General features: G+C 39.4%; 1 protein-coding gene across 1 annotated transcript; it reads right to left on the bottom strand.

Moving 5' to 3' along the window:
• Positions 1–77,193: 77,193 nt before the first annotated feature.
• LOC140693684 (uncharacterized) lies at positions 77,194–142,958 on the bottom strand. The gene is made up of 17 exons (XM_072957391.1): positions 142,876–142,958; positions 141,350–142,763; positions 139,389–139,508; positions 139,202–139,283; positions 138,508–138,546; positions 137,842–137,907; positions 136,982–137,045; positions 135,563–135,630; positions 133,483–133,614; positions 132,026–132,133; positions 130,064–130,174; positions 129,620–129,682; positions 127,313–127,397; positions 116,154–116,279; positions 108,617–108,769; positions 107,752–107,859; positions 77,194–77,452 (listed from the first exon to the last, which is right to left on the bottom strand). The coding sequence occupies exons 1-3, from the start codon at positions 142,956–142,958 to the stop codon at positions 139,449–139,451; spliced, it is 1,557 nt and encodes a 518-aa protein (XP_072813492.1). The 3' UTR covers positions 77,194–77,452; positions 107,752–107,859; positions 108,617–108,769; positions 116,154–116,279; positions 127,313–127,397; positions 129,620–129,682; positions 130,064–130,174; positions 132,026–132,133; positions 133,483–133,614; positions 135,563–135,630; positions 136,982–137,045; positions 137,842–137,907; positions 138,508–138,546; positions 139,202–139,283; positions 139,389–139,448.
• Between the last annotated feature and the right edge of the window lie 1,221 nt (positions 142,959–144,179).

Genomic DNA, 144,179 nt, shown 5'->3' with positions numbered 1-144,179 from the left:
TGAAAAACCTATGAAAAATCCAAGATAATGAAATCAATAGGACAATGAAAAAGAAATTTGAAGATGATGCAAAGAAATGGAAAGAAATCTCAAAGTCTTAGTTTAGAGGAATTAATATTGTTAAAATATACATACTACAAAAGATGTCTACAGATATAAAGTGATTCAGATCGAACTACATGATATTTTCCACAGAAATAAAAACAGTACTAAGATTTGTAAGGAACTGTAAAAGAACCAGAACTGCAAAAGAAACAATGAGCAAAAAGAACAAAGTTGGAGGCATAAACCATAACCCTCCCAGAAACCAGACTATATTACAAAAATACAGTAATCAAAACAGCACAATACTGGAAAACAAACAAACAGCTATATCAATGGAACAGAACACAGAGGCAGAAATATAACATCACACTTTTGGTCAACTAAACTATGACAAATAAACAAAAATATACAAGCCTAAAAGACAATCTTCAGCAAGTGATGTTGAGAAAACTAGACAGCAACATGTAAATCAATGAAAAAAGAACACTCCCTCGCACTGTACAAAAATAAACTCAAAATGTATTAAATATCTGAATCAAATAAATGACACAAGAAAACATCTGGAAACTAACATCGGCAAAACAAGAGATAAATTGTAGTAAAATTTTCTTATGTCACTCTCCAAATCTGAAAACATTAAAAGCAAGATAATCAAATAGATCCTAATTAAACTTAAAAGCTTCAACACAGCAAAATTAACAGAATGAAAATTTGAACTTCCAAATGGGAGAAAACATTAGGAAACAATGCAATCAACAAGAGGCTAATTTCTAAAATACACTAATCATTCATATAACTCCAATTCAAATATCTACAAACAACTCAGCTAGAAAATGAGCAGAAGACAATTCTTTAAAGAAGATACACTGATGATAAACAAGAACATAAAAATATGCTCACATTGCTAATCAATACACAAAGGCAAGGCAAAAATTAAACAATGTTTTACATCACACTAGTGAGAAGGGCTGTCATCCAAATGCCTACAAATATTAAAGACTTTGGAGGTTGTAGAGAAAAAGGGATTCTCCAACGCTATTTTTAGGAATGAAAATTGGTGCAACCACTTTGGAAACAGTATGGAAGTGCCTTTAAATAATAAATATAGACCTATCATATCACACAGCAATTCCACTCCTGGATATATAAAACTTAAAACCTGAGAACAAAGAATCCTAGGGTAAAATATAAGAAGCACACTTGACTTAATTTGATTTTTCATGTCTCCTCTGCCAAGGGAAGCAGAAGCAAAACTAACAAAAGATGATTGTATCAGTCTAAACACATTTACACTGCAGAAGAAATGATCAATAAAATTAAAATTCAACCAGCAAAATGGGAGAATATATTTGCAAGAGATATTTTCCAACCGTGTTAATATCCAAAATATACGGCAAACTCATACTCCACAACAACAAAAAAGACCAAACAATCCAATTAAAAAAACTATCCATAGGAACTGAATAGATAGATCTGAATCAATTTTCTGTAGAAAACATACAGTTGGATAAAAAAAACATGAAAATATGTTTACAGATTTAATTACTAGGGAAGTCATAAGCCAAAACTGAGACAAGACCTCACACTTGTCAGAGGGCTCTCTACAAAAAGAAAAGTTATCAATGTTGGTGAGATTGTGGGAAAAAAGGAACACCATGGACACTGTTGGTAGGAATGCAAAGTATTGATTCCATTGCATATATACATCAAATTTTCTTCATCCATTTTTCTGTCAAGGGATGTTGTATTTGTAGGCCCCTGTCTGAAGGCTCTAGAAAATAAGCCCATGGGCTGAACTGGTAAACAAGTTGTGAGGAATGTCACATATCCAGGCTGGTTAAGAAATGGCCTAATCAATGTATCCAGTATGGATGGCTGTATAGCCTATGCTGGGTAAGATTCTCAGAGGAGGACAACCTAAGACAGGCACAGCCTGCTGGATAAGAGATGGCCTACTTAATGAAATTCCGTGATGAACTTTAAAAGAATCCTTTATCATATAACATCCTGTGCTTACTGCAGGAGCATGGGGACATAAATAGTTTAATTTTATTAACATTGTTATAACTTAGATGATATGTGAGTTATTGTGCATGTCCTGTATAAATGCTTCTTCTAAGAATAAATAAACAGGGACCTTCTTCACTTCTCTCCACACAGTGTTTGTGTGTATATGATATCTTGCCGCTGACAGGGTTAGTTTAATTTGTTGGGAGTACCTTAAAATGGTGTTGCATTATATACAATGCTCTTTTTACACCTATTGAGATGGTTATGTGAGTTTTACTTCTCATTCTATTAGTGTGGCATGTCACCTTTATTGATTTGAATATTTTGAATTATCATTAAACCCAGGGATAAATCTCTTTACTCATGTATGTGTATGATATATTTAATGTGTTGTTGAATTCATTTTGCTTGTGTTTTGTTGATAATTTTGGCACATATATTCATCAGGGATAATATTCTATATTTTGTGTATAGTGCCCTTTCTAGAATTGTTATGCAAATAAAGCTGGCATCATAAAATATGTTTGGAAACTTTCACCCCCTTCAAATTCTTGGAAGATTTGGGGAAGAATTGGTGAAAATTTGTCTTCAAATGTATGACAGAATACACCGGTAAAGTCTTCTTGTAAATATTTTTTGGTTTGTGAGGTTTGGATTACTGATTTACTCATACACACTTTTGCACAATTTTACTTGCTAATTTCTTCTTGATTTAGTATTGGAAGACATATGTTTCTGGGAATCTGTTTTTTGTTTTAGGTCATTGAATTTGTTGGCTAGTGGTAATTTCTTATGATGCTCTGCATCTTTACAACATCAGTGGTAATATGCTTCCTTTTATTTCTAATTTTATTTCAGTCTTTATTTTCTTAGCGAACCTAAATATTTGTCCACTTTATGCTTAAAAGAAACAGACTTAGGTTTTTTTTTATCTTTTCAATTGTTTCTCTTGTTATTTGCCTTACTCTCATTCATTCAAATTTCTTCTTTAATCTTTGTTTACTCAGATTCTTGAGGTGAATGTTGTGTTGTGAATCTTTGTATTTCTTTTATTATTAAATGTTATCTATCTATTTATTTATTTATTTATTTATTTACTTATTTATTGATTTATTTATCATTGAAATACTGCCATTTACAATGTGTCAATCTGTGGTGTATAGCATAGTGTTCCACTTCATGCATATATTTGTGTTCCTATTAAAGTTATCTTCACGAAATTTAACATACTGCCTTGTGTCATACAAAAGATGTCTTGAAAAAAATCTAGTATTATATATAATAGATAACATTTATAAATCTTCAGCTCCCAAATATATCCTCTCCTATACCCTTTCTGTAGAAACCATAAGATTATTAAGTAGATCTGCAAGTATGTTTCCGTTTTGTAGATCAAATCATAGTGTTCTCATCGAAATTCATTTTTAAGATTCTACATATGTCATTTCATGTTTTATTTTCTTTCTCTTTCTGGCATAGTTCAATCAGAATGACAGTTTTTAGGGACATCTATTTTGCTACAAATGTCATTCCTGTATCATTTTTTATGCCAGAATATTATTCCATTGTGTAAATATGGCATGAATTCTGTATACTGCCATCTGTTGATGGACAATTAGGGTGCTTCCATTTCGTGGCTGTTGTATATATCACTGCTAAGAATATTGGGGTGCAGGTGACTTTTGAATTAGTGTTCTCTTTGATATATACCCAGAAGTGGGATTTCTGGATCTTATGTTAAGTCTGTTTTTATTCTTTGGAGGAATCCCCATCCTGTTTTCCACAATGACTGCACCAAACTACACTTGTACCAACAGTGTAGGAGGGTTCACTTTCTCCACAGCTTCCCCAGAATTTATTGTCTGTGGACTTTGAATGATGACCATTGTGACTATCCTGAGGTGATACTTCATTATAGGTTTAAATTGCACTTCTCTGATAATGACAGTGAGCAAATTTTTTTTCATATTTCTATGTGACATTTGTATGTCTCTAATGGAGAATTGCTTGTTTAGAGCTTCTGCCCATTTTCAGATAGGGTTTCTTGATTTTTTTTATTATTATTAGGTTGTGTGAAGTCTTTATATTTTGGAAATTAAGACTTTGTCAGTTTCATCAATTCTAAATATTTTCTTTAATCCTGTAGGTTGTCATTTTCGTTTGTTTATGGTTCCCTTTGCTGTGCAAAAGCTTATAGGTTTAATTAGGTTCCATTTATTAATTTTGCTGTTACATCCATTACCTGGGTACGCTGTTCTAGGGGATCATTGCTGAGATTTATCTCAGAGTGTTTTGTGTATGTTTTCTTCTAGGAGATTTACTGTGTCTTGCCTTACATTTAACTCTTCAGGCCATTTTGTGTTTCTTCTTGTGTATGGAGTGATGGAGTGTTCTAACTCCATTGCTCTGATGCCTCTATCCAGTTTTCCCAACAAAAGTTGGTGAAGAGATGGTCTTTTCTCTGTCATATTCTTGGTTACTCTGTAAAATATTAATTGTACATTGGACTGTAGATATATTCCTAGGCTCTCTATTCTGTTTCATTGGTAAATATGCCTGTTTCTGTACCAATATCATGTCGTTTTGATTATTGTAGCTCTGCAATAGTGTATGGAGACCAGGTGGGTTATTGCTGCAGCCTCTTTATTTGTCTTCAGTATTGTTTTGGAAATTATGGATCTTTTTTGTTTCTATATAAATCTTAGGATCATTTGTTTCAGTCCTAAAAAGAAATGTTTTGCATAATATGATAGGAAATCACATTAAGTCTGTGGAATGCTTTGGGCAGTATTGCCATTTTAACAATATTATTTCTTCCATTATGAGACCATTGGGTATCTTTTCAATTCTTCAAATGTTTTTTGATTTCCTCAATCAATGTTTTCTTGTTCTCCACGTATAAGTCATTCACCTACTTGGTCAGAGTTATTCATAATATTTTATAGTTTTTGGTGCAGTTATAAAAGGGGTTGTTTCTATACTTTGTTTTCCTGTCGATTCAATGGTAGTGAAAAGAAATGCAATTGGTTTTTATACATTACTCTGGGTACCTTGCCCAGTTCCTTTTTTACCCTAAGTAATTTTTTGTGAAGCTTTTACACTTTTCTGTATATAGTGTCATGTCTGCATATCGTGACAATTTTACCTCTTCTTTTCCAGTCTGAAACTTTTATTTCTTTTTCTTGCCTGAACGTTGTGGCTAGGACTTCCAAGACTATATTGAATTGAAATTGTGAGAATGGGCATCCTGTCTTGTCTCATGTTTCTTTGGGAAGGGTTTCAGATTTTCACCATTGAGTATTTTGCTAGCTATATTTTTTCATAAGTAGCTTTCATTATGTTGAGATATGTTCCCTCTTTGCCCACTGTGATAAGAAATTTTATTGCAAATAGGTGTTAAATTTTATCAAATCCTTTTTCTACATCTAATGAGGTGATCATATAGTTTTTGTCTTCTCTTTTGTTGATAAGGTATATCACAATTAATTGATTGATTTGCATATGTTAAACCATCCTTGTGTTCCTGGGATGAACCAAACTTGACCATGGTGCATGACCTTTTTTTTACGTGATGTTGGATTCTGTTTGTTAATAATTTCTTAAGCACATTTACAGCTATGTTTATCAATGATATTGGCTTATAGTTTTCTTTTTGGTGTAGTGTATTTGTCTGGTTTCATTATCAGGTTGATTTTGGCCTTATGGTGTGAGTTTGGGAGTACTCTCTCCATATAAATCTTTTGGAAGAGTTTGAGGAGGATTGGTATGGATTTTTCTTTGCATGTTTGGTCAAATTCCCCAGTGAAGCTATTTGTGTCTGAATTTTGTTTACAGAGATTTTTTATTTTATTGATAATTCTATTCCATTTCTGGTGATCTGTCTTTTCAAATGGTTAATTTTTCCTAGATGCAATATTGGTGGGCTAAATATTTCCAAAAACTTCTCCATTACTTCCTGGTTATCCAGTTTGTTTCCATGCAGTTGCTCATGTAATTCCCCTATGATATTTTGTAAATTTGTTGTACACTTTGTAGTTTCTCCATTTTCATTTCTTATATTATTTGTGTTCTCTCTCTTTTCTTGTTGGTGAGTCTGTCCAGAGATTTGTCAATTTTGTTTACTATTTCAAAAATAGTTTGATTGATTTTTTCTATTTTTTAATCTCCATTTCAATTCTTTCTTCTTTCTTGTTTAAATTTTCCCTCTTTCTGCTGACTTTTGGTTTTGTTTGCTCTTATTGTCTTGATTACTTTACATAGAACATTAGATTATTTACTTGAAATTGTTCTTCTACTTTGAGGAGGGCCTTGTCACTATGAACTTCCCTCTAAAGTCTGCTTTAACTGTATTCCTTCGACTTTGTGTAGTGTTTTGTCGTATTTCTTAAGATATATTATAATTTCTTCTTTTACTTGATCACCCCCCCACTTGTTTTAGTACCATGTTTTTTAATCTAGATGCTGACATTTTTCTCCCTGTTTTTCTGTGATTGATTTCTTGTTTCATGGTATTATACACAGAAAAGATGCTTGAAATAACTTTTATCTTCTTAAATTTGTTGAGGCCTCTTCAGTGCCTGAGTTCATAATCTTTCCTAGAAAATGTACCATATGCACGGGAAAAGAATGTATATTCTGTTTTGGGTGGAAGTGGTGCTTTGAATGAATCAACCAACTCCAATTATTTAATCATGTCTATTAGTATCTTTATTCCCTTATTAATTTTCTGTGTGAAAGACCAGTCCAGTGATGGTAATGTGGTGTTATAGTCTCCTACTGTGATTGTGTTCCCAGTGATTTCTCTCTTATTATCTATTAGTATTTCCTTTATGTATTTAGGTGCTCCTATATTGAGTGCATATATCTTAATGATTATAATACCCTCATTTAGTATTGCTCCTTTAATCATTATATCATGTCCTTGTTTATCTTTGTCTATGTCCTTTCTTGTAAAGTCTCTTTTGTTTGAAGTCAGTACTACTAGTCCTGCTTTCTTATTACGTGCATTTGCATGGAATATATTCTTCCATCTTCTGACTTTCAACTGATATCTGTTCCTCTTTCTAAAGTAGGTCTCTTGTATGCTTCATAATGTAGGGTCTTGTTATATTATCCCACCTGACAATATATATCTTTTGATTGAACCACAATGTCCATTAACCTTTGTGATAATTATTGATAGACTGGTGTTTATTTCCATTTTGAAGTTCATTTTCCAGTTGATTTGGTATTTCCTTTTTGTTCATTTCTTTTTCTTTTTGTGGCTTGATAAGTTTTCTTTTATCTTGGTTTCCTTTTGGCTTTGTGACTTTATTGTAAGATTTTGACTTATGATTACATTGTTTTGTATTTATATTGACCCGTACAATATCTGTTTATTTTAACTGATAAGATTACAAACTCTTACCCATTTACAGAAAACAGAAAGAAGGAGAAAATACTCTGTATTGTCCTGTTTCACTCTCTGGCCCTTAAAAATTTTGATGTCCTGTTTTACAACATCATATTTATTCTGTTGTAAGTCGTTTTAGCTATTGCCTTTCCAGTTATTCTTTTCTCTTTCCTATGGCATCCTGCTTCCTTTTAATTTAGAGTAGAACTTTCATTATTCCTATTTCTCTTGCTAAATTCTTTCAGTATTTGCTTGTGTGGAAATTATTTATCTCTCCTTCTATTCTAAAAGATCGCCTTGCTTGATAAAGTATCTTAGATTACAATTTTCTTTCATTCAGGACTTTGAATATGTCTTGCCACTGCATTCTGCCTGCTGTATTTGTGTAGGAAACGAGTTTAAAAATATTATGTATATAATATATATGTTAAGAACACCTAGAAATGAAGTTAACAAGTAAGGTGAAAACCTATACGTTAAAAAACAGAAAATATTGGTGAAGGAAATTAAAACTGATCCAAAGGAATGAAAATATCCCTTATGTTAATGTTGTGAAACAATGTGGTTGAAATATCCATACTTAACAAAGGAATCTATATTTAGTGTGATTCATGTCAAAATACCTATGAGATTTTTCCTTTAAGTAGAATAAATAATTTCAAAATTTATATGTAACCACTAAGAACATGAGTTGCCAAAATAATCTTGAAAAAGAGTATTAAAACGAATGGTGTAAAGATCTCTGATGTTAAACAGTCCTACAAAGCTTTAGTAATTAAAACAACATGATACTGGCTCAGAAACAGACACCAATCTATAGAAGAGTATAGAGCAACCAGATATATTCTCTCACACCTTTGATAAATTAACCCATGAAAATGGAAGCAAGAGTATAAAATGAAGAAAAGACACTCTCCTCAATAATTAGTGCTGGGGAGATTAAACATGTAAAAAATTGATTAGAATATTTCCTCACATTTTATACAGTCCATGAGCACAGAATATCTTTCTATTTATTTTGTTTACATATATTTCTTGCCCCTGTAATTTATAGATCTATGTTTAGTTCTTTTATTTCACTTAACAAATTTATTCCTATTTTATTCTTTTTGGTATAAATTCACACACAATTGTTTTCCTAATTTATCTTTCTGATAATTTGTTGTTACTATATAAAAATGCAATATATATATATGTATATTGATTTTGTACTCTGCAAGTTTACTATGTTTGTTCATTGGTTCTAACAGTCACTGGAGGAGCCTATGGAGTTTTCTATCTATGCAGAATTATGTCATCTGTAAAAACTTTACTGCTTTTTTACAAGCTGGATGCCTTTTATATTTTTCTTGACTAGTTTTTCTGACTAGGACTTCTAGTAGTGTAATTTAGGACTTGTCAAAATGAGCTACTTTTTCTTATCACTAGACCAGAGGAAAAGCTTCCTGTATGTTAACATTGAACTTGATGTTAGTCATGGGTTTTTCATATAAGGCTTTTATTATGTTTAGTTACATTCTATCTAGAGCGAATTTGTAAAGAATATTTTTATAAAATATTAAGATCTGATCTTTCAATAATTTTCCTACATTTATTTAGATTGTTATTTTTTAATTGTTTCTTTTTTAAGGGTGGTGTCACATATATTCATTTGTGTATGTTAAATAATATTTATTAATGAGGACTAAATCCAACTTATCTATACTTAATAATACTTATAATATGCCATGAATTCTGGTTGCTATTATTTATTTTGAATGGAATACAAATAGTGAAGGAAAATTTTACATTGTAGTTTGAGTGTACATTTATGTATTTAAAAATTTTATCACTCATTTTGAATTTGGCTTATAATTAATGGAATTTATTTCTAAATAAAGAATATAACTTTTGGTAGAACTGGATTTACTACAGTCTACTGATACAGAACATAGCTATTTACAATTAGTACACAAAGCACATCCCTTAAATTGCTGTATAATACTTACAATGCCAACTGTTTCAGGACTGGGAAACATATTGCTTCCTAAAATTCATTACCTGGTCTTTTCCACCTCAACCAACATATACTGTTATTTCTTTGTTCTTTGATTCTTTGTTTGCCCTTTAATGGAGTCACTGCTGATAGAACCCAGGATCTTGTCCATAACTGTATTTATCAACATCATTTTGAAACACATAACAGAAGCCACAAGAGAATGGATTATAAAGATGACAAGAAAGTTTTTTCCTTCTAGTGACTGAGAAACCTCTGAGTGAAAGAATGGCAAAAAATTAACATTTGTAAATATACAAGAAGGTTGGCTCTTCTGTAATTTTGAAGTAGAATATTAAATTATATTTATTACTAATAGCACTGAATTATAATTTAAAACAAAAATTGACCCGTTTGGGATTTCTTATTTTTGATTGATTATTTTAATCTAATTTTATTTCATAAATATTTAACATTTATTTATAAACATACCAAATAAACTGATATTTATTCTTCTCATGTTTTGAATATAGAGTTACTTATTGTAAAGTACACAGATAAATACCTACTTCCATTTCCAAATCAAATTATGTTTCACTTTAATTACAAATGATGATGAAATAGTTTTACATTTTCTGTACAGGTTTTACACAAATTTCACTTTAAATTCCATAACTTTAAAATTATTTTATATATTTTGTGCATTATTTATACTCTGTTCACGGATCTGATATAAATTTGTGTACAAAAGTATAGAGATTGGTTTTATTTCATAGACCCCAAAATTAAATTATTTAAAAAGATATTGTGTGGATAATATTTGCATATCACACTATAAAAATAAGGATCCTATATGTTTCATATTAACTGGATGAATGAGAAGTAAACACTGGTTGAATGTTACACTTGAGTTGCTAAGAGACAACTCGTTTTGTGATGTCACATCTACTAAGGTTGAGAACCATTGTTATAGACTAGCAGTTTATCTGTGCAGGCCTGCCAAAGCAGCATTTGGAGCTGCAGTGCTGAAAAACATGCAGATTAGGAAAGCAGCTGTAGAAAAAGTTATTTGAGATGGCACATATTTCTTCAGAAATTCAGGATGTGTCTCGTAAATATAGACCAACAGGTTCAGAAAACTCTGGTAAATCTCTATTGTGTGATCAATCATTCTCTGTGGACTTGGACTTGAGATCTATGATTGAAGAAAATGCTTTTCAGACTTTGTCTGAAGAATCCTTGATAAAAACACAATGTTACGCACTTTGTGTCTCTGAACCAGATGAAGATAATGATTTTCGTTCACTGAGATTTACCAAGAAACACTGGAAAATGGCTGGGAATGACCAATTTAAATCCATCTGGTGGGATGATAATGGAACTTCCATAGTGATTGATGAAGATGTCTTTAAGAAGGAAGTTTTGGAAATAAAGTCCCCTTTCAGAATATTTGGAACTGGACATATGAAAAGTTTAGTTAGACAGCTTAACCTTTATGGGTTTAGTAAAGTGCAGCAGAATTTTCAAAGGTTTGCTTGTCTAGCTGACATTCTGGCAGAAGCAAAAGTAGCCTCTGTTTTAAGCAAGGTATTCGGAAATTTTTGTTACCAATTGGTAACTTATACATAAAATTTTATTTTATACATCAATCTTTGGTAATATGAATGTAAAGCTGGATTTTGAAAATTGTATAAAACTACTCGTGTTTAAAATCCATTATTTTTTCTGAAAAATGAGGACAGTGCCTTAAGTAGTCAAGATTATGAGAAACTTTGCTTGCAACTATGAATCTTACCAGAAATCTAAATAAAGGTAGAAAAGCTGCTTTTAAAAAGTGGCATTCACCATTACTGCAAATGCTAACTCCTAAAATTTCATGAGTATAATATTTAAATATGCATTTTCCAAATAAGGAACTTCAAAATATCATCAGCAATGTTCATGTTTTGATGATATTATCTTTGCATAGTAAAGGTGAAATCTGAGGTTTTATAGGTTAGGCTTATTGTAGCCTTCTATTTTGGATAAATATTACTAAAATCTTTCTCCTTTGGTTGTAGCTGCACTTGTATCATAATCCAAATTTTAAACGAGTCTGTCCCCAGCTTTTAGTGAGAATGAAAAGAAGAATTGAGATTAAAAATGCCTCTCTGTTATCTTCATTGGCTGTAGATTCCAAAAAGAAGCACTTTAAAGCAGGGTGTAATGTGGATAATAATAATTCTGTTTTTCTGGTTGACACTAGTGGAGAATGTGCATTTTTACTTTCTACAAATTTAAACATGCCTCTAATAAGAAAGCCCTCAACTAGCCACAAAATAGGTGATATAAATAACCCAATCAGAGGTGATTTTTCTCCTCCATCATCAATGTCATTAAGACCACCAGAACAAATTGCAGTGGATCAATGTGCTATTTTAAATCAATTGACCACTGTCCACGGGCACTCTCAAAGCAGCTACACTGAAGCAAATGGCCATGTTTTGTACTTCATTACAACTTCAACTTCTACTTCTCAGTACAGCAACTTGTCTCCCATACTGAGCAATTATAATGGACTGATGGTGGAGCCTTCTAAATTTCCAAATAGATATCACAACATATCTGCAAATGAAGGTCATTTTTCTAAAGTTCAACAAGGGAGCAACCCACGGTTTCCAGTGCCAGTGATATCTGATACATCAGCTACCTTTCTTTCAACGACAATTCATCAGCCATCTTCAGTTTATGAACGTCATCCCAATTACAACTGATCTACCAGATGACTACCAGTTTATGCAGGATAACAAAGATTAAAACTGATGTTGGCAAATGTCAACAAATATCTGCAAATTTCTTATTTGAACAATAAACAAAGTTGTGTACCACTATTTTCTTTACTTTATTTTTAAATAAAATTAAGAGTTAAAAGGGAGACTAAGTTACCATTTAAAGAAAAAAGAGATATTTTATTGATATGATCATTTGATGGAAAAATATGATAGTAAATTTAAATAATTTCCTGTAAGGAAGATGAGAAATTGGAAGAATTTGGGAAAAGACTGAAACATGGAGAGAGGGAAAAGTACTAAGTGGTTTCTGGTTCATTCTGGAAAGTATGAAAAGTGTTTAAGTTAGGATAGGTTGGAACAGGAGATAAATGCAGGAACCTGCCCAGGGATAATGGTCTCTATAATGTCATCCCTGGAATCATAAATATCAAATGATGTAGTCTCAGATGGCACATTCATTATATGGTAGAATATAAGAAGATATTTTATCTATGATCTTCTTTGTGCTGTTCTCAAAGCATTCCAATTTGTGCTTTCAATTCCTGCCCTCAAGTATCTACGCTATATTTTCTAGTCAATACTTTCTGTTGCTTTTATGTTTCAGCCAAAGACAAGCTTACGTTCTCAGGGTGTCTCTTAATGCCTTTCCAAATCTAAGACCACAACTCAACTTAGTTTAGTCATTTCTTTATAAATCTGGCATCTGACTACCTTGGCATATCTTTATGTTTCACTGTATCTGGAGATCCATGCAGGCAAATGCTTGTCAGCTATTTTAGCTGCAACCTCACCACATTTCAACAACTCATCCTTCGACTTTTGGTTTCCTCCTTTTACCTACTTAGAATTTTTCTGTCTATTCCCCTTTCCCTGTCTAACATTGATACCAGGACACTAAGCACAGCACATGCCACAGGATGCATTTTATTATTTAGTGAATGAAAAATACATGTTGACTTAAAGCAAAATCATCTTTCCTGAAACAACGAAACTCTCATGGATTTCAAACTATTTTGTTATGTTCTTTACTCTTTGCCACAAACTAGCTGTTTTCATAGCCCAAGGACTAGTCACTCAAGATAGTAAGTAGAAGTAGGTAAGGAGACAAAGTATTATTTTCTTCTTAATTCATGCCTCCAGAGGCCTAAAGCATTCCATTCCCATTTGCTGGAATTTTTCCTGACTCTTCATCACCCATCCACCCCAAATTATCTGATTCTCTTCCACATACCAATAAATCTACTGCCTTCTAATTAATTTACTTCTTAGAATCAGATTTGTCCAGAAAAGACAGTGCCATTGCAAACATTTAATTTAGGTTTATACACCCCACATAACTTGTGCCAATTCTAACGTTCACACAGTAAGTATCTAAGAGGTATTAGCCCCTTGGATGAGGTGGTCATATTCAGTAACCAAATTGCAGTCTAAAATGTGTGGACTACTAAGAGGCGAGGATGGTAGAATTAAAAATTTGTCCAACTTCAAGAATACCAAATTTCTGCAGATACTAGGAAATATAAAATATCCATGGAAGACTTTGACTATTTCCCATTAATTTAAAATAAAAGGTGAAGCATTTTCAGAATGTGAAATGCCAAGTTATGCTGGAAAATTGTAGGTAAGGTCAGGGAGAATAAGGCTTCTTCTCACAATGATGCAGCCAGTGTCATCTGATAAGACTGAAATGGCAACATTGAGTCCTGAAACTGTGTCATCAGTTGTGAAGAAAGCCTTTGATAATCTGGAGAACTTGAAAATATGCCAGGGTAATTTCTAGCAACATCCCACCAATATGAACTTTACCAAGAGAAGAAAAGAGCCCTCTTGCAGCAGGAGAACTCTGTCTGGACAGCAGTGGCTGTTCCTACAACAGGAACATCAAGCTTCTTAGTTTGTCAACACAACTCTAATGGTGGAAATGTTGTTGCTTACATTAGCAGTCAAGGGTTCAAATGGGCTGGTTCAGCAGCTAGTTTCCAGCTCTCTTATCAGACAGTGTGTCTTGCCGTGATCATCTTAACAAGGTTCTATACTGATAAGTCAAAAGCTGCAGTTTAATTTCGAAATTAGAAATTCTAAGGAAGAATATTATTTGTCCATCTGTAATTTTCTACCAGGGTAAAGCTAGACTATTTGCAAAAGTAAAAAATTTGGCTGGTGTTTGAAAACTGTACTCTGAGCTCTGCCCACTGAATTCTTCCCACTAAATACTACAAGTCTGTCTACCACTGTGTGTGTGTGAAGATGGATTGGTAAGCAGTAACTAAGTTTGTCTTAGTTGAGTCATCCGTGAATTATTCCTCTGCATCTGGCAGAATCTCTGTGAAATAAGAGATTCATTGAACCACCAGGTTTTCTTCAGATAAGGGAGAGATAGATTATATTTTTTCCAGTATTCTAATTGTTATCTGTTCATTGAATCCCGAGCTGATACTAGGGCCAAACCACTGAACTCTTGAATTTGACTGAGGCATATACATTTTCCAGTCCCCAGAGCACAGCACAGGACTGTGTCTCCTTTTTAATTTAAGCTTATGTCTAATTTTTTTCTCTTATTTTCATTGTTGACACAACTTATTTTGGCTTTGAACACCCGTTGACTAATTTATAGAGACTGAACCACTGACTTATTCCTGTTCACTTAGAAATTGCAATAACCATTCTTTCCTATGACAGCCTGGAATAGAGTGAGTGTAGTCATAATTTTGAAAGCAGTTCTCTGTCCTAATAATGCAGAAACTTTACACTTCTTTGCCCAGCACTTGAGCAAGAATTATTGTTTTGGATCTCAGTGATTATCCTCACATCCCCTAATGCAACCATGAGAAAACACCACATTGTTTTCCAAAATGTAGTCTTTGTCAGTATTGCATTCCCATTGCAAAACAGTTAAGAATTGTAGGAGTTCTGAGATTTTACCATGCTGAGATTTTTAGCAACCTTGCATATTCATTTCCTACAGATGATATCAGGGAGATGAGATCATTGGTCACAGACAGTGAACTTTGTCACTCAGAGCGAGAGCAGCCAGGGTTAAATTTGTATCCATTCCCTAATCTCAGATGAATACACAGAGTGAAATTTTGATGCCTGCAAAAAGAGTTGGCTGTTAACATGAAGAAAGTTTAAGGCATGGTAAAGCACTAATTTTATTATTATCTTTATGCATAATTTATTAGAATCACTTATTTATTATTATCTTTACCTACAATAAGTTGGTATCATGACTCAAGTTTTCTTACTGCAAAAACAAACATGAGAAGTGACATGGGAAAAAATGACCATTGAATTTCCATTTTCCTTCCGCTTTTATTGAGATATAATTAGCATAAAACATTATGTAAATTTAGGTGCACAGGATAGTGATTTGATTTATAAGTATCATGAAATAAATATCATAGTTTCTTTAGGGAGAATTCATTATCTCATTTAGATACAATTTTAAAGAAATACAATTTGTCTTTTTGTTGTGATGAGAAATCATATGGTCTACTCTCTTAACAACTTTCATATAGAACAAAAAGCAGTATTAATTGCAATTTTCATGTTACTATGATTCATCCCTAGAACACGTTTATTTTTCGACTGGTGGTGTGTAGCTTTTGAGTGCATGAATCAATTTCTCCTTTCCCAAACCCGACTCTGTTAACCACAATTCTAATTTTTTTCTGTAAGTTTGTTTGTTTGTTTTTGAAGTGTACTTTAATGTATAAAACTGTTTGTTTCTCTTACATAACATACTGTTTGCTCTTTTTAATACATTTAATACTGATTACATTATTAAATCTATTTATTATATTTTGCTATTTAAAATATTTCATAGTTATTGACTATTCCCCATACTGTATATTTCTTGTCCCTTACACGTTTAATTTGCAACTGAAAATTTTCTCTCTTAATTATCCTCAACTATTTCTTTTTCTTCACCACATTTCCCTCCTTCTTGTGAGCAACCTGTTTCTTTCTATATCTATATCTCCATTTGTTTTGTTATGTTCATTTGTTTTAAATTCCAAATATGTGTAAAACCATTCAGCATTTGTCATTCTCTGTCTGACTTATTTCACTTAGCGTATTACCCTCTTAGTCTACCCATTTGTTTCAAATGACAAGATCTTATTCTTTTTAGAGCTAAGTAATAACCCACTGAATTATATAGATATATTTATATATATATTTAGTGTGTTTATATATTATATATATATATAAATCTCTAGTTAATAGATGGGTTGATATATATACTATAAGCACACATCTTCTTTACCCATCATCTATTGATGAGCAATTAATTTTCTTCTATATCCTGGCTATTGTAAATAATGCCACAGTGAATATAGGTTTGAATTTTTCTTTCCTGATTAGTGTTTTTATTTTCTTGCATAAGTATCCAGATATGGAAATGTTGGGTCATATTTCATTTTTAATTTTTAGATAAAACTCCATACTGTTTTCCACAGTGGCAGCACAAATTTACATTCACTCAAGTAGTGAATCAGGGTGCTTTTTCTTACATCCTCACCAAAACTTATATTTTTATCTTTTTGATAATGGTCATTCTGACAGGACTGACATAAAATCTCATTGTGTTATGGACTTGTATTTTTCAGTTGGTTAGTTATATTTACTGATTTCATGTGCCTGTTTGTTACTTTCCCCCCACTGAATATTCATTTTTGTAATGGTCTAAATGACCATAACTCTCTGATTTCATTTTTAGGCATTGTGTTGTGTTCCATTATTGTGTTTCTTCTGTGCCACTACTGTACTCTTTTTAGTACTGTTGCTTTGTATTATAGATTAAAAATAGGGAAATTGATACATCCTCTTTGTACTATGTCAGAGGTGTTTGTGTTTTTAGTTTGGTTGTTTTCTTTCCTTTTCTTTTTTTTGTGATTTCAACTCTTTTGTGTTTACATGTAAATTTAAGAATTATTTATTTTAAGTGTCTGAAAATGCCCTTGGTATTTTAAAAGGCTCTTAATTTAATTTGTGTAATTTCTTGTCTAGTACTGTCATTTTAACAATACTTTTTCCTAATCTATTAATAGAGTATATCCTTTCATCTGTTTGCATTATGTTCAATTTGTGTTATAAATATTTTACAGGTTTCTGAGTATAGATCCTTTACCTCCTTGGATGGATACATTCCTTGATTTTTTTTTGTAATGTAACTGTAAATGATACAGTTCCCTTACTTTCTCTATCAGTTAGCTTGTTGTTAGTGTGTAGAAATGCAAGATTTCTGTATGATAATTTTACATTCTGAAATTTTACCATATGCATTGATAAGCCCTCATAGTATTGTGGCATCTTCTTTAGGATTTCTGTTTAAAGTATTTCATCTGCAAACAGATACTTTTACTCCTTCTCTGAAATAGCTATATTTTATTTACTTTTATTTTGGATAGCTATGGCTAGAATTTCCATTACGATACTTAATAAAAGTGGTAAGAGTCAGTATTCTTGTCTTCCTCCTGCTCTTAAAGGAGATGTTTTCAGCTTTTAATCAGTGAGTGTCATGTTAGATGAGTTCTTATCATATATGACCTTAACTGTGTTGAAGTATGTTTCCTTATGCCCAATTTGAGGAGAAATATAATCTTAAATAGATACTGAATATGTCACAATATTTTATGACTCTTTCTAGGTGACCATATAATTTGTATTCTTCAAATTGTTAGTGTGGTGTATCATATTAATTAATTTCTGGGTAATGAATTACTTTTGCATGCCTGGAATGAAATGGACCTAAACATAATGTATAAACCTTTTAATGTATTGTTTGCTTGGCTAACATTTTAGTGATGATTTTTCATCTATGATTATCAGTAGTATTTAACCAGAAATGTTATGAGGTATTTGTTCCAGTTTTATTAATAGTGTGATACAGATTGGTGGGGTAGGAATCCTTCCTTCCTCTTCAAAATTTTGGAATTCTCTGAGATGTATTTTTGATTGATCTTCTCTAAATGTTTGGCAGGAGTCACCTGTGAAGCTGACTAGGGCTGGAATTTTGTTTCATGGGAGATTTTATTTAATTACTTATTCAAATTCATTAGTGATAACTGTACATATTTTCTATTTCTCATTCCATTCTGGAGATTAAGTGTTTCTAAGACATTGTCCATTTCTTCTATGTTATCCATTTTTATTGGCATATAATTTGTTGTGTCTTCTTCTTATGATGCTTTGTGTTACTTTGACATAAGCTGAAACTTCTCATTTATTTTGGAGCTTATTAATCTGTACTCTCTATTTTGCTCATGAGTCTAGTTAAAGTTTATCAATTTTATTTTTCTTTCAAAAGGCATTATTTAGTTTGATTAGATGTTTCTATTTTTAATCTTTATTTTATTAATTTATGTTCTGACCTTTCAGCTGCTTTCCTTCTAATAACTAGTTTGTTTATTATTTTGCTACATCTTTTGTTTGTAAGAATATGTTACATAAGAGAGATGTTTCTTGTTTGTATAAGTGGGATTATTTTGCTATAAGGATCCCTATTAATACTCCTTTGGCTATACCCCATGGACTTTGTTTTTGTAGTCATATTTCTTTATATATTTTTTCTTTGATTTATACAGCAATCCATTTGTTGTTTAATATTGTATGATTTATCCTCCGCACTTTACTATTTTTCCCAGTTTTCTATTTTTAGTAAATTTCTATTCTCACAGAATCCATATGTTTCTTCACAAAACAAGGAGAAAAATACTAAAATTTATACAAAAATATGAAATGCACAAATTTTCTAAAATTATCTTTGAAAAATGAACAACGTTGTGGGTATTATCCTCCCTGACTTTAGAACATACTACAAGGCTACAGTAATGAAAACATCAAAATATTGCACTAAAAGAAACACATACATCAATGGAACAAAATAAAGAGTCCTAAAATAAACCCACAAGCATATGGTCAATTAGTCTACAATGAAGGAGGCAAGAGTATACAATGGAAAAAGGGCAGTCTCTTCAACAAGTAGTTCTGGGAAAACTGGACAGTACATGTAAAATGAAGGTGTAAGAGCACTTCCTTCCATAATATATAAAATAAGATAAAAATCGAGTAATTTCCTAAATGGAAAGCCTGAAACTCTACAATTTCTGACCAAGAACAGGAGCAGAACTGACTTTTCGATAAATCAAGGCAATATTTATTTTTGATCTGTCTCCTAAGTAGAAAAAAAAGGAAAACTAACAATAACAATTTTTAGTTTACTGAGGAAGCAATAGATGTACTATGTGATATTGAGATTCCACTTCTTGTATTAGTGTGAAGTGTGAAACCTTTTGCAGAGCAAATGAAAGCTGCAGCAAGACTTATGACAGCACATATAATAGAATGAAGAATTTCAGACAATTAAACCAACATTATGTTACTATCCAATATATATATGTAGCATATCAGACTCAATATTTAAAAACAAAGACCACAAGTTAAAAACAGTTTAAGGATCTTCATGGAAACTTTTCAAAAACACACATGTGGATGATTCTCATACACATAAATAGAAACGTAACGTTGTTATTCATTAGGAAATTGTAAATCAAAACCAGGATGAAATATAATCTCACAGCAACCAAAACCGTTAGTAAAAAAATTCTTCAAATGACAAACATTAATAAGAAAGTCGATAAGAGGGAACCCAGGTGCAATTTTGGTGGAAATATAAATTGATGCATCCACTTAAAAAATGTATGGGGAGTGCCCAGAAAATTTGTAATAGAAACATTATTTTTTGCAACAATTCAAGTTTTGGTACAAATCTGAAAAAAATTAAAACATTAAATTTAAAGGATATATTACCCTCAATGTTTTAACATCATCATTTATAATAGCCAAGGGTAGATGCACAACTCAAATGCCCATCAACGGATGATTGGCTGAAGTAAATGTGAAATATAGATAACATAATAAATACTTAGTCATTGTCATATCAAAAAATAAAATTCTGCCTTTCGGAGCAATGTGACTGGACCCAGACAGAGTTACACATAGGAAAATAAGTCATACGGAGAAAAACACTCTACATTATAATTTACATGAGGAAACTAAAGATATAAGAGAAATAATCATAAAAATAGAAACAGAATCACTTATATATGTGCAGTGTACCAAGTAGTGGTATCATGTGGGGACAGGGAAGAAGGATGGAGAAGACAGAAATGTGCAAGCTACTAGTTATAAATTAGAGAAGAAACAGGGCTGTATTTACAGCACAGAAATATATTTTAATATATTAAATGACTTTAAAGAGTTTATAGTCATATATTGTAGTAAAATGTGCATTTATATGGGAAAAGCATTGAAGAAAAGAACCCAGGAAAAACAAAATATTGTGTAGAACTCTGATATTAAGGGAGGTGATTTGTTCACTTTCTTTAATGTTCTTAAAATTTCCATAGTATAATTTAAGCTTTTAAATGAAAAAGCATATACATTTGAAAAAGTGATATAAGTTAAAATTATTTCTGTCTCTCCCCTTAAATCAACAGTCAGTGAAACGATCACATCTCAACAAAAATAACTACAACACAAAACAATACTCCAGAACGCATGTGTACAGCTGAAGTTTGGTGGGCTAAAACACATAAAGGTGGTTGAACTGAGGGAAGAGCATGTTTGTTGCCTGCGTCCAAAGCCCACTGACTAGGGTATCTGAGCCCACAGGTTCAGAGTACCCAGTAGATACAGGGTCTCAGTGATTCACACAGCTTTAGCCTCCAAGTTCACCAGTACACATGGTCACAGGTAACTAGGAGGGAGCCACAATGGAGACAGAAATTCCATCCTTCAGACACTCAAACATTCATGACACTGTCCCTACTCCCCATTCAAAGTGGTGGAGACAAGGTACCTTGCAACACTGGACATGGCAAAGGCACTTGCCTGAATCCAACTACCCACCTGTGTTTACACCTTTCTTCAATGTGTATACTGAGTCTCAAGGGATATCAAATAAAAGGAAGGGTTTGCTGTCCCAGTGACAACAGTGGCATTAACCTCCATAGAATTCTAAGAAGTTACAATGAAAGCACATCTTTTATACAGACAGTAGCGACTGGAAAGTGCCATTTTGAATTATTATCAGAGGTAGATCAGGTAAGTAAAACCAAAAATTGTGCAATATTAAAAACTACCAGATAACAAAAGGAATGACTCCAACTCCCAATCTGTTATTTAGCGTCATCAGAGCAAAAATTTACTAAAATCATGACCAATCATAGTAACATTATAGCGCACACACACACAGATACACACACACAGACATCGACACAGACGCAGACACACATGCACAGGCACACGCACAAACACACGCACACACACACAATTTCAACACTGCAGCAAACTTAAAGTCATGGAATATTGCCATATAACTAATAGGGGATCCAGAGACATATCATACAGAAACTCAATACAAAAAACAAAATCCAGAAAGCAGTTTACTCAGCTCTGAATTAAAATAAATGATGATAAGGTTTACATTACCTAAGAGATTGAAACTATAAAATAACCAAACATTATTGGAGGATCAGATCAACTTAGTAAATGAGATGAAGAATGCAACAGAAAGCATTGGAAGAAGACTGTCTTTGTGGAAGAGAGTTTAGCAAACTCACCAATACAAAACTGGAAATGAAAGGAGATGGCAGAGATACAAGATATTGAAAAGTGAGGAAATTCTACAATAACCATCAGACTTCTTCAAGAAGTGCACATTAGAGTGAAATTCTGGATGGAGAAGAAATTTAGAAGGCAGCTGATGGTTTATTTTAAGAAGTAATAGTTGATAAATTCGCAAACCTGGGTAAGGAACTGATATAAAAGTGTGTGAGCCAAGATAACACCAATAACTTTAAGACAAAGAGACCTCCTTCAAGATATGTGATATGCAAATTGGCAAGTCAATGACAGAGTAAAATTTTAAAGGCAGCCAAAAATAGTTATGATAATCTACAAAGGAACCCCCATTAGGCTATCAGCAGTCTTCTGAGCAGAAAACATATGCCAAATGTAAAAAACATGACATTTTCAAAATACTGAAATAAGAAATCTCTCACCTAAGAATACTCTACTTTGCACAGTTATCACTTAGGTATAAAGTGAAAATAAAAACTTTACCAGACAAACAAAACCTGAATGAGATAAAAAACAAAACCGAAACACCTTACAAGAGGTGCAGAAAAGAGCTCTTCTAATAAGAATAAAATGGCAAAAATACGCAAAACATTGAACAAAATACTAAGCAGAGACCACGAGAAAGTTTCAACAGTTTCTTTGGGTATGTTTTTAAATGCTAATATTCTATATGGATTAAAGAGAGGAAAATAGGAAATCATTTGCAATAAATGTAGATACGTCAATCTGGTATGATGTTCACAAAAGCAAAAGAAATAATTTGAGTCAGTATTCATAAAAGGAAAAGAGTGAAAATAAAACAATATTAAAGGAAGATGCTATCAGTGGAAAAGGACTAAATTATACATGAGATGTTTTATTTTTAATTGACGTACGGTAGATGTACTATATTGTGTTGTTTCATATGTACGGTATAGTGATTCCAACCACATTGTAGATTATATTGCATTATAATTTATTACAATAATTGTAACATATAATAATTGTATGTTATTGTGTATAATTCCCTGATCTATACAGATTATCCTTGTTGCTTATCTCCTTAATGTATACTACTTTGCATCTGTCAATGTCCTACCATTAAATACTCTTTCCCTTCCCCTTTGGTAAACATAAATTTTTTCCATATCTTTCAGTCCGCTTCAGTCTTGTCTATCTAATCTCTCTATCTCTATACCACATCTCATTCAATCTATCTGTCTATTGATCTATCTGTCATCTATTATCTATCTATCTATCTATCTATCTATCTATCTGTCTATCTTGTATCTATGTATCTATCCTTCTATGTATCTATTGATCTGTCATCTATCAATAGATATCTATAGATAGATGTACCCAGATATTTGTTATTCTTTAGATTCCACATATAAATTATATTATTTACTTTTGTCTTTGTCTAAGCTACTTCACTAAGCACAATATTTACTAAGCCCATTCATGATGCTGAAATAGCAATGTGCTATACTTTTTCATGGCTGAGTAATATTCCATTGCATATTTATAGAAACATCACATATTCTTAAGTCCAAATTCAACAGTGGACTCTTGGATTGCTTCCGTGCCTTGCATATTATAAACAGTGCTGTTGTGAACATTGGTTCTTCTCAATTTAGTGTTTTTCCCGAGGTTTCTCTTAGGAGAGGTATTACTGTTTCATATGGTAGTTCTCTTTTAACTTTTTAAAAAATCTGAATACTGTTTTCCATAGAAGTTGTACTAATTTATATTCCTACCAAGGTATACAAGAGATTTGTTTCCTCCACATCATCTCCAACACTTTCTATTTGAAGACTTTTTGATAATAGCCATTTCACCAGTGTGAAATGATACCTCATTGTGGTTTTGAACTGCAATTACCAATAATTATTATTGTTGTGCATTTTTATCACTTGCCTTTTACTCCTCTGTATGTTTTCTTTGGAAAAATATTAACTAAGGTACTCTGCTCTTTTTTTGATTGGGTTATTATTTTTTCACATTGAGTTGGGTAACTGAAATCCATGCTACATCTATTAACCTACATCTATTAACCCCTGGTCACTTGCATTGTTTGCAAATATGTTCTCCAATAACACAGGCAATGTTTTCATTTCATTTATAGTGCCCTTAGCTGTGCAGAAGTTTTCAAGTTTGTTTATGTCTCACTTGCTTATTTTTGATTTTATTTCTTTTGCCTTAGGAGACTGATATAAGAAAATGTTCCTATGATATATATCCAATTGAGTATCACCTATATAACATTCTGACAGTTTTATAATATCAGGTCTTACATTTAGGTCCTTAATAAACTTGGAGTTTATTTTTGTATATGATGTCTGGGAATGCTCTAATATCACTGTTTTACATGTAGATGTCCAGCTTTCCCAACACCATTCATTGACGAGGCTGTCTTTTCTCCATTGTGTACTCTTGCCTCTTTTATCATTGATTCATTATTCATAGGTGTGTGGAATTATTTCTAGGCTCTCTATCTGTTTTTATTGATTGTATCTCTGTGCCAATGCCATGCTGTTTTTATTACTGTAGGCTTATAGTATACTAAGGAATCCGGCAGGTTTATACCTCCAGAGTTGTTGTTTTTTCTAAAGACAATTTTGGCAATTTTTAATGGTTTCATGTAAAACGTAGAGTTATTTATTTTCTCGTTCTATGTGAAATACTACAGCTTTGTAACAGGAATTGCAAAAAATCTATAGGTTTCTTTGTGTAGTACGGCCATGTTAACAATATTAACTCCTTCAATCCAAGAGCACAAGGCATCTTTTCATTTCTTTGAGTCATTTTTAATTTCTTTGTCAATTTTTTTTAATTTTCAGTGTGTAGGTCTTTCATATATGTGGTTACATTTATTCCAAGATGTTCGGTGGGATGGGATTTTAAATAGTATTGCTTTCAATGGCCATTTTATGGTATCTCATGATTAATGTGTAGAAATGCAAGAGACTACTTTACATTAATCTTGTACCCTGCTCTGTTGTTGAAATTATTTATTGTTCATAATAGTCTGTGTGAAGCACTTAGGACTCTATGTAGATTGTTATGTCATCAGTAATGGTGACAATTTTGCCTCTTTCTTTCCATTTGGCATTTCTTTTACTTCTTTTTCTTTCCTTTCCTTTCTTCTTTTACTCTGGAACAGAAGTTCTGAGAGTAGGAATACTTCTGTTGTTCCCGAATTTACCCAGAAGACATTCAGCCTTTCTCCTGAGTATTATAAATTGTTATACATGGCCTTTAGTCTGTTGAGAGATGTTCCCAATGTAATCACATTCACGAGAGTTCTGATCATGAATGTATGTCGAATTTTGTCTAATGATTTTTCTGTGTGTATTGACATGGTCCTGTGAATTTTGTCCTTCCATATTAAATTTGTGTCATACTGATTGACTTGTGTATGTTGAACCATCTTTGTGACTCTGGAAGGAATCAAACTGATCATTGTGTATAATCCTTTCTATGTATTCCTGGATTAATTTGTTGATGTTCTGTTGAGGACTTTTTAATATATATTCATCAAGGATTTTGGCTTTACATTTTCATTTTTTTTGTAGTGTCTGTGACTGGTTTTGTTTTCATGGTATTGGTGGCTTCATAGAATAACTGTGGAAATTTTCCTTCCTCCTTCATTTTTTGAAATAGTTGGGAGGAAAGAGGTTTTAGTGAATGCATCCAGGCATTTTGTTCAAGGGGTGTTTTTAAAATTATAGATATTATTTAACTTATACTGATTGCTCTTTTCAAGTTTACTGTTTTCTCTTTATTCAGTGTTGCCAGGCTGTACATTTCAAGAAAGTTGTCCATTTCTTTAAGGTCCAGTTGTTTGTCACGTAACTGCTCAGAGTGCTTTCATAATCTTTGTTTGCATTTCTGTAATATCAGATGTTATTTCAACTGTTTCATTTCTTATTTTGTTCATGTCCACTCTGTATTTCTTGATAAGCCTGGCTAAATGTTTGTCAATTTGTTAATATATTTAAGAAAAATTAAAGCTGTTGATTTTATGACATTTAATTTATTTTTTGATTTTTATTTCATTTATTTTCAAAGTACTCATTAAAGAATTCTTATTCTAATGCCTTTGGGTTTTGCTTGTTTTTATATCAAGTAATTTTGGGTGTTATGCTTGATCCTTTGTGTCAGGTTTTTCTTGTTCCTTGTAAAAGGCCTTAATTGTTCTAAACTTACTTGATAGATTTGTCTTTGCTGCATCCCGTACATTTTATGAAGCTGTGTTTTCATTGTAATTTGTCTCTAGGTATGATTTTATTACCCCTTTGATTTCATAATTGACCTTGTTTTATTTTTTTAAAGGATGTGGTTTAATCTCATGTTGGTGCTTTTCATGTTCTTCTTTCTAGAGTTGATGAATAGTTTCATACTCTTTTTGTATGGAAAAATACTTGCTGTAAACTATATTTGCTTAATGTTCCTGAGGCTCCTTTCATGGCATAATATGTGGTTAATTCCTTAGAAAACATCCTGTGCACACTTGAGAAGCTTATGTGTTCTTCTTTTCTGACCCAGTGTCCAATAACTCATTTAGGTTCAAATGATCTAATATGTTATTAAGACCTCTGTTTCCTTAAAGATATTCTTTCTGGGTGATCTGGCCATCAGAATAGTGAGGTGTTAAACTCATCTACTATTATTGTTTTAAAATGAATTAATTACTTCATGTTTACTAATATATCTTTTTATACGTATGATCTACACTTTTGGATCCATATATAATTTAATGAGTGTAATACTCTTTTTTTAATGTTGATCTCTTATTTCTTTATGTATTCTTATATTTATCTTTCATTGTGACCCTGATTTTAAAATGTATTTTGTATGATTTGAGCATTGCAATCTGCACTTTCTTGTCATTTCCATGAAATATCTTTTCTATCTATTTCCTGGCTGTGTTTATCTTCCACCATAAAGTGAGACATTTTGGGGTGGGATGCCAAGATGGTGGAGGAGAAGAATGCTTGTAGCTCACCCTTTCTCACAAATGCACCAAGACTCATCCACAGACCCACTCAATTAACCAGTGAACCTGCAGAACTCTGATAGAACATTGTCCTCTTCAAAAGATAAAGATGCAAAATATCTGGTAGGAGAAAAGGAAGAAAGAAAGAAGAAAAGGAAAAACAGATTGGGACAGTTCCCACAGGGAGGGAGCAGCTAAGAAGGACTGGTGCTCATTCACTGGGTCTCCCTTCTCCAACTGGGGGTTTGGCAGGACTGAGAGGGAGCCTCCAAGGATTGGATCTCTACAGAGTATAAGTTGACTGACAGAACCAAGTTAAACAGGCACAGAGAATCCTTGTGACACCCAGCCCAAGATGCATCCTGTCAGCTGAGGGCAGGACCATGCTTCACGAGCTAGGTGGAAGATGGGGATGGCTGCACTGAGGCAGCCCAGAGGAATGGAGGGGTCTGTGTGCCATTGCTATGGGTGCACAGGGCAGAAAAACCTAGGCCCTCCATAAAACAACAGGGCAGACATGCCCTGGGAGGGGAAAGGTGCATTCCCCATCTCTGAAAACCCACAGAATTTTCCAGGTGAAGAGAGCTGGGGCTCAGACACAGCCACCATACCCTCTGGAGCTTTGCACACAGATGGCAGTGGGGGCAAAACCTGCATCCACTCCTAAGGACTTAGTAGTCTCAAGAGCATGACGGGGACTTGTCTACAGCATGAGGCAGATAGGATACTTCCGTCCTATTTCCACAGAGAACATGCTCTGACAAGACAAACAAGGAGCTGAGTTTTGGCACAAACAGGGACAGGGATGTTCCTTAGTCTACCCTGAGCCCAATCCGTTGTTCAAACCTTAGGCGGAGCATACAGTGGTAAAGAGCAGTGGAGAGACTGGCAACCTGAGGGGCTGTTGGCCCCCCACCTCTTGGGATGGAATGCAGCCCCTAACCACATGGCTGTGAGAGGTCTTGACACCCACTCCTGCCTGGTCAGTCTGAAACATCTGACTGTACCATCGGGCAGGGCAGTGACAAGCCAGCCCACAGTAAAGAGAGCTGCTTGGGAACAAGTGTTGGGAGTAGGAGTGATTTGCTTGCTGACAGGCCCTGGGAGCAGCACAGAGGCGGGCTCCAATGGAGGGCCAATGGAAAAAGCAAGTTGAGCTTCCAAAACAGGATGAATAGAGAAAGAGTTCACATTAAAATTGCACAATATCCAGGAGGACACTGAACATCCCCTTGTTTTAATCTGTTTTCACCTGTTCCATTTTCTATTACCCTCTTAATTTTTACTTTTTCTGCAATTATAAATACCCCTATTTTAATCCCTTTGAAATTTTTAAAAATATTTTTATTACTATTATTTTTCAAAATTGTGCTTCAACTTACTTTTATATTATTATACAATGCCTTCAAACCTTTATTTCTCCATTCTTTAAAATTCTTTATCTCTCTCTCTCAATTTTCTCTTTTCTTAGTTGTATTACTGTATAGGAATTAGGTAGATAAACTCTTTTAGGACCACAGTAGGTAACTGATACTCCATAAACCACAGTGCCAGAGAGGTAGGAGCAAGATGAATAAGCAGAGAAACAAGTTGCAATTAAAAGAACAAGAGAAATCCCCTGAAAGAATGATCAGTGAAATAGGGTTTGATAGCCTACAATATCATGATTTCAAAAAAGGAGAGATCAAATTATTGAAGTGAATAGAAGATAGGGTTTAGAGATATAAAATATGCTAAAAATGAAATGGAAGCTATAAAGAAGAGTCGAGTAAAATAGGTAAACACATTGACTGAGATGAGGAATTAACTAAAGGCGTCACAAAGCTGACAAGACAATGCAGAAGAACTACTTAGTGACTCAGAAGACAGGACAGTACAAAGCATCCAATCAGAAGAGCTAGAAGAGAAACAATGGGAAACAAATGAAAAAAGCATAAGAGACCTATGGGGTAATATAAAGCATGTCAATCTTGGCATGATACAAGTCCCAGAAGGGGAGGATAGATCAAAGGGGATTGCAAAGGTGTTTGAAGAAATGATGACTGAGAACTTCTCAAACATAAAAAGGAATCAGATATCCAACTACAGGAAGCTCAGAGTGTCCCAAACAGGAAGAACCCAAATACAGCCACACCAAGACATATAATTAAGATGGCCATAGTCAAGGATAAAGAAATAATCCAAAAGGAAGCAAGAGAAAGTAAACATTGAGTTACAAGGGAATTCCCTTAAGTTTCACACCTGATTTCACCACAACAATACTACAGGCCTGAAGGGAGTGGAAAGATATATACAAAGTCCTGAATGAAAAAACTGATATACACTAGGATACTTTAACCAGCAGGGCTGCCCTTTTTGGTAGAAGGAGACATAAAGAATTTCACAGACAAGAAAAAGCTACAAGAGTTTAGCAACACTAGACCCATGCTAGAAGAAATATTGAAAGTTCTACTCTAAATACAAAAGCAGCAGAATGCTTCAGAAATGTGAAACTCACAGCTGGAAACGTGATAACTCATGAATTACAAATAAAACACACACAAAATTTTAAAATAAGACATACAAATCATTGAGAGTGTTAGGGGGAGGCAGGAAAATAGAGAATTTTCTTTTTTGGTCTTTCATTTTAAAATTTTTTCTTCCCGGTAGGATGGGTTTGAGACCATGTTTCTATCAGTTTAATAAAAGCAGTTATACAAGTTCTCTAAAAGACTTATAAAAAGGGTAACAAGAAGAAAAAAAAACTTATCAGGGTGTCACTAAAACTAAATAAAATTCATGATAATACAAAGGAAAATGACCAAACCATAAAAGGAAGATGAAAGGAACAAAGAGGAAATACCAAATCAACTGCAAAGATAAGGTCAAATTGGCAATAAACACAAGCATATCATCAATTATTGTAAATGTTAGTGGGCTAAATGCTCCAGTCAAAAGTCATAGAGTGGCAGGCTGGATAATAAAGCAAGAACCTTCAATATGCTGCATACAAGAGACCCACTTCAGCGATAAGGACACATATAAATTGAGAGTGAAAGGATGGAAAAGTGTATTCCATTCAAACGGAAAAGACAAAAAAGCAGGGGTTGCAGTACTGATTTCAGACAAAATATTTTTTAAAATAAAGACCATAAAGAAATATAAAGAAGGACATTTTATAATGATTGAAAGAGTGATACAAGATGAGGATAGCACACTCATTAATACATATGCACCAAATAGATGAACACCTAAGCACATAAAATAATTGCTAACAGATATAAAGGGGGATAGCAATGGGATTCTAATCACAGCTGGAGATTTCAACACTGCATTAACATCACTGTACAGATCACCGAAACTGAAAATATATTAGGCAAAAGAGAAGTGAAATAATACAATAGAAATAATAAACTTGGTGGATATTTTCAGAGCATTGCACCCCCCGCAAAATAGTACATACATTCTTCTCAAGTGCACATGGGATATTTTCCAGGATTCATGATATAGTTGGGCACAAAGGAAACCTCAGCAATTTTAAGAATATAGAAACTACCTCAAGCATCTTTACTGACCACAATGACATGAAGCTAGAAATCAACAACAGAGAAACAAAGGAGAAAAAAAGGTAGACATGGAGATTAAACAATATGTTATTAAAAAACAAATGGGTCAATGAAGAAATCAAAGCTGCAATGAAAAAGTACCTTGAGACAAAAGAAAATGAAAGCAAAACCACAGAAAATTTATGGGACAGAGCAAAAGCACTGCTGAGATGGGAGTTTAGTGATACAGGCCTTTTTCAAAAAAGAAGAAGAATCACAAATAAACAATTTAACCCACCAGCAGATTGAACTAGAAAAAGAAAAAAAAAACCCTGAAGGGCAGCGGAAGGGAGGAAATCACAAATATTGTTGAGGAAATAAATAAAATAGAGATTAAAAAGACTATAGGAAAAAATGCAACCAATCCAAAAGCTGGTTTTCTGAAAAAGTAAGTAAAATCGACAAACCTCTGGCAAAACTCAAAAAGAAGAAAAGAGAGAGAGCATAAATTAGCAAAATAAAAAGGAGAATGGAGAAATTACAAGAAATAAAAAAGAAGCACAGAATATCATACAAAAATATTATGAAAAGTATGTGGAAACAAACTGGATAACCTACAGGAGATGAGCAAGTTTTTGGAAATATACAGTCCACCAAGAATGAATGAAGAAGAAACTGACCCCTTGAACAAGCAGAGCACCAGAAATGAAATCAAAATAGCAATATAAAACCTCCCTAAAAATAACAGTCCAGGACCGGACGTCTTCACTGCGGAATTCTACCAAACATACAAAGAAAAGCTCATACCATTCCTTCTCAAACTCCTCCAGAATATTAAATAGGAAGGAATACTCCCAAAGCCATTCTATGAAGTCAAAATCACCCTGAGACCACAATCAGAAGACACTACTAAAAAAGAGGATTATAGGCCAATATCACTGATGAACACAGACGCCATAATCCTTACCAAAATAGTAGCAAAGAAAATCCAACAACACAGAAAAAAGATTATGCATCATGACCAAGTGGGGATTATGAAAGGGACACAGGGGTGGTTCAACATATGCAAATCAATCAATGTAATACAGCACATCAACAAGAGAAAGGACCAAAACCACATGATCTTCTCAGGAAAAGCATTTTATAATATTCAACACCCACGTATGATAAAAACTCACCAAACTGGGCATAGAGGGAACATATCTCAGCATCATGAAAGCTATAGATAGAAAACCTACAGCTAGCATAGTACTCAATGGTGAGAAAGTTAAAATCTTCCCACTAAAATCGGGGACAAGACAAGGATGCACACTATCACCATTCCAACTCTGTATAAACTTGAAAGTCCTAGCCACAGCAATCAAACAAGAGAGAGAAATAAAAGGGATGCAAATTGGAAAGGAAGAGGAAAAAGTCTCACTATATGCAGATAATATGTCACTATATATAGAAAACCTTGCGAGATCCAGACAAAAACTTCTACAGCTGATCGAAGAATTCAGCAAGGTAGCAGGTTACAAGATTAAGGTTCAAAAATCAGTGGCATTATTTATGCTAATGATTCAGATAATAATATTGAGCTACAGTCAACATGATAGCAATGTATTGGAAGGAAAACAGACATATAGGCCAATGGAAAAGAATAGAGAACCCAGAAAATAACCCACAAACGTTTGGTAAGTTAATCTTCAAACAAAGAGGCAAGAAAATATAATGGAATACAGACAGTCCCTTCAGCAACTGGTGTTGGGAAAACTGGAGAGCAGCATGAAAATCAATGAAACTAGAACACTCCCAATTAAGCTAGAACACCATACACAAAAATAAACTCAGAATGGTACAAAGGCTTAAACATAAGACAAGATAAAATAAACCTCCTAGAGGAAAATATAGGCAAAATATTATCTGACATAAGTCTCAAAAATTTTCTCATAGAAGAAGTGAAATCAAGAAAAAACAAATGAGACCTAATGAAACTTACAAGTTTCTGCACAGTAAAGAAACCAGAAGTCAAACAAAAAATCAACATATGGAATGGGAAAAATTTGAATATGAAACCAAAAAAGGCTTGATCTCCAGAGTATATAAACAGCTCATCCAACTGAACAAGAAAAAATAAACCACCCAATGGAAAAATGGGCAGGAGACCTAAACAAGCAATTCTCCAAGGAAGACATACAAATGATCAAAAGGCACATCAGAAAATGCTCAATATCACTGATTATCAGAGAAATGCAAATCAAAACTACAGTGAGGTATCACCTCATACCAGTCAGAATGGCCATCATTCAAAAATACACAAATGACAAATTCTGGAAAGGCTGTGGAGAAAAGGGTACAGTCCTTCACTGCTGGTGGCAATGCAGTTAGGTGCAGCCACTGTGGAAAACAGGATGGAGATTCCTCAAAAGCCTAGGAATATACTGACCATATGACTCAGGAATCCCGCCCCTGGGCATAAATACAGAAGGAACCCTACTTCAGGATGACACCTGCACCCCAATGTTCATAGCCAGCAATATTTACAATAGCCAGGACATGGAAACAACCTAAATGTCCATCAACTGTTGACTGTATAAAGAAGAGGTGGTATATTTATACAATGGAACACTAGATAACCATATAAAACTATAACATAATGCCATTTTCAGCAACATGGATTCTCCTGGAGAAAATCAGTCTAAGTGAAGTAAGCCAGATAGAGAAAGAAAAATACCATATGAGATGGCTCTTCAGTGGAATCTAGAAACCAAACCAAACCAAACAAAACAAAACAAAAACACAAATACAAAACTAAATATACTCGCAGACATAGAATACAAAGTTTAGTTGCCATGGGGCTGGGGGTGGAAAGAGATAGACTGGGAGGTCAAAATTGTAGAATAGTTAACAGGATTGTACTTTATAGCACAGGGAAATATATAAAAGACCTTACGGCAACCCACAGAGGAAAAAAATGGGACTACAAGTGTATATATGTTCATTGTAACTGCAAAATTGTGCTCAACGCTGGAATTTGAGACAACTTTGTAAAATGACTGTAAATCAATAAAAAAGTTAAAAAAAACGTAATCTTAAATATTACAGGTGTAAATATAAATTAGAGAGAATAAAAACAATGCAAAAGAGTAATAAAACCAAAGATTTTGTTTTATGATTTCTTTTTAAAATAAACAAAATCAAAAAACCTCTAGCCATGTGCATCATGAAGAAAAGAGAGATGTTCCAAAGAAATAAAGTAAGAAATAAAAGAAGAGAAATAACAATTGTTATCTCAGATACACAAAAAAGGGAATATTTTGTCAACACTTACAAGCCGAAAAACTGGACAACTTAGAAGAAATAGACAAATGTCTAGAAAGAGACAGAGATAAGGAGAAACAAACAATTTGAACAAACTGATTACTAGACGAAAGATAGAATCTCCACTTAAAAAAAATCGTTAAACACTAGTGCAGATTTAAACAGCTCCCATGGAGAACTGTACAAAAGTACAAAGCAGAACTTATACTCTTCAAAGTATTCAAAAATATTGAAGATGTGGGAAACTCCCAAATTAATATTATGAAGATTTCATCCTCCTGATAGAAAAGCCAACAAACAAAGTACATGGAAAGAGAACTTCAAGCTAATATATTTGATTGATTTAGATGCAAAAATTCTAGAAAATATTATCAGCAAACTCAATCCAGCAATACATAAAATGAATCATACACCATGATCAACTTGGATTCATTGCAGAGTCAAAAGAGAGGTTCAACATACACAAATCAATCAGTTTGATACACCATATTAAGAGAAGAAAAAGATAATGATGTGGTCATCCCAATAAATCCATAAAAATTATTTCACAAAATTCAATATTTATTAATTAATACAGCACAACAGCAGCAACAACAACAACAACAACAACAGAAACCTCTTATCAAAGTAGTATACAGGAAATAACTCTCAACATAACTAAAGTCATTAATTACAGACCCACAGACAACATAATATGCAAAAGTGAAAATCTGAAAGCCAAATTAAGGAATAAAACAAGGATGCCCACTCTCACCATTTCTATTAAACACAGTATGGGATGTCCGAGAAACAGCAATCGTAGTAGAAAAAAATTTATTCAAGTTGGATTGAATGAAGTAAAACTGTTATTATTTTAGATGACACAATAGTCTATATAGAGAACGCTAAAAATTCTCCACACCAGAACAACTAAAACTAATAAAGACATTTAGCAAACTTCCATGATTCATGATTAATGTACAAAAACTATCACATTTCTTTAAACTAAAAATGAAATATTTCATAAGTTTAAAAAATCCATATGAAGTCAGATCAAAAAATGAAAAACATATGGAAAAACCAAGGTAATAAATTCAATAGGAAACTGAAAAACAAAGTTGAAGATGATGCAAAGAAATGGAAAGAAATCTCAAGGTCTTAGTTTAGAGGAATTATATTGTTAAAATATATATACTACAATAGATGTCTACAGATATAAAGTGATTCAGATTGAACTATATGATATTTTCCACAGAAACAAAAAAGTCCTAAGATTTATAATGAACTGCAAAAGAACCAGAACTGCAAAAGGAACAATGAGGAAAAAGATCAAAGATGGATGCATAACCCACACCCCTCCCAGATCCCAGATTTTATTACAAAAATACAGTAATTAAAACAGCACAATACTGGAAAACAAGCAAACATGTATATCACTGGAATATAACACAGATGCAGAAATAAAACATCACACTTATGATCAACTAAACTATGACAAAGGAAACAAAAACATACAATGCCTAAAACACAGTCTTCAGCAAGTTATGTTGAGAAAATTAGACAGCTACATGTAAATCAATGGAATTAGAACACTCCCTCACACTGTACAAAAATAAAATAAAATGTTTTAAATATCTGAATCTAATACATGAGACAATGAAACTCCTGGAAATTAACATAGGCAAAAAAATAGATAAAATGTCATGAAATTTTCTTATGTGACTCTCCAAAGCTGAAAACAGTAAAAGCAAAATAATCAAATAGGTCCTAATTAAACTTAAAAGCTTGTACACAGCAAAATATACAGAATGAAAAGATGAACTTCCAAATGGGAGAAAACATTAGGAAACAATGTAATCAATAAGAGGCTAATTTCTAAAATACACACATCGTTCATTCAACTCCATTTCAAAAATTTACAAACAACTCAGCCAGAAAAAGAGCAGAAAACAATTCCCAAAAGAAGACACACCGATGACAAACAGGAACATAAAAACATGCTCACATTGCTAATCATTATACAAAGGCTAGACAAAAATTAAATGATGTTTTTCTTCACACTCTTGAGAAGGGCTGTCATCCAAATGTCTACAAATAATAAAGACTGTCGAGGTTGTAGAGAAAAAGGGACTCTCAAACGCTGTTGGTGGGAATGAAAATTTGTGCAAACACTTTGGAAACAGTATGGAAGTTCTTTAAATAATAAAAATAGACCTATCATATCACCCGGCAATCCCACTCCTGGGCATATAAAACATAAAACCTGAAAACAAAGAATCCAAGGGTAAAACATAAGAAGTACACTTGACTTAATTTGATTTTTCATATCTCTCATCTGGCAAGGGAAGCAGAAGAAATTAACAAAAGATGATTGTATCAATTTAAACAGATTTACACTACAGAAGAAATGATCAATAAAATGAAAAGTCAGCCAACACAATGGGAGAATATATATGCAAGTGATATTTTCCAATCAAGTGTTAATATCCAATATATATGGTAAACTCATACACCACAACAATAAAAAACCCCAAACAATCCAATTGAAAAAATTGTCCGTAGGAACTGAATAGATAGATCTGAATCAATTTTCTGTGGAAAACATGCAGTTGGCATAATGACACATGAAAATATATTCAGAGTTATAAATTATTAGGAAAGTAATAACCCCAAAATTAGGCAAGACCTCACATTTGTCAGAAGGCTCTCATCAAAAGAAAAGAAGTAGATGTTGGTGAGATTGTGGAGAAAAATGAACACTGTGGACACTGCTGATAGTAATGCAAAGTATTGATTCCATTACATATATACATCAAATTTTCTTTATCAATTTGTCTGTCAAGGGATGTTAGGTTTGCAAGACCCTGTCTAAAGGCTCTAGAGTATAAGCCCATGGGCTGAACTGATAAACAAGCTGTGAGGAATGTCACATATCCAGGATGGAGAAGAAATGGCCTACTCAATGTATCCACTATGGATGGATGGATAGTCTATTCTCGGTAAGATCCTCAGAGGAGGACAACATAAGACAGGCACAGCCGGCTGGAGAAGAGATGGCCTACTTAATGAAGTTCCGTGATGAACTTTAAAACAACCCTTGATAATTTAACAACCTGTGCTTACTGAAGAAGCATGGGGACGTAAAGAGCTTAAGATTATTAACATTGTTATAACTTAGATGATATGTGAGGCATTGTGCATGTTCTATATAAACCCTTTTTCTATGAATCAATAGACAGATAACTACTTCGCTTCTCTCCACACAGTGTTTGTGTGTATATGATATCGTGCCACTGACAGGGTTAATTTTATTTGTTGGGAGTATCTTAAAAGGATGTTGCATTATATACAATGTCATTTCTGCACCTATTGAGATGATTATGTGAGTTTTATTTCTCATTCTATTAGTGTGGCATGTCACCTTTATTGATTTGAATATTTTGAAGTATTGTTAAACCAAGGGATAAATCCCTTTACCTATGTATGTGTATGATACATCAAATGTGTTTTTGAATTCATTTTGCTTGTGTTTTGTTGTGTATTTTGGCACATATATTCATCAGGGATAATATTCTATATTTTGTATATAATGTCTTTTCTAACATTGTTATGCAAATAATGCTGGCATCATAAAAAATGTTTGGAGTCTTTCACCCCCTTCAAATTCTTGGAAGATTTGGGGAAGTATTGGTGAAAAATTGTCTACAAATGTATGACAGAATTCACCAGTAAAGTCATCTTGTAAATTTTTTCTGATTTGGGATGTTTGGATTAATGATTTACTCATACACACTTTTGTTCTATTTCACTTTATAATTTCTTCTTCATTCTGTATTGGAAGACATATGTTTCTGGGAATTTGGCATTAGTTCTTGGTCATTAAAATCATTGGCTAGTGGTAATTTCTTATGATGCTATGCATCTCTACAACATCAGAGGTAATATCTTCTCTTTTATTTCTAATTTTATTTGAGCCTTAATTTTCTTAGCAAACCTAAACGTTTGTCCACTTTTTGTTAAAAAGAAATAGACTTAGGTAAAAAATTTTCATCTTTTCAATTGTTTCTCTTATTTTTTGCCTTAATCTCATTCATTCAATTTTCTTGTTTATTCTTTCTGTTTTATCCTAGATTCTTCACGTGTAAAGTTAAGTAGTGTGAATCTTTTTATTTCTTTTATTATTAAATTTTATTTATTCATTTTGTATTTATTTATTTGTTTGTTTATTTATTTGTTTACGTTATTATTAATTTATTTATCTTTGAAATACTGCCATTTACAATGTGTCAATCTGTGGTGTAGAGCACAGTGTCCCCGTAAACGCATATATTTTTGTGCCTATTAAAGATTACTTCACGATACTTAATTTACTGCCCTGTGTCATAGAAGAGAAATTTTGAAAAAATCTATTTTTATATATAGTGGGTAACATTTATAAATCTACAGATCCCAAACATCCTCTCACAGCCCCTTTCCACAGTAATCATAAAATTGTTTAGCATATCTGCGAGTGTGTTTCAGTTTTGAAGATGAAATCATCGTGTTCTCATCCAAATTTTTTTTAAGGCTCCACATATGTCTTGTCATGTATTATTGTTCTTTCTCTTTCTGGCTAACTTCAATTAGAATGACACTTTTTGGGGACATCCATTTTGCTGCAAATGTCATTGTTTTATCATTTTTTATTGAACAATATTGTTCCACTGTGTAAATACAACATAACTTCTGAATACTCTCATCTGTTTTTGGAAAATTACGTTGCTTCCATGTCATGGCTGTTGTATACAGCAGTGCTGAGAACATTAGGGTGCAGGTGTCTTTTTGAATTACTCTTCCCTTTGATATATACCCAGAAGTGGGATTGCTGAAATGTATATTGTCAATTTTTATTCTTTTGAGGAATACCCATCCTGTATTCCACAATGACTGCACCAAACTACATTCCTTCCAACAGTGTAGGATGGATCCCTTTCTCCACAGCTTCCCCAGCATTTATTGTCTGTAGACTTTTGAATGATGGCCATTGTGACTATTGTGAGGTGATACATCATTATAATTTTGAATTGCCCTTCTCTGATAATGATAGTGAGAAATTATTTTTTTTTCATATAGCTACGTGGCATTTCTATGTCTCTATTTGAGAATTGCTTGTTTAGGGCTTCTGCCCATTTTCAGATTGGGTTTCTTTTTTGGGGGGTTTTATGAAGTATTTATATTTTAGAAATAAACACTTTGTCAGTTGCATCACTTCTAAATATTTTCTTTAATCATGTAGTTTGTCATTTTGCTTTGTTTATGGTTCCCTTTCACTGCAAAAGCTTATAAGTTTAATTAGGTCCCATTTATTAATTTTGCTCTTACATCCATTACCTGGGTAGTCAGTTCTAGGGGATCATTGATGAGATTTACCTCAAAGAGTTTTGCGTATGTTTTCTTCTAGGTGATTTATTTTGTCTTGCCTTACATTTAAATCTTCAAGCCATTTTGAGTTTATTCTTGTATATGGAGTGAAGGAGAGTTCTTACTCCATTGCTCTGCATGCTGCTATCCACTTTTCTCAACACCAGTTGGTGAAGAGATCCTCTTTTCTCTGTCATATTCCTGGCTACTCTGTCAAAGATTAATAGAACATAGGCCTGTAGATTTATTCATAGGCCCTCTATTCTGTTCCATTGGTCAATATGCCTGTACCTGTACCAATATCATGTCATTATGATTATTCTAACCCTGCAATAGTTTATGGAGACATTGTGGTTTATTCCTCCAGCCTCTTTCTTTTCCTTTAATATTGCTTTGGGAATTACGGATCTTTTATGAATCTATGTATATCTTAGGAACATTTGTTTCAGTCCTAAAAAGAAATGTTTTGCATAATTTGATAGGAAATCACATTAAGTCTGTGGATTGCCTTGGGCAGTATGGCCATTTTAACAATATTGTTTCTTCCATTACAAGATCATTGAATATCTTTCCAATTCTTCAAATCTTTTTTGATTTCCTCAATCAATGTTTTCTTGTTCTCCATGTATAAGCCATTCACCTCTTTGGTCAGATTTATTCTTAAGCATTTTATAGTTTTGGGTGCAGTTATACAAGCGGTTGCTTCTATACTTTGTTTTCCTGTTGATTCAATGTTAGTGTAAAGAAATGCAATTGGTTTCTGTACATTACTATGGGTACCTTGCCCAATTACTTTTTCAGCCTAAGTAAATTTTTGTGAAGCTTTTACACTTTTCTATATATAGTGTCATGTCTGCATATCGTGACAATTTTACCTCTTCTTTTACAGTCTGAAATTTTACTTCTTTTTCTTGCCTGATCGTTGTGGCTAGGATTTCTAAGACTATATTGAATTGAAATTGTGAGAATGGGCAACCTTGACTTGTCTCAGGTTTTTGTGGGAAGGGTTTCAGTTTTTCACCACTGAGTATTTTTCTGGCTATATGTTTGTCATTAATAGCTTTCATTATGTTGAGATATGGTCCCTCTATTCCCACTGTGATAAGAACTTTTATTGCAAATAGGGTTTAAATTTTATCAAATACTTTCTCTGCATCTACTGAGATTATCATGTGTTTTTTGTCCTCTCTGTTGTTGATATGGTGTATCACAATTGATTGATTGATTTGTATATGTTAAACCATCCTTGTGTTCCTGGGATGAACGTAATTTCACCATGGTGTATGATCTTTTTTTACATGCTGTTGGATTCTGTTTGTTAAAAGTTTCTTAAGGACATTTACATCTAGGTTTATCAATGATATTGGCCTAAAATTTTCTCTTGGGGAAGTGTCTTTGTCTGGTTTTCATACCAGGTTGATGTTGGCCTTGTGGTGTGAGTTTGGGAGTACTCTCTCCGTATCAATCTTTTGGAAGAGTTTGAGGAAGACTGGTATGGATTTTTCTTTGTATGTTTGGTCAAATTCCACAGTGAAGTTATTTGGGTCTGAATTTTGTTTTCACAGATTTTTTTTTTTATTGATAATGCTATTCCATTTCTGGTGATCTGTCTGTTCAAATGGTCAATTTCTTCTCGATGCAATAATGGTTGGCTAATGTTCCCAGAAACTTCTCCATGTCTTCTTGGTTATTCAGTTTGTTTTCATGCAGTTTTTCATGGTATTCCCTTATGATATTATGCAAATTTATTGTACTCTTTGTAGTTTTTCCATTTTCATTTCTTATGTTACTTGTGTTCTTTCTCTTTTCTTGTTGGTGTGCCTGTCCAGAGTTTTGTCAATTTTGTTTACAATTTCAAAAAAGAGTTTGAATGATTTTTTCTATTTTTTATTTGTATTTCAATTCTTTCTCCCTTGATCTTTCTTATTTCCCTCTTTCTGCTGACTTTTGGTTTTGTTTGCTCTTCTTTTCATGATTAGTTTACATAGAACGTTAGATTATTTATTTAAAATTTCTCTTCTACTTTGAGGAGGGACTTGTCACTCTGAACTTCCCTCTTAAGCCTGCTTTAACTGTATTCCATAGACTTTGAGTAGTGTTTTGTCATATTTCTCAAGATTTTTTTAATTTCTTCTTTTACTTCTTCACCTCCCCCCTTATTTTAGTACCATGTTGTTTAATCTACACACTGTCATTTTTTCTCCCTGTTTTTCTGTGATTGATTTCTAGTTTCATGGTATTATACTCAGAAGAGATGCTTGAAATTATTTTTATCTTCTTAAAATTGTTGAGGCTTCTGTGACTGAGTACATAATCTTTCCTAGAAAATGTTAAATGTGCACTAGAAAAGAATTTATATTCTGTTTTGGTGAGAAGTACTGTTTTGAAAATATCAACCAACATCAATTATTTTTTCGTAAAATTTAGTATCTTTGATCCCTTGTTAACTTTCTTTCTGAAAGCCCAGTCTAATAATGGTAATGCGGAGTCATAGTCTACTTCTGTGAGTGTGTTCCCATCGATTTCTCCATTTTTATCTATTAATATTTGCTTTATGTATTAAGGTGCTCCTATATTGAGTGCATATATCTTAATGAGTATAATACCTTCATTTTGTATTGCTTCTTTAATCATTATATCATGTCCCTGTTTATCTTTCTCTCTGGCCTTCGGTTTAAAGTCTATTTTGTGTTAAGTCAGTACTGCTAGTCCTGCTTTCTTGTCATGTCCATTTGCATGGAATATATTTTTCCATCTTCTGAATTTCAATTGATGTGTGTTCCTCTTTCTAAATTGGGTCTCTTGTATGCTTCATAATGTAGGGTCTTGTTATATTATCCCACCTGACAATATATATCTTTTGATCGAACCACTTAGTGTATTAACATTTGTAACAATTTTTCGGAGACTGGTGTTTATTTCCATTTTGAACTTCTTTTTCCAGTTGATTTGGTATTTCATTTTTGTTCATTTTCTTTTTGTGGCTTGATAAGTTTTCTTTTATTATCTTGGTTTCTTTTGGCTTTGTGACTTCATTGTAAGCTGTTGACTTATGGTTACCATGTTTTGCATGTATATTGACCTGTTACTATATTTGTTTATTTTACTGATAGGAATACAAACTCTATCCCATTCTACAGAGAACAGAAACAAGAAGAAAATACTCTGTATTGTCCTGTTTCACTTTCTGAACCTTAAAAATTTTCATGTCCTGTTTTATAACATCATGTTTAATCTGTTGTAAGTCTTTGCAGCTATTGCCTTTCTAATTATGCCTTTCTCCCTTCTGTAGTATCCTGCTTCTTTTTTTTTTTTAGGGTAAACCTTTCATTATTTCTTTTTCTGCTGCAAAATTCTTTTAGTATTTGCTTTTGTGTAAGTTATTTATCTCTCCTTCTATTCTAAAGGATAGCCTTGCTTGATAAATTGTCTTAGATTACAGCTTTCTTTCATTCTCGACTTTGAATATGTATTGCCACTGCCTTCTGCCACTTGTATTTGTGTAGGAAACATGTTTAAAATAAAATATATATAATTATATATATATATATATATATATATATATATATATATATATATATATGTAAAGAATACCTAGAAATGAAGTTAACAAATAAGGAGAAAACTTTTACATTAAAAAATAGAAAACATCGATGAAGGAAATTAAAACTGATCCAAAGAAATGAAAAGATCTCTTATGTTAATGATGTGAAACAATGTGGTTGAAACAACCATACTACCCAAAGCAATCTACATTTCGTGTGATTCATGTCAAAACACCCATGAGATTTTCCATTTAATAGAACAGATAATTTCAAAATTTATATGTATTCACAAAGATCATGAGTTGCGAAAATGATCTTGAAAAAAGTGTATTAAATCTAATGGTGTAAATTTCTATGATGTCAAACAGCCCTACAAACTTTAGTAATTTAAACAACATGATACTGGCTCAAAAACAGACGCCAATCAATAGAAGAGAGTAGAGCAACCAGATATAATCCCTCACACGTCTAATCAATTAACCCATTAAAAACGAAACAAGTGCATAAGGAAAGTGTATAAAAGAAAAAACATTCTCCTCAATAAGTAGTGCTGGGGTGATTGAACATGTAAAAGATAGATTAGAATAGCTCCTCACATTGTATACAATCCATAAGCACAGAATATCTTTCTAATTATTTTGTATACTTATATTTATTGCTCATTTTGTGACATAATATGTGGTTAATTCCTAAGATAACATCCTGTGCACACTTGAGAAATTTATGTGTTCCCCTTTTCTGATGCAGTGTACAATATCTCAGGTTCAAACTATATAATTTGCCATTAAGACCTCTGTTTCCTTACAGATATTCTTTCTGGATGATATGGCCATCAGACTAGTGAGGTGTTAAACTCATCTACTATTATTATTTTATAATGAATTAATTCCTTCATGTCTACTAATATTTCTTTTTATACTTAAGATCTACATTGTTGGGTCCATATATAATTCAATGAGTGTAAAGCTCTATTTTTATATTGATCTCTTCTTATTTATATAATCTCATATATATCTTTCATTGTGGCCCTTATTTTAAAACGTATTTTGTATGAGTTGAGCATTGCAATCTGCACTTTCTTGTCATTTCCATGGAATATCTTTTCCACCTTTTTACTGGTTGTTTTTATCTTCCACCATAAAGTGAGACATTTTGTGGGGGAATGCAAGATGGTGGAGCCGAAGGATCCTCGTAGCTCACCCTTTCCCACAAATGCACCAAGACTCATATCCAGAGACCCACTCAGCTAACCAGAGAACCTGCAAGACTCTGATACAACATTGTCCTCTTCAAAAGATAAAGATGCAAAAAATCTGGTAGGAGAAAATGAAGAAAGAAAGAAGAAAAAGCAAAAGAGATTGGGACAAATCCCACCGTGAGGGAGCAGCAAAGAAGGACTGGCACTCATTCACTGGGTCTCCCCTCTCCAACTGATAGGTCGGCAGGATGGAGGGGGAGCCTCCAAGGATTAGACCTCTACAGAGTATAAGTTGACTGACAGTACTAAGTTAAACAGGCACAGAGAATCCTTGTGACACCAACCCCAATATGAATCCAGGCAGCTGGTGGCAGGGTCATACTGCCCGAGCTGGGTGGAAAATGGGAATGGCTGTACTGGGGCACCCTGGGGGAATGGAGGGGACTGTGTGTCATTCCTGTGGGTGCACAGGGCAGAACATCTTGGGCCCTCTGTTTAGCAACAGAGCAGACGTGCCCTGGGAGGGGAAAGGTGCATTCCCCATCTCTGAAAATCCACAAAAGTTTCTAGGACAAGAGAGCTTGGGCTTAGACACAGCCACCATGCCCTCTGGTGTTTTGCACCCAGGCAGCAGTGAGAGCAAAACCTGCATTCACTCCTAAGGACTTAGACTCAAGTGCCAGATGGGGACTTGTCTACCGCCTGAGGCAGATAAGATCATTCCATCCTATTTCCTCAGAGAACTTGCTCCACCAAGACAAACAAGGAGATGGGTTTTGGCCCAGACCAGTGACAGGGCACATTGCAGTAGAGAGACCGGCACCCTCAGGGGGCTGGTCGCCCCACGTTTTGGAATGGAACGCAGCCCTTGACCATGTGGCTGGGAGATGGTCTGATGCCCAATCCTGCCTTGTCATTCTGAAACATCTGACTGAGGCATTAGTCAGGTCAGTGACAAGCCAGTACTTAGTAAAGAGAGCTTCACTGGAACAAGTGTTGGTAGAAGGAGTGATCTGCTTGCCAACAGGCCCTGGGAGCAGCACAGATAAGGGCTCCAATGGAGGGCCTCTGGAAAAAGCAAGCTGAGCTTCCAAAACAGGATGAATACAGAAAGACTTCACTTTAAAATTACACAGTCTCCAGGAGGACACTGACCACCCCATAGTTTTAATCTGATTTTACCTTTTCCATTTTCTATTACTCTCTTAATTTTTACTTCTTAGGCAATTATATATACCCCCATTTAAATCCCATTTAAATTTTTAAAAACATTTTTATTATTATTATTTTTCTAAACTCTGCTTCAACTTGCTCTATTATGCATTATACACTGTCTTCAAACATTTAGTTCCCCTTCTTTAAAATTCTTTGTCTCCCTCACTCTTTTTTCTCTTTTTTAGTTGTATTAATAATTAGGCATTAGGTAGATAAACTCATTTAGTACCACAGTAGGTAACTGATACTCCATAAATCACAGTCCCAGAGAGGTAGGAACAAAAAGGAGAAGCAGAGAAACAATTCCCAATAAAAGGAACATGAGAAATCCCCTGAAAGAACGATCAGAGAAATAGATATTGATAGCCTACTAGGTCAAGATTTCAAAAGAGGATTGATCAAGTTACTGAAGGAAATAAAAGATAGTGTTTAGAGATATAAAATATGTTAAAAATGAAATGGAAGCTGTAAAGAAGATCCTAGTAGAATAGGTAAAACCGTTGACTGAGATGAGAAATGATCTAAAGGTGTCACAAAGCTGGCTACCTAATGCAGAGGAACGAATTAGTGATCTAGAAGACAGGACAATGGAAAGCACCCAATCAGAAGAGTTACAAGAGAAACAATGAGAGACAAAAGAAAAAGCATAAGAGACATATGAGATAACAGAAAGCATGCCAAACTTTGCAGGATAGAATTCCCAGAAGGGGAGGAATGATCAAAGGCGATTGCAAAGGTTTTTGTAGAAATCATAACTGAGAACTTCCCAAACTTAAAGAAGGAATCAGATATCCAAGTACAGGAAGCTCAGAGTGTCCCAAACAGGAAGAACTCAAATAAACCCACACCTAGACATATAATTAAGACGGCCAGAGTCAAGGATAAAGAAATGATCCTAAAGGCAGCAAGAGATTAGCAAAGAGTGAGTTACAAGGGAATTACAATAAGGTTCACAGCTGATTTCACAACACAAATACTAAAGGCCAGAAGGGAGTGGAAAGATATATTCAAAGTCCTGAATGAAAAAATGGTATAAATTAGGATACTTTAACCAGCTAGGCTATCCTTTATGGTAGAAGGAGACATAAAGAATTTCACAGACAAAAATATCTACAAGAGTCTAGCAACACTAGACCCATGCTTAAAGGAATATTGAAAGATCTACTCTAAAAAGAAAAGCAACAGGATGCTACAAATATGTGAAACTCATAGCTGGAAAAGTGATAACTCATGAACTACAAGTAAAATAAACACAAAATTTTAAACAACACATACAAATCATTGAGAGTGAGATAGGGAGGCAGGAAAATAGAGAAAAATTTTTTTTGTTCTTTCCTTTTAAAATATTTTGTTCTCAGTAGGATGGTTTTGAGATCATATTGTTATTAGTTTAATAAAATCAGTTATAGTAGTGGTCTTATAGACTTATATAAAAGGGTAAAAACAAGGCAAAAATTTATTCCTGGAGTCACTAAAACTAAATAAATTTCATGATAATACAAAGGAAAATGACCAAACCAAAACAGGAAGATGAAACAACCAAAGCAGAAGTATAAAATCAGCAGCAAAGAAAAGGTCAAAATGGCAATAAACACAAACATATCATCGATTATTTTAAATGTTAATGGAATAAATGCTCCTGTCAAAGTCATTGAGTGATAGGCTGGATAATAAGGCAAGAATCTTCAATATGCTGAATACAAGAGACCCACTTCAGGGAGAAGGAAACATATAGATTGAGAGTGACAGGATGGAAATGGGTATTCCATACAAATGGAAAAGCCAAAAAAGCAGGTGTTGCAGTACTGACTTCAGAGAAAACAGTCTTTAAAGCAAAGGCCATAAAGAATGATAAAGGACATTTTATAATGATTGAAGGAGTGATACAAGATGAGGATAGCACACTCATTAATACATATGCACCAAATAGAGGGCTACCAAAGTACATAAAATAATTACTAACAGATATAAATGGGGATAGTGATGGGGAACTAATAATTGTTGGAGATTTCAACACTGCATTTACATCACTGGACTTATCATCGATACAGAAAATAAATTAGGCAATAGAGAATTTAAATAATACAATAGAAATATTACACTTGGTGGATATATTCACAGCATTGCACCCCCCACAAAATAGTATATACATTCCTTTCAAGTGCACAAGGGACATTTTACAGGATTCATGATATACTTGGGCACAAAAGAAACCTCAGCAATTCTAAGAAGACAGAAATTACCTCAAGCATATTTACTCACCACAATGACATGAAGCTAGAAATCAACAACAGAGAAACAAAGGAGAACAAAATGAGAACATGGGGATTAAACAAAATGTTATAAAAAACAAATGGGTCAAAGAAGAAATCAAAGCTGAAATGAAAAAGTACTTTGAGACAAAAGAATATTAAAGAAAAACCACACTAAACTTATGGGACACAGCAAAAACAGTATTGAGAGGGGAGTTTATAGTGATTCAGGCCTTTCTCAAATAAGAAGACAAATCACAAATAAACAATTTAACCCCTCAGGAGAATGAACTAGAAAAAGAAGAACAAAAAACCCCAAAAGGCATCAGAAGGAAGGAAATCATAAATATTGGGGAGGAAATGGATAAAATAGAGTTTAAAAAGACCATAGGAAAAATTCAACCAATCCAAAGGCTGGTTTTTCAAAAAAGCAAGTAAAATCAACAAACCTCTGGCCAAACTCAAAAAGAAGAATACAGAGACAGCACAAATTAGCAAAATAACGTAGGAGAATTGAGAAATTACAACTAATAAAATAGAAATACAGAATATCATATGAGAATATTATGAAATGTATGTGGAAACAAACTGGATAACCTAGAGTAGATGGACAAGTTTCTGGAAACATACTGTCCACCAAGACTGAATCAAGAAGAAACTGACCCCTTGAACAAGCAAAGCACTAGAAATGAAATCAAAATAGCAATATAAAACCTCCCTACAAATAACAGTCTAGGACCAGACGGCTTCACTGTGGATTTCTACCAAACATGCAGAGAAGATCTCATACCAGTCCTTCTCAAACTCTTCCAGAAGATTGAAAAGGGAGGAATACTCCCAAAGTCATTCTATGGATCCACAATCACCCTGATACCACAACCAGGATAAGACACTACCAAACAAGAGAAATATAAGCCAATATCACTGATGAACACAGATGCCAAAATTCTCACCTAAATATTAGCAAATAGAATCCAACAACACAGAAAAAAGATTATACATCATGACCAATTGGGGATCATGCCAGGGACAAAGAGGTAGTTCAACATATGCAAATCAATCAATGTAATACAGCACATCAACAAGAGAAAGGAACAAAACACCATGATCATCTCAATAGATGCAGGAAAAGCATTTGATAAAATTCCACACACACACACAATAAATAGTCTCACCAAAGTGGGAATAGAGGCAACATATCTCAGCATCATGAATGCTATAGATTACAAACCTACAGCCAGCATAGTACTCAATGGTGAGAAAGTTGAAACCTTCCCATTAAAATCTGGGACAAAGCAAGGATGCACATTATCACCACTCCTACTCAACATAGTCTTGGAAGTCCTAGCCACAGTAATCAAACAAGAGAAAGAAGTAAAAGCAATGCAAATTGGAAAGGAAGAGGTAAAAGTCTCACGATATGCAGATAATGTTATTATATATAGAAAACCCTACAAGATCCAGACTAACACTCCCACAGCTGATCAAAAAATTCAGCTATGCAGCAGGTTACAAGATTAAGGTTCAAAAATCAGTGGCATTTTTTACACTAAAGATTCAGATAATACTGTAGAGCTAAAGTCAACATGACAGCACTGTATTGGTAGGAAAACAGACATATATTCCAATGGAACAGAATAGAGAGCCCAGAAATGAACCCACAAACTTTTGGTCAATTAATCTTCAACAAAGGAGGCAAGGAAATACAATGGAATAGAGACAGGCCCTTCAGGAACTGGTGTTGGGAAAACTCGACAGCAGCATGTAAATCAAAGAAGCTAGAACACTCCCAATGAAGCTAGAACACCATACACAAAAATAAATTCAGAATGGATCAAAGACTTATACATAAGAGAAGATACAATAAACCTCCTAGAGGGAAATAAAGGCAAAACAGTATCTGACATATATCTCGTAAATTTTCTCGTAGAAAAAATAAAAGCAAGAATAAACAAATGAGACCTAATGAAACTTACAAGCTTCTGCACAGTAAAGAAACTGGAAGTAAAACAAAAAGACAACCTACGGAATGGGAAAAAATTTGAATATGAAACCAATGAAGGCTTGATCTCCAGAGTATATAAGCAGCTCATCCAACTGAATAAGAAAAAATAAGCTACACAATGCAAAAATGGGCAGAAGACCTAAACAAGCAATTCTCCAAGGAAGACATACAAATGATCAAAAGGCACATCAGAAAGTGCTCAATATCGCTGATTATCAGAGAAATGCAAATCAAAACTGCAATGAGGTATCAACTCACACCAGACAGAAAGGCCATCATTCAAAAATCCACAAATGACAAATGCTGGAGAGGCTGTGGAGAAAAGGGAACCGTCCTTCACTGCTGGGGCAATGCAGTTTGGTGCAGCCACTGTGGAAAACAGGATGGAGATTCCTCAATAAGCCTTGGAATAGACTTACCATATGACCGAGGAATCCCGCTCCTGGCCATAAATCATGAAGGAACCCTACTTTAGGATGACACCTGCACCCCAATATTCATAGAAAGCACTATTTACAATAGCCAAGACATGGAAACAGCCTAAATGGCCATCAAAAGTTAACTGGATAAAGAAGAGGTCATATATTTTTACAATGGAGTACTGGTCAGCCATATAAACCAACAACATAATGCCATTTTCAGCAACATGGATACTCCTGGAGAAAATAAGTCTAAGTGAAGTAAGCCAGAAAGAGAAAGAAAAATACCATATGAGATTGCTCATATATTGAATCCAAAACAAAACAAAACAAGACAACTCAAATACAAAACAGAAATAGACTCACAGATATAGAATACAAAGTTTTGGTGGCCAAGTTGGCGGGGGGTGGGAATAGATAGGCTGGGAGTTCTATATTGTAGAATAGATAAACAGGATTGAATTATATAGCACAGGGAAATATATAAAAGATCTTACGGCCGCCCACAGAGGAAAAAATGGGACAACAAATATATATATATGTTCATTGCAACTGCAAAATTGTGCTGTACGCTGGAATTGGAGACAACTTTGTAAAATGACTGTAAATCAATAAAAAAACTTAAAAACAGAAAAAAACATGATCCTAAATATTACAGGTGTAAATATAAAATAGAGAGAAAAATAAAACTATGCATAATAGCAGTAAAATCAAAGATTTTTTAATTTTTTTAAGATAAGCAAAATCAAAAAACCTCTAGCCAGGTGCATCATGAAGAAAAGAGAGATGATCCAAAGAAATAAAGGAAGATATAAAAGAAAAGAAATAACAACTATTCCCACAGATATACAAAAAAGGGATCATTTGTCAACACTTACATGCCAATAAACTGGACAACTTAGAAGAAATAGACAAGTGTCTAGAAAGAGACAAAGATAAGGAGAAACAAGTAATTTGAACAAACTATTTACTAGAATAAAGATAGAATCTGCATTTTAAAAAATCTTTAAATAGAAGTGCAGATTTAAACAACTCCCATGGAGAACTGTACAAAAATACAAAGCAGAACTTATACTCTTCAAACTATTCAAAAATATTGAAGATGTGGGAAACTACAAAATTCTATGAAACTTTCATCACCCTGATAGCAAAGTCAGCAAACAAAGTAGAGGCAAAGGGAACCTCAAGCCAGTAAATTTGATAGATTTAGAAGCAAAAATTCTACAAAATATTATTAGCAAACTATATTCAGCAATACCTAAAATGAATCATACACCATGGTCAACTTGGATTCATTGCAGGGTCACAAGAGATTTTCAACATACACAAATCAATCTGTTTGATACACCACATTAAAAAAAGGAAAAGAGAAAATGATGTGGTCATCCCAATAAATCCATAAAAAGTATTTCACAAAATTCAACATTTGTTCATTAAAACAGTAACAACAGCAACAACAACAAAAACAGCAACAACAGAAACAACAACAGAAACCTCTTACATGAGTAGGATTCAGGAAATATATCTCAACATAACTACAGTCATTAACTACAATCCCACAGACAACATAATAAGCAAGAATGAAAAACTGAAAGCCAAATTGAGGAATAAGATAAGGATGCCCAATCTCACCAGTTCTACTAAACACAGTATGGGAAGTCCTAGCAACAGCAGTCGGACAAGAAAAAAAATATTCAAGTTGAAATGAATGAAGTAAAACTGTTATTATTTTAGATGACATGATAATATATAAAGAGATCCCTAAAGATTCTCCAAACCAAAACAACTAAATCTAATAAAGAGATTTAGCAAAGTAGCATGATTCATGATTAATATACAAAAACTGTCACATTTCTTTACACTAACAATGAAATATTCCAATTTTTAAAAATCCATATGAAATCAGATCATAAAATGAAAACTCTATGGAAAATCCAAGATAATAAAATCTATAGGGCACTGATAAAAAATTTGAAGATGATGCAAAGAAATGGAAAGAAATCTCAAAGTCTTAGATTAGAGGAAATAATAATGTTAACATATACATACTACAATATGTCTACAGATATAATGTGATTCAGATCGAACTTTATGATATTTTCCACAGAAGTAGAAGCAGTCCTATGATTTGTATGGAACTGCAAAAGAACCAGAACTGCAAAAGAAAGAATGAGGAAAAAGAACAAATTTAGAGGCATAACCCATAACCCTCCCAGATCTCTGACTATATTACAAAAATACAGTAATCAAAACAGCACAATACTGGATAACAAACAAACATCTATATAAATGGAACAGAACACAGAGGCAGAAATATAACATCACACCTATGGTCAACTAAACTATGACAAAGGAAACAAAAATAAACAAAGCCTTAAAGACAGTCTTCAGCAAGTGATGTTGAGAAAGCTAGACAGCTACTTGTAAATCAATGAAATTAGAACACTCCCTCACACTGTATAAAGATAAACTCAAAATGTTTTAAATATCTGAATCTAATACATGACAGAATAAAACTCCTGGGAACTAACATAGGCAAAACAAGACAAAAATTGTAGCAAAATTTTCTCATGTCACAATCCCAAGCTGAAAACAATAAAGGCAAACTAAACAAATAGGTCCTAATTAAACTTAAAAGCTTCAACACAGCAAAATAAATAGAATGAAAGTTGAAGTTCCAAATGGGAGAAAACATTAGGAAACAATGCAATCAAATATTGGCTAATTTCTAAAATACTCAAATCGTTCATTCAACTCCATTTCAAAAATCTACAAACATCTCAGCCAGAAAGTGAGCAGAAGACAATTCTCTAAAAAAGATGAAAAACAGGAACATAAAAATGTGCACACATTGCTAATCATTATACAAAGGCAAGAAAAAATAAAATAATGTTATACGTCACACTAGTGAGAAGGGCTGTCATTCAAATATCTACAAATAATAAAGACTGGGGAGTTTGTGGAGAAAAAGGTACTCTCCAACGCTGCTGGTGGGAATGAAAATTTGTGCAACCACTTTGGAAACAGTATGGAAGTTTCTTTAAATAATAAAAATAGACCTATCTTATAACCCAGCAGTCCCACTCCTGGACATATAAAATATAAACATGAAAACAAAGAATCCTAGGGTAAAACTTACAAAGTACACTCTGACATTGGACTTAATTTGATTCTACATATGTCTCCTCTGGCAAGGGAAGTAGAAGCAAAAATTACAAAATATGATTGTATCACTCTAAACAGATTTACACTGCAGAAGAAATGATCAATAAAATGAAAAGTCAACCAACACAATGGGAGAATATATTTTCAAGTGATATTTTCCAATCAAGTGTTAATATCCAAATTATATGGCAAACTCTTACCCCAAACAAAAACAAACAGACCTAAGAATCCAAATAAAAAAAAATGTCCATAAGGAACTGAATAGATAGATCTGAATCAATTAGCTGTAGAAAACATACAGTTGGCTAAATGACACATGAAAATATGTTCAGAGTTATAGATTATTAGGAAAGTCATAAACCAAAAATGAGACAAGCCCTCACAATTGTCAGAAAGCTCTCAACAAAAAGAAAATATATATATGTTGGTGAGATTGTGGAGAAAAAGGAACACCGTGCACACTGTTGATAGGAATGCAAAATATTGATTCCATTGCATATATACATCAAATTTTCATCAGCCATTTTTCTGTCAAGGGATGTCGAATTTGTAGGCCCCTGTCTGAAGGCTCTAGAGAATAAGCCCATGGGCTGAACTGATAAACAAGCTGTGAGGAATTCACATATCAAGGCTGGATATATCCAGTATGGTGACTGGATAGCCAATGCTGGGCAAGATCCTCAGAGGAGGACAACCTAAGACAGGCAAAGTCGGCTGGATAAGAGGTGGCCTACTTAATGAAGTTCCATGATGAACTTTAAAACAATCCTTGATCATTTACCAACCTGCGCTTACTGCTGGAGCATGGGGACATAAATAGCTTAAGATTATTATCATTGTTATAACTTAGATGATATGTGAGTCATTGTGCAAGTCCTATATACACCCTTCTTCTAAGAATCAATAAACAGAGAAATGCTTCGCTTCTCTCCACACAGTGTTTGTGTGTGAATGATATCGTGCCAGTGACAGGGTTAATTTAATTTGTTAGGAGTATCATAAAAGGATGTTGCATTGTATACAATACTCTTTCTGCATCTTTTGAGACGATTGTGAGTTTTATTTCTCATTCTATTAGTGTGGCATGTCACCTTTATTGATTTGAATATTTTGAAGTATTGTTAAACCAAGGGATAAATCCCTTTACCTATGTATGTGTATGATACATTAAATGTGTTGTTGAATTCATTTTGCTTGTTTTTCGTTGAGAATTTTGGCACATATGTTCATCAGGGATAATCTTGCATATATTACATCTAATGTCCTTTGTAGAATTTTAGTGCAAAAAATCCCGCATCATAAAACATGTTTGGAATCTTTCACACCCTTCAAATTCTGGGAAGATTTGGGGAAGAATTGGTGAAAATTTGATTTCAAATATATGACAGAATTCACCAGTAAATTAGTCTTGTAAATTTTTTCTGGTTTGGGAAGTTTGGATTATTGATTTACTCAAACACACTTTTGCTCTATTTTACTTTCTAATTTCTTCTTGATTCAGGATTGGAAGACATATGTTTCTGGGAATTTGTCTTTTGTTCTAAGTCACTCAAATCGTTGACTAGTGGTAATTTCTTATGATGCTTTGCATTTCTACAACATCAGTGGTAATATCTTCTCTTTAATTTCTAATTTTATTTGAGTCTTTATTTTCTTAGCCAACTTAAAATTTGTCCAGTTTATGTTGAAAAGAATCAGACTTAGGTATTTTCTTTTTCATCTTTTCAGTTGTTTCTGTTGTTATTTGCCTTACTCCCATTCATTCAATTTTCTTCTTTATTTTTTCTGTTGTTTTCTAGATTCTTGAGTTGTAAAGTTAAGTATTGTGTATCTTTGTATTTCATTTATTATTATATATTTTTATTTAGTTATTATTTATTTATTTATTTATTTACATATTTTTTCATTTATTTATCATTGAATTACTGCCATTTACAATGTGTCAATCTGTGGTGTATAACACAGTGTCCCGTACACGCATATTATTGAGTGCCTATTAAACGTTACCTCACGATATTTAACTTATTGCCCTGTGTCTTACAAGAGAAATTTTGAAAAAATCTATTTTTATATATAGTGGATAACATTTATAAATTTACAGCTCCCAAATATATTCTCTCACAGCCCCTTTCCACAGTAATCATAAAATTGTTTAGTAGATCTGCGAGTGTGTTTCAGTTTTGTAGATGAAATCATAGTGTTCTCATCCAAATATTTTCTAAGGTTCCACATATGTCATGTCTTGTATTATTTTTCTTTCTCTTTCTGTCTAACTTCAATTAGAATGACACTTTTTGGGAACATCCATTTTGCTGCAAATGTCATTGTTTTATCATTTTTCATTGCAGAATATTATTCCATTGTATAAATACGACATAATTTCTGAATACTGTCATCTGGTTTTGGGAATTATGTTGTTTCCATGCCGTGGCTGTTGTTTATAGCACTGCGAAGAACATTGTGGTGCAGGTATCTTTTTGAATTAGGGTTCCCTTTGATATATACCCAGAAGTGGAATTGCTGGATCGTATATTAAGTCTATTTTCATTCTTTTGAGGAATCCCCATCCTGGTTTCCACAATGACTGAACCAAACTACATTCCTTCCAAAAGTGTAGGAGGGTTCACTTTCTCCACAGCTACCCCAGCATTTAATGTTTGCGGACTTTTGAATGATGGCCATTGTGACTATTGTGAGGTGATACTTCATTATAGTTTTGAATAACCCTTCTCTGATAATGATAGTGGGTAATTTTCTTTTTCATATTTGTATGTGGCATTTGTGTGTCTCTATTGGAGAATGGCTTGTTTAGGGCTTCTGCCCATTTTCAGATTGGGTTTCTTGGTTTTTTTTATTACTATTAGGATGTATGAAGTCTTCATATTTTAGAAATTAAGACTTTGTCAGTTGCATCACTTCTAAATATTTTCTTTAATCCTGTTGTTTGTCATTTTGCATTGTTTATGGTTCCCTTTGCTGTGCAAAAGCTTGTAAGTTTAATTAGGTCCCATTTATTAATTTTGCTCTTACATCCATTACATAGGTAGGTTCTTCTAGGAGATCATTGCTGAGATATATCTCAGAGTGTTTTGCCTACGTTTTCTTCTAGGAGATTAACTGTGTCTTGCCTTTCATTTAAGTCTTCAAGCCATTTTGAGTTTATTCTTGTTTATGGAGTTGTGGAGTGTTCTAACTCCATTGCTCTGCATGCTGCTATCCAGTATTCCCAACGCCAGTTGGTGAAGGGATCGTCTTTCTTTGTCATTTTCCTTTCTACTCTGTCAAAGATTAATTGAACATAGGCCTGTAGATTTATTCCGAGGCCCTCTATTCTGTTCCATTGGTCCATATGCCTATTTCTGTACCAATATCATGTCATTTTGATTATTGTAACTCTGCAATACTCTATGGAGACCTGGTGGTTTATTCTTCCAGCCTCTTTCTTTATCTTTAATATTGCTTTGGAAATTATGGATCATTTATGACTCTATGTAAATCTTAGCATCATTTGTTTCAGTCCTTAAAAGAAATATTTTGCATAATTTGATAGGAAATCACATTAAGTCTGTGGATTGCCTTGGGCATTGTGACCATTTTAACCATACTGTTTATTCCATTACAAGACCATTGAGTATCTTTTCAATTCTTCAAATGTTTTTTGATTTCCTCAATCAATGTTTTCTAGTTCTCCATGTATAATTCATTCACCTCTCTGGTCATATTTATTCTTAAGCATTTTATTATTTTCATTGCAGTTATTAAAGCGGTTGTTTCTACAGTTTGTTTTCCTGTTGATTCAATGATAGTGTAAAGAAATGCAATTGGTATTTGTACCTTACTCTAGGTACATTACCCTGTTCCTTTTTTAGCCTAAGTAATTTTTTTGTGAAGTTTTTATATTTTTCTATATATAGTGTCATGTGTGCATATTGTGAAAATTTACCTCTTTTTTTCCAGTCTGAACATTTAATTTCTTTTTCTTGCCTGATCGTTGTGACTAGAAATTCCAAGACAATATTGAATTGAAATTGTGAGAATGGGCAACTTTGTCTTGTCTAAGGATTTTCTGGGAAGATTTCAGTTTTTCACAATTGAATATTTTGCTGGCTATATATTTGTCATAATTAGCTTTTATTATGTTGAGATATGGTCCCTCTATTCCCACTGTGATAAGAACTTTTATTGCAAATAGGTGTTAAATTTAATCAAATGCTTTCTCTGCATCTCCTGAGATGATCATGTGGTTTTTTCTCCTCACTGTTGTTGATACGGTGTATCACAATTGATTGATTGATTTACGTATGATAAACCATCCTTTTGTTCCTGGGATCAACCTAATATGACTATGGTGTAAAATGTTTTTTTCATGCTGTTGGATTCTGTTTGTAATAATTTCTTAAGGACATTTACATTTATGTATATCAATGATATTTGCCTATAGATTTCTCTTGGGGTAGTGTCTTTGTCTGGTTTCGGTATCAGATTGAAGTTGGCCTTACAGTGTGAGTTTGGGAGTACTCTCTCTATATCAATCTTTGCGAAGAGTTTGAGGAGGACTGATATGTATTATTCTTTGTATGTTTGGTCAAATTCCGAAGTGAAGCTATTTGGGTTTGAATTTGTATGCAGAGATTTTTTATTTTATTGATAATTCTATTCGATTTCTGGTTATTGGTCTGTTCAAATGGTTAATTATTTCTTGATGCAATATAGGTGGGCTGAATATTTCCAAAAACTTCTCCATTATTTCCTGGTTATCCAGTTTGTTTTCATACATTTGCTCATGATATTAACTTATGATATTATGCAAATTTGTTGTACACGTTTCAGTTTCTCCATTTTCAATTCTTATGTTAATTGTGTTCTCTCTCTTTTCTTGTTGGTGAGTCTGTCCAGAGTTTGTCAATTTTGTTTGCTATTTCAAAAAAGAGTTTGATTGATTTTGTTCTAATTTTCAATCATATTTCAAAACTTTCTTCCTTGATATTCCTTATTTCCCACTTTCTGCTGACTTTTGACTATTTTACTAAACTTTACATGATGAGTTTACATAGAACGTAAGACTATTTATTTGTAATTGCCTTTCTACATTGAAGAGGGCCGTGTCACTTTGAACTTCCCTCTTAAGCCTGCTTTAACTGTATTCGATAGACTTTGTGAAGTGTTTTGTCATAATGGTCAAGATATTTTTTAATTTCTTCTTTTACTTCATCACATCCCCCCCTTGGTAAAGAATCACAATTTTTAATGTACATGCTTTGATATTTTCTCACAGTTATTCAGTGACTGAATTCAAGTTTCATGGTATTATTCTCAGAAAAGTTGCTTAAAATAATTTTTATCTTCTTAACTTTGTAGAGGTTTCAAATTTGCCTGAGCAGATAATCATTCTAAGAAAATGTTCCATGTGTACAGGAAAAGAATATATATACTGGTTTGGGGAGAAGAACTGCTACATTCATAACCTGGGCTGGGATTATGGTTTGGTTTGAGGCACAGGATGCACAACAGCTCTGTGGTTGCTTTCGTGCAGGCGTGCCACAAGGATGAGAAGACAAGGAAGAGTGGTCAAAGTCCAAAGCATGAGAAGATGAAGCATTTACTTCGGCATAATCTCCCAAAAGCAGATGCTAAATTTTGATTGGCACCGGCACGGTACAACAACGAGGACACTAAGGTCAGTCTGCGGTATCATTCCAGAAGACCCTGATGTATAACATACATTGGAATGTTTCCACTGGTGTTTCTGTAGACAGACAAGCTCTGGGAAGAACTGGTTACATTGGAACCTTTCCAAGGCACTAGAGAGCACAAGTGCACTCCAAGTTTGCAGTTTTGGAAACACTCCAAAATGACAAAGAGCAGAATGCAGAGCTGAGAAGGATTCGAAGCATCATTCCAAAAAGAGGAAGTGTACTGAACACTTTCAACATTGCGAGATAAGTGTAAGCAAAATGAGGATATGCTAATCGAAAAAATATGGGGTGTTCATCACAACAAAGGCAACACCAGCAATTGGAAATATATCAGACAACACACACAGGAACACGACATGGCATCAATGTCTCGAAGAAATTGTTCTCACAGAAATCCCATGGAATTGCGTAGAGCCAAGAGTCTAAAGTTTCACTAAACAAAGCCCTAGAAGTCTGCATTAGATACTGGAAATACCTCACAAGTAGAGGTGAAGAAGTACACTAAAAGAAACAGGAAGTACCATTTTCAGTTCCAAACAGATTGAAGGCCCAAAAGATAAGCTTTCAAACAACTAGACAGCAAAACGCTATCCAGAGCAAGTATTGAAAACGGAGGTGAGGGAAACACTAAAGAACAACAGTGCCTAAGAACACCAAAAGGCACAATACCAGAAAAGGGAAAGAGAAAGCCTAAAGACGAGCCAAGTAATATCAGAAAACTCAATGGATGAGATAATATCAGGGCTAAAATTCAATCCTAAGCACACTAGATAATGCATAGGGATGCGTAAATGACTGTGAAGACAGGGGAACAGAAATCCCTCGGTCAGAAGCAGACATAGGAAAGCAAGTACAAACCAATGAACATATTGCTGTCGAATAGTGGGGTAAGACAAGGCATGACAGACTAGGATTCGTAAGAGTCCCAGATGGAAAAGCAAGAGATAAAGAAACAAAAAATGTCTCAAATGTTATCTGTAAAAAAAATGAGACTGAAACATGCTGAAATCCAAGAAAGAATCATCTATGCGAATTCAGGAAGTACACAGAGTCCAAAGGAGGTGGAATCCCACTAGAATTTCCAGCAGCTGTATGATTCAAATCAACGAAGTTCATGAGCATCCCAGGGATTTAAAATGAGCCTGGAGGAAAGAAACATAGTCACAAGAAAACCTCCAGAGGGGTTTCAGCTGATATATCGACAGCAATATTGCAGGACAGGGAGGAGTGTCAGGACATAGACCATATCCTGAATGGCAAAATGTTGCCATCTAGGGTAGCCATGAACACCATTTTTAATAATGGCAGAGCTAGAGAAATCCACAGACCAGCAAATCTTGCAAGAATTCAGCAGTTCGAAACTTATCCTAAAAGAAAGTTTGAGAATTCTCCCCTGAATAGAAAAGCAGCAAGATGAAATGGAAAGAAGAAAACCATTATTGGAAATGCAAGAAGAGCATGAGTGGCAAAGAAGAAACCAGAAGAAGGCAAGGAGGACATCAAAGCCCTACAGATGGGAGAGGGAAGCAGGAAATCAAAGGTGATTGGAAGCACTATCTTAAGTGTATCAACTTATATGTCTCTCTGTTTGAAGCGAACGGAGAGATGCATGGAATGACGTGTATGAAAAACTAACTACAAGAAGACAAACAAAGAATCAAATAAACAAACGAGCACCCAAAGGTACGGTTGGCTGACATATACCAAGAGAACAATGATTATTCAAAAGAAAATACTCAAGGTGATGTCAAGGATCATTCAGCACGCATCGAACCTGAATCATGGCTTGCATGTACTCAGCACACTTGTATTCGGAAATCAGAGGCGTGCATATATTTTCGTTAATGTTGATTCATAAGAGCATATCGTGATCTAACCCAAATGCCGATTTGGAGTCAAATGGATTCCTAGTCCGTGATATAGACTTGCAAGTCTTCCACCAGGATGAATGAATGCCATATTCTACCCTACGTTGAGGAGATATGGCCTAAGCCTAGAACAAAGACAACTAGCTCTGCAAAAGTGTACTAAGATCAAAAGAAACAGACAGCAATGTGCACATTGGGGTTGGTTTCATTTCTAGGAAATTCAGCACCAATGAAACAAATGGATACATGTAATGAGAGTGCGGGTGTTTCAGCAGAAATCAACCGAAGGATATGTATTACAGGTGTACGGATATTACAGGAACATAAGTTTCCTTTAGTGGGTCTCTGTGTACTGTGAACTGTTAGAAAGTTTAAAGACGTGTGAAACCATCAACTAAAAATGGACACACTTGCATCCGTTGGTATTGTGCATACAGATCTGAAGAAAAGGAAAGAGGGAAGAACAAAGGCCCATGGGACGCTAGTGGTTAGAATCATATTTAGCTTAGGAACCTCTCATCGGATGCAGACTCTCCCCCAACACTGACAAGATGCAGCAGCCATTGGGGTTGGCAGTTACCGGATGGATTCCAGGTGGAATGTTGGTGTGTACCGCGAGGCTTGTTGTGGCCGGTGGATCCTAGGTAACCGGGCAGAGTTCTGTGGGTGGATCAGTGTGATGGAGGGGCTGCCGCCCTCTGTGGAGCTTGGCTTAGGTCTTTGGTTCTGGAAGCTGTGTCAGTTCGAGATACTGCTGCTGCCCAAAGACCTGAGTTCACGGGTCAGTTTCCAGAACCTGAAAGGGCAGACAGTGGAAGATCTGCCAGCCATCAGCTTACTGGTGAGGCTCCGAGCTACTTTCAGACATGCCCAGTCCTGTTGAAGTCGACTGTATGGGAGATACGAAGAGAAGCTGGCCGAAAACCTGGCTGCACGGATTGAGGAGAGATGCGGACACATTGATGAGAGATGTTCTGCTACAATGGAGATTACTGGCCTGGAGACAGCTGTAGGGGATACCAGGCTCGAAAGACATTCATGAGACATATTGAAGCTCGCTGATACTGGCAGAAACATACGGAGTGCCAACGTGGACTTGAGGAAGTTCCTCAATTCTCTGCTCCAAGAACGGGTCCAAGATCCCTGACATCTAAAAGAGAAGAGATGGCAGAGGTGATCAAAACGCTCATGTTCTTGGAAGAGGTCGTGAGAATCCACACGTCCCAAGGGGCATTTCCAAGCCATTCAGACCAAAGTGCACCAAGCCCAGGTAAGCCTTTTCCCAGGTTTGGCCTAGATAACAAGCACTTGCTCTTCCCTCCCCTCCACTGAGGCATACATTTGGAAGGATCAGTACCTGAGCTGCAATGAAGCCAGTACGAGAAGGGCAAGCCCCTCCTCGAATCAGAGTTCCTCCAGCTATACCCTCTGTGAACAACAGTGAACTCCTTAAAGGTCTAAAAGTCTCGACTGAAATAGATAGCATATGAATAATTATCTCACACAAAGAAACGATGGCCTTCCGCTAGATTCAGCAAATGCTGGGTTTGTGTCTTCTCTGGGGTGAAGGGAGTGTGGTAAGTGAGGGGACTCTTTGACTGAACTTGTATATGTATTTGGCCTCAGCTTTTCAAGACAGTATAGGTAAATATTATAAGTCAGATAGTGAACGGAACTGTAAAAGTCGCCAATGACATTAAAGACACTGCTTTTTTGGACATTCTTTCATTGAGTCAAGCCCCCGTGCGCACTATATCATGGGGGTGCAGACTCGGTTGCGTTAAATTGCTTTACCCAACATGATCGGATGATTAAGCGTTCTCATCACTGATAGAAGAACACCTGGTTCTCAATAGACTAGCATAGCTGCAGCAGGGTTCTCAAAGCTATAATGCCTCTAGGTGATTTTGGATTCAAACCTAAATGTATATATTTGGTTTGTTTCCTCTTGTATTTTCCTAGAGAGGGATGTTACCCCTTGAAATGCCAACATTGGCCAGTAGGTGTCATTGGGAGTAAAGGGCACCACATGCACAAGTGAAACCAAGGTTGGGGGTTATATCATGTTTCCAATAGCTATTTCATGGTTCCTGTTGGTTTCGGAGGCTTCAACAGTAAAGAGCTGACATGACCGCTTTTACAGTTTGGACTGCTACTTTGCATTCTATCTGTCTATGTTTTCCTTAGAACTGACAAAATGTCACCAAAATTGACAAGTCTGGCTTCTAGGTCGATTTAGGAAGTTTCAAAAACTAACTTCATTTTCGTATAACTCTCAAAACATGGAAATCAAATCTATTAAACTTTTTAAAGGCTGCAAATGAGATATCAACACAATGTCAAAACTGGAGTCTTCGGAAAATCCCTCCCACCACGGCTGTATAGAAACAAAGAGCTAAACAAAAATCACATATCTGGGAAGTGTATCTGGAAAGTGGTGATTCATCGATGCCCAGTTGGAAGAGAAGCAGTGCCAACTGCGCTCACTCGCTCCCATGTACACAGCAATGGAAACATCCACTCACCCAGCCCTTGGCACAGGACACTTGCCGAAGAGAGGTCTGTTACTTCCAAAGACAGGATAAGGCCTCAGAAGCCCTGGAAGCAGGAGAAGGCAAAGCAGGGAATGGAAACCAGTGCAGGGTCTGACCTCTGGTGATGGAGCAGCAAAGGTGAAACTCTGTTTAATTTGGATGCACACTCTCAAGCGGACAGGAGACATGGGATTGAAGGTGATGCGCTGAGTGTTAGAAGGGTGCAGAGCAGATGCTTGGCTGACAGAACTCAAAGAAACCAGCGCAAAATATCCCCACAGTTGATTCTGAGACCAAGATCCGAGCTGCCAAATTTGACGTAGCAGAGGCAGCGGTCAGGGAGGGATAGGGCTATGGATGATGGCACACGCTGAGTCTCAGGAATCTGGAGTGCGTTGTGGGATGTGGTGAGTCCTATCAAGAGAGCAAACCGACCTGTGACCCCAATGAGAAGGCCACCACACCGGCACGCGCGGTTGAGATTATCGATATGTCCCATGGCCACACCCAGTGCATCTGCAGGACCAGGGACCAATTGGGCATTTTGCCAATAGAGCACGTGTGGGGCTGAATCAGAGATATCGTGCATCTGGTCTGAGTGATCTAGGTGGCCTTGGGTTTGAAATCAGAATGAAAAGCCTTAGGATCTGCTACATTCATAACCTGGGCTGGGATTATGGTTTGGTTTGAGGCACAGGATACGCAACAGCTCTGTGGTTGCCTTCGTGCACCCGTGCCACAAGGATGAGAGGACAAGGAAGAGTGGTCCAAGTCCACAGCGTGAGAAGATGAAGCATTTCCTTCAGCATTATCTCCCAAAAGCAGATGCTCCATTTTGGATGGCACCGGCACGGTACGGCACCGAGGACACCAAGGTCGGTCTGCGGGATCATTCCACTGGCCCTGATGTGTCACATCCATTGATATGCTTCCACTGGTGTTTCTGTAGGCAGAGAAGCTCTGGGAAGAACTGGTTTCACTGGGACATTCCCGTGGCACTACAAAGCACAAGCGCACTCTCAGTTTGCAGTTTTGGAAACAATCCAAAGTGCCATGGAGCAGAATGCAGAGTTGAGAACCTTTAGAAGCTTCATTTCCACCAGAGGAAGTGTCCTGTGCACTTTTAGAATTGTGAGATAAGCGTAATCAAACTACGGTTATGCTAATCGAAATAGTATGGGGTGTTCATCACAAAAAAGGCAACACAAGCAATTGGAGAGATACCAGACAACAAACACAGGAACAGGACATGGCATCAATGTCTAGGAGAAACTGTCCTCACAGAAATCCCATGGAATTGCATAGAGCCAAGATTCCAAATTTTTCACTTAACAAAGCCCTAGAAGTCTACATTAGATACCTGATATTACCTGACCAGTAGAGGTGAAGAAGTACAGAAAAAGAAACAGGAAATACCATTTTCAGTTCCAAAGAGATTGAAGGCCCAAAAGATAAGCTTTCAAAAACCTAGACTGCAAAACGCAATCCAGAGAAAAAATTGAAAACGGAGGTGAGGGAAACACTGAAGAACAACAGTGTCTCAGAATCATAAAAGGCAGAATACCAGAAAAGGGGAAGAGAAAGCCTAAAGGCGAAACAAATAATATCAGAAAACTCAGTGGATGAGATAATATCAGGGCTAAAATTCAGTCCTAAGCAGACCAAATAATGCAGAGGGACGCGTGAATGAATGTGAAGACAGGGGAACAGTAAACCCTCGGTCAGAAGCAGACATAGGAAAGCAAGTGCAAACCAATGAAAACATTGCTGTTGAATCCTCGGATAAGACAAGGCATGAAAGACTAGGATTCGAAAGAGTCCCAGATGGAAAAGCAAGAGATAAAGAAACAAAAAATGTCTGAAAAGTTATCTGTAGAAAAATCAGACTGAAACTTGCTGAAAGCCTAGAAAGAATCATCTATGCGAATTCAGGAAGTACACAGCGTCCAAAGGAGGTGGAATCCCAATAGACCTACCAGCAGCTGTATGATTCAAATCAACGAAGTTCATGAGCATCCCAGGGACTTAAAATGCGCCTGGAGGAAAGCAACATAGTCACAAGAGAACCTCCAGAGGGGTTTCAGCTGATATATCGGCAGCAATATTGCAGGACAGGGAGGAGTGCCAGGACATAGACCATACCCTGAAGGGCAAAATGCTGCCATCTAGGGTAGCCTAGGCCACATGACCGCCATTTCTAATAACGGCAGAGCTAGAGAATTCCACAGACCGGCAAATCTTAAAAGAATTCAGCAGTTGGAAACTTATCCTACAAGAAAGGTTGTGAATTCTCCCCTGAATAGAAAAGCAGCAAGATGAAATGGAAAGAAGAAAACCATTATTGGAAATGCAAGAAGAGCATGAGTGGCCAAGAAGAAACCAGAAGAAGGCAAGGAGGACATCAATACCCTAAAGATGGGAGAGGGAAGCAGGAAATCATAGGTGATTGGAAGCACTATCTTAAGTGAATCGGCTTGTATGACTCTCTGTTTGATGCGAACGGAGAGATGGATGGCCTGACGTGTTTGCAAAACAAACGAGAAGCAGACCAACAAAAATCAAACAAACAAACATGCACTCAAAGGGGACTGTTGGCTGACATATACCAAGGGAACCATGATTACTCAAAAGGAAATACTCAAGGTGATGTAAAGGATCATTCAGTACGCATCGACCCAGTATCGCGGCTTGCATGTACTCAGCACACTTGTATTCGGAAATCAGAGGCGTGCATTTATATTCGTCAATGTTGATTAATAAGAGCATATCGTGACCTAACCCAAATGCCGATTTGGAGTCAAATGGATTCCTAGTCCGTGATATAGACTTGCAAGTCTTCCAACAGGATGAATGAATGCCATATAAAACCCTTCTTCGAGAAGAAATGGCATAAGCCTTTAACAAAGACAAGTAGCTCTGCAAAAGTGTACTAAGAGCAAAAGAGACAGACAGTAAAGTGCACATTGGGGTTGGTTTCATTTCTAGGAATTTCAGCCCCCATGAAACCAATGGATCCATGTCCTGAGAGTGCGGGTGTTTCAGCAGAAATCAACCGACGGATATGTATTCCGGGTGTACGGATATTACAGGAACATAAGTTTCCTTTAGTGGGTCTCTGTGTACTGTGAACTGTTAGAAAGTTTAAAGACGTGTGAAACCATCAACTGAAAATGGACACACTTGCCTCCGTTGGTACTGTGCATACAGATCTGAAGAAAAGGAAAGAGGGAAGAACAAAGGCCCATGGGACGCTAGTGGGTAGAATCACATTTAGCTTAGGAACCTCTCGTCGGATGCAGCCCCTCCCCCAACACTGACAAGATGCAGCAGCCATTGGGGATGGCAGTTACCCGTTGGATTCCAGGTGGAAATGTTGGTGTGTACCGCGAGGCTTGTTGTGGCCAGTGGATCCTAGGTAACCGGGCAGAGTTCTGTGGGTGGATCAGTGTGATGGAGGGGCTGCCGCCCTCTGTGGAGCTTGGCTTAGGTCTCTGGTCCGGGAAGCTGTGTCAGTTCGAGATACTGCTGCTGCCCAAAGACCTGAGTTCACGGGTCAGTTTCCAGAACCTGAACGGGCAGACAGTGGAAGATCTGCCTGCCATCAGCTTACTGGTGAGGCTCCGAGCTACTTTCAGACATGCCCAGTCCTGTTGAAGTCGACTGTATGGGAGATACGAAGAGAAGCTGGCCGAAAAGCTGGCTGCACGGATTGAGGAGAGATGCGGACACATTGATGAGAGATGTTCTGCTACAATGGAGATTACTGGCCTGGAGACAGCTGTAGAGGATACCAGGCTCGAAAGACATTCATGAGACATATTGAACCTCGCTGATATTGGCACAAACATACGGAGTGCCAACGTGGACTTGAGGAAGTTCCTCAATTCTCTGCTCCAAGAACGGGTCCAAGATCCCTGACATCTAAAAGAGAAGAGATGGCAGAGGTGATCAAAACGCTCATGTTCTTGGAAGAGGTCGTGAGAATCCACACGTCCCAAGGGGCATTTCCAAGCCATTCAGACCAAAGTGCACCAAGCCCAGGTAAGCCTTTTCCCAGGTTTGGGCCTAGATAACAAGCACTTGCTCTTCCCTCCCCTCCACTGAGGCATCCATTTGGAAGGATCAGTACCTGAGCTGCAATGAAGCCAGTACGAGAAGGGCAAGCCCCTCCTCGAATCAGAGTTCCTCCAGCTATACCCTCTGTGAACAACAGTGAACTCCTTAAAGGTCTAAAAGTCTCGACTGAAATAGATAGCATATGAATAATTATCTCACACAAAGAAACGATGGCCTTCCGCTAGATTCAGCAAATGCTGGGTTTGTGTCTTCTCTGGGGTGAAGGGAGTGTGGTAAGTGAGGGGACTCTTTGACTGAACTTGTATATGTATTTGGCCTCAGCTTTTCAAGACAGTATAGGTAAATATTATAAGTCAGATAGTGAACGGAACTGTAAAAGTCGCCAATGACATTAAAGACACTGCTTTTTTGGACATTCTTTCATTGAGTCAAGCCCCCGTGCGCACTATATCATGGGGGTGCAGACTCGGTTGCGTTAAATTGCTTTACCCAACATGATCGGATGATTAAGCGTTCTCATCACTGATAGAAGAACACCTGGTTCTCAATAGACTAGCATAGCTGCAGCAGGGTTCTCAAAGCTATAATGCCTCTAGGTGATTTTGGATTCAAACCTAAATGTATATATTTGGTTTGTTTCCTCTTGTATTTTCCTAGAGAGGGATGTTACCCCTTGAAATGCCAACATTGGCCAGTAGGTGTCATTGGGAGTAAAGGGCACCACATGCACAAGTGAAACCAAGGTTGGGGGTTATATCATGTTTCCAATAGCTATTTCATGGTTCCTGTTGGTTTCGGAGGCTTCAACAGTAAAGAGCTGACATGACCGCTTTTACAGTTTGGACTGCTACTTTGCATTCTATCTGTCTATGTTTTCCTTAGAACTGACAAAATGTCACCAAAATTGACAAGTCTGGCTTCTAGGTCGATTTAGGAAGTTTCAAAAACTAACTTCATTTTCGTATAACTCTCAAAACATGGAAATCAAATCTATTAAACTTTTTAAAGGCTGCAAATGAGATATCAACACAATGTCAAAACTGGAGTCTTCGGAAAATCCCTCCCACCACGGCTGTATAGAAACAAAGAGCTAAACAAAAATCACATATCTGGGAAGTGTATCTGGAAAGTGGTGATTCATCGATGCCCAGTTGGAAGAGAAGCAGTGCCAACTGCGCTCACTCGCTCCCATGTACACAGCAATGGAAACATCCACTCACCCAGCCCTTGGCACAGGACACTTGCCGAAGAGAGGTCTGTTACTTCCAAAGACAGGATAAGGCCTCAGAAGCCCTGGAAGCAGGAGAAGGCAAAGCAGGGAATGGAAACCAGTGCAGGGTCTGACCTCTGGTGATGGAGCAGCAAAGGTGAAACTCTGTTTAATTTGGATGCACACTCTCAAGCGGACAGGAGACATGGGATTGAAGGTGATGCGCTGAGTGTTAGAAGGGTGCAGAGCAGATGCTTGGCTGACAGAACTCAAAGAAACCAGCGCAAAATATCCCCACAGTTGATTCTGAGACCAAGATCCGAGCTGCCAAATTTGACGTAGCAGAGGCAGCGGTCAGGGAGGGATAGGGCTATGGATGATGGCACACGCTGAGTCTCAGGAATCTGGAGTGCGTTGTGGGATGTGGTGAGTCCTATCAAGAGAGCAAACCGACCTGTGACCCCAATGAGAAGGCCACCACACCGGCACGCGCGGTTGAGATTATCGATATGTCCCATGGCCACACCCAGTGCATCTGCAGGACCAGGGACCAATTGGGCATTTTGCCAATAGAGCACGTGTGGGGCTGAATCAGAGATATCGTGCATCTGGTCTGAGTGATCTAGGTGGCCTTGGGTTTGAAATCAGAATGAAAAGCCTTAGGATCTGCTACATTCATAACCTGGGCTGGGATTATGGTTTGGTTTGAGGCACAGGATACGCAACAGCTCTGTGGTTGCCTTCGTGCACCCGTGCCACAAGGATGAGAGGACAAGGAAGAGTGGTCCAAGTCCACAGCGTGAGAAGATGAAGCATTTCCTTCAGCATTATCTCCCAAAAGCAGATGCTCCATTTTGGATGGCACCGGCACGGTACGGCACCGAGGACACCAAGGTCGGTCTGCGGGATCATTCCACTGGCCCTGATGTGTCACATCCATTGATATGCTTCCACTGGTGTTTCTGTAGGCAGAGAAGCTCTGGGAAGAACTGGTTTCACTGGGACATTCCCGTGGCACTACAAAGCACAAGCGCACTCTCAGTTTGCAGTTTTGGAAACAATCCAAAGTGCCATGGAGCAGAATGCAGAGTTGAGAACCTTTAGAAGCTTCATTTCCACCAGAGGAAGTGTCCTGTGCACTTTTAGAATTGTGAGATAAGCGTAATCAAACTACGGTTATGCTAATCGAAATAGTATGGGGTGTTCATCACAAAAAAGGCAACACAAGCAATTGGAGAGATACCAGACAACAAACACAGGAACAGGACATGGCATCAATGTCTAGGAGAAACTGTCCTCACAGAAATCCCATGGAATTGCATAGAGCCAAGATTCCAAATTTTTCACTTAACAAAGCCCTAGAAGTCTACATTAGATACCTGATATTACCTGACCAGTAGAGGTGAAGAAGTACAGAAAAAGAAACAGGAAATACCATTTTCAGTTCCAAAGAGATTGAAGGCCCAAAAGATAAGCTTTCAAAAACCTAGACTGCAAAACGCAATCCAGAGAAAAAATTGAAAACGGAGGTGAGGGAAACACTGAAGAACAACAGTGTCTCAGAATCATAAAAGGCAGAATACCAGAAAAGGGGAAGAGAAAGCCTAAAGGCGAAACAAATAATATCAGAAAACTCAGTGGATGAGATAATATCAGGGCTAAAATTCAGTCCTAAGCAGACCAAATAATGCAGAGGGACGCGTGAATGAATGTGAAGACAGGGGAACAGTAAACCCTCGGTCAGAAGCAGACATAGGAAAGCAAGTGCAAACCAATGAAAACATTGCTGTTGAATCCTCGGATAAGACAAGGCATGAAAGACTAGGATTCGAAAGAGTCCCAGATGGAAAAGCAAGAGATAAAGAAACAAAAAATGTCTGAAAAGTTATCTGTAGAAAAATCAGACTGAAACTTGCTGAAAGCCTAGAAAGAATCATCTATGCGAATTCAGGAAGTACACAGCGTCCAAAGGAGGTGGAATCCCAATAGACCTACCAGCAGCTGTATGATTCAAATCAACGAAGTTCATGAGCATCCCAGGGACTTAAAATGCGCCTGGAGGAAAGCAACATAGTCACAAGAGAACCTCCAGAGGGGTTTCAGCTGATATATCGGCAGCAATATTGCAGGACAGGGAGGAGTGCCAGGACATAGACCATACCCTGAAGGGCAAAATGCTGCCATCTAGGGTAGCCTAGGCCACATGACCGCCATTTCTAATAACGGCAGAGCTAGAGAATTCCACAGACCGGCAAATCTTAAAAGAATTCAGCAGTTGGAAACTTATCCTACAAGAAAGGTTGTGAATTCTCCCCTGAATAGAAAAGCAGCAAGATGAAATGGAAAGAAGAAAACCATTATTGGAAATGCAAGAAGAGCATGAGTGGCCAAGAAGAAACCAGAAGAAGGCAAGGAGGACATCAATACCCTAAAGATGGGAGAGGGAAGCAGGAAATCATAGGTGATTGGAAGCACTATCTTAAGTGAATCGGCTTGTATGACTCTCTGTTTGAAGCGAACGGAGAGATGGATGGCCTGACGTGTTTGCAAAACAAACGAGAAGCAGACCAACAAAAATCAAACAAACAAACATGCACTCAAAGGGGACTGTTGGCTGACATATACCAAGGGAACCATGATTACTCAAAAGGAAATACTCAAGGTGATGTAAAGGATCATTCAGTACGCATCGACCCAGTATCGCGGCTTGCATGTACTCAGCACACTTGTATTCGGAAATCAGAGGCGTGCATTTATATTCGTCAATGTTGATTAATAAGAGCATATCGTGACCTAACCCAAATGCCGATTTGGAGTCAAATGGATTCCTAGTCCGTGATATAGACTTGCAAGTCTTCCAACAGGATGAATGAATGCCATATAAAACCCTTCTTCGAGAAGAAATGGCATAAGCCTTTAACAAAGACAAGTAGCTCTGCAAAAGTGTACTAAGAGCAAAAGAGACAGACAGTAAAGTGCACATTGGGGTTGGTTTCATTTCTAGGAATTTCAGCCCCCATGAAACCAATGGATCCATGTCCTGAGAGTGCGGGTGTTTCAGCAGAAATCAACCGACGGATATGTATTCCGGGTGTACGGATATTACAGGAACATAAGTTTCCTTTAGTGGGTCTCTGTGTACTGTGAACTGTTAGAAAGTTTAAAGACGTGTGAAACCATCAACTGAAAATGGACACACTTGCCTCCGTTGGTACTGTGCATACAGATCTGAAGAAAAGGAAAGAGGGAAGAACAAAGGCCCATGGGACGCTAGTGGGTAGAATCACATTTAGCTTAGGAACCTCTCGTCGGATGCAGCCCCTCCCCCAACACTGACAAGATGCAGCAGCCATTGGGGATGGCAGTTACCCGTTGGATTCCAGGTGGAAATGTTGGTGTGTACCGCGAGGCTTGTTGTGGCCGGTGGATCCTAGGTAACCGGGCAGAGTTCTGTGGGTGGATCAGTGTGATGGAGGGGCTGCCGCCCTCTGTGGAGCTTGGCTTAGGTCTCTGGTCCGGGAAGCTGTGTCAGTTCGAGATACTGCTGCTGCCCAAAGACCTGAGTTCACGGGTCAGTTTCCAGAACCTGAACGGGCAGACAGTGGAAGATCTGCCTGCCATCAGCTTACTGGTGAGGCTCCGAGGTACTTTCAGACATGCCCAGTCCTGTTGAAGTCGACTGTATGGGAGATACGAAGAGAAGCTGGCCAAAAAGCTGGCTGCACGGATTGAGGAGAGATGCGGACACATTGATGAGAGATGTTCTGCTACAATGGAGATTACTGGCCTGGAGACAGCTGTAGAGGATACCAGGCTCGAAAGACATTCATGAGACATATTGAACCTCGCTGATATTGGCACAAACATACGGAGTGCCAACGTGGACTTGAGGAAGTTCCTCAATTCTCTGCTCCAAGAACGGGTCCAAGATCCCTGACATCTAAAAGAGAAGAGATGGCAGAGGTGATCAAAACGCTCATGTTCTTGGAAGAGGTCGTGAGAATCCACACGTCCCAAGGGGCATTTCCAAGCCATTCAGACCAAAGTGCACCAAGCCCAGGTAAGCCTTTTCCCAGGTTTGGGCCTAGATAACAAGCACTTGCTCTTCCCTCCCCTCCACTGAGGCATCCATTTGGAAGGATCAGTACCTGAGCTGCAATGAAGCCAGTACGAGAAGGGCAAGCCCCTCCTCGAATCAGAGTTCCTCCAGCTATACCCTCTGTGAACAACAGTGAACTCCTTAAAGGTCTAAAAGTCTCGACTGAAATAGATAGCATATGAATAATTATCTCACACAAAGAAACGATGGCCTTCCGCTAGATTCAGCAAATGCTGGGTTTGTGTCTTCTCTGGGGTGAAGGGAGTGTGGTAAGTGAGGGGACTCTTTGACTGAACTTGTATATGTATTTGGCCTCAGCTTTTCAAGACAGTATAGGTAAATATTATAAGTCAGATAGTGAACGGAACTGTAAAAGTCGCCAATGACATTAAAGACACTGCTTTTTTGGACATTCTTTCATTGAGTCAAGCCCCCGTGCGCACTATATCATGGGGGTGCAGACTCGGTTGCGTTAAATTGCTTTACCCAACATGATCGGATGATTAAGCGTTCTCATCACTGATAGAAGAACACCTGGTTCTCAATAGACTAGCATAGCTGCAGCAGGGTTCTCAAAGCTATAATGCCTCTAGGTGATTTTGGATTCAAACCTAAATGTATATATTTGGTTTGTTTCCTCTTGTATTTTCCTAGAGAGGGATGTTACCCCTTGAAATGCCAACATTGGCCAGTAGGTGTCATTGGGAGTAAAGGGCACCACATGCACAAGTGAAACCAAGGTTGGGGGTTATATCATGTTTCCAATAGCTATTTCATGGTTCCTGTTGGTTTCGGAGGCTTCAACAGTAAAGAGCTGACATGACCGCTTTTACAGTTTGGACTGCTACTTTGCATTCTATCTGTCTATGTTTTCCTTAGAACTGACAAAATGTTACCGAAATTGACAAGTCTGGCTTCAAGGTCGATTTAGGATGTTTCAAAAACTAACTTCATTTTCGTATAACTCTCAAAACATGGAAATCAAATCTATTAAACTTTTTAAAGGCTGCAAATGAGAGATCAACACAATGTCAAAACGGGAGTCTTCGGAAAATCCCTCCCACCACGGCTGTATAGAAACAAAGAGCTAAACAAAAATCACATATCTGGGAAGTGTATCTGGAAAGTGGTGATTCATCGATGCCCAGTTGGCAGAGAAGCAGTGCCAACTGCGCTCACTCGCTCCCATGTACACAGCAATGGAAACATCCACTCACCCAGCCCTTGGCACAGGACACTTGCCGAAGAGAGGTCTGTTACTTCCAAAGACAGGATAAGGCCTCAGAAGCCCTGGAAGCAGGAGAAGGCAAAGCAGGGAATGGAAACCAGTGCAGGGTCTGACCTCTGGTGATGGATCAGCAAAGGTGAAACTCTGTTTAACTTGGACGCACACTCTCAAGCGGACAGGAGACATGGGATTGAAGGTGATGCGCTGAGTGTTAGAAGAGTGCACAGCAGATGCTTGGCTGACAGAACTCAAAGAAACCAGCACAAAATATCCCCACAGTTGATTCTGAGACCAAGATCCGAGCTGCCAAACTTGACGTAGCAGAGGCAGCGGTCAGGGAGGGATAGGGCTATGGATGATGGCACACGCTGAGTCTCAGGGATCTGGAGTGCATTGTGGGATGTGGTAGGTCCTATCAAGAGAGCAAACCGACCTGTGACCCCAGTGAGAATGTCACCACACCGGCACGTGCGGTTGAGATTATCGATATGTCCCATGGCCACACCCAGTGCATCTGCAGGACCAGGGACCAATTGGGCATTTTGCCAATAGAGCACGTGTGGGGCTGAATCAGAGATATCGTGAATCGGGTCTGAGTGATCTAGGTGGCCTTGGGTTTGAAATCAGAATGAAAAGCCTTAGGATCTGCTACATTCATAACCTGGGCTGGGATTATGGTTTGGTTTGAGGCACAGGATATGCAAGAGCTCTGTGGTTGCCTTCGTGCACCCGTGCCACAAGGATGAGAGGACAAGGGAGAGTGGTCCAAGTCCACAGCGTGAGAAGATGAAGCATTTCCTTCAGCATTATCTCCCAAAAGCAGATGCTCCATTTTGGATGGCACCGGCACGGTACGGCACCGAGGACACCAAGGTCGGTCTGCGGGATCATTCCACTGGCCCTGATGTGTCACATCCATTGATATGCTTCCACTGGTGTTTCTGTAGGCAGAGAAGCTCTGGGAAGAACTGGTTTCACTGGGACATTCCCGTGGCACTACAAAGCACAAGCGCACTCTCAGTTTGCAGTTTTGGAAACACTCCAAAGTGCCATGGAGCAGAATGCAGAGTTGAGAACCTTTAGAAGCTTCATTTCCACCAGAGGAAGTGTCCTGTGCACTTTTAGAATTGTGAGATAAGCGTAATCAAACTACGGTTATGCTAATCGAAATAGTATGGGGTGTTCATCACAAAAAACGCAACACCAGCAAATGGAGAGATACCAGACAACAAACACAGGAACAGGACATGGCATCAATGTCTAGGGGAAACTGTCCTCACAGAAATCCCATGGAATTGCATAGAGCCAAGATTCCAAATTTTTCACTTAACAAAGCCCTAGAAGTCTACATTAGATACCTGATATTACCTGATCAGTAGAGGTGAAGAAGTACAGAAAAAGAAACAGGAAATACCATTTTCAGTTCCAAAGAGATTGAAGGCCCAAAAGATAAGCTTTCAAAAACCTAGACTGCAAAACGCAATCCAGAGAAAAAATTGAAAACGGAGGTGAGGGAAACACTGAAGAACAACAGTGTCTCAGAATCATAAAAGGCAGAATACCAGAAAAGGGGAAGAGAAAGCCTAAAGGCGAAACAAATAATATCAGAAAACTCAGTGGATGAGATAATATCAGGGCTAAAATTCAGTCCTAAGCAGACCAAATAATGCAGAGGGACGCGTGAATGAATGTGAAGACAGGGGAACAGTAAACCCTCGGTCAGAAGCAGACATAGGAAAGCAAGTGCAAACCAATGAAAACATTGCTGTTGAATCCTCGGATAAGACAAGGCATGAAAGACTAGGATTCGAAAGAGTCCCAGATGGAAAAGCAAGAGATAAAGAAACAAAAAATGTCTGAAAAGTTATCTGTAGAAAAATCAGACTGAAACTTGCTGAAAGCCTAGAAAGAATCATCTATGCGAATTCAGGAAGTACACAGCGTCCAAAGGAGGTGGAATCCCAATAGACCTACCAGCAGCTGTATGATTCAAATCAACGAAGTTCATGAGCATCCCAGGGACTTAAAATGCGCCTGGAGGAAAGCAACATAGTCACAAGAGAACCTCCAGAGGGGTTTCAGCTGATATATCGGCAGCAATATTGCAGGACAGGGAGGAGTGCCAGGACATAGACCATACCCTGAAGGGCAAAATGCTGCCATCTAGGGTAGCCTAGGCCACATGACCGCCATTTCTAATAACGGCAGAGCTAGAGAATTCCACAGACCGGCAAATCTTAAAAGAATTCAGCAGTTGGAAACTTATCCTACAAGAAAGGTTGTGAATTCTCCCCTGAATAGAAAAGCAGCAAGATGAAATGGAAAGAAGAAAACCATTATTGGAAATGCAAGAAGAGCATGAGTGGCCAAGAAGAAACCAGAAGAAGGCAAGGAGGACATCAATACCCTAAAGATGGGAGAGGGAAGCAGGAAATCATAGGTGATTGGAAGCACTATCTTAAGTGAATCGGCTTGTATGACTCTCTGTTTGATGCGAACGGAGAGATGGATGGCCTGACGTGTTTGCAAAACAAACGAGAAGCAGACCAACAAAAATCAAACAAACAAACATGCACTCAAAGGGGACTGTTGGCTGACATATACCAAGGGAACCATGATTACTCAAAAGGAAATACTCAAGGTGATGTAAAGGATCATTCAGTACGCATCGACCCAGTATCGCGGCTTGCATGTACTCAGCACACTTGTATTCGGAAATCAGAGGCGTGCATTTATATTCGTCAATGTTGATTAATAAGAGCATATCGTGACCTAACCCAAATGCCGATTTGGAGTCAAATGGATTCCTAGTCCGTGATATAGACTTGCAAGTCTTCCAACAGGATGAATGAATGCCATATAAAACCCTTCTTCGAGAAGAAATGGCATAAGCCTTTAACAAAGACAAGTAGCTCTGCAAAAGTGTACTAAGAGCAAAAGAGACAGACAGTAAAGTGCACATTGGGGTTGGTTTCATTTCTAGGAATTTCAGCCCCCATGAAACCAATGGATCCATGTCCTGAGAGTGCGGGTGTTTCAGCAGAAATCAACCGACGGATATGTATTCCGGGTGTACGGATATTACAGGAACATAAGTTTCCTTTAGTGGGTCTCTGTGTACTGTGAACTGTTAGAAAGTTTAAAGACGTGTGAAACCATCAACTGAAAATGGACACACTTGCCTCCGTTGGTACTGTGCATACAGATCTGAAGAAAAGGAAAGAGGGAAGAACAAAGGCCCATGGGACGCTAGTGGGTAGAATCACATTTAGCTTAGGAACCTCTCGTCGGATGCAGCCCCTCCCCCAACACTGACAAGATGCAGCAGCCATTGGGGATGGCAGTTACCCGTTGGATTCCAGGTGGAAATGTTGGTGTGTACCGCGAGGCTTGTTGTGGCCAGTGGATCCTAGGTAACCGGGCAGAGTTCTGTGGGTGGATCAGTGTGATGGAGGGGCTGCCGCCCTCTGTGGAGCTTGGCTTAGGTCTCTGGTCCGGGAAGCTGTGTCAGTTCGAGATACTGCTGCTGCCCAAAGACCTGAGTTCACGGGTCAGTTTCCAGAACCTGAACGGGCAGACAGTGGAAGATCTGCCTGCCATCAGCTTACTGGTGAGGCTCCGAGCTACTTTCAGACATGCCCAGTCCTGTTGAAGTCGACTGTATGGGAGATACGAAGAGAAGCTGGCCGAAAAGCTGGCTGCACGGATTGAGGAGAGATGCGGACACATTGATGAGAGATGTTCTGCTACAATGGAGATTACTGGCCTGGAGACAGCTGTAGAGGATACCAGGCTCGAAAGACATTCATGAGACATATTGAACCTCGCTGATACTGGCAGAAACATACGGAGTGCCAACGTGGACTTGAGGAAGTTCCTCAATTCTCTGCTCCAAGAACGGGTCCAAGATCCCTGACATCTAAAAGAGAAGAGATGGCAGAGGTGATCAAAACGCTCATGTTCTTGGAAGAGGTCGTGAGAATCCACACGTCCCAAGGGGCATTTCCAAGCCATTCAGACCAAAGTGCACCAAGCCCAAGTAAGCCTTTTCCCAGGTTTGGGCCTAGATAACAAGCACTTGCTCTTCCCTCCCCTCCACTGAGGCATCCATTTGGAAGGATCAGTACCTGAGCTGCAATGAAGCCAGTACGAGAAGGGCAAGCCCCTCCTCGAATCAGAGTTCCTCCAGCTTTACCCTCTGTGAACAACAGTGAACTCCTTAAAGGTCTAAAAGTCTCGACTGAAATAGATAGCATATGAATAATTATCTCACACAAAGAAACGATGGCCTTCCGCTAGATTCAGCAAATGCTGGGTTTGTGTCTTCTCTGGGGTGAAGGGAGTGTAGTAAGTGAGGGGACTCTTTGACTGAACTTGTATATGTATTTGGCCTCAGCTTTTCAAGACAGTATAGGTAAATATTATAAGTCAGATAGTGAACGGAACTGTAAAAGTCGCCAATGACATTAAAGACACTGCTTTTTTGGACATTCTTTCATTGAGTCAAGCCCCCGTGCGCACTATATCATGGGGGTGCAGACTGGTTGCGTTAAATTGCTTTACCCAACATGATCGGAAGATTAAGCGTTCTCATCACTGATAGAAGAACACCTGGTTCTCAATAGACTAGCATAGCTGCAGCAGGGTTCTCAAAGCTATAATGCCTCTAGGTGATTTTGGATTCAAACCTAAATGTATATATTTGGTTTGTTTCCTCTTGTATTTTCCTAGAGAGGGATGTTACCCCTTGAAATGCCAACATTGGCCAGTAGGTGTCATTGGGAGTAAAGGGCACCACATGCACAAGTGAAACCAAGGTTGGGGGTTATATCATGTTTCCAATAGCTATTTCGTGGTTCCTGTTGGTTTCGGAGGCTTCAACAGTAAAGAGCTGACATGACCGCTTTTACAGTTTGGACTGCTACTTTGCATTCTATCTGTCTATGTTTTCCTTAGAACTGACAAAATGTTACCGAAATTGACAAGTCTGGCTTCTAGGTCGATTTAGGATGTTTCAAAAACTAACTTCATTTTCGTATAACTCTCAAAACATGGAAATCAAATCTATTAAACTTTTTAAAGGCTGCAAATGAGAGATCAACACAATGTCAAAACTGGAGTCTTCGGAAAATCCCTCCCACCACGGCTGTATAGAAACAAAGAGCTAAACAAAAATCACATATCTGGGAAGTGTATCTGGAAAGTGGTGATTCATCGATGCCCAGTTGGCAGAGAAGCAGTGCCAACTGCGCTCACTCGCTCCCATGTACACAGCAATGGAAACATTCACTCACCCAGCCCTTGGCACAGGACACTTGCCGAAGAGAGGTCTGTTACTTCCAAAGACAGGATAAGGCCTCAGAACCCCTGGAAGCAGGAGAAGGCAAAGCAGGGAATGGAAACCAATGCAGGGTCTGACCTCTGGTGATGGATCAGCAAAGGTGAAACTCTGTTTAACTTGGACGCACACTCTCAAGCGGACAGGAGACATGGGATTGAAGGTGATGCGCTGAGTGTTAGAAGAGTGCACAGCAGATGCTTGGCTGACAGAACTCAAAGAAACCAGCGCAAAATATCCCCACAGTTGATTCTGAGACCAAGATCCGAGCTGCCAAACTTGACGTAGCAGAGGCAGCGGTCAGGGAGGGATAGGGCTATGGATGATGGCACACGCTGAGTCTCAGGGATCTGGAGTGCATTGTGGGATGTGGTAGGTCCTATCAAGAGAGCAAACCGACCTGTGACCCCAGTGAGAATGTCACCACACTGGCACGTGCGGTTGAGATTATCGATATGTCCCATGGCCACACCCAGTGCATCTGCAGGACCAGGGACCAATTGGGCATTTTGCCAATAGAGCACGTGTGGGGCTGAATCAGAGATATCGTGCATCGGGTCTGAGTGATCTAGGTGGCCTTGGGTTTGAAATCAGAATGAAAAGCCTTAGGATCTGCTACATTCATAACCTGGGCTGGGATTATGGTTTGGTTTGAGGCACAGGATATGCAAGAGCTCTGTGGTTGCCTTCGTGCACCCGTGCCACAAGGATGAGAGGACAAGGGAGAGTGGTCCAAGTCCACAGCGTGAGAAGATGAAGCATTTCCTTCAGCATTATCTCCCAAAAGCAGATGCTCCATTTTGGATGGCACCGGCACGGTACGGCACCGAGGACACCAAGGTCGGTCTGCGGGATCATTCCACTGGCCCTGATGTGTCACATCCATTGATATGCTTCCACTGGTGTTTCTGTAGGCAGAGAAGCTCTGGGAAGAACTGGTTTCACTGGGACATTCCCGTGGCACTACAAAGCACAAGCGCACTCTCAGTTTGCAGTTTTGGAAACACTCCAAAGTGACATGGAGCAGAATGCAGAGCTGAGAACCTTTAGAAGCTTCATTTCCACCAGAGGAAGTGTCCTGTGCACTTTTAGAATTGTGAGATAAGCGTAATCAAACTACGGTTATGCTAATCGAAATAGTATGGGGTGTTCATCACAATAAAGGCAACACCAGCAATTGGAGATATACCAGACAACAAACACAGGAACAGGACATGGCATCAATGTCTAGGAGAAACGGTCCTCACAGAAATCCCATGGAATTGAATAGAGCCAAGATTCCAAGTTTTTCACTTAACAAAGCCCTAGAAGTCTACATTAGATACCTGATATTACCTGACCAGTAGAGGTGAAGAAGTACAGTAAAAGAAACAGGAAATACATTTTCAGTTCCACAGAGATTGAAGGCCCAAAAGATAAGCTTTCAAAAAACTAGACTGCAAAACGCAATCCAGAGAAAAAATTGAAAATGGAGGTGAGGGAAACACTGAAGAACAACAGTGTCTCAGAATCATAAAAGGCAGAATACCAGAAAAGGGGAAGAGAAAGCCTAAAGGTGAAACAAATAATATCAGAAAACTCAGTGGATGAGATAATATCAGGGCTAAAATTCAGTCCTAAGCAGACCAAATAATGCAGAGGGACGCGTGAATGAATGTGAAGACAGGGGAACAGTAAACCCTCGGTCAGAAGCAGACATAGGAAAGCAAGTGCAAACCAATGAAAACATTGCTGTTGAATCCTCGGGTAAGACAAGGCATGAAAGACTAGGATTCGAAAGAGTCCCAGATGGAAAAGCAAGAGATAAAGAAACAAAATATGTCTGAAAAGTTATCTGTAGAAAAATCAGACTGAAACTTGCTGAAAGCCTAGAAAGAATCATCTATGCGAATTCAGGAAGTACACAGCGTCCAAAGGAGGTGGAATCCCAATAGACCTACCAGCAGCTGTATGATTCAAATCAACGAAGTTCATGAGCATCCCAGGGATTTAAAATGCGCCTGGAGGAAAGCAACATAGTCACAAGAGAACCTCCAGAGGGGTTTCAGCTGATATATCGGCAGCAATATTGCAGGACAGGGAGGAGTGCCAGGACATAGACCATACCCTGAAGGGCAAAATGCTGCCATCTAGGGTAGCCTAGGCCACATGACCGCCATTTCTAATAACGGCAGAGCTAGAGAATTCCACAGACCGGCAAATCTTAAAAGAATTCAGCAGTTGGAAACTTATCCTACAAGAAAGGTTGTGAATTCTCCCCTGAATAGAAAAGCAGCAAGATGAAATGGAAAGAAGAAAACCATTATTGGAAATGCAAGAAGAGCATGAGTGGCCAAGAAGAAACCAGAAGAAGGCAAGGAGGACATCAATACCCTAAAGATGGGAGAGGGAAGCAGGAAATCATAGGTGATTGGAAGCACTATCTTAAGTGAATCGGCTTGTATGACTCTCTGTTTGAAGCGAACGGAGAGATGGATGGCCTGACGTGTTTGCAAAACAAACGAGAAGCAGACCAACAAAAATCAAACAAACAAACATGCACTCAAAGGGGACTGTTGGCTGACATATACCAAGGGAACCATGATTACTCAAAAGGAAATACTCAAGGTGATGTAAAGGATCATTCAGTACGCATCGACCCAGTATCGCGGCTTGCATGTACTCAGCACACTTGTATTCGGAAATCAGAGGCGTGCATTTATATTCGTCAATGTTGATTAATAAGAGCATATCGTGACCTAACCCAAATGCCGATTTGGAGTCAAATGGATTCCTAGTCCGTGATATAGACTTGCAAGTCTTCCAACAGGATGAATGAATGCCATATAAAACCCTTCTTCGAGAAGAAATGGCATAAGCCTTTAACAAAGACAAGTAGCTCTGCAAAAGTGTACTAAGAGCAAAAGAGACAGACAGTAAAGTGCACATTGGGGTTGGTTTCATTTCTAGGAATTTCAGCCCCCATGAAACCAATGGATCCATGTCCTGAGAGTGCGGGTGTTTCAGCAGAAATCAACCGACGGATATGTATTCCGGGTGTACGGATATTACAGGAACATAAGTTTCCTTTAGTGGGTCTCTGTGTACTGTGAACTGTTAGAAAGTTTAAAGACGTGTGAAACCATCAACTGAAAATGGACACACTTGCCTCCGTTGGTACTGTGCATACAGATCTGAAGAAAAGGAAAGAGGGAAGAACAAAGGCCCATGGGACGCTAGTGGGTAGAATCACATTTAGCTTAGGAACCTCTCGTCGGATGCAGCCCCTCCCCCAACACTGACAAGATGCAGCAGCCATTGGGGATGGCAGTTACCCGTTGGATTCCAGGTGGAAATGTTGGTGTGTACCGCGAGGCTTGTTGTGGCCGGTGGATCCTAGGTAACCGGGCAGAGTTCTGTGGGTGGATCAGTGTGATGGAGGGGCTGCCGCCCTCTGTGGAGCTTGGCTTAGGTCTCTGGTCCGGGAAGCTGTGTCAGTTCGAGATACTGCTGCTGCCCAAAGACCTGAGTTCACGGGTCAGTTTCCAGAACCTGAACGGGCAGACAGTGGAAGATCTGCCTGCCACCAGCTTACTGGTGAGGCTCCGAGCTACTTTCAGACATGCCCAGTCCTGTTGAAGTCGACTGTATGGGAGATACGAAGAGAAGCTGGCCGAAAAGCTGGCTGCACGGATTGAGGAGAGATGCGAACACATTGATGAGAGATGTTCTGCTACAATGGAGATTACTGGCCTGGAGACAGCTGTAGAGGATACCAGGCTCGAAAGACATTCATGAGACATACTGAACCACGCTGATACTGGCAGAAACATACGGAGTGCCAACGTGGACTTGAGGAAATTCCTCAATTCTCTGCTCCAAGAACGGGTCCAAGATCCCTGACATCTAAAAGAGAAGAGATGGCAGAGGTGATCAAAACGCTCATGTTCTTGGAAGAGGTCGTGAGAATCCACACGTTCCAAAGGGCATTTCCAAGCCATTCAGACCAAAGTGCACCAAGCCCAGGTAAGCATTTTCCCAGGTTTGGGCCTAGATAACAAGCACTTGCTCTTCCCTCCCCTCCAGTCAGGCATCCATTTGGAAGGATCAGTACCTGAGCTGCAATGAAGCCAGTTCGAGAATGGCAAGCCCCTCCTCGAATCAGAGTTCCTCCAGCTTTACCCTCTGTGAACAACAGTGAACTCCTTAAAGGTCTAAAATTCTAGACTGAAATAGATAGCATATGAATAATTATCTCACACAAAGAAACGATGGCCTTCCACTAGATTCAGCAAATGCTGGGTTTGGGTCTTCTCTGGGGTGAAGGGAGTGTGGTAAGTGAGGGGACTCTTTGACTGAACTTGTATATGTATTTGGCCTCAGTTTTTCAAGACAGTATAGGTAAATATTATAAGTCAGATAGTGAACGGAACTGTAAAAGTCACCAATGACTTTAAAGACACAGCTTATGTGGACATTCTTTCATTGAGTCAAGACCCCGTGGGCACTATATCATGGGGGTGCAGACTCGGTTGCTTTAAATTGCTTTACCCAACATGATCGGATGATTAAGCGTCCTCATCACTGATAGAAGAACACCTGGTTCTCAATAGACTAGCATAGCTGCAGCAGGGTTCTCAAAGCTATAATGCCTGTAGGTGATTTTGGATTCAAACCTAAATGTATATATTTGGTTTGTTTCCTCTTGTATTTTCCTAGAGAGGGATGTTACCCCTTGAAATGCCAACATTGGCCAGTAGGTGTCATTGGGAGTAAAGGGCACCACATGCACAAGTGAAACCAAGGTTGGGGGTTATATCATGTTTCCAATAGCTATTTCATGGTCCTGTTGGTTTCGGAGGCTTCAACAGTAAAGAGTTGACATGACCCCTTTTACAGTTTGGACTGCTACTTTGCATTCTATCTGTCTATGTTTTCCTTAGAACTGAAAAAATGTTACCGAAATTGACAAGTCTGGCTTCTAGGTCGATTTAGGATGTTTCAAAAACTAACTTCATTTTCGTATAACTCTTAAAACATGGAAATCAAATCTATTAAACTTTTTAAAGGCTGCAAATGAGATATCAACACAATGTCAAAACTGGAGTCTTCGGAAAATCCCTCCCACCACGGCTGTATAGAAACAAAGAGCTAAACAAAAATCACATATCTGGGAAGTGTATCTGGAAAGTGGTGATTCATCGATGCCCAGTTGGCAGAGAAGCAGTACCAACTGCGCTCACTCGCTCCCATGTACACAGCAATGGAAACATCCACTCACCCAGCCCTTGGCACAGGACACTTGCCGAAGAGAGGTCTGTTACTTCCAAAGACAGGATAAGGCCTCAGAAGCCCTGGAAGCAGGAGAAGGCAAAGCAGGGAATGGAAACCAGTGCAGGGTCTGACCCCTGGTGATGGAGCAGCAAATGTGAAACTCTGTTTAACTTGGACGCACACTCTCAAGTGTACAGGAGACATGGGATTGAAGGTGATGCGCTGAGTGTTAGAAGAGTGCACAGCAGATGCTTGGCTGACAGAACTCAAAGAAACCAGCGCAAAATATCCCCACAGTTGATTCTGAGGCCAAGATCCAAGCTGCCAAATTTGACGTAGCAGAGGCAGCGGTCAGGGAGGGATAGGGCTATGGATGATGGCACACGCTGAGTCTCAGGGATCTGGAGTGCATTGTGGGATGTGGTGGGTCCTATCAAGAGAGCAAACCGACCTGTGACCCCAGTGAGAAGCCACCACACTTGCACGCGCGGTTGAGATTATCGATATGTCCCATGGCCACACCCAGTGCATCTGCAGGACCAGGGACCAATTGGGCATTTTGCCAATAGAGCACGTGTGGGGCTGAATCAGAGATATCGTGCAACTGGTCTGAGTGATCTAGGTGGCCTTGGGTTTGAAATCAGAATGAAAAGCCTTAGGATCTGCTACATTCATAACCTGGGCTGGGATTATGGTTTGGTTTGAGGCACAGGATACGCAACAGCTCTGTTGTGGCCTACATGCACCCATGCCATAAGGATGAGAGGACAAGGGAGAGTGGTCCAAGTCCACAGCGTGAGAAGTTGAAGCATTTCCTTCAGCATTATCTCCCAAAAGCAGATGCTCCATTTTGGATGGCACCGGCACGGTACGGCACCGAGGACACCAAGGTCGGTCTGCGGGATCATTCCACTGGCCCTGACGTGTGACATCCATTGATATGCTTCCACTGGTGTTTCTGTAGGCAGAGAAGTTCTGGGAAGAACTGGTTTCATTGGGACATTCCCGTGGCACTACAAAGCACAAGCGCACTCTCAGTTTGCAGTTTTGGAAACACTCCAAAGTGACATGGAGCAGAATGCAGAGCTGAGAACCTTTAGAAGCTTCATTTCCACCAGAGGAAGTGTCCTGTGCACTTTTAGAATTGTGAGATAAGCGTAATCAAACTACGGTTATGCTAATCGAAATAGTATGGGGTGTTCATCACAATAAAGGCAACACCAGCAATTGGAGATATACCAGACAACAAACACAGGAACAGGACATTGCATCAATGTCTAGGAGAAACTGTCCTCACAGAAATCCCATGGAATTGCATAGAGCCAAGATTCCAAATTTTTCACTTAACAAAGCCCTAGAAGTCTACATTAGATACCTGATTTTACCTGACCAGTAGAGGTGAAGAAGTGCAGAAAAAGAAACAGGAAATACCATTTTCAGTTCCAAAGAGATTGAAAGCCCAAAACATAAGCTTTCAAAAACCTAGACTGCAAAACGCAATCCAGAGAAAATTTAAAAACGGAGGTGAGGGAAACACTGAAGAACAACAGTGTCTCAGAATCATATAAGGCAGAATACCAGAAAAGGGGAAGAGAAAGCCTAAAGGCGAAACAAATAGTATCAGAAAACTCAGTGGATGAGATAATATCAGGGCTAAAATTCAGTCCTAAGCAGACCAAATAATGCAGAGGGACGCGTGAATGAATGTGAAGACAGGGGAACAGTAAACCCTCGGTCAGAAGCAGACATAGGAAAGCAAGTGCAAACCAATGGAAACATTGCTGTTGAATCCTGGGGTAAGACAAGGCATGTAAGACTAGGATTCATAAGAGTCACAGATGGAAAAGCAACTGATAATGAAACAAAGATGTCTGAAAATTTATCTGTAGAAAAATCAGACTGAAACTTGCTGAAAGCCAAGAAAGAATCATCTATGCGAATTCAGGAAGTACACAGCGTCCAAAGGAGGTGGAATCCCAATAGACCTACCAGCAGCTGTATGATTCAAATCAACGAAGTTCATGAGCATCCCAGGGATTTAAAATTCGCCTGGAGGAAAGCAACTTAGTCACAAGAGAACCTCCAGAGAGGTTTCAGCTGATATATCGGCAGCAATATTGCAGGACAGGGAGGAGTGCCAGGACATAGACCATACCCTGAAGGGCAAAATGCTGCCATCTAGGGTAGCCTAGGCCACATGACCGCCATTTCTAATAACGGCAGAGCTAGAGAATTCCACAGACGGGAAATCTTAAAAGAAATCAGCAGTACGAAAATTATCCTACAAGAAAGGTTGAGAATTCTCCTGTGAATAGAAAAGCAGCAAGATGAAATGGAAAGAAGTAAACCATTATTGGAAATGCAAGAAGAGCATGAGTGGCAAAGAAGAAACCAGAAGAAGGCAAGGAGGACATCAAAACCATAAAATGGAAGAGGGAAGCAGGAAATCATAGGTGAGTGGAAGCACTATCTTAAGTGAATCAGCTTATATGACTCTCTGTTTGAAGCGAACGGAGAGATGCATGGCCTGACGTGTTTGCAAAACAAACGAGAAGCAGACCAACAAAAATCAAACAAACAAACATGCACCCAAAGGGTACGGTTGGCTGACATATACCAAGGGAATCATGATTATTCAAAAGGAAACACTCAAGGTGATGTCAAGGATCATTCAGTACGCATCGACCCAGTATCGCTGTTTGCATGTACTCAGCACACTTGTATTCGGAAATCAGAGGCGTGCATTTATATTCGTTAATGTTGATTAATAAGAGCATATCGTGACCTAACCCAAATGCCGATTTGGAGTCAAATGGATTCCTAGTCCGTGATATAGACTTGCAAGCCTTCCAACAGGATGAATGAATGCCATATAAAACCCTACTTCGAGAAGAAATGGCATAAGCCTTTAACAAAGATAAGTTGCTCTGCAAAAGTGTACTAAGAGCAAAAGAGACAGACAGTAAAGTGCACATTGGGGTTGGTTTCATTTCTAGGAATTTCAGCCCCCATGAAACCAATGGATCCATGTCCTGAGAGTGCGGGTGTTTCAGCAGAAATCAACCGACGGATATGTATTCCGGGTGTACGGATATTACTGGAACATAAGTTTCCTTTAGAGGGTCTCTGGGTACTGTGAACTGTTAGAAAGTTTAAAGACGTGTGAAACCATCAACTGAAAATGGACACACTTGCCTCCGTTGGTACTGTGCATACAGATCTGAAGAAAAGGAAAGAGGGAAGTACAAAGGCCCATTGGACGCTAGTGGGTAGAATCACATTTAGCTTAGGAACCTCTCGTCGGATGCAGCCCCTCCCCCAACACTGACAAGATGCAGCAGCCTTTGGGGATGGCAGTTACCGGTTGGATTCCAGGTGGAATGTTGGTTTGTACCGCGAGGCTTGTTGTGGCCGGTGGATCCTAGGTAACCGGGCAGAGTTCTGTGGGTGGATCAGTGTGATGGAGGGGCTGCCGCTCTCTGTGGAGCTCAGCTTAGGTCTTTGGTCCGGGAAGCTCTGTGAGTTCGAGATACTGCTGCTGCCCAAAGACCTGAGTTCACGGGTCAGTTTCCAGACCTGAAAGGCCAGATGGTGGTAGATCTGCCTGTCATCACCTTACTGGTGAGTCTCCGAGGTACCTTCAGACTTGCCCAGTCCTGTTGAAGTCGACTGTATGGGAGATACGAAGAGAAGCTGGCCAAAAAGCTGGCTGCATGGATTGAGGAGAGATGCGAACACATTGATGAGAGATTTTCTGCTACAATGGAGATTACTGGCCTGGAGACAGCTGTAGAGGATACCAGGCTCGAAAGACATTCATGAGACCTATTGAACCTCGCTGATACTGGCAGAAACATACGGAGTGCCAACGTGGACTTGAGGAATTTCCTCAATTCTCTGCTCCAAGAACGGGTCCAAGATCCCTGACGTCTAAAAGAGAAGAGATGGCAGAGGTGATCAAAACGCTCATATTCTTGGAAGAGGCCTTGAGAATCCACACGTCCCAAGGGGCATTTCCAAGCCATTCAGACCAAAGTGCACCAAGCCCAGGTAAGCCTTTTCCCATGTTAGGGCCCAGCTAACAAGCACTTGCTCTTCCGTCCACTCCACTCAGGCATCCATTTGGAAGGATCAGTACCTGAGCTGCAATGAAGCCAGTACGAGAAGGGCAAGCCCCTCCTCGAATTAGATTTCCTCCAGCTACACACTCTGCAAAAACAGTGAACTCCTTAAAGGTCAAAGAGTCTCGACTGAAATAGATAGGAATTGAATACTTAGCTCACACAAAGAAACGAAGGCCTTCCGCTAGATTCAGCAAATGCTGGGTTTGTGTCTTCTCTGGGGTGAAGGGAGAGTGGTAAATGAGGGGAACCTTTGACGAACTTGAATATGTACTAGGCCTCAGTTTTTCAAGACAGTATAGGTAAATATTATAAGTCAGATAGTGAACTGAACTGTAAAAGTGGCCAATGACATTAAAAACACAGCTTATGTGGACAGTCTTTCAATTGAGTCTAGCCCCCGGGTGCAATATATCATGGGGCTGCAGACACGGTTGCGTTAAATTGCTTTACCCAACATGATCGGATGATTAAGCGTTCTCATCACTGAAAGAAGAACACCTTGTTCTCAATAGCCTAGCATAGCTGCAGCAGCGTTCTCTAAGGTATAATGCCTCGAGGTGCTTTTGGATTCAAACCTAAAGTATATATTTGGTTTGTTTTTTCTTGTATTTTCCTAGAGAGGGATGTTACCCCTTGAAATGCCAACATTGGCCACTAGGTGTCATTGGGAGTAAAGGGCACCACATGCACAAGTGAATTAAAGGTTGGGGGTTATTTCATGTTTCCAATAGCTATTTCATGATTCCTGTTGGTTTCGGAGGCTTCAACAGTAAAGAGTTGATATGACCACTTTTACACTTTGGACTGCTACTTTGCATTCTATCTGTCTATATTTTCCTTAGAGCTGACAAAATGTTACCGAAATTGACAAGTCTGACTTCTAGGTCGATTTAGGATTTTGGAAAAACTAACTTTATTTTCGTATAACTCCCAAAACATGGAAATCAATTCTATTAAACTTTTTAAAGACTGCAAATTAGATACCAACACAATGTGAAAACTGGAGTCTTCCGACAATCTCTCCCCCCACGGCTGTATAGAAACAAAGAGCTAAACAAAAATCACATATCTGGGAAGTGTATCTGGAAAGTGTTGATTCACCGATGCCCAGTTGGCAGAGAAACAGTGCAACCTGCGCTCACTCGCTCCCATGTACACAGCAATGGAAACATCCACTCACCCAGCCCTTGGCACAGGACACTTGCCGAAGAGTGGTCTGTTTCTTCCAAAGACAGGATGAGGCCTCAGAACACCTGGAAGCAGGAGAAGGCAAAGCAGGGAATGGAAACCAGTGCAGGGTCTGACCCCTGGTGATGGAGCAGCAAAGGTGAAACTCTGTTTAACTTGGACGCACACTCTCAAGCGAAGAGTAGACATGGGATTGAAGGTGATGCTCTGAGTGTTAGAAGAGTGCACAGCAGATGCTTGGCTGACAGAACTCAAAGAAACCAGCGCAAAATATCCCCACAGTTGATTCTGAGACCAAGATCCGAGCTGCCAAATTTGAGGTAGCAGAGGCAGCGGTCAGGGAGTGTTAGGGCTACGGATGAGGGCACACGCTGAGTCTCAGGGATCTGGAGTGCGTTGTGGGATGTGGTGGTCCTTTCAAGAGAGCAAACCGACTTGTGACCCCAATGAGAAGGCCACCACACCGGCACACGCGGTTGAGATTATCGATATGTCCCATGGCCACACCCAGTGCATCTGCAGGACCAGGGACCAATTGGGCATTTTGCCAATAGAGCACGTGTGGGGCTGAATCAGAGATATCGTGCATTTGGTCTGAGGGATCCAGGGGGCCTTGGGTTTGAAATCAGAATGAAAAGCCTTAGGATCTGCTACATTCATAACCTGGGCTGGGATTATGGTTTGGTTTCAGGCACTGGATGCGCAACAGCTCTGTGGTTGCCTTCGTGCACCCGAGCCACAAGGATGAGAGGACAAGGAAGTGTGGTCCAAGTCCACAGCATGAGAAGATGAAGCATATCCTTCAGCATTATCTCCCAAAATCAGATGCTACATTTTGGATGGCACCGGCACGGTACGGCACCGAGGACACCAAGGTCGGTCTGCAGGATCATTCCACTGGCCCTGATGTGTGACATCCATTGATATGCTTCCACTGGTGTTTCTGTAGGCAGAGAAGCTCTGGGAAGAACTGGTTTCATTGGGACATTCTCATTTAACTTCAAAGCACAAGCGCACTCTCAGTTGGCTGTTTTGGAAACACTCCAAAGTGACATAGAGCAGAATGCAGAGCTGAGAACCTTTAGAAGCTTCATTTCCACCAAAGGAAGTGTACTGTGCACTTTCAGAAATGTGAGATAAGCGTAATCAAAATGAGGTTTTGCTAATTGAAATAGTATGGGTTTTTCATCACATCAAAGGCAACACCAGCAAATGGAGATATACCAGACAACACACAGGAACAGGACATGGCATCAATGTCTAGGAGAATTTGTCCTCACAGAAATCCCATGGAATTGCATAGAGCCAAGATTCCAAAGTTTTCACTTAACAAAGCCCTAGAAGTCTACATTAGATACCTGATATTACCTGACCAGTAGAATTGAAGAAGTACAGTAAAAGAAACAGGAAGTACCATTTTCAGTTCCAAAGAGATTGAAGGCCCAAAAGATAAGCTTTCAAGCAACTAGACTGCAAAACGCAATCCAGAGAAAGCATTGAAAACGGAGGTGAGGGAAACACTGAAGAACAACAGTGTCTCAGAATCACAAAAGGCAGAATACCAGAAAAGGGGAAGAGAAAGCCTAATAACGAGCCAAATAATATCAGAAAACTCAATGGATGAGATATTATCTGGGCTAAAATTCAGTCCTAATCAGACCAAATAATGCAGAGGGACGCGTGAATGACTGTGAAGACATGGGAACAGAAATCCCTCGGTCAGAAGCTGATAGAGGAAAGCAAGTGCAAACCAATGAAAACATTGCTGTTGAATCCTCGGGTAAGACAAGGCATGAAAGAGTAGGATTCGTAAGAGTCCCAGATGGAAAAGCAAGAGATAAAGTAACAAAAATTTTCTGAAAAGTTATCTGTAGAAAAATCAGACTGAATCTTGCTGAAAGCCATGATAGAATCATCTATGCGAATTCAGGAAGTACACAGCGTCCAAAGGAGGTGGAATCCCAATAGACCTACCAGCAGCTGTATGATTCAAATCAACGAAGTTCATGAGCATCCCAGGGATTTAAAATGCGCCTGGAGGAAAGCAACATAGTCACAAGAGAACCTCCAGAGGGGTTTCAGCTGATATATCGGCAGCAATATTGCAGGACAGGGAGGAGTGCCAGGACATAGACCATATCCTGAATGGTATTTGGGTATTTCAAGCTGATACCTAAATATGGCAACTCTGTCTTTTAGTTAGATTTAGCATATTTCTAAAACTATCTTAATTTTTTACCCTTCCCATAGTATGTAATTCATTTCTGTTAACTATTTAAAGTCTGCAATGGAGGTATGTACACATTGTCAGACTTGGATACTTCGAACACATCCTTCCACCATTGATATAGAGAAAAATATCTAAACAAGGATTAAGTGTCTGTGAGTTATGTCTAAATTGTGTTAATTTATCCATGCCAAACTGGCAGAGTAGCAGTGCAATCTTCGCTCACTCTCTCCCATGTATACAGCAAGATAAGCATCCACTCTCACGGCCCTTGGCTCAGGATCCCTGCTGAATAATGGCCAAACATCTCTTACTTCAAAAGTCAGAAAGAATTCTCACATAACCTGGAAAGAGTAGAAGGCAAAGTAGAGAATGGAAATCAGTGCAGGACCTGACCTTTGGTGAAGGAGCAGTAAAGGGGAAACTGTGTTTTACTAGGATGCACACTCTAAAGTGGACAGGTCATTTAAGATGGAAGACGATGCGCTGAGAGTTAAAACAGTGCCTAGTGGAGTTTGATTGACATAACTGAAAGCAATAATCACAAAATTTCTCTTCAATTGATTCCCAGACCAAGACTCCAACTGCCAATTTTGAGCTAGGTGTGCCTGTGGAATCTGTGTGTTAGGGGTGTGGCTGATGTCTCAAATTTATTCCCAGGGATTTCGAGATTGTTTTGGGCTGTGGTTGGTACTATCTAGAGAACAGATCTGCCTGGGTCCTCTCTTAATATTAAATCTGCTGGCATATGTGTTGTAGATTAGCTTAGTAACCCAGGGCCTTAATCACAGCCATTTCACATTCACAGTATAATTGCTTATTTTCTCCATAAAGGAGAAATGGTCTCAATCAGAGCCATCTTTATCTGGTTTCTAGAATCCAGGGCAATTAATCTTGAAATAAGATTCTATAGCCAAAAGATCTGCAACTTTCATAGGCAGGATTGAAATTTCTTATTGTCCAATGCAGAGGTTTTTGAAATGCTCCATGCTTGCCTTTGAGTTTCCATGCCTTATTGACAAGAGTTCTTGGAGCAGAGATCTGCTGAAAAATAGGAGAATTTGAAGCTTTTCCATCAACCTTGCCTACCACATGCTAATGCAACTATAGTTGTGGTGCTGACCCAGTACTACACTTAGGACCCAATTGTGGCACTGCAGGATTGTTTCAGCAGTTTCTAATGCGTGACATCATTAGATTTGTTTCCACTTTTGTTTTTGCTTGCAGAGAATCTGAGGGCACCCATTATAAAATTTTGACTTTTCCGTGGCAACAGTAAGGACGAATGTACTTTCATGAGTGTATATTGGAAAAATTCCCTCTCTACATATCCAGCCTGCAGCCCAGAAACCATTTGGAATCCTCTATTCCAGCAAAAATTACTAGTCCCAGCACTGTCAGAGCTATGATAAACATTTAACCAAAATGACACTCTGCTAACTTTACTAGAATAGGTTATATTCACCACAACAAAAACCACAGTAGCAATCATAGATATAACAGGCAACGGACACAGAAGGAATGCATGGCATCATTACATACCAAAAACAATCCTCACAGCATTAAAACTAAATGTGCACAGAAATGATTTCACTTACAAAAGCCGTTCAAGCCTATAATAGATAACTGATAATCCTTAACCCATAGCGATAGAGAGATATAATAAAGTTAAAAGAACTATTCCAAATTTTCAAAAGACAGGAGTCTCCTGAAAGAACATCCAATGTATTAGACCCCCAAAATTTACTAGAACATGACTTGAAAAGGGAGGACATAAAAACACTGAAGGAAATCTTGAGTCTATGAATACAAATGCAGGCTAGTATAAATGGAAAGAGAAACACTTTAGATGAGCCAAATATAATCGGAAAACTCAATGGTGAGAATAGCTAAGCTAAAGACAGTCCAAATCGGACTAGATAATGCACAGGAACAAATAAATGACTTAGAAAACAGGATAACCGCAATCACTCAGTCAGAACACGACATAGAAAAGCAAGTGAAAACCAATGCAAGCAATGCAACTGAAACCTGGGATAAGAGAAAACATACCAGTGTATGACTCATAGGGATCCCACATGGAAAAGAATAAAGACAAATGGTTTGAAAAGGTATTTGAAGAAATCAGACTGAAATTTTCTTAAACCAAATATAGAACCGGCTATCTCAACACAGCAAGCACAGAGCGTCCAAGCATAATGAACCCCAGTAGGCCTACGACAATATATATTCTAATTTAAATGGCAAAAATTGATAATAAGGAAATGATTCTAAATGCACCAAAATAGAAACAAGTGTATTGCAAGAGAACTTTTTAATGTCTTCAGCTGATTTCTCAACAGATAGATTGGTAATTTTTTCTTCCCTCTTTCCTTTTGTGTTGATCTCTATTCCAAGAACTGATGAAAGGCAGAGTCCTTCAGTCTAAACAAGATGAGTTGGCAGAGATTCTAAAAGTGTTCAAGTTCTTGGAAGAGGTCATCAGAATCAACACATCTCAAGGGGCTTTTTCAGAAAATACGAGACCATGCACCAAGCCCTGTTTATCCTTTTCCCAGGAGTGGGCCAATGTATTAAGACTTGCTGTTCCTTCACACTCAACCAGCCATGCAGGTATACCCTCAGTCTGCTACTGCAGGAGAATTAGAGTCAGGTCCAATTTTACCAATACTGTAGGGAGAACCTGAACCTGCTACTGCAGGAGACACCGCACTGTGTCCCATTTCACCAATCTTTCAAGGAGACCCTAAGCCTACTCCTGCAGGAGACTCAGAGCCGAATCACATTCCACCAGCTTTGTAGGAAGACCATCATGCCTTCACTTGCAATGGATCCAGGAATGTGTCCAATTACACTAGCCTTGTAGGGAGACCTTGAGCCTGTTCCTGCAGGAGAAACAGATCTCTGTCATATTCCACCATCCCTCCAGGAAGATGCAGGGCCTCCTCCTGCAGGAGACTCAGGAATTGGTCCAATTTCACCAGTCCTGCAGGAAGACTTTGAGCCAATTCCTGCAGGAGACCCAGGACTGGGTCCCATTACATCAATCATGCACTAAGACCTTGAATTGGGTCCAATTCCACTAGCCTTGCTGGGTGACCCGCAAGCCTGATCCTGCAGGAAAATTAGAGATACGTCATATTCCAGAAGCCCTGCAGGAAGACTGAAAGCCTGCTTCTGCAGGAGACCCAGGAATAGGTCCAAATACGCCAGCCTTGCTGGGAGAGCACAAACCTGATCCTGCAGGTGATACACAGTGAGGTCCAATTCCAACAGCCCTGCAGGGATATCCTGAGGCCACTTCGGCAGGAAACACATGACTGGGTCACATTCCAATACCCCAGAAGGGAGACCGTGAGCCTGCTACTCCAGGAAACCCAGAACTTCGTCCCATTCCACCAAACCTGCAGTCCAACACTAAGACTGCATCTGCAGAAAACACAGTGCGGGTCACATAACACCAGCCCTGTAGTGAGACTACAAACCTACTCCTGGGGGAGACCAAGCCATTCACAGAGAACATGAACCAGCTCCTGCAGAAGAACAAGAGTTGTGTGACATTCTACCAGCTCTGCAGGTAATCCATAGGCTTGCTCCTGCAGAAGACAGACATCCCAGTCCAATTCCATCAGCCTCTCCAGGGAGAACCCCAGCCTCCTCCTGCAGGAGAGCCAGAACTAGATCCCATTCCACCAACCCTGCATGGAAACACTGAGCTTGCTCCTGCAGCATACCCACAGCCAAGTCATATTCCACAAACCCTGCAGGGAGACACTGAGCCTGCAGTTGTAAGAGACCTAGGACTGGGACCAATTCCAACAGCTCTCCAGGGAATCCCTCACCTGCTCCCATAGGAGACTAAGAGCCATCAGTTCTGGTGGGGTCCCTGAGCCTGCATCTGCAAAAGAACCACAGGGTGGAGTCATATTCCACCAGCCCTGCAAAGAGAACAGAACCTGCTACTGCAGGAGACACAGGACTAGGTCCCATTCCACCAACCTTGCAGGGATACCCTGAGCCTTGGACCAAGGAATGGGACAAATTCTGCTAACCTTCTAGGGAGACCATGAGCTTCTCCTGCAAGAGAACCAGAGATGGGTCATATTACAGTATTCTTCCAGGAAGACCCAAGGCCTGCTCCTGCAGGAGATGCAAGAACAGGCCCAATTCCACCAGCCTGAAGGCAGAGTCCAAATCTGTTCTGGCAGGTGACCTAGAGAAGGGGCCCATTCCACCAGCCCTACAGGGAGACTCTGAGCCTACTACTACAGGAGACTCAGGAATGGGTCCCACTAAACCAACCCTGAAGGGAGACACAGAATATACACTTGCAGGAACCACAGAGCCAGGACACATTTCATCAGCCCTGTAGTGACCCCTGAGCTGGGTCCAATTACACTATCCTTGCAAGGAGACTCTGTGCCTACTCCTGAAGCAGAACCAGTGATGGGTCATGTTCCAACAGCCCTGCAGGAAGACCTGGAGCTACTTCTGCAGAAGACTCAGGACATTGTCTGATTCCACCATCCCAGCAGTGAGAAAACTAGCCTGCTCCTGCAAGTGACCAAGGTCTGAGTCATATTCAACTAGCCATGCAGGAAGAACATAAGCCTGCTATTGCAGGAAACTCAGAACCATGTGCCATTCCAGCAACACTGCTAGGAGACTCTGAGCCTGCCCCTGCAGGAAACAGAAACCCAGTCACATTCCACAAGCCCTGCAGGGATACCAGAGCCTGCACATGCAGGAGACCCAGGCCTGGGCCAATTCTACCAACCCTGTGGAAAGACCCTGAATCAGCTCTAGCATTAGACTAAGAGCCATGTCACATTCCACCAGCCCTACAGGTAATTTATCAGCCTGCAACCTACACCTTCAAAAGACCCAAGAATTGGACCAATTCCAATGGCACTGCAGGGAGACCATGAGCCATGTCCAATTCCACTAGCCCTGCAGGAAGGCCCTGAGCCTACTCCTGCAGGAGAACCTGAGATTGGTCATGTTGCAAGATGAGCCTGCTCCTCCAGGAGACCCAGCACTATGTCCCATCTACCAGCCCTGCAGGGAAACCCTGAGACTGTCCCTTCAGGAGAACCACAACTGAGTCACATTTCACTAGCAATGCAGGGAGACTTAGAGCCTACACCTTCAAGACACCCAAGAATTGGAACAATTCCAGCAGCACTGCAGGGACACCATTAGCCAGGTCCAATTCCTCTAGCCCTGCATGTAGACCCTGAGCATGCTCCTGTAGGAGACCCAGCACTGGGTCTCATTCCACAAGGCTTGCAGGGAGAAACTCTGCCTGTTTCTGCAAGAGACAAACAGCTGAGTCACATTTCACCAGCCCTGAAGGGAGACCCCAGTCCTGCACCTGCAAAGGACCTAAGACTGGAACAAAATCAACTAGCCCTGTAGGGGGACCCTGAGCCTGCTTCTGAAAGAGAATCAGAGATGGGTCATATTCCAACAACCCAGCAGGGACAGTCCAAGCCTGCTCCTGCAGGAGATATAGAGCAGGGTGAAATTGAAAAACCTTGCAGGGACACCCTGAATCTGCTGCTGCAGGAGAAAAATGATGGGGTCTCATTCCACAAGCCTTACAAGGATACCCTGAGCCTGGTCTTGCATGAGATCCTGATCTGACTCCTGCAGGAGACCCAGGACTGGGTCCCATTCCAACAACCCTGCTGGGGAACCCGAGCCTGCACCTGCAAAACACACAGAACCGTGTCACATCCCACCAGCTCTGCAGACTGTAAGACTAGCCCTACAGGAGACCTAGAGCCAAGTTACATTACCAGTCCTGCAGGGAGTCCCTGAGCCTGATCTTGTAGCTCCCCCTGAACCTACACACATACTTCTATGAGACCCAGAGCCAATTCAGGCATCACCACCCTTACGGGCTGAGATGTCTCTGCAACCACCAACACTGTCATCTAATTCTATGAATCAACCCACTCCCAGACCCGAACTTTACTTCCCTTCTCCTGGCATCATTTTTGTTTGTTTTTTCTGTCATTTCCTTGTTTTCTTTCATGTCATTTAGAGTACCATCTATTTTTATGTTTTAAGTTTACCATAATAAAATTTAGATGTTTTTCCATTTTAAATTGTGCAATTCAGGAGCATTAAGTGCATTCACAATGCTGTGTAACCATCGTCACTGTCTAGTTTCAGACTGTTTCTTTCCTCAAAATAAAACCCCGTATCCAAAGCACACATTCTCTTTTATCCCTCCCCCAACCCCTGACAAGCCCTAATCCTCTTTCTCTCTGTGTGTCTTTCCCTACACTGGATGTTCCCTATCAATGAAATCATACAAAAGGTGGCTGTTTGTGTCTGCTGTCATATTTTAACAAGGGATTGGTGTTGTTTTTTTTTACTTGAAGTAGCATTTTGGTTATTTCAAAGGGAAATCCAGGTGGATTAAATATGAGATATACAAAACGAATATTTTTAGTAACTATGTGCATAATCTCGAGATAGGCACTGCTATTCTATGTGTGAAACCAGAGCCAGGAGGGAGATGCTTAGCTCTTCCTGTGGCAAAACATAACCTAACAAAATAAAAAAAAAATAATAATCAAAATCCATGAAAGACAAACCATAACATGGAAAAATCATTTTTCATAACCTAAAGTCAGAGAAAGGTTTCACATCCCTGTGGTCCAAAAATATCTTGAAACACTGTGTTCTAAACAGAAACAGAAAAAACACATGCAATTCCAACAAGAGGCAATGCAGGTGGCCAGTGTATATTAGAGATGCTCGACCTCTCAAGTGAGGATGCATGAAGATGTCCACACTTCGGAGACAGCATTGGTCAACATCACACTGGCAGGCCTTTAGCCTGGAGACAACCAGCTCTAGTGACAACATGAGGAGGCAGAGGCCACAGTAGATCCCCTGGAGGGAAGAGTGAGCAGACTCTTCTCTCTGGGAGAACAGTATGCAGAATGCATCACAGTTCCACAAGTGCACCACTTTCCGAGCAGTGCTGATGCTTAGTGTTGATCATACTAAAATTCTTGCACAATTTTTCAAAGATGTCTTTTCAAGGATGTTCATCACAATCCTGGTTAAACTACTAGGGAAATGGAAGCAACACTAATGTTCATGGAGAGGGGGTGGGATTCATCAGTTCTGGTTCACATGGAGGAATGATTGTTGTGCAGCTGGAAAAATGAGTGCTAGGTCTTTGCCTGATGTCAAGGAAGCCCTCAGTTTGGATGCCTGTTAATCCATCATCTACATCCCAGATGTCATCTCTATAACCACATATGTGTCAAATCATCATAGATGTAAATGAATCTTGTGGTGTGTGAGACACAGAGGCAGAGAGAATGAGAGAGATAGAGACTGAGAGATGTTCACCAAACCATTAATGACGGTCACTTCTGGGAGTGGGATTTGCAAATCTCTGCACTTTTCCTTTAGGCAACATTTCAAGCGTTTATAATGTATCTATATTGCTTTACTAATTCTAAGGTATTAAAAGCATATGTTACTTGAGATTCATTCATATTTCATCTATAGAATAAAGTTTATTATTTTTATTTTAAAATATATGTTACAAGTACTATCAGCATTTATGAGAGTAAAATGATAAATTCTAAAGAATTAAGAATCAGATAAAGAACAAAACCTTTTGGTGATTCAGACACAGGCCAGCTAGTTGGCAGTAAATGGCAGGGTGGGACAGGTTTCTCTAGAAGGTTGTGTATGTTCTGAATCAGCATCCAATAGAGGCAAGGAAAAATTACAAGACATGTACGCTGAAAACTACAACAGCTTGTTGAGAGTAATTAAGAAAGAACTAGCCCTATTTTAAAATTTGAAGGAGCCAAAATGGCAGAGTAGACAGACTCACAGCTTGACCTCTCCCACAAATACTCAAAGAATTACATCTACAAAAAAATTGAATTGCACAGAAACCTCCTGAACTCTGGTAGAGTGTCTCTTATTTTGAAATACAGGAAGATTCTCACAAAATATGGTAAGGAATAAAAAGAGAAAAGAAAAATTCAGTGCAGGACTGATCCTGCAGGGAAAGAGTAGCATAGGAATAAAGGCACCCTCACACTGGGACACAACCTCTCTAGCTGGGAGATCAGCTAGGAAAGAAGCAGAGCTTCCAAGGTTTGGAGGAGACAGTGGCAACTGCATGGCAGGCAGAACTGGGGAAAACTGACACAGAGGGTCCCTGTGATGACCAGCCCTAGACATGAGCTAGCAGGGATGAGCCAGAACAGGCTACTGGAGTCAGTGAAGAGCCCAGGCAGAGGGCTAGGTCACACTGCAGAGAGGCAGCCTCAGGAAACTAGAGGGCAGTGTGAGCTCTGGCTGTGTGTGTGTGTGTGGAACAGAACAGACTGAAACTCTCATAAAAAAGCACCAATTTTGATATAATGGGGGAGGAATGAAACACAGCTGTGCCAAAGTCACTTACTCCACTTGGCTCCATTGCTGGTGTGTTCTCATGAGAAGAGAAATGGGGCTTGGTGAGAGCCAACACTGCTGAACAAAGGCAGAGCTGAATGTTGACTCCATACCCTGTGCCATTGCAACTTCACAGGCGGGACTGAGATTTGTTTACAGCCCCAGACAGAGAGGGTGGATTTTCTGTATCTGGTCACTTTGTGGATCCACACCTCTGAGACTTACAGGTAGTGAGTGGAGTTCTTACTCAAGAAGGGTGGCCAGTGAGGGTATTTACAACAGGGTGGTGTATGGTTCCATATGTGAGTGCGGGATTGGGGTTTGAGCTGAACCTGTAGTGGACCACAAATTCATATGTGTGACTGCACACTTGCTAAGGCAGGTCCAAGGGACTGACACTGCTGGATCTGCACTGATGTTTCCTGGGGCTCAGAACCTGAGTGGCACCAGAGTAGGTGGCTGACATTCCCATAGCTAAGGCAGGGATAAAGCCAAAATCAACAAATAGTACTTTGTAAGTCTGCATAACAAGTGACAGGCAACACCACAGAGAGAACTCCCCAGTGAACATCTTCTGCCTATTTTTCTTCACAACTGAAGTGCTCCAACCCTGCCTACTACATGTAACAGCTCAGAAACGGGTCTAGAAGAAATACATAGAGCCAGAGAAATATAAGTAAAATAAAGAAGCCAAGGAACCACTTTCAATTAAAAGAACAAGACAAATCCCCTGAAAGAACAAGCAGTAAAATAGACTTTGATAGTCTACTAGACTTGAAAAAGGGAATGATCAAATCACTGAAAGAACTAAAAGAGACTATCAATAGAGACAGAAAACTTTAAAAAGAAAATTTAAACTATAAAGAAGAGCTAGTTAAAAATAGAAAATTCAAATACAGGCAATCAAAAAAGACTAGATAATGCAGAGGAATGAATAAATGACTTAGGAGACAAGATAAAAGAAATAACCCAAAAAGAACAGCAGACAGAAAAGTCAATAAAAACCAATTAAAGCAAGATAATATAATGTGTGCCAGCCTATGCATAATGGTGAGTCCCAGAAGGAGAAGAAAGAGAAAGGGGGATTGAAAAGTTAGTTAAAGAAATCATGACTGAAAACTTTCCAAACCTTAAGAAGGAAAGAACTATCCAAGTACAGGAGGCACAGAGGGTCCCAAACAAGGAGAAACCAAACAGATCTACACCAAGACATATTATAGTTAAAATGGCTAAAGTTAAATAAAATATTCTAAAGGCAGTGAGAGAAAAACAAAGTGTTTGTTACAAGGGAGTCCCATAAGCATTCAGCAGATTTCACTACCTAAAAACTTCTGGCCAGAAGGGAGTGGCAAGATATATTCAAAGTCCTGAATAAGAAAAGGCTGCAAACTAGGATATTCTATCTAGAAAGACTATCCTTTAGAACAGAAAGAGAGAAAGAATTTTACAGACAAGCAAAAACTAAATGAATTCAGCAGTATTAAATCTATGCTAAAAAATATTTGAAAGTTCTAATCTAAATAAAAAATAAACAGGAAGCTATAGAAATTAAGAAACCATAATTGGAAATGCGATAAATACAGTGAGTTGCAAGGGAAAACATGAGGATATAAATAAGTCAGTAAGTCAATAAAGAAAACAAGAAAGCAAACAAGAAAGAGAGAATAGCAAAATCATGAAAGGTGGAAGAGGAGAGCAAGAGAATATATATTTTTTCTCTCTTTTTTCTTTTTTCTCTTTGTCTTCTTTCTTTTTAGGATGCACTTGAGCCCACATGACTATCAACTAAAATCAAACAGATGAAGTAAGGGGTTACCATATTTGAATGACAAGATAACCACAAATCAGAAGTATATATTAGAGTCATAAAACCCAAAAAGAAACCAAGCTAATAGAAAAGGAATTTATCAAACCACAAAAATAAAAATAATTAAAAGAAAGAAACAAATAATTACCAAAATCAACTGGAAAACAATTTTCAAAATGGCAATAAACCCTCATCTATAAAATAACTACTATAAATGTCAATGGACTAAATGTTCCAATCAAAAGAAAAAGAGTGAAGGAGGAGGAAAGATGGTGGAGTAAAAAAGATGCTCGAGAACTCACCCTCTCCCACAAATTCACCAAGAGTGACATCCACAGACACACCCACCACCCAGAATACCTGCTGAACTTTGAGAGAATATTGGCTTCTTCAAAAGATAAAATTTTCCACAAATCTGGTGGGAGAACAGGAGAAAAGAAGAAAAAGGAAAATAGTTCTGGACCATTCCAATGGGGAGGCAGCTGCAAAGTAGGAATAACATTAATACACTGGGTCTCCCCAACTCCAATGGCCAGTTCAGCAGGATGGAGATGGAACCTCAGAGGCTCAGATCTGTATAGAATAGACTTTGACTGACAGAACTAAGTTAATTGGGCACAAAGGGTCCCAACGATCCCCAGGCCTTGACGCGAACCAGCAGGGGTGGGATGGGACAGGCTGTCTGAGTTGAGCAGAGGACTCGGGCTGACTCTACAGAGGAAACCTTGGGGGACTGCAATGTTCTGTGTGCCATGGCTGGGAAAGTATACAGAACAGCCTGGGTACCCCATAAAATACAAAAAAAAAAAGGCAGAAAACACTGCTGGTGTGCCCTGGGGGGAAGGGGAGCCATAGCCTTTGTGTCTGCAGACCCACAGTGCCATTATTGGAGACTTCTTGGGAGAAGAGAGTCAAGGTTCAGCCATAGCCACCATATTTTCTTGTGCATGGTTCCCAGGTAGAGGAGGGTTCAAAACCCGTATCCCTACCTAGGGGCTCCACAACCTCATAGGTGGGACTGAGATTTGTTTACAGTCCCAAGAAGAAGGGACCATTACACACCGATGCCTCTCTGAGTTGGCTCTTCTAAGACAAATGCACAAGAAGAAGTGTTCTAGAACAGAGCAGGGGTGAGGGCTAGTGCAGCTGTTTCCTCTGAGTCCACCTACAAAGCATGGACCTAATGCGGCAGGGGAGCTACCTGCCAACTACCTTGCACAAGTGTGGTCCTGGGACCAGGCATCTGGTGGGGGGTGCAGACCACCCATTTACTGATGCTGGGACACAGACCAGGGGCACGACTAGACGGCCTCTGGAACCAGCAAGTGGAGTTTTCACAGCTGGATATGGGCAGGAGTGTGACAACCACAGGAAAAAAGGAGCTCCTGCTCAATATCCAGGGCAGATTCAGGCCACCAGAACACCAGCCACACCACCAACATAGGGGATAACAGGTAAAAGGTGTGGAAGGAAGACTTGGCAACCACCCATAGTTAAAAATAACCTTATGACAAAATTATTAAGACTGTATATTCTTGGAGAAAGGCCAAGATAGTGGAGTATAAGGATGCTTGTATCTTATACTCTTCAATAAATTCACCAAGACTGACATTCACAGACACACCCATCCACTCAGGACATCTGCTGAACTTTGATAAAACATTGCCATATTCAAAAGACAAAATGTGCCACCAATCTGGTAGGAGAAAAGGAAAAAAGAAGGAAGAAAATGCAAAATGGCTTGGGGTTGGTCCTTTGAAGAGGGAGCAGCAAAGGAGGGATAGTGCTGGTTGACTGGGTCTCCCTGTTTCCAACAGAGAGGTCAGCAGGATGGACAGGGAACCTCTGAGGCTCAGATGTGTACAGAACCACCCTTGACTGACAGAATTAAGTTAAATGGGCACAAAGTGTGTCAACAACCCCCAAACCTAGAAGTGAATCAGGGATGGGAAGGGACAGGCTGCTGGATCCAGGCAGACTCTGGTTGACTGTACATAGGTAACCCTGGGGGACTGCAGTGTGCTCTGGACAACTGCTTGGATTGTATACAGATCAGAACAGCCTGGGCCTCAAATAAAATAAGAAACAAATAAAGCAAAGCAATATTGCTAGCTTGCCTGGGGGAAGGGGTGTTTCGTCCTTTGTTTCTACTGACTCATGGCAACATAACTGGTGTTTTCTCAGAATAAGAGAGATGAGGCTCAGCCACAGCCATCATACCCACCCAGGCAGACATGGGGTTGAAACCTGAATATGTACCTGGCAGTTCTGCAACCTCATAGGTGGGACTGAGACTTGTTTACATCCCCGGACTTATAGGACGTTTCTGTCCTGGTGTCTCTATGAACTCACACCTCTAAGACAAATGAACAAGGAGCAACGTTCTGGCAAAGAGCAGGGACTAGGGCTGGTGTGGCCATTTGCCTCAAGCCCACCCACAGAGTGTGAAACAGATGTGGAGTGGGGAGTAGCACTGAATAGGGGAGCAACCAACCCAACTACTGTGGAGGACTGCTGCACCTGGACATGGCATTGAGAAGGGGCACAACCTGCCCACCTACCATGCAGGAGTGCAGCACCAAGATGCAGCACTGGGAGGAGAAGTGACATGTCTACCTACAGGCACTGGGAGCAGCACAGACCAAGGGTATGACCAGAGGGTCTCTGGAAACAACGAGCTGAGTTCATGAAGCAAGGCAAGGGCAGGAGCTTTGACAACAACAAAACAAAGAGGAGTCCCCATTCAATAGCCAGGGTAGGCTCTGGTTAACAGGTTAATGGCCACATCATTAACCAAAGGGATAACAGACAAAAGGCACAGAAGTAAGACTTGGTAACCACACATATTTAAGAAGGACCTCTTGATAAAATTACTAAGGGCACACAATCTCCACGGGAACATACTCTTTTCCTTTTCTGTTCCATTTTCTTTTACTTTTTAAATGTTACTTCTTAAATAATTTTTATATTTCTATTTTTAATCCCTTTTAAAATTTTCTTTTAAAATACTTTTATTATTATCTAACAATTTGTCCAATTTCAGTTTTATCCTTGTTTTGTTCTTCTGTTGTGATTATACTCTGTTCTCAAATATTTTTTCTTCCTTTAATATTTTAAAAATTCATCCCAACTCAATTGTTATCTTGTTTCAATATGTTCTTCTGTTATTGATTATACTGCTTTTAAAACTAATTTCTTTGTGCTTAGTTTTATTTCTGCATCCACTTTATATAAATAAATAAACTCTTAAAAGACCACAGTAGATAATTGATACTCCATAAGCCATAGTGCCAGAGAGATATAAGCAAGATAAAAAAGCAGAGCAACCTGTCTCAATTAAAAGAACAAGATAAACCCCCTGAAAGAACAATCAATGAAATAGACATTGATAGTCTACTAGATGATTTCAAAAAAGGAGTGATCAAAGTACTGAAGAAACTAAAAGAGATTGTGTATAGAGACAGAGAATATGTCAAATAACGAAATTGAAACTCTAAAGAGGAGCCAGTGAAAATTGGAAAACTCATTTGCTGAGAGGAGAGTTGAGGTAAAGGCTGTAAAATGTAGGCTGGATAATTGAGAGGAATGAATATGTGACTTAGAAGACAGGACAACAAAACAGCTGAAAGACAACAAATAAAAACCAATGAAAGCAATATACAGGACCTATGGAATAACATAAAGCATGCCAACCTACTCATATTGGGGGTCCCAGAAGGAGAAGAAAGAACAAAGGAGATTGAAGAGATATTTGAAGAAATCATGACTGAAAACTTCCCAAACCTAAAGAAGGAATCAGATATCCAAGTACAGGAAACACAGAGCGTCCCAAACAAGGAGGACCCAAACAGACCCACACCAAGACATATTACAATCAGGATGACCAGGGTTGAGAATGGGAAATGATTCTAAAGGGAGAAAGAGAAAAACAAAGAATGAGATACAAGGGAACCCCCATAAGATTTTCAGCTGATTTCTCTACAAAAACAGTACAGGCCAGAAGGGAGAAGCAAGGTGTATTCAAAGTCCTGAATGAAAAAATGATGCAGCCTAGGATACTTTATCCAGCAAGGGTATCCTTTAGAATAGAAGGAGAGATAAAGAACTTCACAGAGAAACAAAAACTAAAAGAAGTTAGCAACACTAAACCTATGCTAAAGGAAATATTGAAAGACCTACTCTAAATAGAAAAGAAGCAGGATGCTACAAAAAGGAGAAAACCATAATTGGAAAGGTGATTGCTACAATGAATTACAACAGAATAAACATGAAATCATAAAAGACGGCATCTAAATCATTAAGGGTGGGAGAGGCGAGCAAGAAAATATGCAGGTTTCTCTCTCTTTCTCTCTGTCTCTCTCTCTTTTTTGTTCTTGGTAGGATGGGTTTGAGCTTATATTATTATCTGTTTAAAACAAACAGATATAGTAATGGGTTAATATATGTACAAAGTAGGGTAGCCACAAGCCAAAAAGTTACAATAGAGTCACAAAACTAAAAAGACACCAAGATAATACAGAGGAAAATTATCAAACCACAAAAAGAAAAAGTAAGGAACAAAGAGGAAATACAAAATGAACTGCAAAACAAAGTTCAAATTGTGATAAACACATTTCTATTAATAATTACTATAAATGTCAACGGACTAAATGCTTTAATCAAAGGACATACAGTGCAGAGTGGATAATAAAGCAAGTATCTACAATACGCTGTATACAAGTGACCCACGTTAGGGAGAAGGACACACATAGATTGAAAGTGAGAGGATTGAAAAAGATATTCCACACAAATGGAAATCACAAGAAAGCAGGAATATCAACAGTGATTTCAAATAAAATAGACTTTAAAACAAAGATTATAAAGAAAGATTAAGAAGGACATTTTATAATGATTAAAGGAGTCATAGATGAAGATATTACACTCATTAACATATATGAACACAACATAGGAGCACCTAAATATATAACAGACAAAAAGAGAATACTAACAGATAAAAAGGGAAAATTTGATCTGAATACAATCACGGTAGAAGACTTTAACAATCCATTAACATCACTGGACAGATCTTCCATACATAAAATTAATAAGACAACATAGAAATTAAATGATACAATAGAACAATTTGTTTTGGGTAATATTTTCAGAACTTTATATTTCCCTAAAATAGAACATACATTCTTCTCAAGTGCACATACCACATTTTCTAGAATAGATCATATACTTTGGCACAAAAGAAGCATTAACAATTTGAAGAAGATAGAAAATATTTGAAGCAACTTTTTCTGACCACAATAACATGAAATTAGAAATTAACTACAGAAAAATAAAGGAGAAATAAATGACAGTATGGAGGTTAAACAACATACTACTTTAAATAAAATGGGTGGATGATGAAATCAAAGAAGCAATAAAAAACACATTGAGACAAATGATGATGAAAACACAACCACACAGAACCTATGGGATCCAGAAAAGGCAGTGCTTAGAGGGAAGTTTATAGCGAGAGAATCAGGTCTACCTCAAAAACGAGGAACAACTGCAATAAACAATCAAACTTACCACCTAAAAGAATTAGAAAAAGAAGAGCAAAAATAACAAAAGTAAGCAGAAGGAAGGAAATAATAAAGATCAGGGAGGAAAAAAATAAAATAGAGATATAAGGAACATTTGAAAAAATCAAGCCAAGAGATGGTTTCTTGAAAGAGTAAACACAATTGACAAAATTATGTTCTATGCTGGAAATTGACACAACAATGCAAACTGACTATAACTCAATAAAATAAAAATTAAAAAATAAATATATTAACAAAAGAAAAAAGAAAAGGTAGTTTCTTCTCACCAGACTGGATGAGGGGACTGCAACCTATGCGGGGTCACACCCCATGGGAAAGCCTGGGGTCAGGATCGGAGGAGCAGGGTGCTGTGGACATGATCTGTCACAGGGTTTCTGCAGGAGGGGAGTGTGAGGCATGTGAGCAGGCTGAGGACTGGCCATTTGAGTAAGTTCATGGGCTCTGGAGTGGAGGGGCTCCCCCAAGTGTCTGGACTTGACTCTGGGTGAGTTGGGCAGGTGGACAGTGGCTCAGTGTGAGTCCAAGTCCAGTGGAGGAGGTAGTGATTTAGATCTAGAAGGACTCCTTCTGGGGTGGGAGGGCCCAAAAGGCAGGCAGGAGGCCAAGTCCAGGTGACTGAGAACAGGGTGTGTCCTGCATAGGGCTGCAGGGCAGATGAAAGCATCCAGTCTACAGAAGGTGGAAACACGGTCCATACAAGGGCTCAGCTCAGATGTCACCTCCTCAGAGGAGCCTTCTCTGCCTGCACAGTCTACAGGGACAGCCTCCTCCACGCACATCTCCCCAGCAGACACCTGCTCCATTTCCTGCATAGCACTCAGGAACCGGGCCCCTGCTCCGTACCCAGCCATGGTTCCGCTGCCCTGAGGAAAAGCTCTCACAGGAGCCATAAAGCCCTGCACGACCTGGGCCCCACCTCTCTGTCTCCTCTGGCACCACTGTCTCCACCTGGCCCTCTTCTCCTCCACTCCTGCACTCCTGACTTCCCCCAGCCCTGTGTGGTCTCCAGAGCACATGTCCCTCCTAACATGCTGTGTGTGCTCACTGTGTCTAATCCACTGCATGCCTCCCACCCAGGTCAGTATCCAGCACACAGTAGGGCTCAGTAAGTAGAGAATGAATGACTCTTACCATGACTGCTGGGAAGACTTTTGTCTGTGGCCTACAGTGATCACACACCCGTCACACAATCTCTGAGGTCCTACTGTGTGTTGGGTGGGTTCCAGATACTGGGCACAGCAGGTAGTGAAGCAGTCAGTTCTCCATCCTCATGCAGCAGACAGCCTGGTGGGGGACACAGAGAAAATTAAGTAAAATATACACAATGTCCGGAGGTGATATGTTCCATGGAGAAAAATAAGGTCAGGGAGGACATTTGAGTAGATTCCTGGAGGTGTTTAAGAAGCAGGCGGAGAGAGATCCTGGCTGGAAGAGCAGCCATCGCAAAGGCCCTAAGGGCAAAGTGGGATGTATGTGGAGGGTCTTAGTTATCCGTGTGAGTTCTTAGTCCTGCCTTGAGTATGTATGTTGCTTTTATTTGTAAACCTTGATTTCAGCTTTATAGCAAATTAACCTGCATCATCAATTTGCATAATTTAGCCAACTCTGTTTCAGGTGTTGTGGGCACAATGGCAGGCTAATTACTTGGGTTGGTAAAGAAATACCAGCGTCTGAGAAGGGTTTAGGAAAGTTCAATAGGGACACTGCTATAGACAACATCAGGCCACACAGGCAAGAGGTGCCTACACGAGCGCCAAGGGTGAGTGTGTGGGGTCTGTTACTGGGGGGGTGCTGTGCACACAAGGAGGAGGGGGCTGCATGATCAATTCATGCACAGGTACCTGGTTGGTTATGAGATCTGACAGGGGCTTCTCTGAACAAAAGGCTTTACCACTTTAATAAGGGAAGGATGTGAGGCCTCTCTTCCTGGGGCAATGAGGTTTCATAGCGTAAACACACAGCAAGAGAAGATGCTTTATAGCTTGTGGAAATGCAGGTGTGCAAAGGGTCCTGCAGTGGGGAGTGGGAGGTAAGGGGCCACTGGGCTCTAGGCACACAGAGAGCCCAGGGGTGAGGGTGTATGACTCTGAAGAGTGCCTGCTGGCTTCACACCAGGGACTTTATGTGGAAAGAGGAGAATCTAGGTTATCGGCACGTGTCTACTCAGTGACCTCCCTAAGCCTAACTCTGTCAGGCACCAGGTGGCTGTGAAATGAACATGAAGGTCCCCACCCTGAGGACCCCAATGAATGAACATCTTGATATCCTCAAGCCCCTTCCCCTGCGCCACCGCCCCACCTCATCTGGGTCTCAGGCTTTGACCCTGACATCAGTGGCATCTTCATTCCCTACATCCAGCTCCTCTGGACGTCTCTGTGATGAGCTGTTCCATGTCAGCAAGCCCCAAACTGAGCTCTGCCTTTTCCCCATGATTGCTTCCTCCCTGTGAAGCCCCTCGTGAAGGAGCCACCACTAGCAGGATCCTACAGCTCTGGGCTCTGCCTTCCCCACCCCTCCGATGACTCCCAGCCCATGATCCCCTCTGGAGGTCCCTATTATCCTCTCCCTCCCACTTCAGTCTTGGGCTGCACACCAAATCCCTCTTCAAAATCTCCCACAAGACAGGTCCAGGTCCACTTGGGGACACTGAGGTGACACAGGCGGGTGTTCCTCGGAATGAAGAGAAGGATACTGAAGCAGAGGAGAGAAAAGGGCTCCCAATCCACCAGAACACATGCTAAAGTGGTGGCAAGACACCCATAAAGGGTGAGGCGGGCATCAAACTGCAGCCCCGCCCTCTGCTCCCCCAGGGTGCCCTGTGTTTCCTGCTTTGGCCTAGGGGACTCCCCCGCTCACTCTCTGTTAGAGGGGTGCCATTTCATTCATTCACACCCTCATTAACCATGTACATGGGTCCTGCTCAGTGTCAGGCCTCAGCTAGATGACAGCTCATCCTTGGGGACACAGCTCAGATCTCACCTCCTCCATGAAGCAGTTCTGGATTCCCACCCACCCCTGAAGCTCCTCTGGCCTCAATTGAGACCACTAGGGCTGTGACCACACTCTGATTACATCCCAAGTCTGTGATCTCTGTGAAAGCCCTGGGCCCAATGTAGAAAGAGACTCAGAAAAATGGGGCCAAAACGGGCTAAGAGAAATGTTACTATTCTCTATTACAGAGAATGGCACTGAGCAGAGGGAGGGCAGTGTCCAACCAAAGCCACAGAGGAGGGTCTCAGTGAGCCCTCCCATGGCCCTGTTACTAGTTCTCTGTTACAGATGAGGACACTGAGCCACAGAGAGGGAGCAGAGCACTGCCATAGCCTTGGCCCCACGGCCTGTGTCCTTTATGACTAGCTTCATGCTGCCAGCAGGGATGTAGGCCTGGAATGGACGTTGAAAGCAGCCTGACCCCCAGGCCCCCTTCATACACAATGTCAGTCTCAGGAAACACCCCTCAAGACCTACCTTATACCCCTGGGATTGGGACCTGATTGCTGTTCCTGGAAGCTGGCTGGGCTTCCCTGTGAATTGCCCCAGGAGATGCTTGGGACAGCCACAGGGCCCCTGAGGCTTCCTGTCCCCAGCTGAGCATCTCTGGTCCCCTTGACTGTCCCTGGCCCAGGCCTGATTACACGGGGTTTTGGCCGGGTAGCCAGCTGTGGAGATGAGGAAATGGGGGCAACATGCAGGTACATGCAGAGGTTCAGTTATTCACTCAACAATCATTGATTCAGGCTTTGCAGTGTGGCTGGCCTGGGCCCAGGCCTGGGTGTCCAGTAGTGAATACAGTCAACCCCTTGAGCCTTCTGGGAAAGCAGTCCTCAGAGAAACGGGCCCTCAGTGCACCCATCCTGCTCCCGATGAACAATCACACTGAGATGAGGCTGCGGCCATGGGTCCCAGTGGAGGATGAAGGGAGGAGGAAAACCCAGAGTGGGCACTGACCATGAGCCTGGACACTGGAACCAGATGACCTGGGCTCTGTAATCTGGGGTGGTCACCTCAGCTGTTCTCTCTGTGCCTCAGTTACTTCTGCAGAAATGGGTGATAATGCCTGTCCCTGCCCCACAGATTTTCGTGAGGAGTCAGTGAGCTTCTCTTAGGCGTGTAGGGCAGTTCCTGGCTATGGGTCAGGATCCTGCTCACCTCACAAGAGTCTGTCCCACTTTAAAGATGATAAAACCAAAGCTAAGGGGGTTATGAGACCAGCCTGGGCTAGCCCCCTTCTCATGGTCTGCTGTCCAGGTCTCCTGCTTTTACATCATACCTCTGCCCCCATATCCACCCAGCAAAGTAGGTGCTGAGAATCTGAGCAAATCAGAGTATGAATGGAGGCACACCCTCTCCCCATCTTGGGCTCTTGGGGTGGTGGGCTGGTTGGGGATATCGGGCTCCTCCAGACTGTCCAGGAGGCCCAGCATGTCGGTCACCTCATTTCCACTCAACACGGAGTAGGTGTGTGTCCAAGGGCCAGAGGGCGCTGGAGTAACCCAGGGTGGGTGGATGCTAGGTAGGTGTGGGAGGCACAGAGTGGCCCCTGGAAGACAGTGTCTAGGCAGCCAAGGTGCGATGAATGAGGGTCCCCAAAAGGGGCAGAGGACAGAGTCCAGCCTGGACACCACCCCCTGCTGGACCCTGATCTGGGGTGAGAATTGGGACAAGCCAGGGCCCCGCTGGGACTCTACATCCAGCAAAGAGGTGAGGAAAAGTTAAGGAGACCGTGCTCCCTGTGTGAGGGTGCTGCTTCCAGGATCCTGGACGTTCCTTAGACCCTTGTGAAGTGGCTGCTGTTTCCAGCCCCATGTGGGCAGAAGAACTGAGGCAGGGAGGACAGAGTGACTCAGGACAGAGCTAGGATTCATCCAAGAGTGGGTGCTGAGCCTCTTGCTAAAAGCAGCCTCTGGGCATCATGGACTCAGGAAGTGCCTTGTCGTCCCTCTTAAGGCTCCTTGCATGTTAGGCAGGAAAGGTCCCAGTGCCCATACCTGGGCCTCTCTGGGTGATTCTGACATGTGGGATCATGATGGTCCTGGGAAAGGAGAGAGAATGTGGGCTGGGCGTCAGGTCTGCATCAGACCCTAATGATGCGCCTAATGTTGTGTGACCTGGAAACTCCCTGACCTCTCTGTGCCTGGCTTTCCAGCCCTGACTCAGAGGACTGCTGTGCTTGGCACACAGTAGGACCTCAATCAAAGGAAAAAGCCAGCCCTTCCCCAGGAACCTCTCCTCTTACATTCCCAAAGCTAAGCCCATGTTCCACACATCACCAGAGCTGAAACTTGACACACAGGGCAAGTGAAATCCAGCAACTCCTCCCTCCTGCCTGAGGCCCTTCGCTCCTCAGTGACAGTGGCTCAGAGCAGGTCTCTGCATCCCAGAAGTCTGAACTGAGCCTTGTGACCTGGAGGATTCCCTGTTCCACACAACTTTGTTTCCAGGTCCTTCCAACAAGACACAAGAGCACCTGGTCTGTGTCTTAGCTGCAAGGTCCTCCCTTTGCAAATTGCCCCATCACATCCGGGCTAGTTGATGTGAGTTCCAGAGCACATGACCATCCAAATGATGACTTCAGGGAAACATCCCTGCCCACACTGCACTCTTCAGAGCCCACCTCCTAAAATAAGGGGTAGTGACCCACGGTTGTGCACACTTTTATCAGAACACAGCCCTCACCCAACCAACATTGGAAACACGTGAGAAGCAGAGATTCCCAAGTGCCTGGACCCCTGTCATCCAGAAAGCAGAGGGTAGGGTAACAGACAGAAGGGGAGAAAGTACTTTCAAACTATATATCTGATAAGGGGTTAACACTCAAAACATATAAAGAACTCTTACAATTCAACAGCAAAAAAAAAAAAGCAATGTGATTTAAAAAGTGGGCAGAGGAACTGAATAGACATTTTTCCAAAGAAGGCACACAGATGTCTAACAGGTACATGAAAAGGTGCTCAACATCACTCACCATCAGGGAAATGCAAATCAAAACCACAATGAGATACCCCTCTCACCTCTCAGGGTGGGTGTCATCAAAATATAAGAGACAACATGTGATGGTGGTGGTGTGAAGAAAAGGGAAACTTGTGCAATGTTGTTGGGAATGTAAATTGGTGCCATCACTCGGGAAAAGAGTATGAAGGCTCCCCCAAAATTTAAAATTAGAACTTCCATATGATCCAGCAAGTCCATTGCAGGGAATATATCCAAAGGAAATGAAATCACTATGTCAATGAGACAACTGCACCCTCATGTTCACTGTATCATTATTTACAATAACCAAGACATGTAAACAACCTAAGTGTCCATCAGCAGATGAATGGGTACAGAAAACGTGATGCATATATATGTATATAAAATGGAATCTTATTCAGACATTATAAAAGTGAAATCCTGCCATTTGTGAAAACTTGGGAGGACCTTCAGGGTATTATGCTAAGTGAAATAAATAAGACAGAAAGACAAATACCTATGATCTCATTTATATGTGGAATCTACAAAATAAACCGAAACACATAGAAACAGATATCAGGTTGGTGGTTGCCAGAGGTGAGTCAGGGGATGATTGAAATTCGGAAAGATAATCAAAATGTACAAACTTCCAGTTAGAAGATAAACAAGTCCTGGGGACATAATGTACTGCAAGGTGACTGTAGTTAACAGCACTGCATTGTGCATTTGATAGTTAAGAGAGTACCTCTTAAAATTTCTCATCACAAGGAAAATAGTGTGTGACTATGGGTGATGACAGACGTCAGGTAAACTTAATGCACTGATCATTTCACAATATGCACATGTAAAAAGTCATTATGCTGCACACCAAAAGCCAACAAAGTTATGTGAAAACTGTATCTCAGGAATACTTATGTCAGGAAGCGGGGGTGCGAGACTGGACTACCTACTGCAGGAGCTGTCTTTGCCCTCCAACAGCAGAGGGTGGTAGTTGTGACAGGGACTGTAGGTCCCTCAAAGCCTAGAATGTTTACTGTCTGGACCTTCACAGGGAGAGAGTGCAGACCCTGCCCTGGAAGACAGTGGTCATGGCAGCAACAACGGCCTGCCTGTATGCAGGCTCAGCCCAGACAGCTCCTGTGCTCTGCTGTCACCGCATTTACTTCCCTCCACACCCTCAGAGGGAGAGGCTTCAAAGTTCTCATTTTACACGTGAGAAAACTGAGGCTCATTTGCTTTGAATTATTGACAAAGTGGTGGGGGAAGCTTTGAACTCCAGTGTTCTGACTTCAGAGCCACATCTCAGTCCTGATTTTTAGAAGGTGGAGGTCCAGGCACTGGGGACCCTCCACCTTCCTCACTTGTAGTCGTACTCCAGGGCTGCCACCCCCAAGGCGTCTGGGTGAACACAGTTAATCCGCTTACTCTGCACCAGCTGAGCCCTTGGCTGCCAGTCTGTTGTCACTGCCTGAAACCAGCTGAGGTTTTGCAAGTGAACCATCACCCCCTGCCAGCCCACCTGCCCAGCCATGTGGGGCAGAGCCCTCCTAGCCTGGACATTCTAAACCCTTAGCTCACACATTTGCACAACTGCATCAAAAGGGCCCTACTCCCTGAGTGGAGATATCGACAAGGGGAAGGGAGGGGAGTTTGGGGTGGCCGCTTACTGTGAAGGTGACACATGAAAGGGACATGTTCATGTCCATAATGCCACTCAATTTGAAGCTAAGAACATGGTCACAGCGAGGGGTAAAAGCTGAGTGGCTACAAGGCTGCCTAGAAAGGGGCTTGACTATTGAATTGTAAATGTGTAATTTAATTTAAAAATTAGCCCCCTGGGTGATAAGAATTTGCCCCTAAGGCCAGAATTGGCGAACTGACCCCTGGGAACCCCTCAATTCCAGGATGTAATCATCTGAGCAAGGAGGGGGCTTAAATTGGAGTGTTGCCCTCTCAGTCATGGTGCACCTGCCCACGTGTGCACCCATGATCTGCAGTGCTCACACATCAAGGAGGTCCAGGTCATAAGGAAGGGATGACAGACTGTGAGGTCACACGTGTGCCCCTGCAGGGGTGAATGTTGTATAGAGAAGAGACCCCACTCTCACCTCCAGGAGGGGTGCTGGAGGAAGCAGGACTCCTGAGCCCCTAGGCTTAGCAAGCATCCTGGCTGAGGGTGGGGAGGCTGTCCACTCTGAAGTCATAGGTCAGAAGGTAGATTGGGGTCCCACCCCCACATCTCACCAGTGAGACCGTCTAGTCTGTTTTCTCTGTAAACTGAAACCCAGTCACCCTCACCCTCAGAACTGGGGGCAGCCTGTGTAAATTACAACACAAAGCCCTGGGCTGTTTCAGGTGCCCGGGGGTGTCCAGCCCCCCTAGGCCCGGCAGGTGGGAGAGGAGAGGTATGGGTTAGCAGGTGTGGCAGCAGAGCTGAGACTTGGCTGAGTGCATGCACTCTAATATCCAGGAACTGGGAGCTACCAGTAGCAAATCTGTTCACTGAGGCCATGTGTACTCTCCCTTGTCATTTACAATCCCCTGTTTGAACAGAGACCTCTGGACTCTATTAGCCACATTGTTGCCTGTCACCTCACTGTTGCAGTTCCAGGGTCTCCATTTAGCCAGCTTGAAGGAATAGTCAAACTTTTTCTTAAAACCAGTGACAGAAAACCAAAGTGGCTTAATGAAGCAAACAGGGCAGGAGAGAATGACTTACCTAACTGAGACGTCCACAGGGAGATAGCTTCAGGCAGGTCTGTACCTGGTGCTCAGTGACATCAACAGAAGTCATCCTTCCCCACCTCTGGGCTCTGCCACTGGTGTCATCTTCACATGGCTCTGCCTTTATGAAAGCAAGATGGTCACCAACTGCCACAGGCTGATATCACCACCCCTCAACTCCCAACTGAAATAGAACTTCTCTGCTCCCAGGATTCCAGCAACTAGGCCTGACCTCCGTGGAGCCTGATTGGGCTGGTGCCCAGCCCTGAGCCAATCACAGTGTCCAGGGAGGATGGAAAATGCTGATCGGCCAGATCAAGGCCATGTGACCATCCTCTCCAGGAAACCTGTGAGCTGTTCACCTGTTTCCAGCTTGGGAGAGTGTGATGTCTCCCAGAGGATCCTGCTTCTAGCACAACCTGCTGGTGGCACAATGAGCTGGAATGAGCCTGTCTGCTTGGTGACAACTGACAGGTCACTTAGTGGTTCCTTGCTCCAGGGAGGGAGGCATGTCCACACAGTATTGGGGCTTCAGAGCCAGAATGTAGTAGAAAAGCCTCCTGGTCTCCCAAAAGGTGGGAAAGTGAGCAGTGACACTGGAAAGGCACTCCTCTCTGTGGCCCTTGGCTTTCTCCTTGTTACAGTGGAGAGTGCAGTGCTGCCCCTGACAGCCCACTTCCCTGCTTGGAGGCCTTTGCAACAGGTGGAGAGTGCTTGGAAAAGCCCATTTATTCTGAGGAACTGTTATTGCTCCTGGTGGGATCATTATTTTCATGTCACTTGTGAGGTGGGCCCTGAGGGGTCCCTGATCTGGGGGCACAGACACCCACAGAAACTTGGCCCACTATTGCTGTTCATTCAACAATGACTTACCAAGCACCTACTGTGTGCCAGATTCCCAGGGTAGAGCAGTGATGTTGACAGCACAGGTCCCTGCCTCACCTCATCTCTGCATCCCAGGTGGGGCCACCAGAGTGGGAGTTCAGGAAGCAGAGGACGTGGCCGAAGCCTTGTGGGAACCCCTGGGTTTTTCTCTGTGCTGAGGGCACTAGCAGCACACCGATTGTGGGACTCAGTACCCGCAGGACCCAGCATTGATGGGTAAAGGAGAGGGGTATTTCTACAAGCCCATCCTCACTAACCCCAGTCTCTGAAGAGCAGCTCCAGTCTGCTCAAACCCAGGGGGCATCTGCCGCCATCCTGATCACCCTCTGGTATTACTCCCCGCTAAGATGCAATTTTCCCTGTGGCAGCTACTCTCAGAATATGTGTTTGTTTCTCTCCCATGTGGTTAAGTGGACTTCAGAAGCATGATAGCGATGGAGTGGCTAAGCCTCTGGGCAGATTGCTGGGTGACCCGCGGAACTTGCTGCACATGGTGAGCTCCCTTCTGCCAACCAATGGGCCAGGCCCCACCACTGTTCTGTCTGTTCTACCTCACTTAATCTGCACAGACACTCTGTGCGGGACATCCTGTTATCCCCCATCTCTGCTGACCTTGGGTGGACAAAGCTTGGGTTTGAGAAAGTTGCCCAGGTCACATGGTTGACAAGTGGGGAGCTGGGGATTTGCACCCTGGTCCCAGGAGTCTGGATCATGGAAAGGCCTGGGTGGGGCAGCTTATTGCAAAGGGAAGTCCTGCCCAAGCCCCTCCCATGAGAGCCCACCCAGCAGCATATCTAGCAGAGTCAGCATTTCCTGGACAAGATGGACAGAACCTCAAAAGTTCTTTGCAGATTGTTTCCATGTTCTTTTGCAAGCACAGAAAGGCCGCAGGCCAGGGAAGAATAAGGCCAAGAGTGTTTTCATTGGGAAGAGTGAAGGACAAGTGTGAAGACACACAGCACTCCCAGCAGCCCTCTCGGAAGAGAGTGCCACTGGGTGAGCAGCTACTGTGACTACCTACCATAACCCTGTGAGGTTTATGCCTGTACAACTCTGCCTGTGAGAAGAGCAAAGTGAAGCTCAGAGAGGTGTGGGGACATTCCAAAAACAAACAGATAAGGTGGGATCATCACCACCATGCCATGCTGGGACAGTCACCTGTCACACTGCTCAGGCATGGCCTGCTGGGAGTAGTGAAGGCCTGATAGGAGCACAGGAACACTGTGGTGAAGTTGACGTTTCTACCTGGGACAGCTGGTACCGGGGACTCTAGCTGGTTCTTCATTGTGCCTGCTTTGAGTGTCAGCATGTTGCAGCCTCATGTAGGGGAAAGGCTGTCTCCTTTCCACACGGGTGCAAAAGGAAGAGCATGTACACACTGGCATCACCATAGACCACCGGCAGGATCAGGATCTGGAGCTCAGAGCAGAAACTGCCAACACCCCAGGAACTGGTGCAAGAGGAGGACCTCAGTGCCCCCTGAAACATTTCTAGTTTTAAAAACATACTTCATTAGGGGGAAGTGATAAACTGTTTATCCCTTCAAAATATTCTGTTATCCAAGGAACAATAGCACCTCAGCATTGTAAGAGGATTAACTCAGTCGTCAATAACCATCACTATAGGTATGAGAAAACAGAGTGTTAGGAGTTACAAAAGGGTCTCAAGATCATGCAGGTCAGAACTGAGAACCATTCAAAGCATGTGCTGCATGATAGCCTCTCTAAGCTACCTGAGGCTTGGTCTGCTCCTGACACAGGGCAGATGGTTCTGAGAAAACCACACTCCTCAGGGGACCCCAGGGAGTTGGCAGAGTTGAGTTTGGGTTCCTGGTCATCTTCTAAGTCTGGAATTTTGAGATTCTTCTTCACCTGTCCTTCCTCCAGAACAGAATCTGATTCAGACGGGATTCCAAGGACTGAGGCATGTGCCAGGCAAGAGAGCAGGCATAGCTGGATGAGAGCATCACCAGTGCCATTAAAAAAGAGGCCAGGGCACTGAGATTTCCAGTGATTTAGCATCATGGCTGGGAGGAGTCATGTGTTCTACAATGAGTTCCGAGTATCCTGCACCGTCCTCGAGGACCTGCAGAGGGTGCACGAAGCCAGCGTGTCTTAGGTAGCGGTGCGCATGCGCAGTCCGCATCAGCAGCCAGCGTCTTCCTTGGGGGCGGAGCTTGTTTTCCTCAGGACTGAGCGGGCGGCGCCAAGGAGGCTCCGGGACAGCGCTGCCTGCGTGTCTGCGGGAGGATGCTCCCCGCTCTCTGTCTGAAGTTACTCCGGTTTCCCACAGCCTGAGCCCGCTTCCTGCCGGGATGTGTGTGGACCTGACCGAGCTGGGGCCCCGGCCGGCAGGGCAGGAGGGGACGGGTGCGCTGGCGGGCCCTCTTCGACTATTCTCCTTGCCCGCCGGGAGCGGGTGAGTGTCCGTGTCCATCGGGGCCGCTGGGGTGTCCGCGCCCCTGGTCCTCACCACCTGGGTCCCCTCTTCCCCTGTGTGATCGCAGGTGTGTACACCGCGGGTCAGGAGCGGGGATTCGGGTGTGAGTGTCCGTGTCCATCCGGGCCGCGGGGGTGTCCGCGACCCTGGTCCTCACCGCCCGGGTCCCGCCTTCCTCCGTGTGAACGGAGGTGTGTACACCAAGGGTCAGGAGCAGGGACGCGGGTGTAATGGGAAAGGGGCTGAGAAAGTACTGAGAGTTACACAGAAGTGTGTAAAATTACATTATGTTAATTTTTATATTTTAAGTGTGTCAAAGTCAGAGTTTATCATGCTTTTACTTTCTTGTCTTTAAAGGAGTGCTATCATTTAGTTTATACTTAAAATATGCTTCTCAGCTTATCTCATTTTCAAGTCAAAATACTGCCACGGTTGACATTTTCTCATAATACAGTGACAATCTTAAACATTTGTGAATATAAACTCATTGAAAAAATCTTGCAGTATTCCATGATGAGTTGTCTTGTTAAAAATAATATCCAGGCCATTACTAAATTATTACAAAAATATAAATTTTTTGAAGCACTTTTAGAAGTTCCACACACAGTGGTATTTTTAAAACACCAACCACTGCATAGTGCTTAAGATCATTTAAGATGAAATATATTCAAACCTAAAACTTTAGAATACTCAAAAGGCAGGGTAATGGCTGCTTTTTCATTGCAAATACATTTTTTTCTTCATAAGTGCAAAATACGAAGGTATTCAGCTAAATTTTGTATATCTTTATTCAAAAGGTGAAATTAGAATATAATCTCCTTATTTTTGATTTTAAGGCTATTTCCCATAAAAATTGGTATTTTTATCTGTAGGACCTTAATTGTCTATTCATTTGTTTTTTTCTTTTCGTTTATTTTCTTTAACAGAGAGTGCATTCTTGTGTCTTGTTAGAGTTTTTAGTTCTCCTAACTTATTCCAAGACTTTCTGACACTGATGGTAAATAATGGGAGAGGCCTTATAGTAACTGTGCATCTTTTCATGTAGTCAGGATTTTTTTTTTTTTGGGTAACTTTTTTTTTTACAATTTCCACTTGGTTCACAATATTATCCCATTATCACAACTCAATAAAAAATTGTAATCTGTTTACACCAAGACACTTATGTCAGCAAAGTGCTTTTGCTGATATGATTTTACGTTAGATTATAATATTTGATTTGATTTACATATAGACTAATACCTATTTTATATATTTACACACATATATGAATATCTGCTAAATGCCATTAATTTGCATGGGGTGGTAGCTGATAACATGTGATCTTTCTGACCATTGGCTATTCTTATGTGTGTCTAACGTACTTCTTAGAACAGATACTAGAACATCACACCTCTCATTATACAGTATTTTAAAGGTTATATTTTATTTTACTTATTTTTAAACATTTTTTATTGAGTAATAGTCATTTTACAATGTTATGACAAATTCCAGTGTAGAGCACAATTTTTCAGTTATACATGAACGTACATATATTCATTGTCACTTTTTTTTTTTTGCTGTGAGTTACAACAAGATCTTGCATATATTTAAGATTCCACACATGAGTGATCTCACATGGTATTCCTCTTTCTCTTTCTGTTCTGCTCCACCTAGAATAACATTCTTCAGGAGCATCCATATCTCTGCAAATGGCGTTATGTAGTCAGTTTTTGTGGCTGAATAGTATCCCATCATATAAATATCCCACATCTTTATCCAGTCATCTGTTGATGGACATTTTAGGCTGTTTCCATGTCTTAGCTGTTGTAAATAGTGTAGAAAAATCAGCTGAAAACCTTATGGGGGTTCCCTTGTAACTCACTCTTTGTTTTTCTCTTGCTACCTTTAGGATCATTTCTTTATCCTTGAATCTGGCTATCTTGATTAGGATATGCCTTGGTGTGGGTCTGTTTCGGTTCTTCCTGCTTGGGACCCTCTGAGCCTCCTGTGCTTGGATATGATTCCTTCTTTAGGTTTGGGAAGTTTTCAGTCATGAGTCCTTCCCATACCTTTTCAACCCGCTTTGTTCTTTTTCCCCTTCTGGAATTCCTATTATGCATACATTGACACAGTTTATATTACCCCATAGGTCCCATATATTGTTTTGTTTTTCATTTGTTTTTCTCTCAGCTGTTCTGATTGGGTGCTTTCTGTTGTCCTGTCTTCTAGGTCACTTATTTATTCTTCTGTATTTTCTTGTCTGCTTTGCACAGCCTTTAGGTCAACTCTCATCTCAGCCAATGAGTTTACTAATTCTACCTAGTTCTTCTTTATAGTTTCTATTTCATTTTTGATACATTTTATATACCAAAACACTATTTCTTTTAGTTCCTTCAGTACTTTGATCACTCTTTTTTGAAATCTTGATCTAACAGACCATCAATGTCTATTTCCTTGATCATGCTTTCAGGGGATTTCTCTTGAATTTTTCATTGGGAGTGGTTTCTCTTCTTCTTCACATTGCTCATATCTCTCTGGCACCGTGGCTTAAGGAGTAGCAGTTACCTCCTTATCCTGGAGATGGTGTGCCCTTAATGATTTTATCGAGAGGTCTTTGTGTCTTTGCCCTGCTTCACGAACTCAGCTTGCTGTTTCATAGGCCTTCTGTTGGCACCCTCATCTGTGCTGCTCTCAGTGGCTGTTGGCCAGCAGATTGTGCCCCCTCCTAACACTAGGTCAGGAACTGAGCTCTTATCCAGTGGGTGGGCAGGTCACTCCCCCTCCTGATGCCACAGTCAGATGCTGTGCTTGGGGGAAAGCAGGTGGGCAGATCACACCCCACCCCAGCACCGTGGTCAGGTGCTGTGTTCCTGCCAGGAAGGTGGGTGGCTGCCCACTTGCCCTCTCCTGGTGCTGGTCACTCTGCTGCTCTGTGCAGCAGCCTGCTCTGCCTCGGGTAGGCGGTCTGTAGGTGGGCTCAGGGAAGACCACAGAACAGCCCCGCCTACGCTCTGTGCCAAATCTGAGCTCCTTGTTTCCCTTGGCAGCACAAGTTCTCTGAGGTGTCAGGGTAGAAAAATCCTCTCTGCCTCAGGCTATAAACAAGTCTCAGTCCTGCCTAAAAGGTTGTGGAGCCCCCATGTGCAGATTCAGGTCTCAGCCCTGCCCCCACCCGGGCACTATGCACAGGAGGAGATGGTAGCTGTGGCTGAGCCCTGCCTCTCTTCTTGCGAGATGTGCCAGTAATGGCACAGGTCTGAGGAGACAAAGGCTTCAGCACCCCTCCCCCCAAGGCACATGCCTGTTTATAGTTTTGTTTACCTTCTGAGTTAAAATTTACCTGACAATGAAATGTATAAATTAGGCTTTTGAGGTTCATCCTTGTATCAGTAGTTGATTCTTTTTTATTGTTGAATTGTATTCCATTGTTTGAATATAATATCATTTGTTTTATCCATTCTCCTACTGATAAATACTTAGGCTTTGGATATCTTTTTTTGCAGCAAACATTTTTTTAAAAAATGCAAATATAATATACATGCTTAAATGTGAGCATATCTTAAGTATACAGCTCAGTGATTTTTCACAAAGTAAACACATCTATGTAACCTTCATCCAGTCAAGAAACAGAACATTGCTGTTCCACTTTGGGTTTCTTCCCAGATACTATGGCACCCCTTTGATGGATTCACCATCCTAAATTCAGCCACCATGGATTTTTTTTTTTGCTTTTGAAAGTTTTAGTCCCATACATTCCACTCAACATTACGTAAGATTCATCCACTAGTGTTTTCTGTAAACTGGTATATTTATTTTTATTGCTTTAAAGTATACAATTTGTATGCATGTGCCACCACTTATGGTTATGTATTTATTGTTGACAGGTGTTTGGGTCATTTTCTATTTGGGGCTATAACAAATAGTGATTATGAGAATTTTCTGGATGTCCTTTTGTGCTCAGATGTAGAAGCTTCTGAAGGGTACACAGGGAGTGTGTGTGTGTGTGTGTATGTATGTATGTGTGTGTGTGTGTACATACATACACACACACATATACATATATAACTTTCATTCAAAAAGCCTACTTTCAAAGTATTTGAAAGAATTTATATTCCCACTGGCCATGTGTAAGAGTCCCCATTGCATGTTACCCTCACCAATGCTTCATGTCACTTAACAACTAACTATTCTAGTGGATGTCTAATGGTGTTCCAAGTGTGGTTTTAGTACGTATTTTTATTATTACTAAAGAGGTCAGCCACTTTTCATAGCTTATTTGGATTTTTCTTTTTGTGTGTGAAGCACTTGTTCAATTTTTTTGCACATTTTAATATTGAGGTTTTGCCTTTTTCTCCACTGGTTTTTGTTCTCTATATGCCCTAGATACAAGTCTTTTGTTGGATATAGGTATAGCAAATATATTTTCCCACCATGTGGCTTTTCACTTTCTTAATGGTATCTCTTGATAAAAATAATTCTTAATTTTACTGAAGCCTAACTTAAAACTCTTCTTTTATGTTTAGTGCTGTGTCCTGTTTAAGAACTCTTTGCCACTTCAAAGTCATTAAAATATCTCCTACACTATTTCCTAGATGCTTTATTTTGGTGGGGGATTAGGTTATTTATTTTAATGGAGGTACTGGGAGTTGAACCCAAAACCTTATGCATGCTAAGCACACATTCCACCTGAGCTTTACCCTCCCCCAGATGCTTTGCTTTTTGTTTCAAATTTATTAGATTTATAATCTATCTAAAATTACTGTTCATGTATGGTACAGGGTTTAATTCAATACTGTTCCATTGGTCTATATGTCTAACTTTAGGTAGTTATCACATAGACTTAATATTGTTTTATAGTAAGTTCTTTAACATTGTTCTTTAATATCATCTTGGCTATTGTTGGCTCTTCAAGCTTCTCTATGTATTTAGAATCAGCTTGTCAATTTCTACAAATAAACAGTAACAACAATTAAGTTTTGGGGATTTTGATGTGCACATATAAATCTTTGAATCAGTTGAAGGGGAACTGACATCTTTAAAATGTTGAGCCCTCCAATCCATAAATTTGGATTACCTCCCCCATATTTATTTTTATCACTGCTGTAACAAATTATCACAAATTTTGCAGCTTAAAGCAACACAAACTTATTATTTTATGGTTCTGTAGGTCAAGTGAGGAACAGGTATCACTTGGCTAAAAATCAAGATGTCAGCAGGGCTGTATGCCCTTCTGTAAGTCAAAGGAAGAATATATTCCTTGTCTTTTCCGGCTTCTTGTGTTCACCCACATTTCTTTACCCATGGCCCTTCCTCTATCTTCAAAGCTAACAGCTTTACAGCTTTCTAATCCTTCTTCCAAAGTCATATCTTTCTGACCACATCTGGGAAAGATTTTCAATTTTTAAGGACTCCTGTTGTTAGACTAGGCCCATGTAGATAATCCAGGCTAATCTCCCTGTCTCAGAGTCCTTAACCTGATACATCTGCAAAATACCCTTTGCCATGTAAAATAACATATTCACAGATTTCAGGATTAGAACATGGATATAGGTAGGGGTCAGTGTGGTGCACTATTCTGTTTATCAAACTGTTTAACATTTGATGCTTTCTGACAAACGTATAAGATAGAAGATCCTGATCATGTTTAGAATGCTTCCTCTGCAAAATATTGGGCACTGAGTTTATTTGAAAGGACTGAAAATAATATTACCATAGGAATGGTTTCCTAATTCTACTGACATTTACTTACTTTATACTTAAATACCCAAAATGGTCAGCCAGGAGTGGGATCTTGGCAAATAAAATAAAAGTATAATTCAAGCTTTTATCACTGAATTTATTAGCTAATTCTATTTTAGAAACAGACAGAAAATAAAACAATTTAGAGTAAGTCTGTTTACTTATATATTAAATGAACATAAAGTTTTAAAAGCATGTCTGAATATGGGATAAAGTGAGCATCATAAAATGTAATGTTAATATTTAGTACCTGCAAATCTCAAACTCCCAAGTCATAAACAAGTTCATACTGTATAGCACAGGGAACTATATCCAATACTGTTTTGTAGTAACTTATGGTGAAAAAGAGTATGAAAATGAATATATGAATGTTCATGTATGACTGAAGCATTGTGCTGCACACCAGAAATTGACACAACATTGTAAACTGACTACATATATATATATATATTTGAAAGGACTAAAAGGACTATATATACCAAGAAAAAAATTAGATTGGTAACCAACAAGAAATCTGTCAGTAATATAATGCTAGAAACCCTGAGACACAAAAGAAAATTTCAGGCATAAATCTGTTTATAGAGTCATAGAAAAAATAGTGCCTATGCAAGTCCCTGATAAGCATGAGAAAATAGGAAAGGCAATATAAAAGTTCAAAATGCTTTGCTATGTAAGAGCTGCCAGATGACTCAGACACAAACTTAAGTGGTCAAAATATCTATATAATTAATGATAACAAAGTAATTGAGGGCATCATTTTAAATGAGATAAAAATAGCTGCTCAATTTTCATATTACTAAGCAAGTCATTTCTGTTTATAGTAGGTTTATATTATTTTTACATGTATTTATATTTTATAAAGACATCAACTTAGATCCTGGCAGATAACTGACAGTGGACCAACTGATTGATTTAAATGGGCATCACAGGCTTATCAGATTTCATATGATTTAAATATACATTAGTTATTAGCTGTCAGGAAGAGTTCAATTTTCATTTATTCTAACATAGCTGTGCCACAGGCAGGTTACTCTGTATTCACAATGGAGGATCATGATAGATATGAAGATATCAAGCCTTATTGATCTTCATAGGGGTGCTTTTATAAGAAAAGGAGAATAAAATAAGAAAAATCTAAAATACTACCTTTTTTATAGTGTTCTAACAGTTTTATCTTTTATTTTTTAACTGAGTTATAGTCCATTTACAATGTTGTGTCAATTTCTGGTGTACAGCACAATTTTTCAGTCCTTTATGAATATACGTATATTTGTTTTCATATTTTTTCACCATGAGCTACTACAAATTCTTGAATATATTTCCCTGTGCTATGCAGTATAAGCTTGTTTATCTATTCTATATATACCTGTCAGTATTTACAAATCTTGAACTTCCAGTCTGTCCCTACTCACACCCCTCCCCCTGTAAAATACTATTAAATCAACATATATTTTTGAAGAATTATGAAAAATGGGAAACTATAAGTTGTTTCTTTAAATTGGAGCAAAGAGAACTACTTTAACTGGGAAAATAGTTAAAATCTGGCAAGTTTTATGATTTCATGTTCACCCCTGACAGCTTTTCTTTCCTCCTTTCTCCTTCAATCTTTATTGGACCTTCTAAAGAATTAAATTACAAAAAAGAAAAAAAGAAAGAAAGAAAGAAAATTAAGAAACAGCTCTGCATCTAAAATAACCTCCTAACTGGAAAGATGGTATACTTTGTGAAAAATTTACAGCTGCCAACTTATGATCTATGTCTCTGTCCACACTGCCTTACTTGTTAGGGAGGGTCTTAAAAAAAAAGTAAAGAAAAATAGCAAATTATAATGGCTTTTTCATTTTAAATTCTTTTTTATGTGTCTACAATCTGCTCTATCAAGAGTAATTAAGATAGACATTATCAGCTATACTCTACTTTCCTATCATGCACATTGTGACTCTGAGAAGCAGGCACGCTCTAACTTACCATCTGCAGGTGGTGTACAGGTTAATGCAGTTCTTTTGACAATATATGGTTTTGTAGTCCAGTTGTCTAACTACTACATAATGGAAAAGATGTAGAACTACTGGTACCACTGCCCTCGGTCTCTGTCATTTACCTTAAACATACCTGGAAAAGTAGATTCAAAAACTCATTGGCAAGAACATTTTTCACACTCCAGATCTGATATTCTTCTAGAGTTAAGATGGCCATTCTGAAAGAGAAACAATATTTAAGAATATCTTAAATCTTCATTTTCTTATATTATTTGAATTAAATTTGTTTTATTAAACTTGCAATGGTCATTTGTCTGAAAGAAAACTAATGATTTAATGTAGATGCTATGTATTCATCTGAAAGTAGGCCAGCAAGAGTAAGTTCAAAAGTAACCAGACTCTGAAGTAGTCAGTCATAACGTGGGCAATTTATCACCAAAAATCTTCCTCCAGTAAGACCTGGGAAATAACTCACAGTATCTTCTGGCTCAAGGTGAAGTTTACTAACAGAACCCACAAAAGGTTCTGGGTAGAGAAAAAGGACTATTTACTAACTTTGAAAGCATTTTTCCAAACTCTTTGGATTATGCCCTTTGACCCTAACAATTTTCTAAGATCTTTAAAACATCTGGCAATATTATTAGACTTCTTAAGAGATTTAAAAAAACTAAATATATATAATAAATGAGTATCTATATTAACATTTCCTCAAAATAAAATTTAACATTACATTCACAAGTTGAGTAAAGCAGTATTTTTTTTTTTTGGTGTCAAAGTGTACCAAAAATTACATTTATATACAGCAGACAATATTTCTTGGCAGGCAAAAATATAACCAAATGCTTCTTACTTCATGTTTTGAACAATCACCTTAACAATCCTAGATGAATAATAATGTTCTTAGCTTTTATTACTTAATTATATTTTTATTATCTAATGATTTATTATTTAATGATATATAATATTTATTATTAATGATATTCATGTATTCATTCGATATATATTACCATTTATTATAAGGAAAGATTTTAAAGCACTGTGATGGTAATTATTGGCTTTCATGATGCAACTTCCATTGAAGTATATTAACACCAACGTAATGGTACAAAATAATGGGTAATATTGTCACCATCTAGTCACCAGTGAATATGGGTAATAGGTTTGGTTGAAAGGTCCAAATTCTATTCTAAATTTTTACCATTTCATTATTATGGTTACATGGAGATGGAGTAGCTAAATGATCTTTTTTTTAATGTTCAAAAGTACAGCCATAAGAAGAAACTCGGTCTTATATAAAAATAGACAGCAATGATAACCTTCATACTTATCAAACACCCAGAAGAAAGGCGATGGAAATTGTATCTCTACATAAGGTATTTCCTAGTAGAAACTTTCCTGTGTTTCTGTTTTCATATATACCAAATAGAAATGGCTACCTTAGTTTTGGGCAGAAAAGTAAATGAAGACGGTTATCTGAATTGCCAAACAAAGATCAAGCCCTGAAAAATTCATTTGTATTATTTATTTCTATTGAGTGTCAGTTAATAAGACTATGATGATTTCTTCTGGATTTGTGATTGAAAAAAATGTTACTTGTTTTTCTAAGCCTGTGTAAGGCCACTATGGTCTACGTCCAACCATCTGCAACTTGGTACATGTCAACATTTGAATAGAAAGGGTCAAATTAACTCATATGTGTCTCACATATATGGATTATCTTCAGTTTCACAGGGATACATAGACATGAAAGCAAACCTATTATAATAACTTTAATAAATGTTGTGAAACTAAAAAAATTCAAAGCTTTATTCTTTGTAAAGTACATGCTTGTTTCTGCTATTATACACTTATTCTGGCTGCTATTAAAGAACTTAGGACAGACCCTCACCAATAGTATTGAAAAAAAATTTTAAAAACTATATACACCACCCAGATTGAGATAAAAAATAATTTCCATCATCCCAGATATCCTATGGTCCTTCTCAGTTAAGTCACCCATCTCCAAAATCACTATTGTAACACTTATTAACATTAGTTCTGTCTCTGTTCTAGAACTTCATATAAATTAAATTGTACAATGTGTTCTTTTATTCTGTGGCTTCTTTTGCTCAATATAAGTTTTGTCTTACCATAATGTATTAAACTGGGAGAAGTAAAGATTATAAACTACAGATGGCAAGGGTTGTCGCTACTTAATTTTTACAAAATGCCTAGCTTATAAAATATAATGTTTTTATGTACATAACGCTTAATGGAGTTGTTTAAAGGTCGAATGGGCTTTCCTTAGGGACAACTTAGAGTTATTGTAACCACAGGTCCAAATAAGCATTTAGCAGGGATGATGTAGAAGAGATTCAAGTATGTATATGTAAGGTATGTATACCAATTCAGAATATAATGTATTTTTAGAAAAGAATAAATTAGTCTCTGCTAGACTCACCTTTGTGGTGTCATGTGCATTCTATGTGTCGTCTACAATGTTGGATAGATCCACAAGTAATTCCTTTAAAACCAGAAACCCAAATCAGTAGTTAGGAAAGAGAAGGTATCATTTTTATTAGCCAGTAGCTGAAGTATAAAATATTTTTTCGGTCAAGTTTTTTTTTTTTTAATTCCAGAAATAGATTGCTTGTTTGCCTTAAAAATTTATGACAATTTTCCAGTGGTTTCATTTTTTTTTTACATAATACATTCAGTTTATTAAATTTTCTTAGGCAAATTCTCTTCCCAATTTTGCATCTTTGGCTATGAATATTTTGAGTAGCATAATATAGAACCTAGAAGTAGTAAGAAATCTTTTTCTCAACCTCTTTTAAAAAAATTCTTCACTCTATGTTCCTGTTGGAAGTTTACATGCAAGAAGATGTATACAATCAGACTTTACCAGGGTATCATCGGTGCAGTTGTCCTTCCAGACCTCTGTGCAACCACGTGTCTCTCAGTTCAACCCTAGAAAGAACTCCATCACCGTCAACATCAAATACCTTGAAGCAAACTAAAGAAAAGAAACTCTAATGGAGGAAAATTACTTTTACATTCTGAAGTATAATACATTTTATTACAAGCTGCCCTAGTGAAATTACTTAGTTCCTCAAACAACTACATTCTGGATTAAGTTCTTATTTGGAGGAGATTGTGTCATTAAATTCCTTTGAACTTGTAGGAATTCCTGTACACTTCACAAGTCTCTCTCCTTATATCATTAGCCAGCTGTGAGAACTCTATCCTTCACCTAAACCTAAAGTTAAATTTCTTGCAAACTGAAAAAGAAGGGCCAAGTTACTATAGAATATCTCACAGATTTTGAGAAGTTAATTCAAGCTTTTAAATTAATTTCTAATATTTATAACTGATCACTTCAGAGTTGATTCTTACAATGCTGAAAATATTCCATCTACATTAAGAATCAACAAAAAGCTGCTACAGTCAGCTCCCCGTATCCATTGGTTCTGCATTCACAGGTATAAACAATAGATCAAAATATATATATATATAAATTTTCCCAGAAAGTTCTCAAAAGCAAAACTTGAATTTGCTATGCACTGACAACTATTCACATATCATTTACATTGTACTTACAAATAATTACATTGTATTAGGTATTACAAGTAACCTAGAGATGATTTAAAGTATACAAGAGGATGTGCATAGATTATATGCAAATACTATGCCATTTTACATAAGGACATGAGCATCCATGGATTTGGTATCTGAGGGGGTCTCAGAACCAATCCTCAGCAGATAATGAGAGATGACTGTATAACGATTTTGCCTCTCCAATGTAATTAATGTGCACCCAATATTTTTGCCTAAGAACAATTTCAAATCTTCAATGAAGTTTATATACAACAAGCTAAAAATCCAAAATATCAGCACTTTGCTAATTAACATCAATATCAGCAAAATTGCTAGTTAGTCTAGTTGGTTAACTTCCACTAGTCCACTGGCAAAAAAATAAATTTAAAAAAAATTTAAGACAACAATTAACCTCAATTGAGAAACAAAGACTTCAGCCTCTTTAATACCAGAACTTTAATGTGAACAAATAATCTATCACAAAGCCAGGTTAGAGTAATGGTATACTATCAGGGAAGATAAAAGAAATCTAAATTTTTAAGATTAAATAATTATCTACTTCACACACCCATGTAATATTTATGCTATTAAATTAACTAAGTGCATCACAGTACAACATTACTAAAGAATATTGAACTATTAAGTATCATACCCAAAATATGCAGTATTTGTAAAGCTGTATTTTAGAAAGATGCAGAGATAATTACCCTAGTGAATATGTAAGAATTATGTTCCAATTAAATGTAAACTGCTGCATTTTCCTAAACAAATATGGTTAAGATTTAGGAATGTAATATGCTTATAAATTATGCCATAATATTTTAGATAGGTTTAAAAGATAAACTTAGTATTTAATAAAATTGTTTTATCATAAATTTAATTTTGCTAATAAAATATCAATATACACAGTGATAGAAAATAAGTTGGAATTCAAGTTAAGCAAGACAAATTTTCTATATAGACTACCAGAAAATATTTTCTATATGCTTAACATTTTTAAACACATCATGATTGATGTAGTTCACTTATCATGAATTGTACATTTATCTGGAAAATCAACCATTATTAATAACAAAGATCTTAAATTACTCCACAGTAAAAAAGAATAGATGATTGAACCTTTACACTGACCTCAGTAAAACCTCAGCAAGAGACTGCTATTTGCCAAAGGGAAGAAAATTCAAGCCTTAATCAGATGATTTTTTACATGAATGGATGCTATGTTTTTCTCTGTATAGCTTCCAAATTTTGTGATGTTTAACACACTTACATTTCTGTCTTTCAGCCAGAGGTCCTCTGCAACAAGCTGATAGCCCACAGGATATCTCCTTAAAATCTATGTGGCTGTCATGATTTCCACCAAAAGCATTAAATAAACCTGTAAAATAGGAACACAGACAGAATAAATCACAGCCAACAAACTTCCTGTTAATAATGACATGCTTATGAAAGGAGGCATGACTCGCATAAACTGATTTAGTTTTTAAAAGTTATCAGTAGTTTCCACTGTCTTAGGAAGTTTATTTTTTTCACCCTGGCATAATTATAACCAAAATTTAACTTCCTAGAAGAAAATACTATCATTTAGTGTTTGGTTTTGTCTGCATACCTATCTCTATCTTATATTAATTCCAAAAGTCAAAAGTGATTGTAGAATGTAAAAAATAAAAATGTATTTTAAAAATTTAACTGGAAAAAAGTCAGAGACCACAATTATCCTAATTTGGAAAGACTAAGAAGAAAAAGGAAAAAGGAAGAAGAAAAGTTGAACTCTATCAAAGATATACTGTGTTGTTATTAATGAGCTTCATATGGCTCCTTCATGAAGCAAAGAAAACTAACACACTATAAGAGACAGAAATTCTGTACTGCAGTCTTCATTGTACCACTTAATCTGTATAACTAAATATATTAAATTTCAGAAATAAAGGGCAATTTATAATCTAATCCTGTGGTTTTTAAACTTTTCATAAAAAATAAATGGAATCATTTTATTTTCAAATGAAATGATTTCTCAATCTCTAATTATAAAAAGGTAAAAACATAACTGCACTGCTGAAGTGGAAACCCTGTCTGTTCTAGCTCCCCTAACAAATAAATATTTCTAAAACACACTAGAAACCTGAAGAATACAGACTGTCTATTTCAAGAATCTAATTCTGTGCCCTCAAAGAGCAGAAAATTGGAGCTAAGAAGTAGTTAAATGACTTGCTAAAACTAAGAAATTTTTATAAAAAGGTCTGAATCAGAAGAAAAACCCAAGCTTTCAGATTTCAAATACAGTTTTTGTGATTATCACCCACAACTGTTCCTTGTAAACCTCATTTAAAATAAATATATATATATAGTAGTGAAAAGTTTAGAGCTAAGTGGGGACCTTAGAGATGGTCTAGTGGTTTCTTAATTTTTTAAGGGTGGGGGAAGGATACAGCAGTGGAACCTTCTTCTATATAAAAGAAATACAATAGACACTTCTCAGCTGAGGAAGAGGTGGGGTCAGGTGTGGAAGCTAGAGCTTTGCCTATTCAGTGTCCACCACCCTGACCCTGCACCAGATGCTGAGGCACTGCACTGAAGCACACTTTCATGATTGTCTTGGTCAAACTGATCTTATATATGAGAATATTCAAGTGCAGAAAGGTAAACCGACTTACACAAGGCTCCAAAGTTGGAACAAGGCTCACGTGTTTAGCAAAGAACATTTGTAGGAAATAGAAGGATTCCCACCTTCACTCAGAGATGGACGAATTGGTGGTGAAGCCAATGGGCCAAATGCCTCTAAATCAAATCATCCAGTTTGGGATTGAGCCCTCAGCAACCAATAGTATTTCTCCAGATTAATGATGTCTGATTCTTCCACTGACAATCAAATCAAACAAGATTATAAAATCTCACTCTTCTCTTCTGGACAATCAATTAGTTCCCTGATAATGTAACTTCTAAATATACATTTTAATTTCCCAGTTAAACTGTTAAAATCTATCTAAAACAAAAACTCTGAAAGACAAATATATTGTATCTTAAGTGGCATGAAAATTAAATTCAAATTAACATAAAAGAGACTTTAAAATGGGAAAAAATTTGCAATTTCCCATTAAGCAGGCTGTTTAATTCCAACATGTAAAATAATAAACTAAGATACTTATTTTTTGCTTCCCACACTTTTATTTGTATTCGCTTTGGTGATTTTAATCACTATCTTGGATTTGAAAATTCTTGATCATAGTCTCTCCTGGCTACACAGGTAACACACTAATAGCAGAAACTATGTTTGATTTATCCTGTCACTATGGTAACCACTTACACATTTAATACTTATTAAATAAATGCACAAAGGGGATAGACCTAAGCTTCCCCTTCTTGGCCCTAAAATTCTTACTACACCTCCTATAAAGGCAGGAGCCTCCTCTGTAGGACAGAGAGTAAATGTATCTCTGAGAAGGATTCCCCAACAAGGGCTGTCTTTTCAGCGTGCTTTTAGATGTTTTTATGGGACATTTCAATAAAAGGATCAAGGACCTAAGCTTCCCAGTATGGTGGGAGTTGTGATGGGCATGGGAGGATGCTCACTTGGGAGGATGAGATGTTAAAGACACTAACAGTGAAAAGGACAGGGCAAGATGAAGGGCGTTTTGGAAACAGGACCACAGAGATGTGACATTTACTTCCCATTGTCATCTAAGTGATACCTACTTGAAAGAAACATTTCTACAGTTAAATTCTATAATGGGGGTTATTTAAATGAAGCACACATATACTCAATGAGTAGATCACATAATTTTTAGAGATTCAGAGTGCAGTAGCATTTTCAGAGTACTTTTTACATCAATAACTAGTATTTATAAATTCCTGTGTGCTAAATAAGTATGTGGAATTATTTCCATTTTGCTTTTAGACTTACTACAGCTTAACGTATTCATTGCACTGATACAGAGTAATTTTTCTAATGAATAAAAATGATAATGTACAACCTTGTTAAAGATTCTTTAATTTCACCATCACCAGATTTATGAACATTTAGGCCTATGTGTCAGGCCCCGTTTCTTACCAGCTTTTTCACCAACACCTTACATTGAGGTTATATTGCATTACCCAGAGGTCAGGAAATGTTCTTTCACACATCCACATCTTTATTAGGTCCTGTGTCCTCTGAGGAGAAACATTCTCCCCACTTTCACATCCTTCCATTTTACATCTTAACCACTAATCCTTCTCTAAACACCTTCTAATGTTTTCCAAACTCACCAGCTACCCCAGGATTTTAACTTCTCTCTTCTGCAACTGTCCTCCACTGTATATATTATCCAATATTCAAGTGAAGTATGAGTCCTCATTTACAGGTCTGTGGCCTCTCTAGATTACAAAGTATTTGGATTCAGTAACCTTGTCCTTTTATCACTGTTGCTGCAAGAGTTCCTTTCATAGGACCTGATACATAGTAACCACACAATAAATACTTCCTGAATGAATGAATGAATGAATAGCCAAGGCAATCTTCACAGCCAAGGCTTCCCCAACCCAGCTCAGTAATCTTTCTGTTATATCAAAGAGACTCTGCCCCATGAAACAATAGACCCTGCACATTTTAACAAATGTATACAATTATTAGGAACTATTATTAGAACAGAGACTAGCACTACTGTTCTCATAGTTATGTTACATAAGTAGTGTATTAAAGCTCGTTCTGATTTCTTGTTTATACAAATCAGCTATGTCTGTCACCAGTTTAAATATTAGTAATTTAGAAAACAAAAGTTATTGATTTATCTACTCATCAGAAATCATTATGACAGATCTATTTACATACCTCTTTTGTCAGTTTATATACCAACTGGAAAAGAAGGGGTGTACAGTCAACTCTGAGAGTATAATTGCCTGCAAAATAAATAAGAGAGAATTTTAATACCTCCAAATGGACTACAAACCTGTATTTAATTCTAACTTTATTTTCTAATTATAAACAATATATAACAGATTTCAAATTGAAGGCATCATTCCTGGAGAATTAAAAATAGGGTGGACCCTACAGATTATCATATTCAGTGAAGTATGTCAGACAGAGAAAGGCAAATATCAAATTCTATCACTTATATGTGGAATGTAAACAAACAAAAAAAGATACAAATGAACTTGTTTACAAACCAGAAATAGACTCATGACATAGAAAAGAAACTATGGTTACCCAAGGGGAAAGGGGGAAGGGAAGAGATATGTTAGGAGTTCAGGATTAACAGATATACACTATTATATATGAAACAGATAACCAACAAGGACCTACTGTATAGCACAGGGAATTATATTCAGTATCTTATAATAACCTATAATGTAAAAGAATCTAAAAACAATGTATATGTATATGTATATGTATATGTATATGTATATGTATATGTATATAACTGAGTAACTTTGCTGTACACCTGAAACTAATATTACAAATCAGATGTACTTCAGTAAAAAGAAATAAATAAAATTTTAGAATAGATAGACAGGTAGGGAGATAAATAGACAGACAGGCAGTCTGGCTAAAACTAAAACACAAGGTGGAAATAACCCTTCAGGAGCCAGAGAGGCTGCAGCACACACTCAGGATAGGAGACTGCAGAGGTGGACTCTGCTGCTAAGGCGGCAGCTCCTGCAGTAACAGTAAGGGTCATTGCTCATTACGGCAGCAGTACCTAGGGGTCTTTGGCAAAGGAAGTGGTAAGGCCATAATGTTCATGTTTTTATTCATTCATTCAATTCAATATCAAGACTTTAGGCTAGAGCATGTCAGTAACTAACATGTGTCCTCTGACACTTACCTAGAAATAACCATAATACGATGAAAGCCTACAGATGCACATGCCACATATCAGGGTCAAAAGGAAGTCTGTAGTGGGTGCTTATACCAGAGTTGTTCCAATACATACAGGAACTATTTCTGTATGAAATATTTTAGCCCAACTTTTAAAAATAGCTCCACAGGAAGAATGTCGAAAGTACTAGAGTTTTAAGTAGTAATCCAAGATAGGCAAATGGTAAATATACTAAAGAAATTAGGATCAATAGCTTAGTTATGAATCATATTGATTCATTTGAATCATAATAATGTTCTCTCTGGTAAAATGGAGAAATGGAGGTATTATTGAGGCATCTCATAGAAAGAGGATAATCCTAGTTTATGAGTTGGAGTTGATAGACTTAAATACTGGTATACTATTTAATGACAATCTGAAATAAAATTTACCTTCTGTGTATGAGTCTGCATTGATATATGCAACCTCTCTCTCCTGGAGTGTTTTCACATTCTCCTGTAGTTGAAGCAAAGCAGTCACTTAACTCACAGCATTTACAATAGTGGAAATACAAGCAAAACAAATTAATTCAGTAAAAGAGTGGTTTGCAGGTGCCATTATAAATCAAACACCTATGCTTTTGACCATAATTTTAAGAAAATACTATTAACTGGTTGATAATATTAATGCAATTAAAACAAGAAAGAAAAATAGTAGTGATGCTGTAGCCACTGTTCATAGCAGCAGCAGGGAGACCCAGAGGAAAACTGCCCCTGATCCCCTGCACCATAATATGAAGGGGGAAGGCTCGAGATGCTCAGCATCACCCTGGATCTACTGGAAGAGGACTGCTCAAAGTAAGGCCTGGAAATCTGTATTTTTAAAAGTTGTCCCTGGCAATTCTTACAGACATTAAAGTATGAGATCCCTTGATGTTGGGGATCCAAGTAACTTTACCATATTAAAAGTGAGGAAGTTGCAAATTAGATTTATCAAGAATTTTTTGAAAGAGAAGATATTAATGAAAAAGAAAAATATAGGAGGGGAGGATAGAGAAAAAACTAGAGGGAGAGAAGAGTGGCTATTAGGACAAAGACAAGACATTTCTCACACATACATGCACACACGCACACACATTCTAGAGAAATACAGCAGAAGAAGACTAATGCCATCACACACATGGGAATATGCAGAGAGAACTCTTTTCTTCTCTCTGTTTCTCTCTCTCTCTCTAGCTTGCTACCTTATAAAAGCAGTTACAGTAAAAACATTTAAAGCTGTGAGTGGTCATCCTACAAATGAGAATTCTCACCTCTGCACTTGGCCACATGGGATAGATGACAGCTGATTCTGCTGCAGAGTTTCAATTATGACAGAGCTACAGTAGAAATAAAAAAGATTCCTTAACTATATGTAAAGGTAAAGGTGCTGCTGAATATGATCAAGATAGTAGAAAATGGGAAACAATATTCAAATTGTCTTTTAACTCACATGAATTTAAATTAATGCAAGGCATATTATCTTGTATCTTGGATTTATTTTATCTGTATTTTAAGCTGCTTAAATTATAGAAAGACACATGTATTTCTATATACATGTATTCACAAGAAATTACACATTTCTAAAAGTAGATGACCTTAATGAATAAGATCTGATTCATCTAAATAAGTGTATTATGAAATGCATGTTCATAACACCAACATAATAATAAGACTTTGCCATATAAATGGAATCAAATGTTATACAAGTAACTGTGATTTTATTCCCATACTTATTTGATTCATATTATTCTTTTAAAGTATGCAGAAATGAGTCAGAAAGAAAGCATTTTAAAAACCAGACACAATAATAAGAAACATATGACATTCTTTAAATCAATTCTATAAAATTTGGACTCATAAATGATGAACAAAAGAGAGGATAGTCACAGGAAAGTGCTTTTTGGTGCACCTGCCTTTAAAAAAATACACAAGCCTACCTTGAACATGTAAGAACTTAGAGTTACCGGACAGAGAGCCTAAGGGAAGAAGATGAAAGAAGGGGGTCTATGAGAGACACTTTAAAATAAAGCATTAAGAGCCAGTGACAAATGAAAATTAATCATAATTGAATTAAAAATAAATCCTTGAAATTTTAGAGTAATTCAATTTACAAAATCATTGTACTATACTTCCCAACCAGGCACTTTTGTAAATGGTAAAATATACCTATGGTTACAATTTAGTGTGGAATCCATAAAGGAGAGACTATAATCAGAGTATAGTCATCTTAAAAGAGCATGTTGTTTTCCTGGATAGAAGAAATCCAAGGAAACTGTAAAAAATTGAAAATTAATGCCAAGGATCTAAATCAGATTTTCAATAAGCTAATTCACTTGTCAGAAGCAGCTTCCTAGGTTTGACTATTTTCTGAGCTTACAGATTTTACTTACTTATCACAAAACAAATATAAATAGAAACTAAAATATTTTAAAATTAATGAAAAAATTGGTTTGTGCTTAGTAATTAAGAGGTTGTTCTGTTTTGTCAAACTGATGTAAAAGCAAAACCAAACTCTATTTCTTAAATTTTCTTGTTTTTATCCAAATTAAAACAGTATCAGGTAATGGAACACATCTGTGATTACCCTGAGATACATGTTGACCAAGAAGATATGTTTACTGTCTTAGTTACCTCAGTCCATTTGTGAAACCCAGAAGTCCAAATTTTTCTGCATCCCAGCTGGCAAAAATGGCAGTTCTTCTCGGTCTCCAGCCTGTAATCATTGTTAACATACATGGTTAGGTACACCTGCCTAAAAACAAAGGAAAATTCACTGAAGTCACTTTCTGTCATCACTTGCCAAGGAAACATTATTTACCTCTACTAATCAGTTTTCCAAAATTCTGGACAACTTCTTACAAATCAGCAGTTCCACTGGTTAGGTCAATACCTCCAAATACCCAGAAGTCCTGATGATCTCCCAGAATAACACATCTGTCTGGAAAGGAAGGCATTCAAAAGAATGACAACTTAGAATGTATTATAAAGAGCAGTAATTTATGTTTTTAAATTAAACTTCCTCCTGCTTGAGTTTCCTCCATAGAAAACCATCAAGGTAGTGTCTCCTTTTAGAATTTACCTTTTTTTCCCCACATTTAATTATATCACATCAACCAGGAAAAAAATATTAAGAGTTGATTAAGATGTATCTTACTCCTGTAATCTTTGTAAAAACAAAATGTTTTACGGCATTTTAAAAAATTCACCAACTCACCAAGTTTCACAGATCCTCAGGTAGTTCTGATTACATCGTAAATGCTTGTGATTTTCTTGATGTTATGAACATGCATTTTAACCTTCCTAGAATTTCACAAAGGGAACAAATTACTTCACATAGAGCATTATGTCTAACAGGTTCCTTCCAATGTTTTATTATAAGTCTCAGAAGTACAGAAAACTGTTTAATAGGATGATAAATTCCCATATGCCCACCACCTAAACTCAATCATTGTTAATACTGTTGAACTATTTGCAAGCGAGTTGCGCAAATCATGACAGTTCTCTCCTATGTATTTAAGAATGCACCTTACGGTGAAATAAAAAAAAATCAGTATTTTATATTTTGCCTCCCTCATAGCTCCATTGTTGGTATTTATTTAAACTTCAAAGTTATTACTCAACGTGAAAAACAATCTTGTTCTTAAGCAATTTAAAAAAAAATGTGTATTTGTCTATTTAGAGCTCAAATCAATTAAGGGATATAAGCCCCAGGTGCTTTTTTTGATAGTTTGACCAGGGAAAATTTCTGTTTCTGACTTTTCTCTTAAACTGTTACTGAAGTTACATGCTCTGTTTTCCTTGTGTCTATATGTATCTGTTTATAAATCACATTTTTCATTGTGTACCTCTAGCGGGTATTAATACATGAGATAATAAAGTCTCCTATGTTAAAGGAACTCTGTTCTAATTGAGTTAAATAAACACTTTTTAAAAAATTCTTATAAAATAAAACAACTTCTAATACCTTAAGAGTTCTGAAATTTTAAAACAAGCTTCTTACAGAACTTATAAAATACTTGCAGAATCCAAATTCACATTGCTAAGGCAAATCATTAACCAACAAGGCTCATTCAACCATTTTAGTTTAATAAAAAACAGCTATCTCCTCTCTGATTCATCAGTGTGAAGTTTCCCTTTCCCTCTACATTTCAAGCCAGTCAAACTAAAGTTCTGATCATGCCATGCTGTTTCCCAGCCCTGCACAAGCTGTCCTCTGCAGCTGGCGTTTACTGCCTGTCTTGATTCCGTGAAAATCTTACTGTTTGTGTAAAATTAAGCTCAATGAGCACATGTTCTGTGGTCATGCCTCCTTAATAACAGGGCTGTCCGGGGTTAGTAACAGTAACGACTATGATGGTAAGCGCACGGGGCCATGTAGCAGTTACGCGTCCACCACTGTGACCACCTAACCCACCCCCACAGAAGTGACCAGTGAACTTCGCTCCTTTCCCCCTTCTCTCCTACTCCTTCCCTTAAGTTGACCTAGTATTTTGCATGCACAGTGTTTTGACAGTTATCTGAAACACTGTTTTAAGCCGTCAGTTGAAAAGGGAAGACAAAATGTTACACCTGGCCCGGACGAGGAGAGGGGTGCGGAGTGGCCCAGAGGAAGCCGAACGGGACGCGCGGCCTCGGATCACAACACAGCCCCGTTCCTTCCCGAGTTTCGCAGCCGGGAAAGAAGAGGCGTGGGGCCCGGACCGCTTCGGGGCCTTCGTGGGAGGCCGAGGGAGGGACGGAGACCCGCGCAGGGCTGGGGAGGGGCCCGCAGGGACTCACCGTCTGTGCAGCGGCTCCTGACCCACAGCTGGGCGGGCGGCGGTGGCGGTTGAGGCGGCGGTGGCGGCTGAGGGGGCCGAGGCGGCGGCGGCTGCGGTGCCGGCTGAGGGGGCTGGGGGGTCGGCGGCTGCGGTGCCGGCTGAGGGGGCCGAAGCGGCGGCTGCTGAGGTGCCGGCTGAGGGGGCTGAAGCGGCGGCGGCTGCAATGCCGGCTGAAGGGGCCGAGGCGGCATCGGCGGCGGTACCGGCCAAAGGGGCTGAAGCGGCGGCTGAGGTTCCGGCTGAGGGGGCTGGGCGGGCGGCGGTGGCGGTAGAGGCTGCGGTGCCGGCTGAAGGGACTGAAGCGGCGGCGGCTGCGGTGCCGGCTGAAGGGGCCCAGGAGGCGGCGGCTGAGGCTGCGGTGCCGGCTGAGGGGGCTGGGCGGGCGGCGGTGGCGGTAGAGGCTGCGGTGCCGGCTGAAGGGACTGAAGCGGCGGCGGCTGCGGTGCCGGCTGAAGGGGCCCAGGAGGCGGCGGCTGAGGCTGCGGTGACGGCTGAGGGGGCCGAAGCGGCGGCGGCTGCGGTGCCGGCTGAAGGGGCTGAGGCGGCATCGGCGGCGGTACCGGCTGAAGCGGCGGCGGCTGCGGTGCCGGCTGAGGCGGCTGTTCCGGCTGAGGGGTTCGAAGCGGCGGCGGCTGCGGTGCCGGCTGAGGGGGCTGGGCGGGCGGCGGTGGCGGTAGAGGCTGCGGTGCCGGCTGAAAGGACTGAAGCGGCGGCGGCTGCGGTGCCGGCTGAAGGGGCCCAGGAGGCGGCGGCTGAGGCGGCTGTTCGGGCTGAGGGGGTCGAAGCGGCGGCGGCTGCGGTGCCGGCTGAGGGGACTGAAGCGGCGGCGGCTGCGGTGCCGGCTGAAGGGGCTGAGGCGGCATCGGCGGCGGTACCGGCTGAAGCGGCGGCGGCTGCGGTACCGGCTGAGGAGGCTGAGGGGGCCGAGGCGGCGGCGGCTGCGGTGCCGGCTGAAGGGGCCCAGGAGGCGGCGGCTGAGGCTGCGGTGCCGGCTGAGGGGGCTGGGCGGGCGGCGGTGGCGGTAGAGGCTGCGGTGCCGGCTGAAGGGACTGAAGCGGCTGCGGCTGCGGTGCCGGCTGAAGGGGCCCAGGAGGCGGCGGCTGAGGCTGCGGTGACGGCTGCGGTGCCGGCTGAAGGGGCCGAGGCGGCATCGGCGGCGGTACCGGCTGAAGCGGCGGCGGCTGCGGTACCGGCTGAGGGGGCTGAGGGGGCTGAGGGGGCCGAGGCGGCGGCTGCGGTGCCGGGTGAAGGGGCTGAGGCGGCGGCGGCTGCGGTACCGGCTGAGGGGGCTGAGGGGGCCGAGGCGGCGGCGGCTGCGGTACCGGCTGAGGGGGCTGGGCGGGCGGCGATGGCGGTTGAGGCTGCGGTGCCGGCTGAGGCGGCTGTTCCGGCTGAGGGGCCCGAGGCGGCGGCTGCGGCGCCGGTGCCGGCTGAGGGGGCTGGGCGGGCGGCGGTGTCGGTGGCGGTTGAGGCTGCGGTGCCGGCTGAGGGGGCTGAGGCGTCGCCAGCGACTGCTGGAAAGACTTGTGGGATTCGAAGGCTTTCGCCAGGTTTTCCAGGGTCGCCATGGCGGCCTCCCGCCCCGCGTGTACAGACCCCGGAGTCGCCGGCCCGACCAGCGGCTCCGGTCAGCAGCGGTGGCAGTGAACGGAGCTCGGGGCCGCCAGCCGGTGCGGACCCCAAGCGCGCGGCCATCTTGGAACCGTCCCGACAGTCCCCGCGGCCCTGCGTCCTGCCACGCTCCGCCGGTGGGGCGGGGCCGGGTCACGGGATTGACAGCCGGAGGCAGCGGCCTCCGCCAATGGCTGCATCGCTCTCCCCTTGGGCTCAAAGAGCCGCCACGGCTCTTGGAGTCACTGCGTTCTTCCCGGCGAGGGGCGGGGGTTACTGCACGGAGATCGGGAGGGCGGTTCGGGGGCGGGGTTGCAAGGCATGGCGAGGAGGGTGGGGAGGGCGGGTGACTTGTGATTGAGGGTCTCTCTGCGAGGGGCATCCCCAGATGACGCATAGCATGTGGCAGGGAGGCCGGGCAGTGGGCTGGGAGCCCGAGACCCCCGCGGGGCGCTTGCCCACCCCGCGGCGCGGGCGGAGGGCCTGCTCGCAGGACAGCCTGCTATAATATGCTGACTGTTACATATTTGGCCTTACCCTTGTTAGTAGCCTCAAATCACGTCTTGTTCACCTTCAGGATCATTACCATAGATATACTTCTTACAATCCTCGTACTTAACTATGTTCCCTCATGCTACAGGGGCATACACATGCTATTCTCACTCTTAGAAATAATCGTTTACACATCAATCCCCTACTCCCCTCAAGAGATTTGCCTATCTAATTCCAATCACTCTGAGTGCTCAGCTAATTTGTGAATTCATAAAGCCCATTACATTAACATAATTCCTTAACACCATGTAATGCTCCTTTATCACACTTAAAGTATACTTTATAATAACATAAAAACTCTTCCATGCATTAAGGTAGATATTAAACAATTAAGTTCACAATATAAAGTTGTAAGTACATATACTTTATATTATGAAAAATGTTAAGGAATTACATACTATAGTTAAATTCATTCATAATTTTTCATAGAAATATGAGAATATTTATTCCAAGTTGGATCATCACTATATGTGTGTGTGTATATATGTATATATCTTTCATCCTTCATTCACAATACAAGTTCTGATAAAATATTGCCAACAATTAACTTTTATACCAAGAAAGGAAAGAAGGAAGGAAGGAAAGAAGGAAATGGAGGGGTTTTAGATCTCTTGAGATTGAGACAT

The sequence above is a fragment of the Vicugna pacos genome, unplaced genomic scaffold (assembly GCF_048564905.1).
Source record: "Vicugna pacos unplaced genomic scaffold, VicPac4 scaffold_20, whole genome shotgun sequence".
In the NCBI taxonomy this organism is placed as follows: Eukaryota; Metazoa; Chordata; class Mammalia; order Artiodactyla; family Camelidae; genus Vicugna; species Vicugna pacos.
The sequence above is the reverse complement of the archived record's forward strand: the minus strand, read 5'-3'. Positions and strand labels throughout refer to the sequence as shown.

Coding starts and splice junctions, on each gene's coding strand:
- LOC140693684 (XM_072957391.1), bottom strand. CDS start 142,958: ATGGCGACCCTGGAAAACCTGGCGAAAGCCTTCGAATCCCACAAGTCT. Junction 142,764..142,875: donor GCGACGCCTCAGCCCCCTCA/GCCGGCACCGCA, acceptor CAGCCGCCTCAG/CCGGCACCGCAGCCTCAACC. Junction 139,509..141,349: donor CAGGAGCCGCTGCACAGACG/GTGAGTCCCTGC, acceptor CTTCCTTTCCAG/ACAGATGTGTTATTCTGGGA.